We start from the raw sequence: 144,179 nt of genomic DNA, 5'->3' as shown, positions 1-144,179 counted from the left end.
TTTCAACAAATTGAGAACTAAAAATAGGAATAATCAACTTACATATCACCAAATCAACTCATAATAAATTTTTTTCTTTTTTTATTGAAGTATAGTTGATTTACATCTTGTAATAAAGATTTACAGTGAGAAAAGAAAGTACTAATACAGTGTGTTATCTCAGTCTGAAAGAAAAGTCTTAAGGTTACTTTAGCTGTTCTGTCAATGACACCAAAATGTCCATAGAAAGGGAGAAGAAAGTTAGTCTGCTTGATTGTTTCCATAGTGCAATGCTTTTTGCAGAAAAGAAGTGAAAGTTTACAAAAATGGTGTTTGGAAATGTTTCTACATAAATGACAATGTGTACATCTACAATTCAGACGTGTGTGTATGTGTGTGTGTGGATATATATATATATACATACATATATATATATGTTGGGGGAATGTTGTTTTTGGTTTTTGGTTTTGGGGTTGGTGTTTTGTTTTTTTTTTTTTTTGGTAAGGCAACTGTTCTACCTAATCAACTAGGTAAGGCAACTGTTCTACCTAATCAAATTGAGTTCTTTTCATAGGTGGTAACATTTCAGCCACTCCTTAAACCCCTTTTATAGCCACCATTTCTCAATCCTATCAACCAGCTGGAGGTGGAATACTAAGGGGGTAATTGTTCGGTGAGCAAAGAAGAGAATTTTGTAACCACAGCCTTACATGGAGAGCAGTCTTGTATGTACTATGGTATCGGGTTCTGAATGGTCATGGCACCTTGGGTATTATATGCCCAGGGAGGGAGGGCGAAGAAAGCTAAGATCACCAGAGATAAAGTTCACCTACTTCACAACTTTAAAAGATTAACTCTGCCAGGTGTTGCAGTGGAGAAGAAAGATTGGATTGCCAGTGACCTCTAGATTATCATGCCCCAGTCTTAGAGATTCAAATGTAGGAAAAAGAAGAATGGGTTAAAGAAGACACTCTAGAAATGAAATGGATTGAATCATCAAGTCTCTGTTGATTGCTACTTACTTTATCTCCTGGTATTATGGAGGATCTAGTTGTGACATGCCAGACTTCACAGTTCACTACTGGGACAGGTTCAGTGATTCATAATCAAGTTGATACCATTGCCACATTATGAAAGGATTCTTATTTATAGACACCCATAGCTACAAATTCAGTTCTCTTCTGCATTTTCAGCCAGGCCTACAGCCACCCAACTAAAGACTTTGTTTTCCAGGCTTCCTTGCAGCTAGGCATGGCCATATGAAAAAGTTCTTGCCAATGGAATATAAGTAGAAATAATAGTGCAACTTTAACCATTTGCTTAAAAAGAAATTGTTTGACTTCCATGACCTTTCTTTCCCTTCCTACATGTTGGAGTACAGATGTGCTGAGTTAGTTTCTACCATGCACAACACCAAAAGGGAAAGCAGAGCAGCAGGATTGAAGGCACCAGGTCCTGGGATGATTTTCATGGAGCAGTGCCGCCCCCATGTACTTCCAGACTGTTACACAAGAGAGGCAAACTTCTATTTTGCTTGTGTGCCTTATTTGGGGACCTGTTGTTTATGGCAGTCTCTAGCCTATATCTAGCATATCCATGTTAGGCCCTCCAGGGAGGGAAACTAGATTGCTGGAAATCCCAGTTTGAAAAAATACTTTATATATTCTTTTATACTTTTCAGCTTTTGTGCCATGTATATGTATTCCCTAGTTATTAAAAATTCATCAATCAATTCATTAATTTTTAATGCCTTTGTGTCCCTGTTAAACAAAAACCAATGTTATCTTGCTAGAGAGTGCTTTTTCATTCTGGTTGAGAGGAAGAGCCATGTGTTTGTTCCTAGACCTTTCATATCTTGGCTTCTCCCACCACCCTTAGCAGATATTTCTAACAGAGTCTGATAGCAAGAGCAACAATTCTTAAATCATTAAGTATAATGATAACTATAAGAACCAGTCACAACATGAATGCTAATGGTTTTATCGGAACATGATAGCTTTCTATGCTATCATCTGCCCCAATAAAGTCAGTCACATTCAGTTAGTCACTTCATGTGTTACTACTCCTACCCCTCTCTGTCCATTCAACAAATGTTTATAATGAACATTTTCAACCTTATGCCGTGGTGAGCACTAAAGATACAAAGATGAATAAGACACAGTTGCAACTCTCTGGGTCCATGTCAGTATATATATTTTTTTCTTTTTTTCTTTTGACCTCTTCAAGACTTGCGGGATCTTAATTCCCCAACCAGGGATCGAACCCATGCCCTCTGCAGTGGGAGCACACAGTCTTAATACTGGACTTCCAGGGAAGTCCCAGTACTTATATTTTTAAAAAGGCTAAGGCGTATGGTTACCATTCCTGCCCCCCAAAGAGGCTTAAGCGAGATTTCAGAAAATAGTGGGGAACATAAAAATGGGTAAAGAGGTATCCTCTGCTCCTGAAATCACATTGCCTAATCAAAAAGCTAAAACTGTCAGATATAATCCTCCCCCAGCACCATTACTTCCCACTTACAAAATTATAGCATTAGAAACTGTAATTAAAGGCAAACTTTAATTCTCTTTAATAAGCTATTAATAATGAATTGTTTTACCAAAGTTAATGTTTATAAGGTCCCTATACCAAGTTTGAGCCATAAAATAATAGCATTTATCAAAGTAATTTTATTCATGAGAATTTAAGTTTAATCCAAACTGATTTAGAAGCTATATATATGATGTTCATAACATTATCTATATCTGAGAATGGGGAAATCATTAGATAAATTATGATTGTAAAATAGATTAAGTAAGGGATAATTATAAGAATCTTGTTACAAAAAATGATTATTTAACAAAGTTTTAAAAAGCATAATACAATGTGTGTGTGTGTGTATATGAGGGTTTCTTAATCTTGGCACTGTTGACATGTTGACATTTTGGATTGGATAATTCTTTTTTTGTGAGGGGACTATACATTGTAGTACGTTTAGCAGCATTCTTGAATTCTACTCACAGGATGCCAGTAGTGCACTCCTGCCCCTAGTAGGGACAATCAAAAATGTCTCCAGACATTTTCAACTGTCCTGGGAGGGGAGTAGGGATCACCCCTGGTTGAGAATCATTATTAGATGAATTGCATGTAGAGTGTATATTGTGTGGTCACAGTTATATAAAATATATGCACATATAGACAAAGCTGGAAGGAAATTTGGGACTATTTTAAAGGCTTTTTTTCCTTTTTTGGCCTCTCTGTGTGGCATGCAGGATCTTAGTTCCCCAACCAGGGATAGAACCCACGCCCCCTGCAGTAGACGCGCGGAGCCCTAACCACTGGACCACCAGGGAATTCCTGAAAGGCATTTTTAATAAGATGATGAAGTTTTTGAAGCTTTTAAACATTCTCTTTACTATTTTTGAAATAAAAATATTAAGAGGGTTAAAATAAAATTAAGTACCATTGTGATTCACAAACTTCTAAGGAGTTTTAATCTTTAAAGATTATTATACATTTCATTAATTAGAGATAGTTTTAATCTCCCCACTATAAGCATATCATCAAAAGAAACTTTATTTAGATGGTTACAAAATCATTTTTTAAAAACCCAGAAAGCCAAATTGATGTGTGATTCAGATGAGGAAGAAGGAAAAAGAATGACTCACTAATACTGGATGTGATTCTGATTCTGCAGAATGCTTCTTGGACTTACCCCGCATTCAGAATTGCCACTGCTTTCAAAGGCAGGAAACGTCACACAAGAAAAGAGTGAATTCAGAATTATTTCATCACCAATCGCCATCACTGGATTTGAGTAAGAACTTCATGTATGTTTGGCTTCAATGGGAAAGTTACTGAAAACATTTTGACATTGCCTAATTTTGTAAAAAGGTATTGGGGATTACATCATCTAACATTTGCACAGTACTTTACAGCGTTAAGTAAAGTACTTACTTATTTTACAGTACTCATTTAATGGAAGTGAGCACAAGAAATAGAACTTCAGTTATGAACATATGCTGAGTAACACGGTTAGTATAGAATATAGAACAAAGAGTGTAGGCTACTCTCCCACTGTAGGATTAGGAAAGAATAAAACCATTGTCAACATTTATATAGCCATTCTATTTCCTTCTCCATTAGTACAGATGATTAAAAACTATTTTTGAAAGTCTCAATGACATTATTCTGAAAAGCAATCTATCTGAGAAGCAGGTGATGCAGTGGACCTATGCTTTGGCATAGAGGTCGATGATTGGTATTCACCCTCTCCTGTTCTGGGGCATATATTTGAATCTGTAAACAAGCACAGGGGTGTTGACACTGAGAGAGTTATGCCTGGAGGCTTGGGGGGTTTGAAAGCTGAAGAAGAAAGGAAAAGAGAACAAGAATCGAGAAAGAGTAGAGTGGAAGGCATGGCCTTTCACCCCTCCACCTTTACTCCACCCTGAGCCACTAGGTCCTGTGGACTTTCTAGGTCCCTCAAAGACGTGCCTGAATCCAAAACTGAAGAAACTTTCTCATGATATTTTGTCAGACTGGGCATATGCAGTACTCTTTTAAGACCCAAGTAATAAAGAATAGAGTGGGCTGGGGGCATCGTCTTCATTTCTGAATGGATGGAGAAAGCAAGTACAGCAAGTGCTGTGTAGAATTCAGCAACAGAAAAACAATTCTACCTGGTGGGTCAAAGCAACAGGGTTGGTGCCTCCTTCAAACAGATTTTGGACAAGGGACTTCCGCCAGGAGATTGGACCACCACAAGAACATGAGCAGGTTTGTTCCTAAGCGCATGCAAGAAACCCACTCACAGCTCCCGAGTTAACTGGTGAAGATTTTGTGAGGGGAAGTTGTTGAAGTCTTTTAGGTGGGCATGTATTGTTGATGTGACTCTTTTGGTTCCCACGGGCTAACTAGATGGGAGAACATTCAGACTGTATATGATTTACAAAAAATACCTTGCCAGTTCCCAGTTTTATATTTCCTAGGTATTCCTCACTTTATAAAATAGTTATTTCAGAAAAGTTGACTATCTTCTGATGGGTAAAACTCTATTTTCTCATAGATAGCCATTTTTAGGTATAATTTACATACACAGAACCTGTATATCCTTTTCCAGTCAGGAAAAAGAATTGGATTAAAAATTTGATAAAGAAGAGCATTGAGATGAAGGCTAGGTTGGAGAGGACTGGGCATTGACACGCAAATAGGGGCACATCTTCTACTCTTAGAATTATTCTTCTGCTGTTAGCCACTGCCATAGTCTCCATGTTCACAGCTACCAATTTTTTAAGCTCATATTTATGAAGCCTAAAAAATGAGGCTGTAATAGCATAATTTCTGCAGGTACTATGATCATCACACTAAGTTAAAAAAATTTTTTTTAAATATTTATTTATTTGGCTATATTGGGTCTTTGTTGCTGCATGCGGGCTTTCTGTAGTTGCAGCAAGTAGGGGCTTCTCATTGTTGTGGTGCATGGGTTTCTCAATGCGTTGTCTTGCTGCGGAGCACGGGCTCTAGGAGCGAGAGCTACAGTAGTTGCAGTGCGTGGGCTCAGTAGTTGTGGCTCACGGGCTTAGTTGCTCCACAGCACGTGGGATTTTTTCCGGCCCAGGGATCGAACCTGCGTCCCCTGCATTGGCAGGCAGATTCTTAACCACTGAGCCACCAGGGAAGTCCCTAAGTTAAAATTTACTTAATATTACTTAGAACAAGTTAATTCCATGTTTATTCTAAAAGCTTAGACTGTTTTATATCAAATGATGTAATCTCTGTTAGGGACCACACTGGCTAGCATACAGATATGAGTCTACTCCATCAAATGAATCAAAGGAACCTCTAATGGACATCTCTTGTTTTCAACAGTATGGTTCCTCCCCCTTATAACAGAGCTCTTCTTTCCTGTAAGGAACTCCATCCAGAGAGTTGGGCCTGAACTCTCACTCAGGACCACATGAGCGTCATCACAAGGGTGCACAAGTGGCCAGACCAGGCCAACCAGAGTTCCCCGCTTCCTTAGTGTTATTGCTTGTTTCAGGTATGTACAGGTGACCTAACAGAACATATCAGAATCACCTTCAGGAGTTTTCTCTCAGAGCTATTGGGAAAGGCTGCTCTTTTTGCTGAATTTGCTAAGCTAGAAGCATAAGCATTTGGGACTTCAGAAACCCAGAATGAAACTGCAAGAAACAAGCAGAGCTAGGAGAAAGGAAAACAGCCCTGATGAGCCCTGCATCCAGTTATATCTAACTCCTTTTATTTCCATGTTTTTCTCCTACCATCTGCTCTGGAAATGTAGGCTCAATTGCTCCAGTCCCAGACTAATTTACTCAGCTCACTAGGAGTAAAAACCCCCACTATTTCCCAGTCCTGGATTCCTAGGGTTTCCTTCAGGCATTGGTGCCAGTGAAACAATTGCTGAGACAATAAGAACGTGCAAGCACATGATTCGTTGTCTTCATTAAAAGTCTGGGAGACCAAAGTCAGGGAGAATGATAACAGGTTGGAAGTACCGAGATGCTCTCTCAAGCCCACACGGTCTAGATAATCCTTTCTACAAACAAGTTATTTTCCTTATGATATTACTTTTTTATCTGTAGTCAAATCAGTTCCAAAACTCATTACTAAATAGTCCCCCAAGGTTCAGTTAGCTAGACTACCTATGACTTTGCCCCTATTAGTTATTTACTTCATTTGCATGTGATCCTTGTCATTATCATAAAGAGGATGTTCTGTTGCCAGAATAACTGTGGGGAAAGAGCATACATATCACAATTGAATGAAGCTTGAACCACACCAGATTCAGTTTCCACTGTGTTCTTCACTGCCCTTGCTTTCGTGTTCACAAAAATATAGGCATTCTGCAGTTCCTACTCATTTCTCTTCTTGTTTTGTCCCCCTCCAAAACTTCTAGCTGACATGTTCACTTTGTCCTGAATTTATTAATTTAACTTATTTTACTTATACTAATTAATGTAGATAGCTTGTGTTCCTCCTACATAATAGATTATTTACCTGAATTTCTCTTTTAGACCAAAATTGTTCATTCAACCCCCCGAACCCCCCAACTTGCATGAGCCAATCAGTTCTTCTTTTCCTTGAGCCTGTTTGCACTGAGTTTCTTTTGCTAAAAACTGACTCAAGCTCCTGCCACAATCTGCTCAACTATTAAACCTTTCACAGGGGTTTTGGTTCCTATAGCCGATTATTGGGATGCTTACTACCTTAATTCCTGGGATTCAAAATCAAGTTAACCAGAGAAAGGAAGAAAGACATGGCAGAGTGACCACATGTCTGATCCTCCCTTCAAGCACAAATAAAATAACAGTAAAGGAATACACAGTAAAAAGGCACTACCCCCAACAACAAGTTGGAGAGGAAATAGAAGCAAAGAATATGCAACAAACTTAAGGAAGATGGAAAGTGAATGAAGTAGTAACTAACTTAATAAAACAGAGGAAGTTGAAATCTAAGCATCTCAGAGGGAAATTCCAATGAATGAGCTAGAAACTGAAAGTCTCAACGTTTGGAGGCAGCAAGAACCACAGAAGGTACGAGTGAAGGTATGACTCTAAAATTAGTGGGATTTGTGGACTATACGTGTGGAAAATGGTTGGACCTCTAGTCCTAGGTCTGCTTCCAACTCTAAGCAGCCAGATAAGTATTCCCCCCTCTACTCACCACTGCACAGGAGAATGGAAGTTCATACTCTGGAGAGATTAACCCAAAAGGCTCTGGACTTGGAGACTAAGCCACACACACGGCAAGGACAAGTCATAGAGCTGAAAACTGGTATATCATGTAAGAAGCTGTATACTGAACTATGGAAGCCCCAGGCAAGTCCCTGCTCCCAGAATGCCAGCAACGAAGCATATACCTAGCCCCTACCCTTGCCCAATCAGAGATTTTCCTCTAGAGAAACTAGACAGTCCCAAAGAAGAGACTTTCAGACACTAGCAGTAGAGGATCCCCCAATAATAAGGCTAGTTCTCTACCCAAGCATCCTACAGCAAAGTCTTTCAGGCAACAAATCTTTTCATGTACCCAGAGCTTCCAAAGAACTTTTTTATGAGTCAGTCCTAAAAATGAATGGCCAGCCAAGGAATCCATACATTTGAGAAAAACCTGCCACATGAAAGATGTATCCCAAAACAAACAGAGAGAAATGAAATTTAGATTTTGGAAGCCAGAGAGATATTGACCCTGGAAAGAGTAAAGTCTTGTTACAATCACTATTTACAAGGATATTCAATCAGCAGAATTAGCACTACTATGCCCACAAAATCTCACGTCAGCTAGGATTACATTCAGTAGCAAGTAACAGAAAACCAGACAACAATGGCTTAAGCAAATAGTTTATTTTTCTCAAATAACAAGAAGATGGAAGTAGCAGCTGCAGGTATTGGTTCAATATCTCAATTATGTCAAAGATTACATCCTTGTGATTTTCTCACTCTTTCCCTCATGGCCCAAGATGGCTGTTGCACTTTCAGACTCTGTATACTATTCAAGGCAGGATAGGGAATGAAGGAGCCAAAGATAGTGCCAGCTATGTCCCTCTCCATCATATCATCTTATTGGCCAGAACCATATCACATATACCACCACTACCTCCACCACCACCACCACCATTTTGCCTGGGACCCTCCTATTCCCACCAGGATGAGCCATTGCTGCCTTAACAAAATCAGGATTATCCCAACAAGAAAGAAAAGGGAAATGTTCATTGAATAGGTAACTAATAGTGTCTGTTACAGTCTTCAAATCAAAATATACTTCTCTTGAATGTATACTTTCATGGAGTTTGTTATCTAACACCTCAAAAGTCCATAAATGATTTTTAGGTGGCAATGTATCAGAAGAAAGACCTGGAAAAAGTTCTTGAACCTAAAGGTGGATATTCTGGTATCTTTCTTCTAGAACACAAAAGTTTAGTCTTTCTTTAGCTGGCATCACTTAATTGTCTTTCCTATAACAAAGCTCAGGAAGAATCCACAGTGACACAAAAATATGCAGTTTAGATAATATATTTACATAACATTTTCCAGCCTTATTTCTCCCCTCTAACTTACACTTTGGAGTTTACACACACCTTCTTTGTATATGGTTAATGTTGGCTCACCAACAGCATCAAGAACAGCACCATCACAATTGCTAAAAGAATTCTCATCAATGAGTATATGTAATTAATATCTACAATAAGTTCCAAACATTGCTACGAGAAGCATACTGTAAGCTCAGATGTGAACCTGTCATTGTGCATCAACAGCTGCCATACTCAAGAGCAATATAACCTGTAACAGAACTCTACTCAGTACTGTCCTGTTAGAACTCAAACTCCAAGCAGGATCTTTGCAGGGATCTTGGTTTTGTTTCCATCAACAGTGTCTGGAACAGCAGATAGAATGTATAGTAGGGCTCAATAAATACTTATCAACTGAATGATAAGGAGAATGAATTTCCTCACTTGCTCTTTTCTTTTTGTGTCCCTACTCTACCTCCTACATCTTTTGCAAAAGAAAACCACATGTCAGGCATGTGAGGGACTTTACTGCAAAAGGCAGAATTGCCCTCTAGTTCCTAATCTATGCTATAGTATTTTCACATTGTTCAGTCAGCAGAACGGTATTATCAATCATAAAGAAGTAGCTGAATGCCTAGAATTTTTTTTTATTATACCCAGAAAAAACACGACAAAAGAATTTGCATAGGTTTTATTTACCCCTGCTCCTACTGCTTGTACAAAACATGTTGTCACGGTTGTTTATGAATGGAAACATTCATAAACTGCCATTGGCAAACCTCTTTTCTTCTTTATGCTGAAGTTTTAAGGAGGAGGGAGTGGGGTGATGAAGATAGAAGATCAATTAGGACACAGGTCTGAAGCAGGACATTTTTAAAGTCATTTTGATGTAACCAACTTAAAATGGCCCTGTATAAATGTGTGCACCTTTTTTTTTTTTTTTTGCCACGGCACTTGTCTTGTGGGATCTTCGTTCCCTGAACCTGGGCCCTTGGCAGTGAAAGCATGGAGTCCTAACCACTGGACCACCAAGGAATTCCCTAAAATCACTATTTTAAAAAAGATCCAAATATGGATGCAACAGACACCCTTGACTTTGGCCCATCCCCTATCAGCACTATCACTAAGATACCATTTACCAATTTAATGATGACTTTTTTGAAACTGAGAATAATGGATCCTGCTTATTTATTTATTTATTATTAATTTATTTATATAGTCCCTCCTCAGAGTCTAATATATACCAGATCAAGATCAAGAATAACATAATTAGACTTCCCTGGTGGCACAGTGGTTAAGAATCTGCCTGCCAATGCAGGCAACACGGGTTCGAGCCCTGGGGGAAGATCCTGCATGCTGCAGGGAAACTAAGCCCGTGCACAGCAAAAAGACCCAACACAGCCAATAAAATTAATTAATTAATTTAAAAAAAAAAGTCCATACTACCCAAAGCCATCTATAGCTTCAATGCAATCCCCATCAAAATATCAATGACATTTTTCACAGAAATAGAACAAACAATCCTAAAATTTTTATGGAACCACAAAATACCCCCAAAAGCCAAAGCAATCCTGGAAAGAAGAACAAAGCTGGAGACATCACACTTTTTGATTTCAAACTATACTACAAAGCTATAGTAATCAAAAGAGTATGGGGAATTCCCTGGTGGTACAGTAGTTAAGAATCTACCTTCCAATGCAGGGGACATGGTTCGATCCCTGTTCTGGGAAGATCCCACATGCTGCAGAGCAACTAAGCCCAGGCACCACAACCACTGAACCTGTGCTCTAGAGCCCGAGTGCCACAACTACTGAGGCCACAAGCTGCAACTACTGAAGTTCGTGTGCTCTAGAGCCAGTGCTCTGCATCAGGAGAAGCCACCACACTGAGAAGCCTGCACTCTGCAACAAAAAGTAGCACCCACTCACCACAACTAGAGAGAAGAGCATTCACGCAGCAACAAAGACCCAATGCAACCAAAAAATAAAATAAAAAAAGAATGGTTATTATCAAAATAACAAGAGATTACAAGTGAGGACAAGGATATGGAAAAAAAGAGAATACTTGTACACTGTTGGTAGGAATGTAAACCAAAAAAGAAAAAAAAAGAGCCACTATGGAAACCTGTATGATTTGAGCTAAATAAAATGCCCCCTCCTACACAAAAAGGAAATTTAAGAACAGAGGGGTGTTACCAGGAACCCAAGAGTCAGGAGGTAACATCAGGCACCAAGATGGACTTGAATCAGGAAATGGAAATGTCTTAGAGGCAGTGTGAATTCAGAGGAGGGTAATTTTGTGGTTAGTTCCTCCCCTCTCTCTTCCTTTCTATCTTCCTTCCTCCGGGTTTCTTGCCTCATTCTCTGCATATCTTCTTCCTGTTTCATACTTTTCTATGCTCTAGGCATTTGCTCTGCTTCTCCATATGTGCATGGCCAAATATAGTTGCCCCCCAGCTCGCAAGTTTACTTGTTCTAAATCCAAGTGGTCATAATTCTAAACATTAGGAGAGCAAATTCAATTAATCTTGTCTCCTCCTCCTCTGATCCAATCAAATACGTCCAGTCAGGCAGTCACATAATACAAACATGAGTGTGGGGCACACTCCTGGGGGAGGTTCACACAGAAGGAGGCTTGAGGTCTGGGCATATTTCTCAAGAGGTATTTCTCCAGTGCTTGAGATCAGATTAGAACCCCAGTCTTTCTGACTCCAGAACCAGAATTCTCAACTGCCATGTTAATTGAAAAGAAGGAAACTGAATACCTACTGGATTTCCACATTGTTAAAGTCACCGCACACAATGTATTTGTGATGTTTTATTTATTAAGTGGGATGGAGATTTATTATCATGTACTATACACTTTTGTGTATCTAAAATTTTTTCATAATTTAAAATGCCAAAGCAACACAAAACATTGAGATTTTAGAAAAAAATTCAAAAGGTGAACAAGAACTTTAATTTTTTTTTTAATATGGTAGCCTAGTGATGGAGTCCAGAGTAACTCTCCCAGTAAAGAACATCTAAAAATACTGGATAAGACCATTTTTCTCAAAAGCATAGAACAGTTTTTTTAAATGCATGGTTGACCTGGCTGGGATATAAAGGAAATTCAGGGGATGGGGTGGAGCAGAAACAACCAGAGAAGCAAGTGGCGAGTATTTGCCCTGGGGCATCTGCGGATACTTGGATATTTAAGTTTTAATAAACCTCTTGAGTATGACAGTAGCAGGAGAAAAGCATGAGTCTTTCACAAGATGAGAGATCAGAACAGAGAGCCTCAAATAAAGCTAGAATGCTTTAAAGATAAAATGGATGATCTAAGAAAAAAACTCATCCAGCAGTGTGCCAAAGGGAGATCCTTATTTGTCCTAGTGCTGAGGTATCCTAACCACAAACCATTGTACTCACATAAATCCTGGGTGTGCATACTCTTTATATGGCCTGAAAGCACCCAATCTGAAACCTAAGCTTAAGTGGTTCTAGATTGTCAATGCTTCCAAGCACTTAGCAAGTACAAAAAAATGTCTCTGTAGTGGGACACACTTTAAACCCAGGCTTCAAGGAATTCCCACAAAGTTCCAAGGAATATGACTTCACAATCCCAAATCATAAAATACTTGAGGAAACAAACCACCATAGTGAGAGTCATCAGCAACAACAAAGAGCAAAATCCGGCTACCACAAACATAAATGGAAAGACATATCTTTTTCATAAATAGGACATCATAAAGGTATCGGTTCTCTCCAGGTGATTTATAGATTCAATGCAATTATGAACCATATCCCCACCAGGTTTTGTTTTGTTTTAACTTTACAAGTTTCTTCTAGTATTTAGATCGAAGAGCAAAGTGACAAATATAGCCTACACACTCTTGAAGAACAGGTGTAGAGATTTGTCCTAATAAATATTAAGACATTATAAAGCTATAATACTGAAGACTTCATGGTTTTAACCCAGAGATGAATAGACCAACAGAACAGATTAGATAACCCAGAAATAGACTTACATGTGGAGATCTAATATATAATAGAACTGGGATTGCAACAAGTTATAGAAACACGCATACAGTATGATTGCATTGATAAAAAAAAAGTTAAAAACAGGCAAAATCAAGCAGTGTGTTATGTAGGGATTACCTGGTAAAACTATTTTAAAAAGCAAGAAACAAAATTCAGGGACTTCCCAGGTGGCTCAGTGGTTAAGAATGCGCCTGCCAATGCAGGCGACACGGGTTCGAGCCCTATGGGAAGATCCCACATGCCACAGAGTAACTAAGTACTTGTGCCACACCTACTGAGCCCACATGTCACAACTACTGGAGCCCGTTCACCTAGAGCCCGTGCTCCACAGCAAGAGAAGCCACCACAGTGAGAAGCTGGTGCACCGCAATGAAGAGTAGCCCCTGCTTGCTGCAACTAGAGAAACCCTGAGAGCAGGAACCAACACCCAACACAGCCAATAAATTAATTAATTAATTTTAAAAAATTATTCTACTTCTTAAGTTGAATGCGAAGTACAGAGGTGTTCAATTTATTGAAAAGCTTTACATTGTAAAAATATGCTATACATACTCTTTTGTTTGAATATCTTCATATTTTTAATTTAAAAAGTAATCTGAGTTCATTTTAAAAATCATCAAGTTAAAATTTGAAAATACATAAATAATAGGGTTAAAGCATCGGTATTATAAAAAACTCATATAAATTAATCTGATAAATACTAAGACCGTATTGGAAAAGGAATGAGTCAAGAATAGACAAATTCAAACAAGAGGAGATATAAATAGCAGTTAAACATATGCAGTAGAAAAAAAAAATCAACTTCCATCAACCTAAGTAGTAAAAACAAAAACAAAGCAAAAAACAAAAACTCCTAAAATTGAATATTTAAATACAATCATTTCTCAAATTAAAAAAAAAAAGTTTTAAAATATATTAGTTTTTGACCCTGCACTGCTGACAGGCAAGTAAATTGATATAAATTTGTGAAAAGCAATTTACTAACACCTATCAAGAGTCCTAAAGTGTTTATATCCTTTCATTAAGTAATACGATTTCCACGAATCTGTTCTACTGAAATAATTCTTATACACCCACAAATATTTTTGTTACCAAAAAAAAAAAAATTTACTGAATATTTATGCCACATACCAAGTATGGTGCTAAACCATATGAAATAGGTGGTGTTATAATCCCCATCACAAGTAACTGAGTTGAGCTAAATTAATGCTCAGATTGCTCAACCTGGAGGCGCAAGGGCCGGGGTCCAAACCCAGGTAGTGTGATTCTAAAGCCCGTATTTCTAAGTGCCACACTATACTATAGCATTGTTCCTAATTGTCAAAACAAAACAAAAAATTTTTAATGATTCAATAACTATGAGAATTATTCACGGGGAAAAAATTAAAGAAAAAAGACTGGCAGCAACCTAAGTGTCCAATGAAAACCCAATAGCAAAAAAAATAAATAAATAAAATAAAATAAAATAAAATCCAACAAAAGTCAAATAGCAAAATAAAGTATGGTATAATTTATATGCAATAGGAGAAGGAAAATTACTTATTTCAGAAATTTTAATACATTGGAAAAATGCATCTTAGAATTGAGGAAATGTGGTATCATGATTCAGTGCAAATATATCACTGTTAAAATTAAACTAAAAATGAAAGTCATACTCATGGTGAATCAATAATATATAAATAAGCAAAGGATAACACATTCTTATCTCTATTTTAATTTAATGTTAATAATATATTCACATTGTCCAAACATCAAACAAGTATAAAAATATACACAGTAGAAAGTCTTGCTCCCACTCAGTCCCAGATCCATTAGGTCCCAGCCCTAACCCCAACACAGGTCACCAATACTAGAGGTTTCTTGTTTAGCCTTACAGAGAACTGTTTCTGGTGAAAGACAATGTGTATTCTTTGTCCTCTTATATTTTTTACACAAATAATTAAATACTATATACATTTTCCCAGCAACTTGACTTTTTCCTTTAGTGTATCTTGAAGATCTTTCTAAATCAATACGAAAAGCACTTACTCATTCTTTTTAATAGCTGTATAATATTCCAAAGTGTAGCTATACCATATATTATTTAACAAGGCTTATACTAATTGACATTTATGTTGCTTCTAATTTTTTTGCTATTACCAAGAAAATGCTGCATTGAATAATATTTCTTAGATGCTATTTCTAGAAATCACTATTAAAAGTAGAATGCTGGATCCAAATGTATACCCATTTATAATTTTGATGGATATTGCCAGTCCCTAATGGGGTAAAATCATTACACATTTAAGTCTTCCTACCCAAGAACATGGTTGGCCTTTCCATTTGTCCCAGGCCTCTTTTGTGAAGGACAACACATTTCAGACCCATTACGGTTCAAAAAGCAGTATATACATAAAACTGTATATATTGATGATTTCAGTTATCCAAAAAAAAAAAGGTTATGTTAACATTAATGAATCTATTGATGCAAGTGAGACTGTGGTTTATATGGGTTACTTCTATATTCATCTCAATCCTTTTCTGCATTTTTCAATTCTTTATTTTGTTTTTTTGTTTTTTATTTTTTTGGCTATGCCCTGCAGCTTGTGGGATCTTAGTTCCCCAACCAGGGATTGAACCCAGGCCCTGGCAGTGAAAGCACCAAGTCCTAACCACTAGACAACCCGGGAATTTCCATGATTACTTTTTATTTTTGTTTTTTTAATTTTTATTTTTTTTAATTTTTTTTATTGTGGTAAAAGTCACATAAAATAAAACATAGGATTTTAACCATATTTAACTGTACAGTTCAGTGGCACTAAGTACATTCACATTGTTGTACAACTCTCACCATCATCCATCCCCCGAATTTTTCACCTTCCTAAACTGAAACTCTGTCCCCTTTGAACACTAACTCCCCATTCCCTCTCCCCATGCCCCCATCCCCCGGCCCCTGGCATCTACCAATGTACTTTTTTTTTTTAACAATACTTTTTTTTTAATTAATTAATTTATTTATTTTATTGGCTGTGTTGGGTCTTTTTTTTTTTTTGCTGTGCATGGGCTTTCTTTTTAGTTGCGGTGAGTGGGGTCTAGTCTTTGCTGTGGTGCACGGGCTCCTCATTGCCATGGCTTCTCTTGTGGAGCATGGGCTCTAGGTGCGTGGGCTTCAGTAGTTGCAGCACATGGGCTCAATAGCTGTGGCTCACGGGCTCTAAAGAGCAGGCTCAATAGTTGTGGCACACGGGCTTAGTTGCTCCGCAGCACGCGGGATCCTCCTGGAGCAGGGATTGAACCTGTGTCCCCTGCATTGGCAGGCGGATTCTCAACCACTGCGCCACTTAGGAAGCCCCTACCAATATACTTTCTGATTCTATAAATTTGACTATTCTAGATACCTTGTATAAGTGGAATCAAACAGTATCTGTCTGCACCTAATGTATATTGGAATGCATTTTTAAGGTTAACTTAATATATGTCCTGCAAACAGATTGTACCTTCTGTTTTTACCCCCTGTGCTATACAGTAGGCACTCATCAGCCATCTACTTAATACATAGTAGTGTACATACGTCAATCCCAATCTCCCAGTCCAACCCACCCCTACCCCCACCTTGGTGTCTCTATGTTTGTTCTCTCCATGATTACTTTTTTAAATAGGAGTTTTAATAATGGTCATCTGGCCCACCCTTTGACCTTAAGTCTACCAAGATGAGACAACTCAAGCAAAGAGTTTAAATGACAAGTCTGGGGTCACATTAAACTACTCATCTTAGCTGGATGACAGTTCAAATCTCCTGCCTCCCAGTATGGGATTTTTTTTTTTCCACTTTCCATACTTTGCTGCTTCATTTAGTAACAATGAAGGTTTTAATTACTTGCTAAAGTTTGGGAAAGTGAGTTGCATAAATTTTTATTTGTTTATTTATTTATTTAGCTGCCTCATTTCTTAGTTGTGGCACGTGGACTCAGTAGTTGTGGCACGGTAATTGCAGCATGAGGGCCTAGTTGCCCCAAGGCATGTGGGATCTCAGTTCCCCAACCAGGGATCAAACCCACGTCCCCTGCATTGGAAGGCAGATTCTTAATCACTGGACCACCAGGGAGGTCCCAGTTTCATAAATTTAATTCTGCTATTATGGACTGTTTCCAAGCTTGATTTAGTGCTGAATTTTGATACAACTTTAGATAATATTTCAAACATGAGGTCACCATATCCCAAGGATAAGTGTCTCCCAAGAATCCCCATACATTGTCACAATATTCCTGAAGATTAAGCTGAATGCAGTTTAATCTGGCCAACTCCCACTCTTCTATCCTACATCTTCACTGCCCAAACATCTATGTGGATCTTCAAAACTAATATCTACCAAAAAAATTGTTTTTAAGACTTTTGCTTGGCAAAATCTGGCCTAATTCTGTGACCAATAAATACATCACAAGTTGTACACTTCCAGGAAAAACATTGTTTGATAGAAAAGGAAGGTATGATAGGATACAGAAAGCAGGTAGAACAAAGAATTTAGTTTTCCAGAAGCCTAGAAAGGAAATGAAAGTTTGTAGTTATTTTTTTAAATTTTTTAAATTAAAAATCTCAGAATAGTCAATAACTTTTCAAAGTAGTAAGATTTAGCATCATTCTTCAGAAAAAAAGCATGATAAATCCAAGAATGATTGGCCTAGAACATTAGGTACTTTGAGATGAAATTGTAAAGTATCTAGTTAAAGCAAATTCCCTTTGTCCTTACTATATCTTATATCACGTGACAAGTTCATGAAAGACAAATAAAGAGGAAGCTATACCCTTGCTCTAAGTTTGACCTTTCTCAAAGCAGAATGTAGTTTTGCTAAAATAAGAGCAGAATCTATCAAGGTCATGCTGTACTTAGTTGTTATCTTACAAAATTTGGCAGAACTTTTGCCCTAAACCTCTTAGCAGTGATGACAATTACATAGAAGAATTTGTTTAAGCTGGTGCCATCACTACTGATGTATAATCTCATTTTAGGAAACTTTATGGTTTTGGGAAACCACAGTTTAGAGATGTATAATTTGATTTTCTATGGAACAGTTTAAAGAATTTGTGAAGAGAAAAATTCTAATATAAAGACTCATTGAAGGAAAAATTTACTGAAAATTTCCTTTATGGGAAATTTCCTATGTGGCATAAATGACTTTACCCTCTTTGGTCAATTCTCACAATACTTTTTTTATATAGACCAAAATCTTTTGAACTTCATATTTGGGGAAGAAGGAAAGAAGGAAGAAAAGGAAAGAAGAAAAGTCTCAAAATTCTAGGGGAAATAAAAAAGGACTACTATTAATTATGCTTAGGGGCTCATCCTAAGGAAAAGTACAAACAGTTTCCTCTCTGCTATTATACCTCTCAGTATCCTCTCCAACTTACCTGTTTTGTATTTGTTCAAATTCTTCTTCCCAGCCGAATTTCAAACATGAAAACTTATAAACAAATCTTCATTAAGAAGGTTTTCCTCTGCAAGGGATATTCACAGTTCAAAAAAATTTCTAAAGACCAAAAAAATCTAAAGAACAAAAGGAACATAACTTTAATACTGGTGACTTAGAGACTATAAGAGGCTGGTGGGGAAACAGGAGAGGCCCATACCAGCATTCCTAACCTTACATACCAGTTGGTTACATATACCACCTACTTAAGGTTAGTTCCAGATCCCCAAAGGAAAAGAATCTTCATTATTTCTACCCTTAAAGGGAGAAGGAAAATATTTAAGTGGACAGCATATAGGTTTCATTTTTTTCATTTTTGGTTTTCAAAGCAAAAGATATCTTCAAGCCATGGCTCCATATCATGTTTCATTTATAATTTCATTTAATACATTCAAAATATATTTAACTATTAAAAGCGATTCATAAATTATTCATAGAAAAATAATCAAGATATTTACCACACCTAATGTGTACCTCAGTAAAAGAAATAATTAATCTTCCTAAATTTAAATTTCTTTTTGAGGTTACTTGTCAGATCACTGAGTTTTCCTGGATCAGAAACAATGAAAACTTCTGCCTGCTACAGCAGATTGTTAGAGTTTTATTCTCCTGATTTAAAAAAATGAGGTGCATCTTAGACAGATTCATAAACTCTACAGGATAAAAAAATGTATAGATGAAGAACATTAAGACAAAAGGAAAATGAAAGTTAGAAAATAAAGCCATGATGTAGTTAACACATAAAAGCCATGCCACGAGGATCTTTCCTGTTAATATAGGTGGACTGTATGTTTGGTTTTGAGGAAAACTAGATCAGTTAGAAAATCAAAAGCCAAGTTAAAGTTCTAGTCACAGAGCCTAAGAAAACAGGGCATGAACGTTGTCAGGTGCAACATCATACATTTATTTGAGCTCTTCTATTAAACTGTTATCAAGGACCAAGATGCAGAATTATTATAGGAAGAAGTCGAGACATACTTAAGAGAAAACAAGTTCCTTACTAAACCTGGTGACTAGAGGAGATTCACAGACCATAGTCAGCAAGACTGGGCTCTGGCTTATCCCCATCTAGCAGGGAAAACTGAATGTTTTAAGATCAAGGGCAAACACCAAGAACTCCATATGAAAAAAGAACGAAAAACATTCATGATACAGAATAAAGAAGACAGTGGAAAATATGAAAAATGAACTTGAAGGAGTCACAGCAAGTTCATGGTTGATAATTACACGGGATGAGGCAGAGATAGGAATGTGATGATGGGTGGGGATCAAAAGTACTTAATGTGTTGGGGAATATTTTATTACATACACAGAAATATACATAAAGACTAAAAACAAATATGCCAAAATGCTAACCGCTCTCAATTCTGAGAGTGAGAAAACTTTGTACTTTATATTTATCTATATTTTTAACTCACTTAAAAATTTTTTTTTTAAATAGAAGAGATTGCAGTAGAAGGGGTACATTGGTAAAGAATTCTAGCAGAAGATGTTTTGAGGCAAACTGTGAAAACTGAACTCTGGATGGCCTCAGGGGAGAATTGCCAGAGTTGCTTTCTGTTTGGAAATAGTCCCTGTTTTTCAGAAGCTAGTTAGGGACATAAGAATTACCTATGTGAAGCTCCCAGACACCAATACACAGTCACACAGACTTGAAAGCTATATCACTTATTATTAATAAAAGAGGAAAGGAGGAAAGGAGGGAGAGAGAGGGAGGGAGGGAGGGGGAGAAAGAGAGAGAAAGAAAGAAACAGAAAGAAAAGAAAGAAAGAAAGAAAGAAAGAAAGAAAGAAAGAAAGAGAGAGAGAGAGAGAGAGAGAGAGAGAGAGAAAGAAAGAAAGAAAGAAAGAAAGAAAGAAAGAAAGAAAGAAAGAAAGAAAAAGAAAGAAAAGAAAGGAAAGAAAGAAAGGGAAAGAAAGAGGAAGGAAGGAAAGAAGAAAGGAAGGAAGAAGGAAAGGAAGGAGGGAAGGAGGAAAGAGAGGAGAGGAGGGAGGAAAAAGGGAGAGAGGGTGACTGAAGAGAGAGGAGAGAACAGGGAGATCAACATTTGTCCAGGTAACTCACTAATAGGCAGGATTATCATGCATCCTAGAAAAGAAAGAAGAAAACAAGTAAGTCCACAATAGATGATCCACAATATCATCTTTGAAAATAAGTTTTATATTTTGAGGGACTTTTGTCTCTCAAAGTTTGCCCTAGAAGGATACATGGCAAGTCTCTCACCCTGTGATTAAAATATACCTGAACATTTTTGGCTCTTGGGAGTTGTCTATTTTTATGAATACATGGTTATAACAAAAGTCCTCCCCCTCATGTTCCTCAATCGTGTTTGTATCAACTCAAGTTCTTCATGTCATTTTTGTGTAGAGTCCTTTTCTTTTTAAGGCTACTTCATTATCTTGGGATCTTCGGGAGTCATGTATCAAGTAGCAGCATAAGCCACGGGACACCTGGCAATGAATTCTGTTACCACAGCTGCAGAGCTCATCTTCGCTATCAAACTGCATTTAAATTTTGTATTTTAGAGTTTGAATGAACTATGATTCCATTATGATGCTATTGAGCACATCTATAATGTGAGCATTCACAAACACTCCCTCCATAAGACGGCCCTTTTCTTCCCCTGAACTGTTGAAGGCTTAGGTCTGTGGCCTCGTTTAAAACAACCTATAACATGAGGTCAGAGCCAGATGCTTTAAGTCCTACAGATCAAAAAGCATAAAACCACACTGACCATATTCTTTGGCGGGGGGAAATGTGTATATTTTCACTATAATTACTGTGTCTTCGTCCTTGATGAGGTATGTCTTTTGCAGAGAAAATTAAAAAAGAAATTCTGATGCAGATAAAAGGTTTAAATGAAGGGGGAAAGTGAGAACATTCAAATCACTCTGAAACTAAATAATGGTAAGTTGTAACAGCTTCCAACAATTACTTGGTTCTTATGAAAAGTATTTACCATGGCAACCACTGCATCAAATTGCTCTTAAATAGGTCCTGAGCTATACACAAAAAAAAAAAAGCAAGAGAAAATTTGTCTACTAGATCTTTATTTGTTCTGTTTAGAGGCAAGAAGGTAGCCTACAGTAACATGATAATACAAACATATGTGCACTATGCTTTCCTCTTTAAACAACACCTCATATATACCATTTCATAGATGTGTTCATGATAGTGCAATCAGTTTATCTTTATCTCCTTCCTGACATTTCAGAAAGGACTCCCTGACTATTTAATTGTGAAATAATAGGTCTTTAGCAAATGGTATGGAAGGGTCCCTCCTCTCATGGGATTACTGAAAAAGTTAAATTCTTGAAGCCCCTTCCATAACACAAGGCTCCTTCCATATTTGTTTTCACATTGTAAATGAAAATATATAAGGGTCTTAAGGAAATAATCTGATATATGGACAAGGATACAAGAACAAAGATATACAGTGCAGCACTACAATAGCCTGTTAATTAGAGCATATCCTGGCTCTTTTATTCTTATTAGGGCAAACTAAGGAAAAGGAGTAACAGCATGGACTCTGGAGCCAAACTGCCTGGTTTTAAATCCAGGCTATGCCACATCCTAGATGTGTGACCTCTTTTTCTCTCAGTTTCTCAACTGCAACATTGAGATGATCATAATACCCCCGCATGGGATTCTTGTAAGGTTTATTCAAGTCGGTACATGCACAGAGCACGTGGCAAGTGCAGTGGGAGTGTTCGCTACTGTCATCAACATTATTGGGAAGCACGTACTATGAGCCTGGCCACGAGATACTTCCTATGCATTAGCTTCTTTCACCATTGCAGAATCCTTATATGGTAAGTATTATTTGTCTCATTTTACAAATGGAACCTCAGACACAGAGAAATTACGTAATCAGCCCAAATCATACAACTAGTAAGTGGTAAAACTCACCATTGCACAGCTAATTAAACAAATAAATATAAGATTCTGGACCAGTTTTCACTAAATTTAAGTGGAATATTTGCAGAGAAAGATCTGCCATAAAACATAGGCTACATGGTTTGCATAAAAATCACATTGGGGGAGAACTAGAAAGTAGTACTGTCCAGACCATCGGATGCTGAAGTTCAGCATAAGGCCACTGGGAGTCTCACTGGGAGAGACACACAACATATATGAAGATATTACAGGCAGGGAAAACAAAGAGTGATCTCAAATATGACACCCAAATCAGAAACCACAAGGGCAGGCTCACCAAAATTATACTGTTAATGTGCGGAACTGAAACCTAGCGGCTTCTCATATGCACAGCTCTGTGCAGGATGGCATGGCCTGGATTTAAAACCAGGCAGTTTGGCTCCAGAGTCCATGCTGTTAATCTTTTTTCTTAGTTTGCCCTCTCTAAGGAAGCAAGTAACCATTTATTAAGTGAAAACTGTTGATTTTTTAGAAGAGAGCCAGCAAATTCTGATCCATGGGCCAAATCTGGCCCACTGCTTGTCTTTGCAAATAAAGTTTTATAGGAACACAGCCATACCTATTTCTTTACGTATTGTCAGTGGTTGCTTTTGAACTACAAAGGCACAGATGAGTAATTGTGAAGAATACCATATGGCATATAGTCTGAACTATTTACTATCTGAACTATTTACAGAAAAAGTTTGTTGACCTCTGCTTTAGAGCAAAGCAGGAAAGGCCAGCCCATCTTTCTATTTATCCCCAACTTATATATATTTGTGTATATGTTTATATATGGATATATAGATTTTTAAAAGAGGGAAACATCTGAATTAGGAACAGATTTTTAAATAGAAGATGCTCTTTTTTTGGGTAAAGAACAGTTTTGCATGCACAAGGTTTTTATAACTGTAACACTCACATGCTTTGTAAGGAGAAAGTTTGGGAGGAAACAGTGAGCTCCGTCTTAAATAGGTTGAGTGTACAGTGGTGGTGGCATATCCAAATTTCTACTTAAAATATTTGCTAGGCAATGCAGAGGTGCAAATCTGATGCCTGAGAGACCAGACTGGGGTTGTGGATTTGGGAGTCATCACTCAAAAAGTAATCTTTTTAATTCATAAAAATGGATAAGCACTGGTAGGGAAAACATATGGGGGGAAAAAAAAGGACACTTTGACCCAGCATATCACTACCACTTCTAGGTACAAATATTAAAGAAGCAGTCACAAGAGGATATATACACAAATTCACGTAGCAAAATTATAAATCTGAAACTTTGAAAACAAATTAAATTTCCATCAACAGGAAAAAGGATAGATGAATTGTAAATACTATTCATGCTAAACTGCACAGCACTAGTCAAAATGAATAGCTTGAACTACATGTAAAAACATGAACTAATCTCACAAATATAAAGTTGAGCAAAAAATCAGGTTGAAGAAGACTATTTAAAGCATGTAGTATAATATATAAAGTATAAAAAGTAATAGAGTATAAAGTATAATAGAGGGGTGGGATGAATTGGGAGATTGGGACTGACATATATACACTATTGATACTATGTATAAAATAGATAACTAATGAGAACCTAGTGGATAGCACAGGGAACTCTACTCAATGCACTGTGGTGACCTAAATGGGAAGGAAATTCAAAAAAGAGGGGATATGTATATAAGTATAGCTGATTCACTTTGCTGTAGAGTAGAAACTAACACAATACTGTAAAGCAATTATACTCCAATAAAAAATTTTTTTAAATGTATAATATAGGTGCACCAAATACACATTTTGGCATAGGCCAATAAGCTGAAATCAATATTTAGTGAGGACAAAGGAAAATATCAACATCAAAGAATAACTTCTGGGATACAAGAAAAAAATCTGAAATTATACTTAAATATTTATTGCTATTATTTAATTTTGTAATTACATCGTAATTGCATCATAATACATAAACAATAATTTCTTTAGCACTGTCAGATGCTATTTTGCTCCTGCAATCACTGATATACCTATGTGTGATACTAAATAGTCATTTTTAACTGAGGTCAGCAGAAAAGCAAGGTATTTGAGGATTGTCTAATTTTTCTCTAATTTTTCTTTTCATATACTTCATATTTTTCATTATGTCTGAACCAAAAATGATTTATTATAGATGTTGTACATGATTTTGGAGTTTTCCCCTGTTGGTGAAATTTTGAGATGGCAAAATTGACATTCTACTTTGAATTTATCTTCATAAAAAGAAGAAATTTCCCAAATGACACTGTTTCTTGAACAGTTCATGATCTAAACAGAATTTTAAAACTGAACATTAGGGGCATCCCTGGTGGTGCAGTGGTTAAGACTCTGAGCTCCCAGTGCAGGGGGCTGGGGTTCAACCCCTGGTGAGGGAACTAGATCCCACATGTATGCCACAAACTAAGTTCGCATGCTAAAACTAAAGAGCCTGCCGGCCACAACTAAGGAGAACACATGCTACAACTAAGGAACCCACCTGCTGCAACTAAGACCTGGTACAGCCAAATAAATAAATAAATAAATATATTAAAAAAAAAAAAACAACTCCTGGTCGCACACACACAAAAACTAAACATTAAATAGAGTTCTTAAAGATTATTTAATTTTTGTACCAGTATACAAATAATTGCACAATTATTAAAATTATGATATAATCTAATCTATTATTCTGACTTGTATTATTTTCATAAGGATTTACATTTACTGACTCAATAAAAATCTATTGTTCTTCCTACAGCTATCTAGCAAATGTACTCTTAATAGCTGTATTAACTGTCCATCTATTTCCCTATTTATTTAACTACTGAAAAGTTCTTAATTTTCACACAAAATTAACATCTTTCATAATCATCATTAATTATTCTGGAGTATTTCTCTTATAATAATATATGCATATTTTTCTCCAAAGAATGATAGAATTTCAACATACAAAAGCATACAAAGAGATTTTTCACTTTATCTTATATCTAGAGAGTTAAATTACATTTGAAAAGGGATTTCCAGATATTAATAATAAATCCAAATTACATGTCTTGTTCAAGTAATTGGCATAGCTGCACTGATTAGCTATAAGTTAACTATAAGATCATGTGATCATTGATCATGCCTTGCTCCCTGAACTGGGTGCCAGAAGTGATCCTGAAGCAGGATTCAGCTATTTGGCCTCCCCAGAGACAAAGCTGATGGCAGAATTGTAGCGCTTCCTTCACTTCAAAAAGTTTAAAATATGCAAGAAAACCTGATTTTGTTTAGGGATTTTAGAGAACAAAATTCAGCTGAATAAATTTTAAAGCTATTATTGGCTGTATTCAATGATTCATGAATCAGGCAGCATCCAATCTAGCAGATAGACAGGAGCTCCAAGGAGCTGTACAAAATGAAAGGCTTTTATAGGCAGAAGGGAGCAGGAACGAGGAAGTTGTCCTTGGCAAAAAGGCAGATTGGTTATTGCAAGGTTGCTTTCTTTTAGGAGATGACCGGGGTCTGTCAGGCAGATTACCTAACCAGTGCCGATCAGGTGATTCCTAATTGATTGGTTTAAGATTTCTTTCCTGGGAGAGCTGAACTGTGCTTAAGTCTCAGTTGAGAGGCTGAGGGCTTAGTGTAAGTGGCTGCGTTTTGGGCCTGTTGTCCTGTTTTTAGCAGGGATTACGTGGACCTGTGTCACAACTATAAAGGCACGTCTGAGAGTAAAAACCAAATTGGGGTTTGAATTTGGTTCTTTTGTGGGAAAAGTGAGGAATGCACTAGGTGAAAAATACACAGAAGGGCTGATTGTATTTGTAATGTTTTATTTCTTACGCAAGATTTGAAACTTGACTGTTTATTATATTTTTCTTTATTCTTTTTTTTTTTGCACGCTTCAAAAATTTAACAACGAAAGAAAAAAAAAGCAGAGAATTAAAAACTGTGCTTATGAAGAAGCCCATACTGTTCTAGAAACCAGAAATATTACTTTCCCATTTATGAACTTTTTTTGGGGGGGGGGGCATGCTGAGCAGCATGCGGGATCTTAGTTCCCTGACCAGGGATCCAACCCATGACCCCTGCAGCAGAAGTCTATGAACTTTTTTAAAAAATAAATATATTTGTGTATTGGCTGCATTGGGTCTTCGTTGCTGCGCGCAGGCTTTCTCTAGTTGTGGCAAACGGGGGCTACTCTTCACTGCAGTGTGCAGACTTCTCATTTTAGTGGTTTCTCTTGTTGTGATGCACAGGCTCTAGGCACGCAGGCTTCAGTAGTTGTGGCGCACGGGCTTAGTTACTCTGCAGCATGTGGGATCTTCCTGGCCCAGGGACCAAACCCGTGTCCCCTGTGTGGGCAGGCGGATTCTTAACCACTGAGTCACCAGGAAAGTCCCTAAACTTTTTAATTGGAAAAAGATTTTAAAATAGGGATTTATCTTTTCCTCAGAGATGAAATTATTGGTTATCAAAGCATACACTTAGCTGTTGATTTATTTACATCTCAAAAAATAAGATAAAAATAAACAGAAACCTACCATAACTGTACACCATTTTTAATGGCAAACTGGTGCAAAATGTCTTCTTGCATAGTGATAGTAATTAAAGGCAAAGGAAAAAAATAGCTAAGAGCAAAAGAAACTTGATAGTTTGTGTCTGAAACCAAATGAACGACATTCAAATCTTCAGTCTTCAAGGGTAAGATCACTACCTTAAGTGGGACGTAACCCAGTATCGAAAGCTGTCTCATTGAAATGTTTCCTCACTTCTGTTTGGACACAGTTTTTCTTTTCTTAGTATTATCTGGCATAAATTTTCTGTTTCTCTCCACATTTCTCAAACCTTTGTTCAGAAAGCCTTGGCTCTAGAACTCTTTGGTGATAATTGTTTGCTCAGTACCTGTCTCATTTCCTGTTTTCTCTCTCATCTAGATACAACAGGTACCAAGTAGAGCAGGATATGACAGTTAGAGGGAATGCTTAAACAATAATGAAAGCAATTACTCTGAGTTTTAGGCCCATTTGCTCATTTTAATTTCAGTAGATAAATGATACTATCTCTTGCGAATAACACAAAGAGGAACAGGGACTGTACCTGTACCAGGGAAGAAGGAAAGGTGCCTGGCTCAGTTATTACTTTCAATCAGCAAATGTATGGCCTCTTCAGGACTTAGGGATTTGTTTGTTTGTTTGTTTGTTTAATTAAAGGCTTCCCACTAATGAGATTTTGCATTTGAATTTTGAGTTTTGTAACTTTAATTTATATCTTTATAAATCTCACCTTTAAGAAAGGCTGAAATATAAGACACAAGATTTAGAAAACAGCATGATTTCTTTAGGACAAAATGAGGAAAGAGATGAGGTGCTTAAAAGTTCTACTTTCACTGCGTGCAGTACTGCATCAGTTCCTTCACACACACACACACACACACGCACACAAACACACACACCCCCTCCACTACAGCAGATGAATTGCCTTCCATGATATATTTAAATTGAATTACATACCCTGAAGCTCATTTTTATAGTGCTTCCTACTGACTTTCAAGCAGAAAATCACTCTTTTAAAAATGTGTGCTCAAAGTAAATTAGTGGTTGCCTAGGCCTGGGGGGCTGGAGGTGGGGGTAAGAGTGACTGCTACTGGGTAGGGGGTTACTTTCTAGGATAATAAAAAAGGTTCGGAACTTAGATTTGGGTGGTGGTTGCAGAACTCTGTGAATATACTAACACCACTGAATTGTACATTTTAAATGGATGAATTTTATGGTTTGCAAATTGTCTCAATAAACATTTTTTTTTCATCTATTCTTGGAGAGGAATCTGAAAGAGAGAAGAGTGTCATAAAGAGAAGTCTCTTGGATTTGAGTAATCTCTTTGCCAAAGCTTTAAGGCCAGGAAACAAAGTCAGACCTGAGGTTTTTGATCTAATATATCCTAATATTCCACCATTTTCTCTCCCCACTTTCCATCAAGGTTTTTCTTTATAATTTGTCACATGAATAATCTAACCCAATGGACCCCTGTGATAGACTTTGGGGCTTGGCAACCCAAAAGCCATTCACAATGTCCTCTTCTCCTGCACTTTTCCACTATAGGGGCTAGAGAGCAGAATATAGCTGGCTTTCTGTATTGTGGGTTCTATATCTGTGGATTTAGCGTCTGTGGATCCAACTAACCTCAGATTGAAAATAATCAAAACAAAAAAGATTCTAGAAAGTTCCAAAAAAGCTGAACTTGAATTTGCCACATGCTTGCAACTACTTATGTAGCATTTACATTGTATGTACAACTATTAACATAGCACTTGCATTTATTAGGTATTAAAAGTAATCTAGAGATGATTTAAAGTATGAGGGAGGGGGACTTTCCTGGTGGCACAGTGGTTAAGAATCCGCCTGCCAATGCAGGGAACACGGGCTCGATCCCTAATCCCGGAAAATCCCACATGCTGCGGAGCGACTAAGCCTGTGTGCCACAACTACTGAGCGTGCGCTCTAGAGCCCATGTTCTGCAACAAGAGAAGCCTGCACACAACAACGAAGAGTAGCCCCCAGTTACCAAAACTAGAGATAGCCTGCGCGCAGCAATGAAGACCCAACACAGCCAATAAATAAATAAATTTGTGAATTTTAAAAACATAAATAAAGTATAAGGAAGAATATGGGTAGGTTATATGCAAATACTACACCATTTTGTATAAGGGATTTGAGCATCTGCAGATTTTGGTATCCATAAGATTTTGGAACCAATCCTCCAGCAACTATATTTTGTTTTCCCTCTTTGCTGCTAGAAGCAGCTGTATGACTCCTTTCCAGTCAATACAGTGTAAGCAGAACTCTCTCAGATGAGATTCCAGGGAAGTTTTATTTCCAGATGAAAAGGGATAATTACAACTGGCAGAGCCCTTTCTTCCCTTTTGTCTCTTCCTCCTTCTTCCTGCCTAGACAGCAGGCATGAGGCCTGGAGATGCAACAGCCAGTTGGTGACATGAGGAGACAAGCATGAGAATAAAAGCCCATAAGCTAAGGAAGGTGGAGCAGAAAGACTTGGTCCTCGTCAGCATTTCTCAGCAGCTGTACCAGTGCTGGACTGCTCAGCTCTGGGTTTCTCATTACGTAAGAAAAAGAAAATTCTTCTTTGTTAACCTACTATGACTTGCTGCTGCAAAAAAGTAACCTGTTACTAGCAACCAAAAGCACGTTAACAAGCCAATTATGAGACTTTCATATTTAAAAATCATCTAAATATGTCAGTGTCAAAGTGGGTTTATTTTAATGTCCAGGGCTGAGTCCTACACACAGAAAAGACCCTTTATAATTAATCTGGGTTTAAATTGTTAGGTAATTTATTGAAAACACAAATTTTCCATAATCCTTTAAGTTTAATTTAAAATATTTTATCTTCCTTAAAGATCTAATAAGTGCCATACTAGAGATCTACTCAAAGACGAAGAAAAAGACAACATTTCACAGAGACACACTTGAGATAGGCCTTAAAGAATGAAGAGAAAAGAAAATTCCACACAGAAGAATACATAAACTCAAAGGCATGAAAGGGCATGATGTGTTAGATGGATGTGAAGGCCAGAGAAGGGGAGATGAGGCTGGAAAGCAAATTGAAGTCAAATTGTTCAGCCTTAGATACCAGACTGAGCACACTAAAGTTTAAACTTTATCCTACAACAAACTGGAAGCTGTTAGACGTTTTGAAAGGAGGGAATGATGTGATTATGTGGGTGTTTCAGAAAGAAAAAGAGATTGGAGGAGGCCATAGAGGCTCTGTGGAGACTACCGCAGTAGAACTAATGAGAAAGGATAAAGATCATTAAGGAAACCCCGCTGCGGATGCTGCAGGTGCTGCAGAGGACCCCCAGGGCAGGAGGCCAATGGACGATGAAGCAGAGGCTCACGGTCCAAAGGCAGCTGAGAGGAGGCCAGGTCTGCAAGGGAGAGGGAAGTCAACGTTCCTAGGAAGCATTGCCAAGGCTGCTAACAGCCACATTTAACTACAGCAGGCTGCAGCTTTGGAAACCAGCGAGGCCCGTAGCAAACAAGTGAACAAGGGAGCAGAGGAGGCAAGGGACCCCCAGCCGAGGACCTGATTCTTCCTGCTGTGACAAATACTCAGAAGCCATAGCCCTCCCTCTTCTTAACACCTGCTCAGCATGTTAGGAAAAGAAGCAGGGAGAGGGGAGAGGGGAGGTTATCTGAGAGTTTGGGTTTTTTTGTTGTGGGGAGTTTTTTTGAGTATTTGTTTTGTTTTGTTTTTTGTTTTTTGTTTTTAATGCAAGAGAACCTGAATATACCTATTAAATTAATGTAACAAGGAGGCCATTAAGCTGAGGTGGCTCTAATGCCATGGGGGCCTAAGTAAACAAACCAAAATCTAAGCCTGTCAATGTCTCACGGTTAGGAAATTGAAACCTAAGGACAACAAATAACAAATAGGCAACTGGGCTTTAAGATATAGCCAATCAGGAATTCCCTGGTGGTCCAGTGGTTAGGGCTCCGCGTTTTCACTGCCTAGGGCCTGGGTTCCATCCCTGGTCAGGGAACTAAGATCCCACAACCTGCATGGCTCAGCCAAAAAAAATATATATACATATATATATATATATATTTCCTTACTGTGCTTCCACTTTTGTTCTATAAAAGTGTCTCTCCAGGCTCCCGTTAATGGAGCTCCTGACCACTTCTGGTTTGGTGCTATCCTATACCCGTCCATTTTTGCTCAAACTCTTAAAAAGTTTTAAATGCTTCACTTTATTTTTTAACATACCTAAAGGGCTCATTTCAATTATTGACATTGCCATGCTTTAAACCAGTTGGAATATTTAGCTAATCATCATCACCAACAGCTAACCAGCAGGTGGGAGCTCAAGAGAAGACCATATCAGTTATGGACAAAATAATAGGAAAACCCATTTTTTCTGCACAACAAAGTTGAATTATAAAACTCTGAATCAGGGATTTCCCTGCTGGTGCAGTGGACAAGAATCCGCCTGCCAATGCAGGGGACACAGGTTCCATCCCTGGTCCAGGAAGATCCCACATGCTGCGAAGCAACTAAGCCCATGTGCCACAACTACTGAAGCCCACGTGCCTAGAGCCCGTGCTCTGCAACAAGAGAAGCCACTGCAATGAGAAGCCCACGCACCACAACGAAGAGTAGCCCCACTGCACCGCAACTAAAGAAAGCCCACGCACAGCAATGAAGACCCAACGCAGTCAATAGAACAAACAAAAACGAAACCAAAAAACCTCTGAATCAGAAGCACACAAAAAAAGCCGAGTTGAAAATATAAGCATTGGCTAGTTATATGCCCCACCCCCCACCCCCCGCCGCCGTGGGAGGCAATGAATCCGTCGGACATCAGCAATCCAGTCATCAGAGATAACTCCCACTTATGAAGCAAGTACGTTTGGGGGGGCCTAGCCCTGGCCCAAACTCTCCAGCTTTCTGCTCCCATCCATGCTGATCAGATGGTCCCTGGTCATTAGCTCATCATCTCTAGTTCTTCAGTAGTAGAGGCTGCAGCGGAAAAGGATGACTTTGCTTTAAGGAAGTAGAATGGGCTTTTGTTTTATACATCAGTCTCTTAAGAATGTAGCTGGTATTAGTCGCCCTAAGCAGGACTCATTCTGGGGCTCTAACAAGATGAAGTTTCCTTAACACAACCTTGTAATACAACTATACTTCAATAGGGAGTTCCCTGGTGGCCTAGTGGTTAGGATTCCAGGGTTTCACTGCCTTGGCCCAGGTTTAATCCCTGGTCGGGGAACTGAGATCCCACAAGCCGCACGGCATAGCCAAACGAACAAACAGAAGCAAAAAACTATACTGCAATAAAAAAAAAAAAAAAGACTGACTTTCTTGTCTGGAAGGCTGAGGACCAGGCCCTGGATTCATGGGTGAATCCAAACCCTGGTAATCACTTAGCCAGTTTCTCCTGGTGACACTATTTCCCTGTCCTGCCCCTTCTATCAATGTCATGTCACACTGTGGACTCCACTTAAGATGAGAAGAACCTACTGGAAGCAGAACAGAGTCTGGCCAGATGCACATATTTCCTCTAAGGTCCTGCGCCTGCCCCATGACACACTCCAGGTGTGGTGGCCAAGCTGTCTACTCAATGACTCATCCCTGAACCACTTCCCATCATCTGGTTCGCTTCTTTCTGACCAACTCTCAAAAGCTCTGGCTACTGACTTTTATATTCCTTCTCCTACTTATTTCCCCACTCTTCCCATTGTATTTGACCTTGGCTGCTTCAAAAAGCCTTGGGTGGTACCTTTTCTATTTCAGCCTGTCACCCTCAACCCCAACCATGTACTGAAGGGCTGCTCTCCTGCCAGGCCTGCCCTGGCCTTGCTGATAGGACTTAGACGCACAGAACTCTCTGGGGCACACTCTTCTTGTCAGAAGAGGAACAACTCAGACTCACCAAGCTAGATTCAGCATGAGATGTGATGATCCCAGCAATTTCCAGAACCATTGGCTGGGTTCTCCTACCTCAGGGATTTGAGTTCAGCAAAAAAATGTTTCAGGGAAACATTCAGCAGGACTGCTGATTTCCCAGGTAGGCTCTGAGAAAGTAGCTTTTCAGTAAGTAGGCTGAAGCTTTTCCTACTTGGCAGCCCAGGGCTGCCATGTCAGCGCTGCCATTTCCATAGCAGCAATTACGGAGTGACTGACACCCGGTGCTGGGCTGCAGCAACTCCAGCTCACAATTAAGTCACACCAACTCAGCATGTTCCCTCTTAATTACTTACCGTTCTGAGGTAGGTATTGGAATTGGAGCCAGGCAGGCCTGAGTTTGAATACCAGCCCTACCTACTTGGCCATATCTTCTCTGAGTCTCGGTTTTCTCAGCCATGAAATAATAAGTTATACCTTCTTCACAGATAAGCCACATGAAAACGCCTAGCATGCCCATCCCTGACCAATGTTAATTCTGATTCCTTTTTCCGAGAGTCCGAGGCAGAATCTCTAGGATCCTAAAGATCTGCTTCACCTGGGAGTCCTTTGTATTCAGTGGCAATTCTTCCTTGTCTTTAAGTCAGGGGAAGGTGGAAACCTATTCAGACTTGGGGCTCTGACTGGACACGCTTCTAGAAAGGAGTAGCGCTGGGGCTGCGGGAAAGACTAAAGGAAATGCTTTCTCCTTGGCTTTCAAACTTTGGCGATCATGGTAATCATTCAGGGAGTTTATTAAAAACAGAGGGACTTCCCTGGCGGTTCAGTGGTTAACACTCTGCGCTTCCACTGCAGGGGACACGGGTTCCATCTCTGATAGGGACGTAAGATCCCGCACGCTGCTTGGCAAAAAATTAATTAGTTAATAATTAATAAACATTTAAAATTAAATAAAAATACAGATACTCAGGTCCCTCCCTCAGTGAGAGTCAGACCCAGGAATCTGCATTTTTAATAAATTTCCCAGAATATTCTAGTGTCCACCAAAGTATGAGAATCACTGCCCTGTCTGGAAGTTTCTCTCTTCTCCTTGACCTAGTTATTCTGGTAGACAGAGTGGGTGGTGGGGCCCCGTTGAGGGCTGTGGTATAATAAAAAACATTTGGTCTTTGTCTCCAGTTCCTGGCACATGGCTCCCAAATCCTTAGACTCTCTTGAGTGGTAAGAGTATCCTGCGTGATTAGAGTGTCTTGAGTGATGAATGTCTTATGCTAATGAGATAACCCTTGGGGGGCGTGGGGGGGACCCACACTAGATAGCTTCAGGATGGGAACCGGTCACGAGAAAAACCAACCAAGTGATTAGAGGGCTCTCCTTGCAGCCCCAGCCTCTGTCCTCCTCAGGAAGGGGAGGGGGTGGGGACTGAGTTCAATCACCAGTGGCCAGTGATGTAATTAATCATGCCCAGCTAAGAAGACCGTGACTGAAAAACAAAATAAGTTCCATGGGTTTCCCGAGTGGCGAACACATTCATGTGCTTGGAAGATGGCACGACAGGAGAGAGCATGGAAGCTCTGTGCCAATCCCCACTCCCCAGCCCCATCCCCTATAACTTGCCCTGTGCATCTGTAGGGGAGAAAAATTTGCCACCCCAAAATATCTCTTTCGCATGCAAATAATTTTGAACTGAAAACTATCAAGGCCCAAAAGACTTAGGAAGAATTTTTGACCTTCCCCCAAACTGCCTAAAGAATGTAGACAGAGGTCCTGTTCCAGGCAGGGAGCTACTGCCATAGATAACTATAGTATGAACTGGGCATGATTGACAGGGAGGCACCTAGCAAAGTCTGTTTGTTAAAACTCTTCTCTGTGTCCCATTGTCTCTGCAGGGCCCAGCAAACATTTGTTTACCAACAAATATTTGCTTTTCCACCTCATGTCAATTGCCTTCCTCCCCTTTAAAGTCCCAAACCACTACCCCAACATCCTCTTTTGTCTTTAATTGAAGATGGTGTTTAAGGTGAGGGCTCTGGCCATTCTGGTGAGTTACTCAGTTTTCCTAGGTCTCTCCCATGTATACATGTTATTAAATGTTTTATTTTCTCCTGTTAATCTTTCTCATGTCAATTTAATTCTTAGACCAACTAGAAGAACCTAGAAGGGTAAGGGAAAATGTTTTCTTCTCTGACACATCTCTTCCATTTGGTGGTTCCTGAGTTATATCTTTTATAAGGAACTGGTAAACGTAAGTAAAGTGTGTTTCCTGAGTTTTATGAGTCATTCTAGAATATTATCTAACCTAAGGGGAGCTTGTGGGAACTCCCAAATTTGTAGTCAGCCAGGCAAAAGAGTGGGTAGCCTGGGTACCCCATTTGCAGCTGGTCTGAAGTAGGGGCAGTCATGCGGGACTGAGCCCCTTAACTCATGGGATCTGACCCTAATTCTAGGTAGATAGTGTCTGACTTGAATTGAATTGTTAGGCACCCAATTAGTGTCATAGAACTGGTTGGTATGCGGAGAAACAACACACAATTTGTGTCAGAAGTGGTGTCAGAACAAAACCACTACACAGAGGCCTGTTGTGTTCTGTCTCCTCTTGACTTCACCTGGCACTATTGTAACCACACATCTTCATAGAATGTGGTTGAGCCTAGAAGAAACAGCCAATTCCGCTGCAATTCTCTGACCTAAATTCAGTGTTAACCTTTTGAAGAGGAATAGAAGTAGGGCTGAAATTTTCCCTGTTCAAGCCTACACAAAAGGAGGGCAGAATTTGCCTGTAGGCTTCTGACATGGTGACTGTAATCCGTAGCACACCCAGAAGACAGTCTCCAACAAACAAGGGAGCCAAGGGCCTGCCCTACAGTAGGGGCAAACTCATTTACTGGAATCACCTGTGGACTTGCTGACTGCCTTGACTCTGGCTGGATCCTGCCTAAGCTGCCCTGTGATCTTTGAGCCTGGTCATTCGTGTCTGCCAGACCACTTCCCTCTAGCTAGATTCTCTGCCCCTGTTCCTCCTGGCTATTTATCAGTGCCCCAAAGTTGCTGCAATAAACTCACTCGGCCATTTCCGTTAGAATGTGCCTCAGGAGTCCAGGCAAAGTCTTCTCTGAAAAGACTTCCTATCCTGGCTTCACATCTGACAGGCCTCCTGTGTTCCCAGCCTTTGTTGTTAAAATGCTCTCCCCTCACTTCCTGGCCTCCTCTGCTCTCTCTCTCTTCCTAGAGAAGCCACATACTTTCATCAGTCAATGCCACACATCTTAGTATATCTGCTGGCATATCTAAAACCCTTCAAAGGGGCCTCATTCTTAGTTTTTTTTTTTTTTGCTGTTGTTGTTTTATAAATATGTGATGATTTTTGACAGGGATTTCTCTGCTAGAACTCTGTTCAGGACAAAGTCAACCTGGTCAATAATTGTCTCACCCACCTGCAGGGAGAGAGACACAGTCAATTTGGTAAGAGATAGTACAAAATCAGGGGACATGACTGAGGCCCAATGCGCTGAAGTCCAAGTAGAACGAACTGGCCAAGTGCTTGTACTTTGAGCAGAGGCTCAAGTCTTCCGTGAAGGAGAAGCTTCCCCGGGACTAGAAGGCTATAGTCCAGAGCCACCGTTAACTGGTGGAGAACACCTGCCAGCTGCACGGTCATCCCAGGGACCTCAGCCGGCACTACTTAGGATAGTGCCCCAGACAACTCCCAGTCAGTCGGCCTTAGGAAATTCCTTACCATAACTATATACGTCAACACTGACTCTTGGAAATTCCTCCCTCCAGCTGTGGTTCTGTCTCCTCTTCCATGACAAAAATAGCCCTTGTCCTGGGCTGACTGACTTGGGGTTCTCTGTGTCTTTTATGGGAGCCACTTACGTGAGCGTTGGGGGAAATCCTGTGTGGCTTGGGCTCTTCAAAACGGTTCCCAAGCTACACCGCCCACCTCTGGGCATAATAAACTTCTCCAAGTAGAGCTCTTCCAAACCTTGCAGCTTCAATCCTTGGAGTCTCTAGCACCACACTCACAAAGACACCATCATCTGGAGTAAACTCTCTGTCTTTTTCCAGATCTCTGGAAGTCATCAGATTCCTTTGTGCTCTCACTTTGGGCACTGCCTGTTAAGTATCTGATACCTGTACTCCCATCTCAGGTGTGTACTCGTAAATATCTGGCTGCAGCCAGTATACACCCAAGCCACAGGCTCAGATTCTCATTATGTACAAAGAATGGGTAGGACAAAGTGGTGATTAGCAACCCTCTAAAGTCCCTGGAAAGTATTTGTTTAAATATCATCAACTTTTAGTATAGAATGTGGCAGAGTGCCACTTATTCTCCAATGTCTTCTCCTTTATACCAATTTATTTGTTTGTTTATTTATTTATTTATGGGTGCGTTGGGTCTTTGTTGCTGAGATGCTTGGGCTTCTCATTGCAGTGGCTTCTTTTGTAGTGGAGCACAGGCTCTAGGTGCACAGGTTTCAGTAGTTGTGACTCATGGGCTCTAGAGCACAGGCTTAATAGCTGTGATGCATGGGCTTAGTTGCTCCGCGACATGTGGGATCTTCCGGGCCCAGGGATTGGACCCGTGTCCCTTGCCTTGGTAGGCGGATTCTTAACCATTGCACCACCAGGGAAGTCCCTATACCACATTAATAGAATACCTAGAATAAAGATTATACATTTCTCAACATACCCTGAAGTTTGATATGATTATGTGAATACTTTCTGGTCAATGGGAGATGAAGAGAAGTGAAGTATAGAACTTCCAGGATGTGTTCTTAAAGGGAGGGGGGCTGCCCTTTCTCCAACAGTCCCTCTCCCTATCTCCTCTCCTCCACCCTGCTCCTCTAACTGTGGACATGGTGGCATATCTCCTTGGCCAAGTGGACTTTAGGCCACACCCTACAGATGATGAAGCAACAAGTTAGAGGGAGCCTAGGCCCCAGATGACCACACTGAGCAGAACTGCCATCCCAACCTTGGACCACCTGTTGAGGCAAGCAATGGTGAGCCTGAGGATCCCTGAACATCCCTTTTGGGTATGCCAGCAAAGCAAGATGTTGACCACTCTTTAGCCAACCATTTCTCAGACTTGAGTTTGCAATGAATAGGCTCAAGAGATAATATAACATGTTCTCCCAGACAAAGAGCAGGCTTGCTTACCATTCAGTGTAAAAGTGGTGGATTCCAGTCGAAATGCAAATGCACTATATGTAGAGTATCCATTTTGGTCCCTGCATGCTGCCTCCATGGTTCCCTCTCTCCCCCCACAGTGCAGTATGTGGGATCTTAGTTCCCCAACCAAGGATCAAACCTGTGCGCCCTGCATTGGGAGCACGGAGTCTTAACCACTGGACCTCAGGGGAAGTCCCCCTGCATGGGTTTTGAGGGGCATGAGGAAACAGCACCAACATGATGCCCATGCAGCTTGGATGCAGTGAGTATTAAAATCTTTTGTCTCAGACCTAGGAATCTTGTATCTTCAGCCACCATCCATGAAGCAGTAATTTATTAGCTTGCAAGTAAAGTAAAACCCCAGAGCTTCACATACCGACCACTCCACTGTTTTTAGGAAAGAAATCAACTTGTATCTCTTTTAAGCCACTATCATTTTAGATGTCTGTTACAGACAGCCAAATATAATCCTAACTAATCAAAGAGTAATTTTTCAAAGTTCTGATTTGGCAAAAAAAATAATAATAATTGCTTATTACATCTTGTCAGAAATTTATCATTCAAGCTGAGCCAGGTATGATCCATTCGAAAGCAAGAAATTATAAGAGTGTTGGAACCTCTTGAAAAAGTGGCATGGCATATAGGAATTAAGATCACACTATGACTGGTTCCCATGGTTAGCAGATATGGAAGGAACTGAATCAGAGCTTACTGAATCAGGCTGGCAAAATGATGAGAGTGAATTCTCCACATTTATTTGAGTAAGATATCTTTAAAAAAAATTTTTTTTTCGGCTGTGCCGCATGGCATCTTAGTTCCACGATCAGGGATTGGGCCTGCGCCTTCTCCAGTGGAAGTGCAGAGTCTTAACCACTGAACACCAGGGGAGTCCCTTAAAATGTTTTTTGAATGCTATTTTATGCCAAGAATTATATTCACCATGATTTTTGATATAAGATTCCATATTATAAGGAATGGAGTTCAGAGAAACTTGGAGAGCAGTTCCTTGATCCACCTTGTCCTCAGACAAGGCAAGGATGAATGCGCTTCAGGCTAGAACGGATCTGAGCTAACATTCTTTCTAGAATGTTGGTAGCTCTTGTCCTTTGAAAAATAGCAGGGTAATTGAAAATGTTGAGAAAGGTTCAAGCAACGTTGCATCAATACCACATTAGTCAAGAGACCAAGGCAGAAATAAAACGAGAAGAGATGTGAGGATGTGGCAATACCTACTACTGAAACCACTGACAAAATGGTGAAAGCTCTTCATGAGACATAGGTATTCTGATGCGTCAAAATATTCTAAATGCTCAAACTCTCTACAAGAATTCCCTGTGTAGTTATTTTTTATTTCCAACTTCTAACACTCTAATGACATTACTCTTTTTGGTGGGCACATGTGGTTTTTGCCTGATCAACATCTATTTTCTCTTTAGGAACAGCATCCAGATTCTTCCTTGAAGAATTACCCTTCCCCACTCTCCCAGTCCATATTGTTGGGTCAGCCTAACTCCACGCTACCAAGCAGCAGGTAAGTGGTTCAGAAGAGCACATGACCAAGTATATTGTGACCCAGTAATATCAACTCTGGGATTTTTGTTGATATGATTGGGAATGTGAAGTTTGGTTTATTCTAAGATTGCTATCACAGGATAACATAAGCCTGGGGATGCTAGAAATCATATATAGAAAAAGGAGTCCCGAAAATAGGGACAACACAGTTGAAAACGGAACCAAGAGGAAAAGAAATACCAAGTCCTACCGACATAGTTTTAGCCCAGTTCCAGCCATGCCTGAACATGCCTGAACATCTCTTGACTTTTCACTATCTTTAGTCAATAAATTCCCTTTTTGCCTAAGCCAGGCTTGAGGTGGTTTATACCTTCCAGAAATAAAAGAGTTCTGACTCTTGAAACTGTTGCTGTCACAAAAGATACCTAGAAGTGGCTATCTAGTCTGTATAAAAGCAAAGAATGTGCTCAGGCTAGCTATGGCTCCAGAATTTATATAAACAGGTGCTACAACCAAATCAGAGGGAATGGATGAAGGACTTGTTTTAAAGCTGCTTTGCATAATTTTGCTTAAACATCTATTATTCATGTCAAAGAATAAGGGAAAGAAAAGACCCCACCCCCCAGGCCAGTCCCTTGGCACCACCACTGACTCAAACTAAGAGAAGATCAATCAACAAGGTTTCCAGGGCACTATGAAGGTCTAATCCATATCTGACTACCAATGTTTACCAGAGGCATTTTGATATTGTGGAAAGTGCCCTGGGTTCATATCCTAGCTGTACAACTTACCAAGCTAAATGATCCTGGACTAATGGCTCAAATTCTGGGAGATCTAGTTTATTTTACAAATTTTTATATTTGACTTAAATGATATATCTGCATCCTTCTGCCACTGATTTATTTCTCCCTTAACACCATAATTATGAAATTCATGCTTGAGGACCCATGGAGCCCTAGTGCATTCATTTTCCTGTTATGTTATATCCCATCACATGGATCTACCACAATATTTTTATTCATTTTTCAATTGATGGAACTTAGGTTGTTTCCAAATTTTCATTCCTTTTTTTTTAAACCAAATTTTCATTCTTATGCATGCTACTCCCATAAATATTCTTATGCCTATATACAAAAGATCATCTAGGGTATATTCCAAGGAATATAATTGCTGGGTTATGGACCATTGCTGAGTTATATGCAACTTGACTTCACTAGATATTGACAAGTTGTCCTCCAGAGTGGTTTTATCACTTGAGACTTTCATCAGCTTTGTACAAGAGATGTTTCACATCCTTTCTAGCACTCAAACATTCATTCAACAAATATTTTTTAGTGATCTACTAATCTGTTCTAGGTACTGGGATGCAGCAGTGAAATTTCCGGCTCTCTTGGCGCTTCATTTTCTTGGCAGGAGACATAATAACAAATAAAAAATGAATATATAATAGGTCCAGAGGGGACAAGTGCCTTGTTCCCAGGGTCTTAGGGTGCCAAGGACTAGTTCTTCTCCTTGGGCCCTTCTTTACCTACAGTAAGTGAATACAATGCCCTCTTGAACCCAATGTGACCTAATTCCAGAAGCTGATTTTTTAAAACTTGTAATTACCATAAAATTAGATGAATACTTTACACTGGTGTAATGTTGTAGAATTTAGTTAGTGTTTTGGAATCCTTGTTCTCAGTTGACCATAATACTAGGCAGCATATAAGGAAGTGGTTAAATTCTCCTATCTCTGCAGTCAAGCTGCCTGGGATCAAATCTTGGTTTCCTGACTTACCAACCACGTGATCTTGAACAAGTTACTTAATCTCTCTAAGTCTCAATTTGTGTATCAGATAATAATGTCTGACTCATAGGGATGCTTATCATGGTGCTCAGTAAATTTTTAGCACGTTATATTTACTAGCGATCAATTAATAATTGGATGGGTCAATCACGTGATATTATTTCCATTTTATAGATGAGGAAACTGAGGTTCAGAGTGGTTAAACAAATTGCCCAGACAGTAAGCTCTGGTGCTTCATGAACCCAGGTTTTCTGGCACCAGAACCAGTTCTCCACTAGAACACTGTATGTATAAATGTATCATGTATTCATTCAATAATTATTTATCGAGCATCTAAAATTGCCTGTCATTGTGCTTGGTGCTAGGGAATTCTAAAATATTCCCAACATGGCTGATCATCTTTGGGCAGGTCTGAAATTACAGCTATCTTGAGGCCAGTCCTAGTATTTTGTTTCAGCTAGCATTGACTATAAATTGAATTTTGAAGATTTTACTGAAGTTTTTATGGAGGATACAGATGAACATTATGTCACTTTAGACTGTAAACATCTTGAAGGCAAGGATTATGTTTTACCTACCAATATACAACCAGCACTTAGCACAGTGTCTGGCATATACTCATTAACTATTTGATAAATGAACAACATGTCATACAGCAAAATTTAATTTGTCTTCCTCAACAACTTCTCACCTGTCCCCATAATACCTTCCCTAGCAGCTCCTTCAAAATTGTTGATGAAATAGAGATGAATTGAACTGCAAGGAATCCTACCTCTCTCGGAACTTGATGGCATTCTCCCAGGTATGCCTGGCTCCAGATACAAGTAGTTTTCATCTGAAACCAAATATAGTGTTGTTTGGGTTATAAAAAAATATATAGAGTTCAAAAAATTGAGTCAGGGAGCCAATCATTGAGTAAATAATAACAACAACAAAATGTATTCATGGAAAGATAAGGAATGACCGAAGATAATACGTACTGAGTGCCTGATGAAGAGAACTGACAATAAACATTATTGGAGTTCTGAGCAAGGGGAAAGGAAACAGCAGGGTGGTAATGTTTCAACCTGACTGAAGAGAATCTATTCTAGGTCTCTTTATTGACAAACTATGAGGTATTGTGAGTTGGTTTTATTATTATATCTCAGAGAGTTTCCTCTGCAGAGCAGCCTGTCAATAGCTTAAGGTTTTGGAGCCATCTTCATGCGCTTAGGGTCTAATGGGTCTTAGGAGCAGGCCACCTGTAGTTTCTATGTAGAAACTTCTATGTAGAAGGAGGAGATGGGGTCCAGGGTGCAAGGGCCCTGATTCCTCATTCCTCACCCTCCTAGCACTTAGCTTTGGGAACTAACCTCCAGCTGAGAAGAAAAACAGACCTTATTCCTGATCTGTCCACCCTGATACCTCACTCTGGTTGAAAGAACTGGAATCCACTTTAAGTAACTCCTCTTTGACTTAAATGTCACAATTCCTAGTCTTTTGCCTCATAACCTCACCCTCAGCCCCTATCCCTCAAATAAAAATAAATACCCCCTAAAATTTGACAATGCTTCATTCTCAAGATTACTACCTTGCTTTTCACCCAATCCAACATTTGGGTTGGAGAATATTTCCTTATATTTAAGCCTATTCTGCTTCTCCTCCTCCTCCTCCTTCTTCTGCATAGATATTCCTTAGGAAATCTAGGAAATTAAGATATTTTTAGGAAAATAAGATATTTTGGTAAGAAAAATCAAAATTTGTGCCTGACAGCTGACAGCACAAAGTAGTCCTATTTGGGACAATATGTTAAACCCTTCAAAGCTAAAGGAAAATGAAATCAAGAATTGTAGCTCTTAGAGAGACATCATGGTATGTTTCATTTTCTACCAAGCCTAGCTACAAGACATCCCCTAGTGACACTTGGCTTTGGCCATCCAAATGCATTTGTTTATTTCTGTGACAATATGAGCTTGGCAGAACATTGAGAACTGGTGGCTGAGAAAAGAAAATTTGGTTTTCCTGCTCACAGAAGAGATTCTAAGACATCCTTGCTAACACAGCGTTGCCGAAAGGGCTTGTGTATGAATCAGCTGTAAATGTTAAGTGGGCTGATGCGGGTGGCAGAGTTTATGAGAATTTCTGATGAAGCAGCACCAAGAGTGCCTATCCGTTACTGTATGAGTGCAGTGCAGTCTATAATTTGACTTGTTTGGGTCTTTTTGTTATTATATGTTATGCTTCACTGAAGCTTGCTACAAGCTCTCTTTTTCCTTGGCTATCAGAATTCCCCTGATTCATGAATGAGAATTGAGGTTTTGTGGCAAGAATATTAAATAGTCCTTCAAACTATACAGGCAGGGCTGAGAGACAGTTATGCTTTATTAGCATCTAATTCCAGGAAAGTGATCCCAATTCTCCTAATTTCCTAGTCATAGATGCATTTCAGCGTTCACCACAGTCTAGCTGGATCCTCTCTGAAGCATCTAGGAACCAAATCAAAAGCAGTGTCAAGCAAAGACAAACTGAGTATACAGATGGTCAAGTAAAGCGTGTCAGGCTTCCAAAATCCTCCCCCTTCCTAGGCCCAGTACTATCTGGACAGATTAAGCAACGAAATACCCAGGCCCCTGTATTTTATCTGATAGTCCTATTAAGGCCTTTAGTAGCTCTTTCTTAGTCCCCTGCCATCAGAGGGGAAAAAATCTGAGATTACCCATCAAAACCTGGAGCAATATTTCTCAAAGTCTGGTCCCAGATAAATTGCATAAGAATAACCTGAGGAACCTGTGAGAAAAGCAGATTCCTGAGTTTTACCCTAGACACACAGAATCAAAAATTCCAGATATGGGCCTGAGGATATGCATTTAAAAAAAATCTCCATAGATAATTAAGCACATCAAAGGATAACATTTATGACCTCTGTGTCTTTCCTCTTCTAGCACTACATACTTAAAGCCCCCCCCCCCCCCCACTTTTTTTTTGGCTATGCCCCACAGCATGTGGGATCTTAGTTCCCTGACCAGGGATGAAATCCATGCCCCCGGCATTGGAAGTGCACAGTCTTAACCACTGGACCACCAGGGAAGTCCCACTTAAAGCCTTTTTCTGCTTATGGAAAGGAGATTAAAAAAAGTACAGTATCTGACATTAATGAGGACCTTAATAAATATGTATCCTTAATCCCTTGTTAAAGGAACTTTGGATTTCAGAAACAGGAGGGGGTATATACCCAAGGTCCTCTCCCAGTTCCCTGAAGAAAAGTCATAGATTGCCTCCACCAGGCCCTAATCCATCTACACTTGACCCTGTCCAGGCTGCTGGCAGTGGTTTAGGTGTTGTTTGTACAGGACAAACGGAATGGATCTTCAGTCAGTGTGTAGAGAAACCTGTAATTATTTACGCCTTCTCTAAATAACCTCTGTACTTCTTTCCCGTCTGGATCAAAGAGTTAACTTAAAAACCAAAATTTCCCCCGGACATTTCCTCCTCTCACTATTCCTAATTCTGATCTCGTCATTTTCCAGCGTTTTATCTGAAAGCCAGCCACCATTAGTGAATAGATTACTGCATGCTGAGAACCTCTTGTCAGAGAAGGGAGCAGAACCCTACAGATCCAGGATTTTTTTTGAAAGACTACAGGCCCCAACATGCACTTTCACCTTCCAAAGACTACCATTCCCAACATGCAATGCAGTCAGGGTTAGCAAAGGAAAAGAGCTAGCTGGAAATTGCCAGCCTGCTTGGAAACTTTGCCTTCCTGCCTCGCTCAGACCAAGGAATGATTTAGAAACCCCCCGGAGGGTATTTTTTGCAGGAATGGTCACTCCCTAAATCCAGGCAAGGAAGGGGAGGAGTCTGAGCCGTGTCCCTCCCCTTCTCCAATAAACTTCTGTCGCTCCAGGTTTGGCGGCGCGAGTTTGAAGGACCTGGAGCAGCTGCACACCCCTTGCTTTCCCCATGGTTTCGGTGACCAGAGCCGTGTTTGGAGATCTGCCCTTGGGGGCAGGGACGGTGGAGAAGTTCCAGCTGCAGTCAGACCAGCTGAAAGTGGACATCATCTCCTGGGGCTGCACCATCACGGCCCTGGAGGTCAAAGACAGGCGGGGCAGAGCCTCAGACTTGGTGCTCGGCTTTGCAGAGTTGGAAGGTGGGTTGAATTCCGCCCCGGGCTGCGGACGGGCCCCAGGCCCACCCCCACACTGCCCCACGCTGGTTGCTCTATATACAGGGGTGCAGGGGAAGTACCGAGCTTGTGGCCATCAGGGGTGCTTGGATCCAGCTAACTCACAGGGTTGCGACCCAGTGTTTGGAGAAAGGCAAAATGAATAGAAACTGCCGTAGGACTTGGCCTCTGGTTATACATTCAGGCTTTGTCTTAATTAAAAAGTCAGTTGAGGGTAAGATAAAACTCCAGCAACGCTGGAGCGACCTTTGAGCGGCCGGATCTTTGTAAGGGCGAGAGAGGAAAGTGCAGGCTAGAGGGGGTGTGGCCCCCAGCTCTCCCCCTTGCTCTTTCTGAAGAAGGAAAAAAAGATCAAAGACGGACGTCTTCTACTTCCTTTCTCCTTGATTGGATTCTCTTTGAGGTTTGGTTGCTTCAGAAATGCTCCATAACGTAAGCTCAGTGGGTGCAGAAGCTTATCCGCTTTGGTCTGTGATCACCCCCTGGCTGATCGATAACCATGTGCTGAAAGAATGCGGAAGACCAACTTATTATCCAGAAACGGGTCTCCTTATAGCTAGGGTGGATTTTGTTCAGTGGGAATCTGTAGACTGTTGGAGGAATCGGGAGAGGTAGGCAGGACACTGAGCCTTATAATGCAGGAAGCAATGTTTATTGTACCGGTACAGGCCCTGTGGATTCACATCCAAAGACTGAGCCCTGAACTAAAGGAGAGCGTCTCCTTTTACAGACTAGTGCCCACACTTTTGGGAGCCTATAGCTATGTTTATCTATGCAGAAGCAATGTGTAGCAGCCAGAGTGCATACATTAGTTTTTCTTATTTCGTTGACCCAGATGTTTGTGCTGCCCTTGGTAGGGTCTTGTGAAAGAGGCCATAGGTTATTTATTCCCTGGGGCTTGTATTTTCCTGTTTTTGCTTTGTCCTTCCCTGTTTTATTAACCTGCCTCAAGACAATTAAGAACATGTATTCATGCATTCAAACACTGTTGATTCAATTGTCTCCATCAATGAGATAGGTCCCCACCCTCATGCAGCTTGCAGTTTAGAGGTGGAGATAGACCTTAGCCAAATAATTGCATAAATAAATAAAACTGCAGTTTGATTGGGGCGATGGAAAATGTACATAGCGCTTGCCGTCTCTTGACTCAGCCCAGTAGCTAGACAGAAAATGAGGTCACAATAAAGTTTGCAAAGGGCAACTGCTTGAGAATTAATTCTCTCTGCTCAGTGGTAGGGGTGTGGACAAAATCTGTTAGAGATGAGGCTTGAGCTTTTCCTTTAGGTGTCTATTTTTCTGTCTGTTAGATTCTTCAGATATGTAACATAGCTCATGGTTTGAGGTCAAGAAAACTGAGAATGTTGGTTTTCCATTAGGAGACTAAAATTGGCTCCTCGTTTCCTTAACAAAATGTATTATAGAAAATATTTCTGAGGATCCTATTCCTTGCGCTTTGGTTGGATGTCTTTAACTGCTTTGGAACCTCCACAGCTTGACTTGGAGAAGGAATTAGGTAACCTTAAGCAGAATTTCTTTGGTGATTTCAGAGACTCTGTTATAGGAGACTCACTGGTAGGAAGGTGCAGGGGAGAATCAGCTCCACTTCCCCTTGCTCTCTAAGTCCCCTCCTACTTCTGGGGGGTGGTGTTCCTTTCTTCTGTCTTCAGTCAGAAGGCAAGAGAGTTGACAAGTGACAAAAGAGGATTCTTTAGAATCACTTCTGCTGAGTCACCTCTCTCTGTTAGTAGCATAACCATTTGCTAGGCTGAAACAGAATCACAAAGAGATTACTTGACTGGTGCAAAATTGCCCAGTGGAGTCCAAGGAGAGTTGGATAGATGACCTAGAATTTCTGAGCCAGTGAAGCGTTGATGATGATAGACAGTAAGCATCTGCTTTTTTCCCCTCATTTCCATCTCTGCCTTATCACCATTCAGGAGGTAACTACCCTCCTCCCTCCCCCCCCCCCCCCACTCTACACACACTCACTTTTTACTAATTTTAGTTCTGATGTGAGAGTCACATGGATCTTAAAGCATAAGGCATCTTTGTGGAATTCATGTGAAACGTGCGCCAAGATGATACGGCACACGTGAATCACAGGTTCTTGGTAGGCATAGAAGTACCAATTACGTGGGGGCAGTAATACAGTCTCTGTGAATCTATGAGTCTTGCAGGAATCCAGGTGAAAGAAAGTACTATCCCCAAGTGTTCTTAAAAGGGAGAAAAAAAAAAGATCCCCTCAGATTACAACGATCTAGCTTGTATTGACTGTATCGCTCCCCATGTTATTAACACCTCTTGAGAAAGTTAAATAGCAGTCCCTTAGCAGGATGCATCACAGTCAACACAAAATGCCAAGTAGAATCAAAGCATCTAGAGTATTCTAGATGCTGGGAATCCCCTGGCGGTCCAGTGGTTAGGACTCCGAGCTTCCACTGCAGGGGGCATGGGTTCCATCCCCGGTCGTGGAACTAAGATCCCACAAGCTGCCTAGTGAGGCCAAAAAAAAAAGTAAAGTATTCTAGATGCTGGATCAAGATAGACATTTTCAATCCTATGCTATAATTATGTAATTTAATTATTTAAAAAGCAGAGCAAGCTATTTTCAAAAGATAAAGAACCATTTAGAATATCAAGTAAGGCTTTCTGATATGATAAGCCATCTTCGAGGTTGAACTTCATATATATCATAACAGGAAGCATAATTGTCTCAATCAGAATAGTGTGAAATGGAGGTCTGCTACTCTTTTGATCAATTCTAGTGTATTAAAACCCATGTTAAGAAATTGGCGACAGGGGATGTCTTTAAGAGGGGGCTCTGGGTAGCTGGGGTACAAAGATAGGAAGGAGGCTAGATTTTCACTGTATAGTCGTTTAGAACATCTGAGTATGTAAGTATTATATAAACAAACTGAGGCAGATAATTTAAAGCAATAAGATGTGACTGAGTAAGGGGTTATGTTCACATTACTGTGTTCCAAAAATGTTTTGAGCCAAGGGGAAGAGCTAAGCATGGATAATTCTATGAGACATGGTCCTTTTGTAATTGCCAGGTTAGATGTGAACTATCTCTAATTTCTCAGATAGATTATGTAAACTACTTGGATGATGGCCATGACTGGAGGTCAGAATAGTTCAAATTCTCCCTAGGAAAATGAAATCTTTCTTCTGTTGAATTCTAAAGAGGTAAATCATATGATCTTTTAGTTATAGGCTAGAAAAATCAGTAATTCTTCCTGTGACGTTTTTTCTGCCACTTTTTGTATTGAAAATATTTTTTAATGTTTTTCATTTGCATGTCCCACCTGCAGTCATTATGACTTCTTTCAAAACCTATGATGAGAATATTTGCTTATAACCCACAGGTGTAAATAACATACGCATACAATCATATGCGATTCCTTCCCCTTATTGCGTGCCAACCCCCCCCCCGCCCCCCCCCCCCGCCCTCGCCCACCACCGGTTGCCATCAACACCCAGCTATTACTGCCGTTAAGAGCCATTATGGAAAGATTGGAAAAAACAAACTTAATGCTTTTAGAAAACCTGAGTTTATAAGAGAGGGTGGGAGGAAAAGGGACCAGTTTAGAGGTTGCAGTTTAATATTACAGATGCCCAAGGGTGTCCTTATAGGAGCATTGAGGATTCCTAGTTTAAAATCTCTGCTTTGTCCCTTAAAGCTGTGTGACCTTGGGCAAGTTATTTAACCTCCCTAGATCTATTTCCTCCCCTGAAACAAATGGATAATGAGTAAACGTGCTGTTGGCTGTGATCGTGTCTGACTATAGTGAACAATTAATAATTTTAATCTCCTCTCCTTCTTTTGCCCCCAAATCTCTTCCCTCATACTACTTGGACTTTTTTTATTTCACTTTGTTAACTCTGCACAAAATGGCATGGAGATTCATCTGGGACAACCAGCAACCATTTAAAAGTATATAAAATGTTCTGGATGCTTAAAGTGAGGCAGGTTAATAACAAAAGCAGGGAAGGAAGAGGCAAACAGGAGAGAATGCAAGCCTCAGGGAATAAGTAACTTATGGCCTCTTTTACAGAGATCCTGCCATAAACAGCCCAGACATCTGAGTCAAGGAGATAAGGGAAAACCTAACTTCTGCACTCTGGCCTCTGTACCTTGCCCTTGCCTAGATAAACATAGCTATAGGCTCCCAAAAAGCACGGGAACTGGTTTATAAAAGGGGAAACTTTTCTTTGTTTCGGGGCTCAGTCTTTGGATGTGAGTCCACTGGGCCTGTACCGGTACAATAAACATTGCTTCCTGTATTGCAAGCCTCGGTGTCCTGCTTACCTCTACCGAGTCCTTCAACAAAAGTGCTTGTCAATTAAACTAGTGTTTATTTTCCTCAGAAAGCCAAAAGAAAGTCACGCAGGATGTGAAGGTTTTTTTTTTTTTGGGGGGGGGGTACACCAAGTTCAATCACCTGTTTTTATACACATATCCCCGTATTCCCTCCCTTCCTTGACTCCCCCCGCCTCGAGTCCCCCCCACCCTCCCCACCCCAGTCCTCTAAGGCATCTTCCATCCTCGAGTTGGACTCCCTTTGTTATACAACAACTTCCCACTGACTATCAGTTTTACAGTTGGTAGCATATATATGTCTGTGCTACTCTCTCACTTCGTCTCAGCTTCCCCTTCACCCCCCGCCCCCTCTCAAACCTCGAGTTCTCCAGTCCATTCTCTGTATCTGCGTCCTTGTTCTTGTCACTGAGTTCATCAGTACCATTTTTAGATTCCGTATATGTGAATTAGCATACAATATTTGTCTTTCTCTTTCTGACTTACTTCACTCTGTATGACAGACTGTAGTTCTATCCACCGCATTACATATAGTTCCATCTCATCCCTTTTTATAGCCGAGTAATATTCCATTGTATATATATGCCACATCTTCTTTATCCATTCATTGATGTGGAGGTTTTGACTGAGAATTCTGAGCAATTTTAAATTTGAGACTTTAGGGCACTCTTGCTAAGATTTGGGCTGTCTGAGGTGGGTGTCATAGCTGGGATCCTTGGGATATCAGAGGAGTGGAAAGGGCTTTACCCCATGGTTAAGCATTTATTAATATATTCTTGCCAGTCCCTGGCCCAGAAAAAGGGATAAACTTGTTCTCTACCCTTTATCCTACATCAGCAACTGACTTGATTAAATCAGCATTCATGGCTTGACCTAGAAACTTTGCCCTTTTTCATGGAAAACAGTATTTTCTGCATTTCAAAAAACAAGCTTTTTGTCCTATTTGGAATTTGGGGACTGTCACTTTTTTGTAATTCTGATTTGATTTAAAAGCTTAGTAACATATGAAAATGTATAAAATCCATTTTTTCTGAAGAGCTTCTCAGAGACAGTTGGGAGCAGTGGTTTCTGCTGTCCTTATGGTTTAATCCTTTAAAACTCTTCATCTAAACTAAGTGCTTCTTACCTCCATGGGCTTATTTTAATTGTTGCCAGAAAGTGGTCCCTTCTGAGGGAATTCTTGCAAACCCATGAGGCAGCAACCTTGCTGTTGAATTTGTCCTTGTCTCTGATGCCAAGCATGTGGCTGGCAGAGAGTAGGGGCTTGGTGTACGTTTGTTGAATAAATCAAGGTAGGAGTCAAAAAGAGATATAGCCAAACAATTTTTGAAAAAAATTCTGCTTTTCTGCACATTTTTGAGCTCCTGAGTAGCGAATGAAATTATATGTCATCAGGGAAATGCAAATTAAAACAACATTGAGACCTATTATTATTATCATTATTTTTTGGCTGTGCTGCGTGGCTTGCAAGAGCTTAGTTCCCTGACCAGGGATAGAACCTGTGCCCTCAGCAGGAAAAGCACGGAGTCCTAACCACTGAACTGCCCCGGAAGTCCCAGAGACTCCTTTTTGTTACTCAGTGTAACGGGTTTTAAAGCTACAGCTTCAGAAAGGAAGGTGGGGAGAGAGGTGGAAGCTGGTGGAGACTCAGCCTTTCCTGTACTGATAGATGGTAATAAGGTCAATTAGCCAGAAAGCCTTGTGATCTCCAAATAATGTGATGCTTAAGAACATGTACTCAGGAGCCAGACTGCCTGGGTTTAAACCCTGATTCTGCCACTAAGTAGCTGTGTGTTTTGGGCCAAGTTACTTAACCTTCTGTCTTCAATTTCCATGCCTATAAATTGAGAGTAATAATACTGTCTATCTTATAGCAGTATTCTGAGGATGGAATGATTTAATGTAGAGCACTTAGAACGTGGCTGAGACTTAGGAAGCGGTCAGTAACTGTTAGCTCTTGTGAGAGTCTATGAGCAGGACTCTGAGGACTGCAGATTGGCAAGGAAGTGAACCAGGAAAGACCCGGAAGAGAATGATTCACGTTTCACTTATTTCCAACCAGTTGAGTAATGGGAACCTGTGACCTGTAACTGGCCCAGTCGGTTCAGGGCCCACCTCCTAAGACCCCTTCCAGCCGTAGTAAAAAGTGTTCGTGCACTTGAATCACATACTCTTCTGACCGACAGTTGGTGTGATGGTTACAGAGTACAACATGAAGAGGGATGGAGTTCCAAGGACAGCCGAGTGACAAATAGAGCAGAGAGGAATCTTAGCGGTAATACAAAAAACGAACTACCCCCAAACCTTAATCTCTGCCATCATGATCTAAACTAAAAGATTATAGCACAGAGGAACTTAAAGACAGGGAAGGCACTGTAACATGCCCATGCATAACATTGTGAGTACAAGGACGCTAGCTCCACTGCTCTTTACGCCTCCCCACCCCCAGAAAAGCCTAACAACAGCTTACGCTCCAGCATGCTGTGGAGCCATCAACAGGAACGTGGTAAAAGGACATGCAGTCACCTGGAGCGGTCTTAAGACATTTGATAAACGAAAAGTTGCAGAGCAATATGTATAGTATACTCTTTATGTAGTATAGGTGTGTTTGTGTATTTGTTTGTGCTTATATGTAGTTATTTTAAAAAACAAAAACAAGCAATTGCAAGTGTATATCCCAGACTGTTAGCAGTGATTATCAGTGGGAAGGAGAGGAATTGAGAGGTGACGGATGGCTTTTATGTTTTACTCTTTATTTAACCTTTGTTAAAGTTGCCAGATTTAGCAAATAAAAGTGTGGGACACCCACCTAAATTTGAGTTGCAGATAAACAATAAGTATGCCTTATGTGTACGTCCCATGTATTCTAATAATATGGACATACTTACACGAAAAAATTATTCACTGTTTACCTGACATTCAGATTTAACAGGTGTCCTGTGTTTCCTCTGGCAAGCCTACTCTATATACTTGTGTGTTTAATGCTCATTAAAGGAAATTTTCATGTATTAATTGTATGATTTTTAAAAAAGAAAAAGAAGCGTAAGATAGTTTCTTTTCAAGACTACACAAAAATATAATTTTTAGTTAAGAAAATTGGCCTAGAAGCAGATACAAAGAAGCATGTATATGAAGACCCCAGTTTTACAAGAAGAAGAAAAGCACCTGCACACAGATACACACAGATGGAAGGATACACATACATGATATACATAAGAATATGAAGAGTGGTTTTCTCTGGTGATGAGATCTGGATGATTTAAGTTTCTTCTTTGTGCTTTAGAAAGTTCTTTTAAAATGTGTGTAAAGAACATGAATTGCTTTTGGAAAGGGAAAAGTTCCTGTGTAAAGAACACCATTTTTCTGTGCTCTCCTGTGGACGGGGACATGCCCAGGTTGCAGCTGCCCTCAGAAAGAAGTGGTGGGCAGCGGTGTCAGCGCCGTCTTCGGTTTGGAGTTTTAACACACACTGTCATCCCATACCCTTGCAGGGTACCTCCAGAAGCAGCCCTACTTTGGAGCCGTGGTTGGCAGGGTGGCCAACCGAATTGCCAAAGGAACATTCCTATTGGACGGGAAGACGTATACACTGGCCATTAACAACGGGCCCAACAGCCTGCATGGAGGACTCAGAGGGTTTGACAAGGTGAGTTGGGGGCACTGGACAGAGTCCTCACCTGGCACCCTTCACCTGAGTACCTTCAAGCATACGTTCTGTTTGCCAGGCACAATCCTAGGCCCTAGAGCAAATGCATGGTAAGGTGATACTGGAAAGAGGCTGCTCCCATGGTTCGGGGGAGCAGATGTGCTGGTTCTGTCCCAGGACCCACCCTTCACTAGCTCATCTGACTCTAATAGGCAGGGGAGCCCCGAGAGAAAGGCTGACAACCCTTGACTTAGGAAAGAGCGCCTTTCTCACAGTTTGGGATCAGGGTTGCTTGACCTTAGGCTCAATAGCAAAATGGATTAAAAATAATACTCACCACTTCTTGCACAAGGCATTTGCATATATTACCTCCCACCCTTACTAGAACCCTCAACTGTCACCAAATGAGAAATCTGAGGCCCTGAAAGGCCACACAACTCCTAAGTTGGGCTGCCTGACCCAAAGCCCTCATTCCTATACTACAACTGCTGGCGTCCACCACGGCTGCTGTGGGTGCCCGCAACCCAACACACCCCCTGTATCTGCTGTCAGCCCCCTTCCTGTGCATTGTGGTGCCACACACAGGTTACCCTTCCAGTGAGGTGCTTCTTGCCTCAAAATGACCTCAGATTCCCCCCAGTCCCCCCTTTCCACATCAAAACTCCCATTCCCTAAGTGAATCCCTGGAAAACCAGCTTAGGAAAGCAAATTGATCAAACAGCTTCTCCCTGAGGTAGGAATGCCTGGCCTCCTGTGTCCTAGCTGTGTGGAGTCTGCAGGCGAACCCCAGCGATTCTCTTACTAGTCTAATTTCGGAGAGGTAATTCTGGTAGTTAGCTTTCCTTTGAATTATACCACCCAGGTTATTTCCTAGAGAAAAGCCAGAGACGACAGGAACATGTATGGCGGTTAAGAATCACAATTTCTTCTTTTCTCCCTCTCACCGCCACCCGTCCTGTTGAGGGAAGTAGGTCACTCTCTGTTTCTCCTGTCCCAACCAGCTCTCTGTCTGTGGCTTAGAGCCAGACTGCCCCATTACTTCCCCTTTCCTCCATGATGGAACTCCTCATGCCAGGGAGGCAGGGAGGCAGAGGGTAGCCTCTACCCTGAAGTTACTTAGGAGTGGTGTGACCTTTCAGGGACTCATAACAAGTTTAGGGCAGAGGTCCGTGGGCAAACCCCAACCGGAGGTAGTTAGGCCCAGCTTCGTCTGACCAGGGATCTTCAGAGGAGCCTCAGTACCTTGTTCTAGCTTGTTCCTGCTCCCTCTGTTCCACATGGAATTTTCTGTGGTGTTGCTTCATGGGGTGTGCCCTGTATGAACAAACATAGAAAGATAGTGAGTATTTATGTCCTTCTATGTAGTGTGTTAACTGAGCCCCTTCTGTGAACCAGGGACTTGGAGAGACTCCAGTATAGTGAGGGACTCTTATAAATAACTGTTACAGGCAACAAGCCCCGTAATATAGATGCCAGTGGTGTGCTACAGGAACTGGGTGTGGACATATGAATAGCAACTGGGGAGGTTGGATTTGAACTGTTCTTGAAGAAAAGATAGTATGTCATATAATAAGTGGATACTGGAGAGAGTGACTGTGCAACAGCCCACAGAGGGGTGGGGAAAGACTTGGAATGTAATCATGGAGCCATTGAAAGTTTTAGGACACTGGGTAGTCATGTAGCAATGTGAGCAATATCACATGGACTTTTTTTTTTTTTTTTTTAATTTATTGGCTGTGTTGGGTCTTCATTGCTACGCACAGGCTTTCTCTAGTTGCAGAGAGCGGGGGTTCTCTTCATTGCAGTGCCCCGGCTTCTCATTGTGGTGGCTTCTCTTGCTGCCAAGCATGGGCTCTAGGCACGCAGCTTCAGTTGTTGTGGCTCATGGGTTCAGTAGTTGTGGCACAAAGGCTTAGTTGCTCAGCAGCATGAGGGATCTTCCGGGACCAGGGATCGAACCTGTGTCCCCTGCATTGGCAGGCGGATTCTCAACCACTGCGCCACCAGGGAAATCCCCACGTGGACTTTATTTTAAGTTGTATTTGATCTCAACAATTACTGAACAATTGTTGGTTTGCAGGTATGTGTTTTTTCTATTTATACCAACACATTTTTTAAAGATAAAGTTTGAATAACCTGACAAGATTAGAAATGGTGTAAGTAGGCCTAGAGATACAAATTTGGAAATTTTCAGGAAATTTGGAAACTACAGGGTCGGGGAAATCGTCCCATGAATAGGAATTACACTTTCTACTTTATCTGATAATACTGATTCACACAGAATCAATCTTTCCATTGTGTCCTTTCTCTAAAGGAGAAAAACTAGGTAGCAAGTTAAGACCAGATTTTTATTTCAAATATTTTATTCCTAAAATTTTTCATTTGGGTGATTCCTTTTTCTTTTTTTAATCACACATATACCAGGCTTTACATTTTAAGTGTTTTGAAAGTTCAACATTTCTGGGAGATAATTAGGGTGTAAAATTAATTTTTTACTAAGGTCAGTGAAATTGTTTCAAATACCAGCTGCTTTCACTGTAGGTGAAGGCAGAGACCTCCGTTCCCACTGTGCTCCCCTTCCTGGTAAATGCAGTGTCAGTGAGAGAGATCCAGGCCATGCGAGGAGTGGGTGGGCAGAGCCTGGGCTCGTGGGCTGTTCTTGTAGCCCACAGAAGTTATTATCCTCCAACTCTATTTGCAATGACAGTGTTTGGCCTCAACTCTGCTATTGGAAAATGAAGATTGGAACAAAACATTCAACTGAAAGTAAGATGTGAAATAGTGTAGACTGTCAGGCTAAGTTTGAATCCTAGCTCTGTCACTAATTACATGCATGACTTTAAACAAGGTTTTTTTCCCCTTTAAACAATTTCATGAAGTATGAAAGGGTTCTACTCCATCCCCTGGAATGTGGGAAGTAGAAGTGTGCAAGTTAACTCCACTGAACTCAGTTTGCTCATCTGTAGAATGGGGGTAATAATATTAGTTGGAGCCATGTGAAATTGCCAGTGCTCAACTATTTTGACCTACAAAGATGGTAATTTTGGTTAGTTCAACTAAATCCTTACCTTATAAAATGTTTTATGTAAAACACCAGGTCAGTGGCTGGTGAGACTAACAAATGGAGGTCTCATGTCTGCAAAGGGCCCCTTTACTAGTGACCCAGCGTTCCCCAAAGGGACTGGGGGGTCTCTGGCTACCTCGTCCTCTGATGGTGGAGAATAAGGAGCAGACTCAGGATTAGATCACTTGATTCAAATCCACTGTCTTGCTAGCTGTGTGGCCTGGGACAGTTTAGCCTTTCTGAGCCTCCATTTTCTCATCTTTAAATGAGGATAATGGCACTTTACATCAGCCCTGAGACAGATAGTGTCTGCAAAGTTTCTAGCAAAGTGCCTGGGCTCATAATGGGGACTCGATAAGGCATGTAAGATCACATATACATTTCAGGTGTACAACACAGTGATTCACAATTTTTAAAGATGATACTCCATTTAAATTTATTATAAAATATTGGCTATATTCCCATGTTGTACCGTATATCCTTGTAGCTTATTTTATACATAGTAGCTTGTACCTTTCATCCCTTACCCCTATGGTAACCCCATTGGTAACCACTAGTTTGTTCTCTGTATCTGTAAGTCTGTTTCTGTTTTGCTATATTGACTAGTTTTACTTTTTTAGATTCCAAGTTGTCTTTAAATATTGAAATGTGGCATTTAGCTTGGGATTGGAGTGACTCAGCAGCTTTGAAAACACTTTCTTCTAGGTCCTCTGGACCCCTCGGGTGCTGCCAAATGGCATCGAGTTCTCGCGCGTCAGTCCAGATGGTGAGGAAGGCTACCCTGGAGAGTTAAAAGTCTGGGTGACATACACGCTGGATGGTGGGGAGCTCGTGGTCAACTATCGAGCACAAGCCAGTCAGACCACCCCAGTCAATCTGACCAACCATTCCTACTTCAACCTGGCAGGCCAGGTAAGTGAACTTGCCTCTGCTCACCTGATGTAGTCTGGAGTGTCACTTCTTTCCTGCAGTGTGCTTTGTGGAGTGACCTGGGGGAGTGACTGAGAGACTAACCCAGTATGGAATTTCCCCGGCGATGGGGTCGCCCCTGGGATGACGAAAAGTGCCCAGCAAAGCATCTGGCTCATAGTAGGTGCTCAGCAAGTGGAAGTCATAGGGAATGTGTACATTGAGTACACTGTGCTGCCCCACATGCCCAGGCGGGTAGCTAGCTATTTCAAAAACTCCCTCTCATCTAACTGTAATAAGTGCGTATGTTGCTTTGCCAATTTCACTCCTCCTCCCCCTTGCCCCCCACCCCACCCCTGCCAAAATTACTTCCAATTAAGGCATTTTCCGTTATTGGATCCTTGGAGATGGGCTTAGCCCAGCCCCTTTAGGTAAATGCCGCCCATATTTGTGTGCTTCCACTGTACAGCCCCCCCAAGAGTGGTGTGGAGACACTGACAGCCCCCCTTAGGTAATTCCCTCTAAACTACGTCGTTCCCTCCTAATGGTAGTATTTTAGCTTGCTGAGGAGGCTGTTACATAAGACAGAACAAAAGGCCTAGCTAAACTCATGGATTCTATCTGTGACTTTCTCTTCATCTGAGAAGCTCATCCTTGTACACGATGTTCACAGCCAGCTAGTAATATCTTGCATTTTTACACTTTTTAGGAGTTTGTTGATGATCTAATGATTTTTTTTCTAGAATCTTTTCAAATAGCATGAGTTAATTGGTTCTTACACAATTTGAAAATAAGCAAGACTTCACTTGCTCGTTCCTTATTCTCAGGAACTTCTGTCATCCTTCTTGAGATATTAAAGACAAACCAAAAAATAAAAACAAGACTAACACACACAAGCCATAAGAGGCTCTGCAATCATGAGCATAAAGACTCTACTTCTAAAAATAAGTTCAGAAAGAAACTTGACAATATCAGTGGTGTTATATGGGTAGTAGATCGTGGTGATTTTTCACTATTTTCCACATTTTTGTAACCAAGGTTGTGGTCTAAAGGAATAGATTCAGAAATAGAGAAATTAGGTGTGAAGTATTACTCTGCCAATGTGTTACAATGAAGGAAACAAAATGGGAACGTAAGGTTCACTAAGGCTCTTTCTGCTTACCTGAGAGGAGGACCCTCCTGACCAGAATTTTCCATCCTTCCAATCCTACAAGGACTTGGAGTGACAGGTATTTCTAAATTTTTTTCCAGAGGCCGAATAGTTTCCCAGATCAGACCCCACACAGAAGGGTGGTCAGGGGGCAACTGTTTTAGTAAGTACAGCTCAAATCCACATCTTCTAGCTTCAGGGATGGGGTGGGTGAAGGCCACCAGCTTTCTGGAGCATCAGGTAAGGGTTGGTGGGCAGTAATCCAGCCTGGGGTCAAGGGGTCTCTCTGCATTTTCAGAACATCTCTTGCCTTACCCAGAAAAACAGCATTATTGTGTGTCTTAAAACCTCCCCAGGTAAGTAGCTTTAAGGTAGTCAGCTCATCTTACGTATTTTCGTTTTGTTTTTTAAATTAATAAGCAGGATTTTTGCCTTACTTAGGAGTAAAACTTTGACTCATTACTTCTGAGTTTGAGTGTTGGAGGCCTAAGGGCAGGAGAGCACTGTGTTTTTCAAAGAATGGAAAAGGTATGTAGGTTGCAGTTGGTTGGTTTTTGTGCTTTTGGGTTTTTTTGGGGGGGAGGGGGAGTTGGCTGTTCTTTTCCTATCTAACACAACACTGGGAGAACCTTTTTTTTTTTAATCTAAAGAGCTTTATCTAAAGATAAACTTTATCTGAAGAGCTATGAAAGCAGGCCTGGGGCAGTTTGAGATGAAAAGCAATAGTTATGGTTCTAGTATGACTGTATAAGTATGTCATCAAGGACCCAAATTCTTCCATTGTTCCATTCTGCTTCTTCAGTGGTATGGTTTTTGTCTTCAGGCTCATCCCCTCATGGTCACAAGATGGTTGCCACAGCTCCATGAATCACCTCTTCATATAGTCAAATCCAGAGATAAAAAAAAAACCCGACCTATTCTTTTTTTTTCATATCTCTAATCTTTCATTTTTAAGAACAAGCAAAACTTTTTCCAGAAGCTCCTCAGCAGACTTTACTCACATTTTGTTGGCCAGAAGTGTGTTTTATGCTCTGCTTAACCCAATCACCAGCAAGGGAATTAGACCACCATGCTTGGCTTAGACAAATCAAAGTTTGCCCTCTGGGGCCCGGGTGAGGGTCCTTTCCCTGAATATATCGTCACGTAGGCTAAATCAACAACTCACTGTTCTGCCAAGGGAAAGGGAGTGTGCTGATAATGGAGTTGAGATGGCTTTTGGGTAGTAACCAATAGTGTCTGTAATATCCTGCTAGAGGTGATAAGAGCTAAATTAAGGCAATGATAGTGGCAATGCACAAAAAGTTCTTGAAAACCCCATCGAAGCCACAGTGAGCTCTATAAATGGTTAATGTTACAAATAGTAGCAGCCAAACAAAGTTAACCAAAGCAAACACTGAACTCAGAGATGGGCCTCAGTTCTGTTTGTGTGTCAGCATTCCTTGCCAGGGTTTCATCATCCTGGAAAGGAAAAGAATTCAACAGCAATAATCCACCGGCGTGGACACTGCACTATTCCAGGTCAGAACGGTCATAAGATGAAAAGTGTTCTTCCTTTACTGAAGGAGTGTTACTGCTGTTTAGTGACCCAACAATTAAGGGAGTGGGTGACTAGTCAGTGTTCCTTTCCTTCTCCTCCCAGGCTTCTTCCCAACATCTTGGACTCAATTTAGTGGTATGTGATTTTCATATTGAATCATTTTCTTCCTATTCTAGTGTTAAAAAACAAACAGAAAAAGGAAGTTCCTAAGAAGCTGTATTCATAATAGTAAAAAAAACTCAAAACAGCCCAAAAGTCTATCAGCAGGAGAATAGATAAACAAGTTGTGATATATTCATACAATGGAATACTACTCAGACCTTGAACTGAGCATTGAACAGCTAGAGCCAAAGAGAGAATCCCAAATTCTCTTCCCTCACGGCTGCTGCCCTCAGTCCCAGGGGCCTCTTCGGTGCTGGCAGTAGCCTGAGGCATGAGGTGATGACAGTAGGGAGAGCCACACAGGAGACAGACCCCTCTGGGCTGGAACAGCTCTAGACAGGGGTGCAGGCCATTTCCATGTTGGACCTGCCTTCCCAGGTCAGATCAGGGCCCAAACAAGTAGCTAAGGTAGTGAGGGCAGAGACCTCTGCCCCAGCCTTGTCTCCTACCCACTCCTACCCTTGACCGCTGGGACAGTGCAAGAGAATTCGTTCTTCAGAAACAGAGCCTCCTGGTAGCGTAAGTAAACCAATTTCTGTCATGTTTAAACATCGATTCTCACAGCCTCTGAAATCTTGGCCTTTCTTCTTGGGACAACTCCATGTGATTGTGTGGCTGAGGCCTTCTGACAGTAGAATGTTTCCAGTTAACCCAGAGTGCTCTGCCTCTCTCTGCTTACTTCTCAGGAACCCCACAGAGCCTTCCATTTAGCTTAGCTCAGGCTTTCTCAGCCTTGGCACTGTTGACATTTTGGGCGAGATGATTCCTTGCTGTGGGGGTGGGGAGGCTGTCCTGGGCGTGGGGAGGCTGTTGAGCAGAATCCCTGGCCTCCCCACGGCTGCCTCCCCAGGAGCATTACCACCGCCAGTTATGACCATCAAAAATGTCTCGAGACACCTGTGGGGCAAAAATCATCCCTAGGTGAAAATTACTGGTTTAGTTTATTTTTGAGCATTCACTCAGCAAAAGCCCTCACCTGGTTTCCTGTCCACATCTTTTGCTGTGAAGCTTTAAAATACTGCTATTAAAATGTAATCCTTTTTATTAGAAACATACATGTGTATTTTCCAGTTTGCAAGCAGCACAACACGTCTTTACTGAACTATTCCCCACAAGAGCACTGGACAGAATTGGGTCATCAGCCCAATTCTATACTGAAGGAAATAAGATCTAGGAGGTTTAGTGACTTCCCTGGGCCACTCACTGGGAGCCAGAACTAGACCTCAGGCCTTTCTGACCACTGCCCAGTGCTTCATGTACCAGCACGTGACCAGAAGGGCAGCCTGCATCTTTATGGAGGAGACCGGACCCCAGTTCTGACTCCCAGGCTTCTGCCATGTGGCGGGGAGTGGGTCCTCTGGGTGGGAATTAGGCCAGAGAAGGGGTGACATAGCCCACCCCTAGCAAGCCTAGAGGCACTGCCTTGGCAGCCCAGCACCTGTGTGTTGCAGATCACTGACCGTTGCTCTTCTGTTTGCCTGGCATGAGGACAGTAGAAGAAAACCTTCTGTGATAAGTCAAAATCCAAAAAGCTTTCAAACCACTGTTGTCCCTCTGACTTTTCACTTTCATAATTCCATTCAGAAAAGAAAATGCATTCTGGGGTCATACTTGAAAGCTTCTTCCAAATGTATCAGCTACTATGTTGAGCCCCTATCTACCTAACTTAAATGAACGAATTATTCATCAGCATAGGTCAAATGGGATTTCTAAAGTCTTCGTCAATACTTGAAAACATTTCTGCAAAAGTTATAAAGCAAATATATAAAACAAGACTGAGCATTAAATCTTCTTTTCTTTCTCTACTTTTTCTCTCCCAGGGTTTCCCGAATATATATGACCATGAAGTCATTATAGAAGCTGATGCTTTTTTGCCTGTAGATGAAACCCTGATTCCTACAGGTTGGTGAATTTAAACCTCTTATGGGAATGCAGAGCTGGGGTGCAATGTGAGAAACATTAAAACTTCATTTCCCTAAATATATTTCCCTTGTTGGCCTGATACAATGCCTATAACTACCATGATTAGTCATTTATTTTGGCTAAGATTGGGTGACCAAATACTTAAGCACCCAAATCAGGACACTTTTGAGAGGGAAAGGGGATGCTGTTAATAATTAAGCCAGGGCAACTGGAGTAAGTTGAGATAGTCCCAAACAAACTGGGTCACATGGTCATCCTAGCTGAGCCTTAGACTTCAGAAGTTCTCCATTAAAATGTAAATCTCTTACTCCATAGCACCTTAGCAGAGATAAATTTACCTAAGCATTACCTCACAAATGCAGAACCTAATAGAACATGTCCTGGTTTTTGACAGACGAGGAAAGGGTGGGATGGGTTGTACCCTGAGGAGGACAAATGCATGTACATTGCCTCTGAGACACAGCTGGGGAATGGGGTGGAAGGAGGAGTTCAGTGTACCAAAAGGGAAGGTGAGGTGCTGCCAGAGTGGAATTTCATGGGGTGTGTGTGTGTGTGTGTGTGTGTGTGTGTGTGTGTGTCTGTTTCCTGGGTTAACTGAATTATTATTTGGGATCAAAGGTACCATGGTTCAAAAGGCAAATCCATAGAGGTAAAAAAGAGTGAGTTGCCAGGGGCTGGGTACAGAGGAGAATGGGGAGTGACAAGGGGTACAAGATTTCTTTTTGGGGTGAAGGATTCTGGAATTAGATTGTGGTGATGGTTGCACAGCCTTGTAAATATACTAAACATTGCTGAATTGTGCACATTCAAAGGGTATGTAGATTATATCTCAATTTAAAAAAAGGAAAGAAAGAACCTTGGTTCATGTGGTATCTCCAAGATTGAAGGGTGTGGTTTGTAGTAGATTGTACGTGTGCCCCTGTCTGGCTCCAGGGGACAGATAGATGATAAGATGACTGGCAGGGGTGCTGTTATTTGTGGCAGTTTATAGAAATTAACTTGAAGTAATTATCCCCAAAGTGGTAGATAAATATTCTTATTGGGATTTTGTTAAAATCAGAGATCGGCCAAAAGTGTCGTCAAAGAAAGTTAAACAAAAGTAGAGGATGAAGGGAAGGAAGAGCAGAAATCTAGAAAGATGCAAACACTTTCTGCACGAGCTCCCCTTCTGGAGGAAGGGCTGCCTTTGTGCTGCCCTTGGCTGATCAAGGATCTCCCGCCTGTGTCTGACAGTGACTTGACTTCTTGGATGTGTTACCTCATAGCTCCTTTCCAGATGGCTTATGTCCTGTGGTCCGTTCTCTCAGTCCTCTCTTTAGGGCTCCAGCCCTCGAGAAGCCCATTGCTATGGCAGCTACGTGTAAAAGGTCAGGAAGGCCTGCTCCTTGTGTTCCTACCTTGTGTAAGAGTGCTACTATTTTCATTATCACCTCTGCTCCAGTAAAGAGCTTAGATGATAGAATATGAGCGATTAGAAGCCAAGGGCACCATCTTTGTTAGTTACTTGGTTTACATCACAAGTAATAAGACTGTCGACATTACATCCCCCTCATGTGATGCACTGAAAAAGCACATCACTTGTTTGGTATTCTGTCAAAAATGCGTAACCTCAATCCATTCAGGAGAAAACATTACATGAACCCAATTGAGGGATTGTCTTCAGAATAATTGACCAGTACTCTTCAAAGATATCAAGATTGTGAAAGACAAAAAAAGACTGAGGAGCAGTCACAGAGGAGACTAAGGAGATACAATAACTAAATGCAACATGGGATCCTAGACTGGCTCATGAGGCAGAAAAAGGGCAGAGAAAGGTGGGTGACGGGTACACATAGATTGTTATTTTTGCAACATTTTTGTAAGTCTAAAATTATTTCAAGTTTTCAAAACTGGAAAAAAAAAACGACCCAGAGATCCGAATAAGATGCTAAAATTCACTGGGCACCTGCCTTACTTTAGGTAAGGGCTTTTGTTTTGGCATCTTTATTTCAGCATCTTTAAAACAATAGTGTTGTATTTATGGCTGCTAGTTCAAAATTCTTAAGGGGAAAAAGAATGTGAGCCTGCATACTGAACAGCAAATTCAGTTAACATCAGGAATTAGAAACTCCCATGCACAAGGCAACTACAAAACTACTTAGGATAATAATGGGGAATCAAGATACATGCATTAAAATTTTTTTGGCATCCCAGTGTTAAATGTTTTCCTGGCTCCGGGGCTTTTATGTTTGTATCGGTAACACATGTTAGCTTCTGTCATTGACATGGCTCAATAGATGGGCATGAGTCAGTGGGCCCATCTTATCCTAGATGCAGAATTACTGCGTTAGAGCTGTATGTTGCAAACTGCAAGGGGAAAATAGTGGCAGCTACTGTTTTGTGACTGATAAGAAAGAAAATGAACCAAGTAGCTTATAAGTGGAGGTGATGAAGTAAGGGCATATTTATTTTTTTAAATTTATAAAATTTTATGCTATCCTGCTGAGTTTTGATCAGATGAAAATCTCAAAAATGCAAAATTCATGCCAGATAAAGATTATTTGTCATGATTGTAAGAGATAATTGTGGCAAACATAGTACAGCTTAACATGCAATCTAATCAACTGCATAAAACTCACATTTATCTCAGTTCTGAATTGTAAGTGGCTTTAGACTCAAATTCTACACCCTGTACTAGTACTGAACACCTGTGAAGTTGAGTAGGATGTAAGAGCTCTGGACTTTCAGGGAGGCAAGAACCCAGGTTCTAATCTCGGCTTTGCAATTGACTAGCTAGAGGACCTTCAGTGCATGTATAATACTTTAACATTTAACCTCTATAGACTCTCATTTCCTTTTCTGCAAATAGGAGGTTGAACTCAATCAGATTTCATAAATTTTCATAAAGCAGACCCATGAATTTTATTTAAAAAACAGTTTGGGAAACTTACCTGGGATTGCCCACTTTTCATTTTGCCGAGCTAGAAAGCTATTACAAATACAGGGCTATTAAAGTTAATTAGGAATATATGCATATTATATTTCAATTTAAAAAAATTTAAACAGTTGGGATTGTAATTAGGGACAGAGATAAATAGGCTGTGTTTATTTTTTTAAAAAAACTGAAACTACCATTCATAATTACCATTTTTCATAAAAGAAAGAATATATTAATACCACTAAAGTGGGGAAAATTTAATCTCAGAATAAGAAATGACCCTTTACATTGAATGTATCTTACGTTTTAAAGAAATGTGACAGCTGATTATCCATATCTATCTTAGTTTTCTGTGGACCAGTGAAAATTTTATCATGCACTCATGATTAAGAACCAATAATTGGTCTGTAAGTTCACTTGTAACTGTTACATTCTGTGATTCTATAAGGCTCTTCGTATAACATTTTACTGCTATTTTTACTGCTATCTCCGCCACCCTTCAAATTCATTAGAACTCTGTTACAAAAGTAAATACGTTGCACCAACTTCCGAGCTCATGAAAAATTTGTAATTCTCTTTTATATATATATCCATATATTAGCTGGTTCCTCATAAGTTATATTGGTTTGCCCAATGCACTTAAACTGAAATTATAGGATTTGTTTCCTTCCTCCTTCCTTAGAAATGCTTAAGAAACAAATAATTGTATTATTCCTTTGGAACTTCCTCCAAAAAAAGGGCAGTAACTTCTACTCTACCCTTCAGTGATATAAGAATTCACATGTCTGGCCCACTTTCAGCCAAGAAGAAATCTCTAGAAACTAAGATTTCATCTGACTCTTAACACTGACCAAAAGCCCATGAGCAAGTGGCTTACCTGAGACCGGTCCAAAGTCATTTGGCCATTCAGAAATGCCTCCCCAGTGCGGCTGGGCTTGCCAGGAGTTGACAGTCTAGTGGAGAAATCAGCCAGAATATTATCCACCTACCTGGAAAATAATTTCAAGGTAGATGTAACTAAGAGACTTGGTGCAGAAGGAAAGCACTGCCTGGGGGTTCCCGGGTAGAGTATAGGAGAATGAAATAAAACTTGGGAGGGAAAGTAGAATTTTGCCACGCACCCAGAAGGAAAAAGTGTTTTGCACGGAGATGAACAAGAATGGGCAGTGCAGGAAGCAGCAGGACCGTCCCCAGGGAAGTGCTGGGCTTCTGAAGCATTCGGGAAACGCTTTTGGTGGCAGAAAATGGGTGGGCCCGTAAGAGGTTGGCTGGAGCCAGGTCACATCTGCACCAGGCTCTGGTATGGCTGCAATCATGGGGGTGGCCCTGGATGACCCTAGACTGGTCTGGAGTTCAAGGCCACTCCACACAGGGCAGACTCACAGGTGTACCAGATATTCAGCCAGAACTGGACTGGGCTGAACCCCAAGCCCACTTCCTTGAGACATGCTGCAAGAAACCTGTTAGACCAGCCACACTTGTTAAGAGTTCTGGGAATTGACGTGCAGTATCTAGAGACTGCGGTTGTGTTGAACTGAGAAAAAGGAAGATTCTGTTTATCTGTGAGATGAGGTGAGGGTTTATGATAATAATAGCCGGTATTTCAGAGAGGACTTTATAAATAATCTATACCACTACCCTATAAGGTAGGTTCTGCTCATTTTTCTTATTTAAAGGATGTGGAAACTGTAGCATAAGGAGTTTAAGTAACTTACTGGGGACCACTCAGTTAAAGAGCAGTGGAAAGCTGGGATTCAAACCTAGGTAGTCTGGTATTAAAACTCAGGCTCTTAACTAGACCTGTACGCTTCAGACGGGGGTTAGATGGGGGAGGGGTAAATGAAGAAAATAGATTAAAAAAGAAAAGTAAATGAATTTCTTGACTATGTAGATAGCCAAGATCACCATATAGCCAAGAAACAGGGAGCCAGAAACTAAATAACTAAATAAATAAAGCTCTGGATAGTTGTCAGTTCTCATTCTTTTGCCATCTTTTCTACAGGTGGCCTCGCAACTTCTCTCACCGTCTTCCTTCCCATTTCTCCTTCTCAATTTATTTCTGCTTTTCGGCAAAGAAAACAGAAAACAAGTTTGTTCAAATTATATTTAAAAAAGAGAAAATCAAAAAAGAAAGACAAAGGTAGAGGCCATGCCTCCATCTTTTGTGGCTGTTAATTTATACTTATATTTGGTTTTCAACTCCTTTTTGTTTGCCCTCATGAAAGCGGTAACCTGAGCTCTTCTTAAGGGAAATGCTGATGCAGATCTAAACTTGGGGGTGTTTTTACCTTGGTTACAGACCCTCAGGAAATAATTCTTCAGGTGATGGGAAAACCCATTTATGAGAAAGTAGCACCTCTTATTTTACAGTAGCTGTAATACTGTGGCCAAGGTACTTGGTAAAAAGGGACCTTCCCCCCATGTGGGTCCCCTCCATTTTGTTTATCGCAGGCTTACTGATAAAGCCCAGGAAAGAGGTACCTTGACATTGAGTTTCAGGGAACCAAAGCAAGCACGATATGATGCGATCCCCTCATCTTAAACTTATATCTGCGTTTAGACCTCTCCCCCAGGGCAGGGCCCACAGACCTCTAGCAGCCTTGCGCACCTGTTTCACTCATGCCTTCCTTCCTCTTGACAGTTTGGGGTGGGGTGGGGGGCATATAGAATGTCTTCAGCCCTTTCCACCAATAAAGCATGAAAGACAGCAGCCTGTACTATGTGGCTTCCTCATTCTTCCCCTTTTTCTGCTCTGGTAAAAGGCTGTCTTTTTCCCAAAGCCCACTGGAAATGCCTCAGGAAGTATGAGGCATGGTCCCTTTTCACAGGCACCTCTCTGCTGCACCAATAGAAGGTCTCTGCAAGGCTGAGAGCTCATTTCACCTGTAGACCAGGAACAAAGTTGCAGCTAAGCTGTCAAACCTGGGTTTGCATGTCAGTAGTTAGTGTAGCTTTGCTTTTTTTGAGCTGCTATTTTTCTCAACTTAAAAAAATCTGCAGCCCATGTAGCAGTTGCTACTACTTAGGATGGGTGCATACTCTGTTTGGGGGGCACCGTCAGGTCATCTTGAGCATGGTTTTTATGTTGTTGTCAGGGCTGTCCCTGTAGTTTCCCAGAGGTGGAACTCCTGGGAGCTGTTTACCAGGAAGGACAGGTGGATATCCACAGAGAAAGGACACTCCAGTGCCGGGTCTCTGTGCTGACACGTCAGATATTTACCTTCGAGGCCTGAGTCTGGTGTCCTGCCCTGTGGCAACAGGAGGAAACTGGTCCCTAGTGCCCTGCTCAGGTACTAAGCCAGCTGAATATAAGCAGATGAAAAACAGAAAATCCCTGTTTTTCCAGGGATTAATTCATTCCGAGTTGTAAATATTACATTTCATCCTTTCACCTTACAGAACTGTGAGACTTGGAGGCGATCTGGGCCACCTGCTCAGCAAGACTTTATGATATATACAGCACAGTGCAGAAGTAAGCATGTGTCTTTATAGACATTTACAGCACACAGCTTTTTTTTCTTTTAATTTTGCTATTCTTTACTCATAGTAGACAAGGAATTAAGACAGCAAAAATGAATGATTTGATTAGTAAAATCCCATCTTATTCTCTTCCTTGAGATAACTTTTATTTTTATAAAAATTTACCCAATCCACTCTGTCCCCCAGCCCATCTGTGTTCACTTGCAGTTCTTGCTGCTCTCCATTTTTGAAAGCTCCTTCTAAAATTACATGAAAGCAACCCCATTTTGACAGAATTAGAATTCTGGTAGGAAAGGCTTACCATGAGGCTGTGGAGAGAAGCTCAGCAAGACATTCGTATTTTATTTCAGCCTCTCTGAGTTCAACCTACAATTCAGTTGGTTTTATAATTACTTCCCTAGGGCAGGTCTAAGTCTCTGACCTGGAGAAATAATAAATTCCAAAGTAGTCTCCTGGTTCAAAGACGGTGCAAATGAAGACTGTTTTGATCTACATGTTTTAATCTTTGCAGAGATTCTTACAGAAAACTCTTAGACTTTATATAATTGTAAAATAGTGGATATAATATTAATTTCAACTCTCCATCAATAGCCTTCCTCTTTCCTTTTCATCCCACCTCTCCACCCCACTCAACATCATCATCAGGTCCTACTGATTTTTTGTAATAAGGCTTAATTTTTTTAGAGAAGTTTTAGGTTCACAGCAAAATTGAACAAAAGGTACAGATTTTTCCATACCCCCTACTCCCACATATGACAGCCTCCCCCTTATAAATAACCCCCACTGGGGTGGTGCATTTATTATAATTGATAAACCTACATTGACATGTCTTTATCACCCAAAGTTCATAATTTACATTAGGGTTCACTTTTTTTTTTTTTTTTTAATTTATTTTTGGCTGTGTTGGGTCTTTGTTGCTATGCAGGCTTTCTCTAGTTGTGGTGAGTGGGAGCTATTCTACTTTGTGGTGCACAGGCTTCTAATTTTGGTGACTTCTCTTGTTGCAGAGCACTGGCTCTAGGCACATGGGCTTCAGTAGTTGTGGCCTGTGGGCTTCAGTCGTTGCAATGGGTGAGCTCAGTAGTTGTGGTGCATGGGCTTAGTTGCTCTGCGGCATGTGGGATCTTCCCAGACCAGGGCTCAAACCCATGTCCCCTGCATTAGCAGGCGGATTCTTAAGCACTGCACCACGAGGGAAGTCCTAGGCTTCACTCTTGGTGTGGTACAGTCTATGCGTTTGGACAAATGTATAATGACATGTATCCATCATTATGGTATCATACAGAGTATGCCCTAAAAATCCTCTGGATTTGTTTCAACCATCCATTAATATCTTTCCTCTTTCCTTTCCAGTCCCTCCCCCAACACTTCCCCATATTGTTAGTCATTAGGTCTTGATGATTTTTAACAAGTAAGTACTTGAATCTGTCTCCTCAACGTGTATTATTATTATTTTTAAATTTTTGTTTATTTATTTTTAAATTTAATTTTATTTATTGGCTGCATTGGGTCTTTGTTGCTGTGCTCAGGCTTTCTGTAGTTGCGGAGAGCAGGGCCTACTCTTCATTGCAGTGTGCAGGCTTCTTATTGCAGTGGCTTCTCTTGTTGCGGAGTATGGGCTCTAGGCACGCAAGCTTCAGTAGTTGTGGCATGTGGGCTCAGTAGTTGTGGCTTGGGGGCTCTAGAGCACAGGCTCAGTAGTTGTGGCATACGGGCTTGATTGCTCCTTAGCATGTGGGATCTTCCCAGACCAGGGCTCAAACTCATGTCCCCTGCATTGGCAGGAGGATTCTTAACCACTGTGCCACCAGGGATGTCCTATCAATGTGTATTGTTGATTACATGGCTCCATCTCCATCATCACTCTCCTGGTGTAGGCTATCTTTTCTTCTCTAGATCAGTGCTTGGCTTATATTATGAGCTTCATAAATTGGGATCAGTGAATGAACAAAGGAATCTGGACAATAGCTCTCTAACTAGGGGAAAAAATCTCTTTAGATATATCCTCCATCTGGTTACTAAAGTTATCTAACTAAAATGCAAATTTTACTTTGATACTCTCCAGTTTAAAAAAACTTGTAGATAGCTCCCAGGCCAGGCGCCAGCTGCCTCCCAGACCCATCCTCCACCGTGCCTCACTCACACTACACCCTGTTTCAGTACCCACCTCCCGCCCACAGGTACCACCCGGTGTGCCTTCCTTGCTGCATATACCCCTAACTCTCTTCAAGGCTCCTATTTTCTCCTTAGAAGAGTTTCCCCCACTTCCTGGAAACAATGGATTCATTGTTGCTCTGGGGTTTTTGTAATGACATAATCTGCTTTAGAGTTTCTGTGCCCAGACTCCCTTATCTTCCTCTCTGTTAAGTCTACCTCAGATGTTCTATTAGGATTTACTAGTTACAGAGCCAGAGCAGGGAGCTTCAGGCTGGGTCTCTTTGGCTTGAAGCTAGAAAACTAACCTATGATAAACGGAAAAGTGAAATCAAGTAGCAGACAGTCTGCACATGCTAAGCACAACTACTCCTTCCTTTCCCCCTCCACCCCTTGTCAGTCCTTTTCCACTCTTCTCTCTTCTTTACATTTGTTTTAAACATAGTGTATTAAAGTATTACTGTGTGATAACTGGATTCAGCAAACCTGGATGCCGATCTCAGTTCTGCTACCCACCTTGGATGCTCTCAAGTCAACCACTGACAATGCTCTCAAATCAGCCATGAAAACCTTCTGGGCCTCATAACCTAATCTGTAAAATCTCGTGAGAAGATGGTTACATGAGTTGAACTGAGGTCCTGTCAGTTTCTAACAATGATTCAAAGACCACACAGAACCTCTAACCCAGATATTCTTAACCAGTGTCCATACTTTTATGTCTAGGAAGATGAGGAAAGAACTTCAAAGGATTCCTGAGCCCCTGAAATTCTTTTTTCTTAAAGATTTTCTTGATGTGGACCCTTTTTTTAAAGTTTTTATTGAATTTGTTACAATATTGCTTCTGTTTTATGTTTTGGTTTTTTGGCCAAGAGGCGGCATGTGGGATCTTAGCTCCCCCACCAGGGATCGAACCCTAACCCTGTGCACTGGAAGGCAATATCTTAACCACTGGACCGCCAAGGAAATCCCCAGCCCCTGAAATTCTGTGTCAAACTCTGATGTGGACCACATCGTGGTCCACAGAGGGGTTTTCTGGTCTTTTTTTCCTCTCAAGGTAACGATAGTTTATGGTTGCCCTATTATCTATTATACATGCGTTATACATATAGTCATCTTTTTTTTTAATTTTTATTTTATATTGGAGTATAGTTGATCAACAATGTTGTGTTAGTTTCAGGTGTACAGCAAAGTGATTCAGTTATACATATATATGTATCTATTCTTTTTAAAATTCTTTTCCCATTTAGGTTATTACAAAATATTGAGCAGAGTTCCCTGTGCTATTATACAGTAGGTCCTTGTTGGTTATCTGTTTTAAATATAGCAGTGTGTACAGTCAATCCCAAACTCCCAATCTATTCCTCCCCTCACCCTTTCCCCCTGGTAACCATAAATTCTTTCTCTAAGTCTGTTTCTGTTTTGTAGATAAGTTCATTTGTATCATTGTTTTTTAGATTCTGCATATAAGCGATACTGTATGATATTTGCCTCTCTCTCTGACTTACTTCACTTAATATGATAATCTCTAGGTCCCTCCTGGATTGCAGGTTGCTGCAAATGGCATTATTTCATTCTTTTTAATGGCTGAGTAATATTCCATTGTATATATGTACCACATATTCTTTATCCATTCATCTATCGATGGATATTTAGGTTGCTTCTATGTCTTGGCTGTTGTAAACGGCGCTGCAATGAACATTGGGGTGCATGTATCCTTTCGAACCATGTTTTTCTCCGGATACATGCCTAGGAGTAGGATTGCTAGATCATATAGTAACTCTGTTTTTAGTTTCTTAAGGAACCTCCATACTGTTCTCCATAGTGGCTGTACAAATTTACATTCCCACAACAGTGTAGGAGGGTTCCCTTTTCTCCGCACCCTCTCCAGCATTTACTGTTTGTAGATTTTTTTGATTATGGCCATTCTGACCAGTGTGAGGTGATACCTCATTGTAGTTTTAATTTGCATTTCTCTAACAATTAGCAATGTTGAGCATCTGTTCATGTGCCTCTTAGCCATCTATATGTCTTCTTTGGAGAAATGTTTATTTAGGTCTTCTGCCCATTTTTTGATTGGGTTGTTTGTTTTTTTGATATTGAGACACATGAGCTGTTTATAAATTTTGGAGATTAATCCCTTGTTGGTTGCATTGTTTGCAAGATAGTTATTGGTTTTGAGACTAGCAATGGTGTATTTTGCTCTTTGCAATCTTCAGGATGGTTTAAAAAAAATTTTTTTTTTTTTTTGGTAATTCATTACCATTAAATTCCCTGAAGGGATCTAGAAGGCCAGCTAAAGGAGGGAGATGGCATACCAGGAAGAAGAGTAACTTCCTCAAGGTCCTACCCAGAGGACCTACAGCAGCCAACACTCTGGGTTGGATGGCCAGAGTTTGTTTCTGCTTGATCAGAAGAATGAAATTGTCTTCCAGTACTCATCAGCCCTTGTGTAGTCAGGATTCTAGGCCTGGTCATCAGTCTGTGGAGTGTGGAAGTAGGCAGGCATGCCGGGGCCTCCCGGTAACTGGAAAGCCAGAGCACGTGTTCCATTTGTTACCATCAGCTCTGTAGTTCTGGAGACTAGCCCCACCAGGTCCAAGTCTGTCCCCCAGGTTTCTTCTCCCATGCTCCTTCACCGGCTGATATTGAGTATCTACTACGTGCCAGGTACTATGCAGCCCTGGGGAAGGCGATGTTGAGCGAAACAGGTACACCCAGGCTGCATGGAGAATGTACAGGCATGCGCATAGCACAGGTCCTGTCCTCAGAGAAATAAGGCTGCAGTGAAGAAAGTACTCGAGTGGCACTAAAGGAGTAAAACCGGTAATATTGGATCCTACTGACTGTTATTTACCCTAGAGCTGTTTCTTCTATGACAGGTCCCTCCTAGACAGTGTCTAAGAAAGTTCAATACAGAAACTCCAAGGAACTCTCCTGGTAGCAATGATACCCTCCAAGGGGATGCATTACTGAATCCCACCTTATAAAATGGCTCCAAGAACAGTTTTATGAGAAATCAACAATAACTCCCAAAGCTACTCATGTTCCCTGCTAGAAAATATCACTGCTCCGAGATTGGCAATCATGAGCTAGCATGGTGAAAATTTGGCAGGAAGAAAGCTCAGAAATTAGCGCTTGGCCAGACATTGTATAATTCCTATGAAAATTTCAGACTAACATCAAGTACATTTGTCAGAAGGGGAGTTATTTGCTAGAATTCTGACTACTACCATTTAAGAGCTTACGGCTTAACACCCATGCCTCCCCCACCCCAGGTCTGGACAGGGGCCTGGCTCTAGTTCATACCTGGTGCATAACAATCCTTAGAGGTCACCCGCATTCTGAAGGGGATGAGAGGTAACTGTGGGCTTTGTGCCATAGGCTGGACCTACTGATTGCTACATGCTGCCTGGGGCACTGGCCATCGAAACACTACCTGTGCCCTTGAGAAGCTCACAGAGAGTGGAAAATCTAATGGAGTCAGGGCAGTGGTAGAGGTAATGGCCATGGGACTAAGGGAGCACAGAGGTAAGGGTAGGAAGAGGCCTTCTCTCTATCACCCTGAGCTTCGAGAAGTTTCTTAGTGTCTGTGAGGACCTAGCAACAAGGAGAATAAGAGTACTAAGCACAGAATGTGGGATTGGGGGTGGGCTGTTAGGTCAAAGCTACGAAACAGTTGGGCAGAGTGGAGGCTAGGGTGAGGCAAGAGAGATGCCGCACCTAGGCTGCAAAATTCAAGGCAGCGCTCACTTTCAGGGTCATGCGGGTGCAGGGTCAGCACCTGAGAGTGACTGTCTCCTTAAATTTTGCCGCCTGGGTCCTCAATTGCCTAACCCTGGTCCCAGCCTTGTAATTGAGCGTAGTCGTTGTGGCCATTCTGTGCCATCCTAAGGAGCTAGCTGGGATTTTATCTTTTAAGTCATGTAAGACTTTGAAGCATTTTAAGTCAGGGATTGACCTAGCAAGACTGGCATTTTACAGATACCACCCCAGCAACTGTTGGGGGTGGGGCTTGACTTGAGACAGAGACTGATGAAGAGTCTATTTTAGTCCAAGCAAGAGATGAGGAGGACCTAAACAAGAGGTCAGATGGAAGAAATGTAGTCTTATAATATTTAAGAAGTAAAAATCAGGAGGCCTGAATGTAATGTAGTAGAGGAGGAAGCAGGAAGGCTGTATGATGGCTTCTAGGTTTCTAGGGCAGCTCCTGGGCAGCAGCAATGGGGATATTAAGTAGCAGGGAATAGAGGAGGGGGAGCTGGCACAGGGATGGGATTAGGAATGGAAGGGGCTGATGGGACTATGGCTTTGGTCTCAGGGTATTTGAGGTTAAGCTGCCTGTGGGGCAGCCAGGCGGGGAGGTCCATCAAGCAGTTGGTCGGAGGGTACCACGCTAGGAGAGAAACGAGAGCAGGAGTATAAATCAGCATGTGCTTTGCAAATCAAGCCCTGTGGATTTCCTAGGGAGGAACTACAGATTGAGATCAGGGGTCTGAGGGCTGAACCCAGGGGAACCAGAGGAAACCACCACCAGTATTTAAGGCACCGAGGAAGATGGTCAGAGGAAGTAGGTGAAAAAGGAGAAGAGGTATCCAGAAGTCTTGGGATGACCAGCAAAGTCAGTATCCCAGAGGGGTCCAGTCTGGAAGGCCTGGGCAGAGTGCCTGGGCTGTAGTGGCTGTCACTGATGACCCATTTCACAGAGTGTGAGGGGAGAAGCCAGACTGTGACAATTGGAGGAGTAACTGGAAATGAGGTGGGAGAGGGTCAGGGAGCACAGGCCACTGAGTGGTTCCCAGCTAAGGTGACTTTTGAATATGGCATCCTGGGCCCACCCTAGAGATTCCCATTCATTTGCTCTAACATGGGGCCAGGGAATCTGAACTTGTGAAAGCTACCTAATGAGCTAAGGAAGCCACTGGTGTTTAATCTGCATTCAAAAAGCTCTGAAAGAAAGAAGAGGGTGCCTCTGTGAGGTGCAGATGCAGGGTCAAGGAAGAGGTTTTTTGGTGGGGGAGGAGCTGATTAAAGACAAGTAAAATGTTTGTCAAGTGGTGCTGAGAATCCTGGAGAGGACTGAGACCATGAGTTTGTGGTGGCCCCAGCTGGTTCTGGGGGTTTTCTCCAGTTTCTCTCAGCAGCTGGAGTCGGAAGCAGAGAGGGTGGATCCCTAGTTGGGTTTTGTCTGGAAGGAGGGGCGGGAGGAGAGGACAGGGTGTAAGGCAGGGTCAATAAGTGTGTTACTAACCAAGTGGCTCAGGTCATAGACAGTGGGCCCTGGGAAGGTAACAAAGGATGTGAGGGCCCTAGCACACACCTTGAGGACCAGGGGAACGTGGCGGCACTCAGAAGGAGAGCAGGTCTAGCGGGAAGGTGAGGAGGCTGCAGACAGTGGATGAACTTTACCCTGGAGGCAAATCCCCGGATACCATCTTGATGAGAGTCTAGGATGGAAAAATTCTCTGCATGAAAATGCCTCACGTGGGCCCAACTGTGAAATGTAAAATTGCCTTCTCACCTGAAAACATCATGTAACGGTGTTTAACATTTTATGCTTCAGATGGCAGGTAATATCCAGAAGCAATGCCCTCCCCCACTGCAAGTCAAAATAAAAAAGTGCTCAGTGAGAAAAAAAAAACAAAACAGCAGTAGAATAAAGCCACAGATTCAAAGCATTGGCAGAGGAAAGGGAAAAAACTGCAGCAGAGACAAGCTTTGAGGTTGTGTGATCTATGAAAATTTATAGAAATGTTGCCTTAAAAAAAAAATCCCAAGGTGCTTAACTTGCCAACCACTGGGAATGAAGTCAAAATTCCCACCCAGGGTGTTACTTTTAATTATCATTCTCTTTATGTTGTTTCCTAAAATAATAACAGGCATTCTAGAGGTGATTTACCCAGATGGCTTAATTAGGTGTCAGATGAGTACCTGTGCCCACGAGCCCCATTACCGCTGCTGGCTTCCTTATGCAAATTTTACTGACTGCTCTGAACCTGACTAAAGAAACAGACATAATAGGAGCAGCTGGGCTGGAAGCGCAGCTGGGCTGTCCCCATGGAGACCAGACTCCAGCGCCTCTGTGGTGCTCTTCCTCGAGCCCCACCATTCCTCCCGCCACACCCCCTCTTCTTTTTTTTTGAGATGAAAGTACAGCACCTGTGAGCCTGGGTCCCCTTAGATGGTCTCCACATCACTGCTCTTCACCTTGAAAGCGCACACAAGTCATCTGGGGGACTTGTTGAGATGAAGATTCTGACTCAGTTGTTGTTTGGTGGAGTCTGTTTCTAACAAGCACCAGGTGGTGCCTGTGCTGATGGTCCTGGGTCAGTGTTTTGTTTTTTTGTTTTATATTTCTTTCTTTCTTCCTTCCTTCCTTTCTTTTTCTTTCAGCTGCCTTGGGTCTTCGTTGCGGCATGCAGGCTTCTCAGTTGTAGCATTCAGGACTCTTAGTTGCAGCATTCAGGACTCTTAGTTGCGGCATGCATGTGGGATCTAGTTCCCCAAGCAGGGATCAAACCCTGGCCCCCTGCATTGGGATCTCGGAGTCTTATCCACTGGACCACCAAGGAAGTCCCTCCAGGTCCATGCTTTGAATAGCTATTGAAAAGGCTCTAAACAGCTCTGTGTAACCTCTAGTAACTTCTGTTGCTTTCCTCCATTTTGACACTTGTTTCTGCCCGTTTGCCCCTCTCCTCAACAACCCTGGGTCCTTCTGCTGCCGCTTAGCTACCTTTATCCTCCTCTCTGCTCCAACACTTCACACTCCAACACTGAGCCTCTCTTATCAAAAGCCGTTCTTTACAGCTCATTCTGCAAAGACCTGCTCTCAGCCAATGGCTTCCTTAGGTAAGACAAACTGAAATTTTTATTTAAAAAAGTGAGAGGAAAGAATCAACCAGAAGGGAACAGTTTGCTTCATTGTGTTTGTCACATGGGCCATTGGACGTAAAGCCCTGGAATGTCACAGTTAGGAAGGACCTTATCTTCTCCAGCCACCACCCACCTGTCGAGTATTTGAATCAGAACCATGGGCTTTGCCGATACTCAGGTGCCTTCTGGAAAGGATGCTCACTGCCCTTCCTGGGCCAGCACGTCAGAAAGGCCTTCCTGATACTGAGCTGAAATCCGTCTACTTAGAGCTGACCCCTGCTTGGCTTAGTTCTGGGCCTAAGGTCCCTAAAGAGCAGGCTTATGACCTTCAGAGGCAGCTGTCATGTCACCCCCAAGTCATTTCTTCTTGAGGCAGGACATCCTCAGGTCGTCCTGTGATGCCTAGGCTACAAGAACTGTCAACACCTGTGACTTCCATTGAACTTACTGCCAACCACATCCTTAAAGTCATTTTCACACATGCTGACATGCTGTGGCTCAGCTACCATCTCTTCCTAGTCGATAATAATTGCAGTAACTAGACTTAACATTTATGAGAGTTAATATAACGTGGTGGTTAAGAATGAAGGCTCTGGAACCAGACTGCCTGGGTGTGAAGCCCTGTATGAAGAACCATCTAAGTGTTAGCTGTCACCATCACGACCGTCATTTCCCTATAATAATTGTCCTTAATCCTCATGACGATTTAATGAGGGAGGGGCTGTATTGTTCCAGTTTCACAACTGAGGAAATAGAACCTCAGAAGGTTGTTTTGTGCCTAGGGTTAGAGCTACAATCTCAACCTACGCGGTGTCCTTTGGTTTGGGTTTTTTTTTTTTCCAGACACAAGTGCAGGACCCTATCTGTTCCTGTTATCCACACATTTCATCTTATAACCAGTGCTTTACCCCCACTTTATACTTTCTTTTGGATTCCCAATATCTTCCTCCCAGCTTCATGCTGTCATAGGTTGAGAAGAATACCTTCTGAATCTTCATCTAGATTAGCCACAGATCAGAGGCCATCTGATAACTTCCTACAGACTCTCCTCACTGAAGGCCAGATGCTTCATCTCCCCAAGCTCCCTGAGCCACCAGCCTTGTGACCCAGTCTGAGAAGCCTAGGGGGTGGCCAGGAATGGTTTGTATTTGAACCATTTGTATTTGAATATTTGGTTCCTTGGGAGCATGCTTGCTCCTTCCTTCCAGGTTTCCATACCAGAAGTCTTCCCAGGACAGAATTTGTAAATCTGTAGCACGTGAAATTGTTCTTGTGGGCAGGGCCAGATGCAGTGACCAAATAGAACTACGGGTGTGCAGAGCACACATTTCCCAGAGAGGATAGCAACTACATCCTGCAGTTAGTGAGATGGAAGAGGCTGGCCCTGCATTTCAAGGCTGCCTGCCTCCAACTCCACTGGTAGAAACACAGCACTTCTGTGTTCAGACTAAACAGAGGAGGCTGAGCAGCCGTGATGGGACCAATATTTCTGTGTAGGAGGGCTTGAGGCAGCAGTCTCAGTATAAGAGAGACTGGGGTGTGCCTTGAAACTTAGATGGTGGTAGGTTGGCTTGGGGTGATTTGTGAGTGGGGAGAGCACTGACAGAGATCAGAGGGGCTAAATCCCACATAAAGCCATTTCTTGGCACTGCCCCTGTGTAACTGACCGGAAAAGCTGGACTGAGTTCTCCGCTCTCCTTCACTGGTTCTTTTCTCTGACCCCAGACAGTTAACATAATTTGGCTATCTAAGTTCAATACTATCTTTTTCACGGTGTCAGGATATCAGCCGACCTGTCTCTGCTGCTCTTTTTGGCTTCCTGTGAAACATTGCTGTGGGAGTCTTGTGACTCTTGGGGGCGAGCAGGAAGCCAGGGGTCTCCTGTGAGCCTGGCCTTCCTCATCACGCCATTGCCACTGCAGCCTGCTCGAGCTCCTCTGGAGCCGCAAAACAAGCATTTGGGAGAATTCTTCTGCCCCAACGTGTTCCCCTTTTGAAATCATCAGGCAAACCCTGAACACTATCTCTCTGTGTGGTCAGGCAGAAGGGTTGTCCCTCTCACACGAGAGCAGTTAATGGCCACTGGCAGACCAAGCCCAGTGGATCCCGGAGGATTTGGGAAGGTGGTCTTGGTTCTCATAGATCAGCATCCGGCCCCAGCAATGCATTGCTCTTGGGCAGTGTATCCCCCCAGCAGGCCATGAAAACTGACGGGGGCAGGCAAGGGAGCCCCAGCCAGGGAAATGGAAAGGACCTCTGACCTCAGTGAAGTGAGTCCTTCGTATGACCTTGAATGGCTGATTAAAAGGGCTGATTTTGACACATCATCATCAGGAAAACGCAGTGATTAAGGGCACAGACTTGAACCCTGACTGCTTGGGTTTAAATCCTCCCCAGCTCTGTGATTTTGGACAAGTCATTTTACCTCTGCAGGCCTCATGTGTGAAGTAGAGATAGTAACTGGACCTACCTCATTAGTTGTGAAGATTAAATGAAGTAATATGTGTAAAGTGCTTACAACAGTTTCTGGCATTTAGTTAAGAGCTTTGCAAGTATTTATTATTATGACCATCCTCTTTATCATCATTGCCACCATTTACTGAGTGTTTAGTGTGTACCAGATACTGAGCTAAGCATACACATGCATTAGCTCATTGGACTACCCTTTGAAATAAGTGTTATGCTTCAGTTAAGCCTCATTTGGAGAAAAAGGCATTTGGAGAGGTCAAGTAATCTGCACAAAGTTAAACAGGTAAGTCATTGGTGGAGACAAGATTTGGAGCCGAGATTCCCTAACTCCAAAGTCTATGCTGTTATTGCCCCCGGGCTACTGTCCATAATACAGCTGTATTACTAAGGACTTCCTATCTGCTGACTAGGAGCACTTTACATGCCTTATCTCTATTAATTTTCATAATCCTATGAGTAGGCACTCTTGTTATCCCCATTTTATAGATGAGGAAATCAAGATTCAGAGAAGCTCAATGACCGCCACAATTTTTTACAGCAAAGAAAGCCAAGACTCTAAAATCCTTTCTAATGTGTACTGAGTTTGCCCACCAAGCAGGGTGTTCCTGAAGCTGATAACAGTGATTGCTGAAGATGACTCCTGATGTATCCTGCAACCATGCGACGTGGTTTGCCTAATCAGCCCTATTTTCTGAGCTGTCACTGGGGCAATTTCCACTTTCTCTGATACTTCATCTTCCTGGGGTTTCTTTGAGCCGTGGAGTTGCGCAGATTGAGACAAGCTTCTGTTCCCTTTCACGTGTTAGTTCGTTGTCCATGCTGCAAGAATATGGAGGAATCATGAACAGTCTAGACGGAGGCCCTGATGTGTTACGCAAAGCCTTTGCCATGTTGCTATAGGAGGAATATGCCAGGAAACTCCCCCTCTGCATTTCCTGCCCAAACACCTCAGGTTGTGTGACTGCAACATTCCAAATGTGCATTTCAGTGTCAGGTCCTGAGGGGGCAGCTTGTTTTGTGACAAGTAATGGTATAGGCAGAAAATACTTACCAGCCTGTAGATCAGAGATTCTTAACCAGGCACACACCACTGGACTTCAGGGTTCTGGGAACACTGTGTATGTGTGTGGGTGTGTGTGCGTGCGCACGTGTGCATTTTCTTGGAGAGAGAGCCCATAACTTTTGTAATATTCTCAAAGGAGTCCATGATTCAAAAAACATTTAAAAACCATTGTTCTAGATTTAAAACTCCCTAAGAGAGAAAGTTTCAAAAAATAAAAATAAAATAAAAATCCTTTGTAATTAAAATGTCAATGCCCCCTGGAGGCAGGAATGCACTTTCCTTTAGTATTAAACACTTAAACTATAGTGAATAATTGTTCTCTCTGTTCTCTGCATTTCTGGAGTGTGTGGTGTGTGTGTGTGTGTGTGTGTGTTTGTGTGTGTGGGTGTAACAGAGAGAGAGAGAGCACTAACTGTTTGCCAGGTGCTGGCCTAGAGATATGACCTCCTTCATAGCATTCTCTCAATTAAACATCACAGTGTCTGTATTAGGTAAATACCAATATTAGCTCCATTTTATAAGTGGGGTTTTATAAGTGGGGAAATTGAATCTTACAGAGGCATAGAAACTCACCAAGGTCAGTTAGCAAGTCTGTCTAAATCCTAAGACATATTACATAGATTTGTAAATCAACATATAGGACAAATCATAAAAAATAATTTTCAAATAACACTTAATATTTTTTAAAAAAATTATTTTTCAAGGGAGAAAAAATTATTGGAGAACATTTCTTCCCATCTACCCTTTCCCCCCACCAAACTTTTCTACAAGTCTATGCGAGATTTTCTTTTGCTTTCTTTTCTCTTTTCTCAAAATAATTTTTAATTGGAATTATAAACAGGAGTTACCTGTGCTGAGGACTGTCTGGAGGTACTCTGGTTTTCTTCCAATAACACCGTACTTGTGTTATTGAGTTGTGTGAAGATGAGCTAGAAAGGGGACCTGCCAGGAAGGAAGGAGCTAAAAAAATGAATAAACATGAAGATGCAGTGACTCTTGCAGTGACCATCTGCTCATCTTCTTAGAGAGTCAGGCCACCAGGTAGGGAAAAGAGCTATTTTAGATGATGGGAAACTAAAAGCATTGAATTAAAATTCACCCCAGGTTAATTTTCTCAATCAGATGTTGAGAAGAGCATTCATATCCAGATGTTACACAGAAAACCATTTCAGTGGTCGGTGTTTGATCAGGAGTTCATAAGGACTAACTTACCTTCTACTCTGTTTAAGTATTTTGCCCAAAAAATTAAGTCAGAGCTAGAAGCCCATAGGATAAGTGTAATACAACAGTCTTGCCTTCACCCCAAATACAGACGACAAGCGTCCATTCCTGTGACAGATTTAATGGCTTGTGACAGAGATCTGGAATGTTAGAGAATCTTGTTTCCAATAATCAGGTCCACATCATCTTCTTGCAAGGATGAGGCAGCTGTAACTTGCCAGGGTGACACGCACATGAGCTCTCTTTGTTGAGGCCCTCTATAGATTTCATCTTATTTCTGGCTCACTGTCACGCCAATGCCACTCTTGTCATAATTCTAAATTATTTCATTATCCATGTTGATGATACCCTGACCTTTTAGCTTCTTGACATCCTCTCCTGATGATCTTGTCCTCCAGGCTTTTCAGCTACTCACTCCTATGGTCTTTGGGTCATACCCTTGACTTTGTCACTACCTCTTAATACAGCCTTTTATGATCATTATTTTAGATGTCTGTTTCAGCTTCAATAATTCTTTAATGTCACAAGAACCTGTAGTCACTTGACCCTACCACCCTTTCACTGTTCCTCACCTCCTCCCCTACTAAGATCAAAAGTCTATCATTAGAATCACCTGTTTTCATATGCTCGCCACTCCCTTGACTTCTTTTTCTTTGTATTCTCCTAACAAAGCCCAACCCAGGCGAATCCTACCCCTCCTGACCCTCTATAGCTGCCACCATACAGCTGGTCTCCCTCAAAATTCATGACAGTAACCTCAAGTGGGTCCTTAGTGGGGCCTGCAATCAGGCTGTCCATGAAATGGTGAAGCAGAAGTATTGCCTCAGACCACTCCCCTGCTCCAGAGCTGTAACTCCACATCTTTGGGTCAGAGCCCACCATCTGCCAGAAATTGCTACTCAGACCTAAACGCACACCCAGCCAACCTTATTCAGGACGATAAGAAATCCTCATCAGAAAACAGCTTCTCTCTGCTGATACCACAGCTTTCTGGCGGCTTCAAAACCGAAGTCTGGTGATGTGACATCCTCTCTGAAGACACCCTTTCCATTTCCGCTTCATTTTCTGTACACTCAGCATTGCTCAGAGAGCTATTTTGACATCTCTTTCTATTCTTAGCATCAAAGCACAAATTGACATATGCAGATAAACCAAAATTAAAAGAACTGCACATTTGTTTTCCAAATTCTTAGAAAAATCAAGAGTATTTGGGGGCTGGGGGTGGGAGGGGCTATAAACAGGTCACTCCAGGGTGAAGTGGAGAGTGCCTGAGTAGGGGTCTGGAGACTTGGGCAAGTCCCTTTAGCTGTCTGGGTTCCAACCGTATCTGCAAAGCGCGGGCACTAGATGAGGTAATTCCTAAGGTCCTTTCTAGATCTTTCATTCTGACTTTGTCACAGGATGCTACAACATTCACAGTTGCCCCTGTTTTTTGTGTGTTTTTTGGCTTTTTTGTGTGTTTTTTGTGGGGTTTTTTTTGCCTTTACTTCATTCATTCATCAGGTTTTCAGTCAAGTAAAGGCTCTGCTTAATGCCCAGAGGGTCAAAATCAGGAGAACACAATCCCTGCCCTCTAGGAGCTCACATTCCTTAAAGATATAGAGCTTGATATAATCCTATAGTTACACCTTAATGTGATGAATGTTTTGGGGAAAGTATGTTCAAAGTGGGATGAACAGCGTATAAAAGGGGATTAGTTCTAGCTATGGAGGATACAGTCCCTCACAGAGGAAACAGCATTCGAGAATAAGCTTTTTTTTAAAATTTATTTACTTATGTTATTTATTTATTTATTCATTTATTTATTTTTTGACTGCATTGGGTCTTCATTGCTGGACGCAGGCTTTCTCTAGTTGTGGAGAGCAGGGGCTACTCTTTGTTGCAGTGTGCGGGCTTCTTATTGCAGTGCTTTCTCTTGCTGTGGAGCACGGGCTCTAGGCATGTGGGCTTCAGTAGTTGTGGCACACGGGCTTAGTTGCTCTGTGGCATGTGGGATCTTCTCGGACCAGGGCTTGAACCTATGTCCCCTGTATTGGCTGGCAGATTCTTAACCACTGAGCCACTAGGGAAGCCCGAGAATAAACATTCTTAAATGACCTGGTAGACTTTGCCAGGGTGGGGTGCGGGGTCATTCCAGTTATAAGAAAGAGTCCAAAGACATAGTGAATCTGGGAAACAAATTCTAAGTTTTCCATATGCCTGACCATTAAGCACATAAGGGAGTGTGTCAGAGCGGGAGGCTGGAAAAGATAGACTGGAACCTTCTCTTTTTCTTCTCATTTAGCAAAAATCTCATTTTAGAATTATCCCAAGTATCTAATTTTTAAGTCAGGGCTTCTCTGCCATTCTTGAAGCCTTACCTCTCTAAACTCTGCTTTGTGTTTTATATATATATATTTCCTGAAATTTAGCCCTTTTATTTATGCCATCCTCCTGAAAATGTTCAAGCACATCATTTATCAACTATTTCCATGTAATGTGTGGGGTGGCATATAATAGCAGAGAGAAAAGCTAAAGTAAACACTGATTGCTCAATATCAGGTTAATAGACATGAAATATGCCCTGGGTCCTTCCTTCATAAAAATTTCATGACTTTCTTTTTTCTTTAAAGTCAAGAAAAGTAAGTAATTGATTGACTGACCCGGGCAATCACATTGGGACTGTCTTAAGGGTTACGTTTTGAGTAAGATATGGCTTTAAGAAAGAACTAAATATTGTGAGCACCATTTAAAGTTAGGGAAGAAAGCACAACATAAATTACCACTGGGAATATGGGTTGATAAGATTAAAATCTTCCTGAGCCCATAAGAAGGGCTGCTTCTTTTTCCCAGTCTAATTGTTTCATAAGGAAACACTGTTGTCTTTTTTAAAGTCAGTGCGGGAGGTGGTTGGTCACCGAGACCTCACAGGACAGCAGCACCCAAGTGGGTCACTGCTATCCAGGATTTGGCCTTAGAGATCCAGAAAGTTCAGAACTGCTCAGGGTTTAGAGGACTGACTGAATTCAGACAAGGTGAATGTTTATAAAGCAAGTTCTTTCTATTGTGTCTCTAGCACCATCTACTGGGAAACAAAAGTGCCTTTATTAGAATTACATTAGAATGTGTCAGAAACCCAACTCAGGGAGCAAAGAGGAGAAAAGGGGAGGAAGGAGAAGTTCAGAAGATTCTAAGTAACAGAGAATTAAGTATATTATATTGAAGTTACTTGTATATAGATTTAACCACTAAAGCAAAAATACAAACTTTCTAAATTATCAGGAACACACACACAAACACAAACTATATTGTAAAAGATTTTTAAAAAAAGCAACTAGAATTCATAAACACAGAGAGCATACTATAAAATATAATGACGGGGATAGGATCAAGATGGCGGAGTAGGAGGACGTGCGCTCACTCCCTCTTGCAAGAGCACTGGAATTACAACTAACTGCTGAACAATCATCAACAGAAAGACACTGGAACTCACCAAAAAAGATTCCCCACATCCAGAGACAAAGGAGAAGCCGCAATGAGACGGTAGGAGGGGTGCAATCGCGTTAAAATCAAATCCCATAAATGATGGGTGGGTGACTCACAAACTGGAGAACAGTTATACTGCAGAAGTCCACCCACTAAAGTGAGGGTTCTGAGCCCCACGTCAGGCTTCCCAAACTGGGAGTCCAGCAACGGGAGGAGGAATCCCCAGAGAATCAGACTTTGAAAGCCAGTGGGATTTGATTGCAGGACCTCCACAGGACTGGTGGAAACAGAGACTCCACTCTTGAAGGGCACAGAAAAAAGTGTGTTCACCAGGACCCAGAGGGAAGGAGCAGTGACCCCGTAGGACACTGAACCAGACCTACGTTCTGGTGTTGGAGGGTTGTCTGCAGAGGTGGGGGGCAGCTGTGGCTCACCGAGGAGACAGGGGCACTGGCAGCAGGGGTTCTGAGAAGTGCTCATTGGTGTGAGCCCTCCCAGAGTCCACCATTAGCCCCACCAAAGAGCCTGTAAGCTCCAGTGCTGGGTAGCCTCAGGCCAAACAACCAACAAGGTGTGAACACAGCCCCACCCACTGGCAGACAAGCAGATTAAAGTTTTACTGAGCTCCGCCCACCCAGCCCTACCCACCATCAGTCCCTCCCATCAGGAAGCACCCACGAGCCTCCTAGGTAGCTTCCTCCACAAGAGGGCAGACAGCAGTATCAAGCAGTATCAGCAGTATTTCGTCCTGTGGAACTGAAAACCACAGCCACAGAAAGATAGAGAAAATGAAAAAGCAGAGGACTTTGTACCAGATGAAGGGACAGGATAAAACCCCAGAAAAACAACTAAATGAAGAGGAGATAGGCACCCTTCCCAAAAAAGAATTAGAATAATGATGGTGAAGATGATCCAGGACTTTGAAAAAAGACTTGTTGCAAAGATCAAAAAGTTTACCAAAGACCTAGAAGAATTAAAGAGCAAACAAACAGAGATATGCAACACAATAATGGAAATGAACAATACACTAGAAGGAACCAATAGCAGATTAACTGAGGCAGAAGGGTAAATAAATGAGCTGGAAGACAGAATGGTGATAATCACTGATGCGGAAAAAAATAAAGGAAAAAGAAAAGAACTGAAGACAGCCTAAGAGACCTCTGGGACAATGTTAAACACACCAACGTTCGCATTATAGGGTTCCCAGAAGGAGGAGAGAGAGAAAGGATCCGAGAAAATATTGGAAGAGATTATGGTTGAAAACTTCCCTAACATGGGAAAGGAAATAGCTACCCAAGTCCAGGAAGTGCAGAGAGTCCCAGGCAGGATAAACCCAAGGAGAAACATGCCAAGACACATAGTAGTCAAATTGACAAAAATTAAAGACAGAGAAAAGTTATTCAAAGCAACAAGGGAAAAACGACAAATAACATACAAGGGAACTCCCATAAAGTTAACAGCTGATTTCTCAGCAGAAACTCTGCAAGCCAGAAGGGAGCAGCACGATATATTTGAAGAGATGAAAGGAAAGAACCTACAACCAATAATGTGCTACCCAGCAAGGATCTCATTCAGATTCGATGGAGAAATCAAAAGCTTTACAGACAAGCAACAGCTAAGAGAATTCAGCACCACCAAACCAGCCCTACAACAAATGCTAAAGGAAATTCTCTAAGCGGGAAACATAAGAGAAGAAAAGGACCTACAAAAACAAAAACAAAACAATTAAGAAAATGGTAACAGGAACATACATATCAGTAATTACCTTGAATGTAAATGGACTAAATGCACCAACCAAAAGACACAGACTGGCTGAATGGATACAAAAACAAGACCCACATATATGCTGTCTACAAGAGACCCACTTCAGACCTAGGGACACATACAGACTGAAAGTGAGGGGATGGAAAAAGATATTCCATGCAAATGGAAATAAAAAGAAAGCTGGAGCAGCAATACTCATATCAGATGATTACATGTTCTTCTCAAGTGCACATGGAACATTCTCCAGGATAGATCATGTTTTGGGTCACAAATCAAGCCTTGGTAAATTCAAGAAAATTGAAATCATATCAAGCATCTTTTCCAACCACAATGCTATGAGATTAGAAATCAATTACTGGGAAAAATCTGTTAAAAACACAAACACATGGAGGATAAACAGTATGATACTAAATAACCAAGAGATCACTGAAGAAATCAAAGAGGAAATCAAAAAATACCTAGAGACAAATGACAATGAAAACACAATGATCCAAAACCTATGGGATGCAGCAAAGGCAGTTCTAAGAGGGAAGTTTATAGCAATACAATCCTACCTCAAGAAACAAGAAAAATCCCAAATAAACAATCTAACCTTACACCTAAAGAAACTAGAGAAAGAAGAGCAAACAAAACCCGAAGTTAGTAGACACAGGGAAATAAAGATCAGAGCAGAAATAAATGAAATGGAAACAAAGAAAACAATAGCAAAAATCAATAAAACTAAAAGCTGGTTCTTTGAAACTGGGACATTTGTAGAGACATGGATGCACCTAGAGACTGTCATACAGAGTGAAGTGAGTCAGAAAGAGAAAAACAAATATCATATAATAACACATATATGTGGACTATAGAAAAATGGTACAAATCAACCAGTTTGCAAGGCAGAAATAGAGACACAGATGTAGAGAACAAACATATGGACACCAAGTGAGGAAAGTGGGGAGGGTTGGGGGGGAATGAATTGGGAGATTGGGATACCAAATTGTACACTCTAAATATATGCTGTTTATTGTCTGTTAACTGTATCTCAATAAAAGTTCTTAAAATATATATATATAATGATAAATTTAAGAACACTTAGAATATACATATGTCATCTTAATGCCACAAAACATCCCTGTTAAATAGTCTCTCAGATTAAACCACAAAGCAAAACCCAACAGAATGCTGTGTACAAACCAAGTGACTCAGAAAGGCTGAAAATAGGAGAATTCAAAAGCAAAGGAAGCAAGTGAAAGCCAAAGTAGCAGGGGGTCTCAGTCTGAATATCAGAAAAGGCTGATGTTAGGACAAAAGCATTCAGTTACGTAAAGGAAGATACCTTTTAATGATAAAGGATGTAATTCACACTGGAAGTTCACCAAAAAATGACCATATCCAAGACCATGAAGAAAACCTCGGGCAGTTTCACAAAATACAACACAGCCAATATTGACCTAGGAATGTTTTAACTCTCTCTTAATAATTCTTGGTTCAAAAAGGAAGTCAAACCCCAAAACTAGGGATATTTAGGAAATAAATAATTATTTATGTATAATGGAAATATATACATAATATATAGGAATATATAGTATTATAATAATATATAATATTATAATTATCTATAATGGAAACTCCTACATGTGATATAGTTAAAATAATACTCAGAAAATTTTAGCACTACTTATATTAATCAAAAATTGTGAAATTAAATGAATTAAGCATCTAATGCAAGATATTTGAAAAAAAAATAAAGCCAAGAGAACAAAAGAAAAATTAACAAAAATAAGAATTATAATTTTGAGAAGAATCAGAAAAGGTGGTTCTCATAAATCCAAGAGCTGCTTCATTGGAGGGAAAAAAAAACCCCTATAAAATAGATATAGCATTAGCTGACCTATTTCGTCCACAGAATTAGATATGAGCATAGACAAATAGCCACAGACAGATGAAACTGAAAGGATCATAAATTCTTTCCTCAACTCTTTGCAAATAAACATGAGAGTAATATAGATGAAATGGATAGTTTTCTAAGAAAATACATAAATTTGCAGTTGTGATCCTGGAAAGAAATTTCAAACAGACAGATTATCATAGAAAAAACAGAGTAAATTATGAGTGCATATGGAGCTGTCTAATGAAATACCTAGGCATAAATTTAGCAGCAACCTCCAAGATAAACTGAGTGAAAAGATCAAGGTGGAAACAGGCTGTGTGTTTGTGGATGTGCATGGATGTGCACTTAGATGCCTGGATTATCCTTGTAGTATCTCTGGAAGGTGCATGAGAAACAAGAGACAGTGGTTACTTCTGTTGAAGGGAACTGGATCTGCGGGGAACAAAGATGAAAGAAATTCTTTTCACTATAGAGTACGACTTTGTACCTTTTACATTTGTTATCTTCTAAATTGATTACATGTGTAAATATTACCTACTCAAGAATTCTTTTTTGGAAAAGCAGAACCAAGACAAAGGAAATAGATGTTTTTAAACGATGTTTCAAAAAAGAATACTACCTAACTCTTCCTAAAGCTGACTCTGGTAAGAGAAGGATTCTTTTGGTTGAACAGTGGACACCAGACTCTAGGATGGTCTTGGTCAGGCCTCTGTGTCTCCCTCAGGAGCTTTGGATGCCAAGCACCCTCCCAGCTCTGTGTGAGCTCAAAGACCCCAGTCCACACATGCCAGAAAGACTACATTTCTGAGCAGAAGTTCTAAGTTAAGGATACCCTCTTTTCACCCAAAAACAGGACATTCGTGTTTCTTTTCTTTTTTTTAATTAATTAATTAATTAATTGGCTTCACTGAGTCTTCGTTGCTGTGTGTGGGCTTTCCCTAATTGCGGCGAGCAGGGGCTACTCTTCATTATGGTGCGCAGGCTTCTCATTGTGGTGGCTTCTCTTGTTGCATAGTATGGGCTCTAGGTGCATGGGCTCAACAGTCGTGGCTCACAGGCTCCAGAGCGCTGGCTCAGTAGTTGTGGCACACAGGCTTAGTTGCTCTGCGGCATGTGGGATCTTCCAGGACCAGGGCCCAAACCCACGTCCCCTGCATTGGCAGGTGGATTCTTATGTTTATTCTCTACATCTGTGTCTCTATTTCTGCCTTGCAAACTGGTTGATTTGTACCATTTTTCTATATTCTGCATATATGTGTTAATATACGATATTTGTTTTTCTCTTTCTGACTCACTTCACTCTGTATGACAGTCTCTAGGTGCATCCATGTCTCTACAAATGTCCCAGTTTCATTCATTTTTACAGCTGAGTAATATTCCATTGTATATATGTACATCTTCTTTATCCATTCATCTGTTGATGGACATTTAGGTTGCTTCCATGTCCTGGCTATTGTAAAGAGTGCTGCAATGAACATTGGAGTGCATGTGTCTTTTTGAATTATGGTGTTCTCTGGGTATATGCCCAGTAGTGGGATTGCTGGGTCATATGGTAACTCTATTTTTAGTTTTGCAAGGAACCTCCATACTGTTCTCCATAGTGGCTGTATCAATTTACATTCCCACCAACAGTGCAAGAGCGTTCCCTTTTCTCCACACCGTCTCCAGCATTTACTGTTTGTAGATTTTCTGATGATGTCCATTCTCACTGGTGTGAGGTGGTACCTCATGGTAGTTTTGATTTGCATTTCTCTAATAATTAGTGATGTTGAGCAGCTTTTCATGTGCCTCTTGGCCATCCGTATGTCTTCTTTGGAGAAATGCCTATTTAGGTCTTCTGGCAGGTGGATTCTTGACCACTGTGCCACCAGGGAAGTCCCCATTCATGTCTCTTAGTGTTTAGAAACTCACTGAAGCAGAACCAAATGCTTTAAGTGGCTAAAAGTCAGTTCTCTTTTTACTCATTTTTGTAACGGTAAGGTACAGGTTCCTAATTTTTCTTAGCCTCCTAAGATTCCAGCCCCACTTTGTATGCTATATTTCTCCTCTAAAAATAGCAGAAACCGAGTTCCTAAAACATCTCCATCTAACTGCATGAAAGGAAACATAACTCTCACCCTGAAGGAGGATGTTAAACACCTAATGTCTGTACTTAACCTTTGAAATATATGATACAGTTCTGAGACAATACGAAAATTTTTAAAGGGACTAAACTCACAGTGTAAGGCTCTGAAACAGAGTCCCTTTCCTCTTTCCCCATCAAGAAAGTTTGGCCAGATTGCCTGGCCTGCTGCAGAGGGACCTGGGATTCTTTGTATTTGGGGAAGATCCTAGGACCAAGGGCTTCTCACTCCTAAGTGGGTTGTACTTTTAGGGGGTGGGATAGCGTGCACTTCTGCTGTCATCTGTTCCTAGGGTTTTCTAGGTTAGTTGCTCAGAGGCTATACTGGCTTCACGCTGGCTTTTATATATATGTATTTTATGTTGTATACAGTTGACCCTTGAACAATGCAGAGGTTAGGGTCCCTACCCATGCACACAGTCGAAAATCCACCTATAACTTTACAGTTGGCCCTCCAAATCTGCAGATTCAACCAATCAAGGACAGTGTAGTACTATAGAATGTATTATTGAAAAAAATCCATGTATAAGTGGACCCGTGCATTTCAAATCCATGTTGTTCAAGGGTCAGCTGTATGTGTACATGTATTTTATGTGTGTAGGCGCGTGTGTGTTTATTGAGCTTCCCTCTAAATAACAAATTCTGCAGGAATGGGGTAGGGGTTGAAAGTCAGTGATTTAGTCCAATTTATTCGTTGCACTAATGAAAAACCCCAGGCTCAGAGAAGTGATTTCTTTTAACTTAATCTGTTTCCTCATTGGAGGCATTCTACCCTACAACTACTGCTGCTGCTACTGTTACTATTACCACACACACACACCATCACCTTGTACTTAAGCTGTTTCCTCCACATTGATTATTCTTCAACCTTCTTCACCATTCAGCCTACTATGACCTCACCTCAAGTCTCCGCTCAACTACTAAACTTTTATCCATGAAATCTCCCCAGTCTGCCAAATCTAAGCCAGCCCAGTCACACTGCCTGTCTTCTTTCTTACAGCTGTGCCTCTACTGGAGTACTTTTCACGTGCTCTAGTTACAAGCGGCTTATGTGTCCATTCCCCCCTTCAGACTGCAAGCTGCTTAAAAAGCCAGGTTCCGTGTCTCATCTATGTAGCATCTCTGCCTAGCAGAGTGCCTGGAATACAGTAGGTGTTTAATAAGTGTTGATTGATCAAAAGAGTGACTGAGTGAATAGGCTTCTGGTCCATTGCTCTGGCTCTGACACATTCCAGGAACGTGCCTATGGGGAGGAAGGCTTCTGCACATTCCTTAATTGAGCTAAATTCAAAATACTTGTGTACCTTATTTGAGATGGCTCAGCCTAGCATATAGGGAAGAACAGACCTGAAAGTTGGGAAGAGAGTGAAAGGTGATAAAGCAAAATGGCACAATATTCAGAAGAATGTAAAACCCACGTTATAGCCTTTTGGCAAACATGTCTAGAGGACTGTCTGTTGAGAAATTCACTCTCTCACTTGGATCTCCAGAGAAATTATTCATAAGATAATCCTGATTCCTCTTTTTCACCCTCATAGCCCTGATGTTTTTTGTTGTTGTTGTTTGGTTTGGGGTTTTTTTTGGGGGGGGGGGGAGGGGGGATATGGGGGCTGCACCACATAGCTTCTGGGATTTTAGTTCCTCAACCAGGGATCTAAACCCAGGCCCTCAGCAGTGAGAGCATAGAGCCCTAACCACTGGACTGCCAGGGAATTCCCTCAAAGCCCTGATTTCTAGTTCAGTGGTTTTAGTAGAGTGAAAGATGTGGCTAACTATTTTCACATATTTTATCAGTTCTAAGATGCCACCAACTGTAAAGTTCACCATTATTTTACATTCCATGAAGGAAAAAAAAAACACATCTGCCAGTTAAACCATGACATGACACGATTTCAGGCATTTTAAAATAGGAAAATGAGGGAATTCCCTGGCGGTCCAGTGGACTTGGTGCTTTCACTGCTGGGGCCCAGGTTCGATCCCTGGTGGAGGAACTAAGATTCTGCAAGCTGTGTGGCACAGCCAAAATATATATGTATATATTTTACAAATATATATATACGTATATATATTTTATAGCCTATATATATATGAAATGAGTGTTTTTTAAAGAATAGTTCTTTTTTTCTTTTTAATATTTGTTTATTTATTTGGCTGCACTGCATCTTAGTTGCAGCACTCGGGATCTTCGTTGCCGCATGCAGGATCTTTTTTAGTTGCGGCATGAAGGATCTGTAGCTGGCATGCAGGAAACTTTTTTGTAGTTGTGGCAAGCATGCGGGATCTAGTTCCCTGACCAAGGATTGAGCCCGGGCACCCTGCATTAGGAGCGCTGGGTCTTAATCACTGGACCACCAGAGAAGTCCCCAAAATGAGTGTCTTAAATTGAGGAAATATGGTATATCTGTATCACAGGTTGTTGTTTGATGATATCAAGTTGTGTGGGTCTCAGTCTCATCTGTTACATGAGTGGTTTGGACCAGATGAGCTCTGAGAACCCTTCTGGTCCCAACACCCTTGAGTTCTGTAACACCACGAAGGGATATTCTTGACTGCGCATCATTCGTTGCGTAATAACCACCAAGAGGGGGCTCCCGTCCAGATTCCTTCTGTGCTTTGCCCTTTAAGAGTTGAGGGTCTTTACATGGCAGTGTCCTCCCTTAGGACTAGTCACCCACCCACATCAATGTAAAGAGGCTTCAGAATGTCCCACCTTGATAGGAACAAATATATTTATTAGAAGTTGAGGAATTTGGCTTACACACAGGAAGGGGACAGTGCTTGCCAACTGTAACTCCTCCAGGTATCACTCCTAGAGACTCAAAGCTTTCATTCAAAGGACTGACTCTCAAACTGACTAATGATAGAGTGGCCATTTATTCTAGTTTGCCTCCGACTGTCCTGGTGAACTCATTTGTCCCAGTGTTGCTATTAGCAGTTCCCTCTATGGTTTGAGTCTACAGACTGATCAGGGAAGTGATTGAGGAAGAGTGGTTACCAGTGTCGCTTTGGCTAATAATGGCACCAAACGGTTTGAAAATCACTAATCTCAGAGACATTGTTAGCATCTGGTTAGCCAGTACCAGGTGCTAATGCTTGGTTATGAGCCCGGGGATATTTCAGCATTAAAGCAAGAAATGTCAACAAGGTGACTGACTGAATGATTAGGACAACCATCACCCTTTATCCAGTTTATTGCTTAATGGAAATTATGCATTTCCTTGATTTTTGTACTTTTTTCACACTTGAATAATTCTGAGTGTTAAAGCTACTGCATCTGGTAGTCAATAACATTGACTATGTTAGGATTAAGGAGATCCAATAATTTATTGGAGACCCAATAGTTTATTCTTAGGATCTGGACTCCCACCTCCTTTACAAATTTGAAATGAAGGATGGGAGGGTAGAACCACTGGGTCTTTAGGATATAAAGATTTCATTTAGGCATTTATCACTCTTTTTCCTGCCTCTTCCCACCAGGAGAAGTTGCACCAGTGCAGGGAACTGCATTTGACCTGAGGAAGCCAGTGGAGCTTGGAAAACACCTGCAGGAGTTCCATGTGAATGGCTTTGACCACAATTTCTGTCTGAAGGGATCTAAAGAAAAGCGTTTTTGTGCACGGTAGGTACTTTTCATTTGCTACCTCTGTTGGGAAGAAGAGATAGCAAATCCAATTTGAGGAGCTTTTCCTCTGGCCATATTAATGCTATTTACTATGCTACAGGGAGCCAACTACCACATCCTATGTGTCTTTTCAAAGCTCCTATTCCACAGGTGAATTTATCTCCCCCTCTGCCCCTACCTGATGTCCTGTCTCTTTGCTTCCTCTCTCCCCATCTGTGCCTGTTCTCTAGGGCCATTTTTGTTAGAAGCCCCAGCTGACTTCAGATGACTGAAGTCACCTCTACTATCCATGAACTCCCAGAGCCCTTGTCTTTTCTTGACTTGTGATGTATGCTTTGCCTACTTCCATGAAAAACTGGCGTTTATGTTTCCCTTACAGCACTCACCACCTCCAGCCCTGTCTGATAGGCATCTGTGTCCATACTCCCCTTCTCACCAGACTCCAAGTCCCTCATGCCATCTTATCTTTGTGAATCCCTACCTTTACCCTAACACCTAACACCATGCTTGGCACTAGCAAATAATCAATAAATGTTTGTAGAATGAATGGATCTTAAATAAAGCAGAGGAAATGATCTAAGCTCTAGCAGAAACAGAAAGAACTTCAAAAGCCTTCTCTCCTCAGAGTCCCAGCACCAAGACCCCAGCTGTGTTCCTGTAGCTCCGCTTTTCTCCTCTGTGCCTCCTATTCACATTTCTCTTCCCATGGTCCCCACCTGAAAAGACCCTCCTGCCTCCCCTCCACTATTCAGATCCTGGCCCTTCTCTTTTCCAAACATCTTTCCCTGAACCTCTTGGTTGACTACACATCGTGGGGATGTTTTACTTCGGTAAGTGTATAAGACCCAGCCTTTCTTTATCTATATATCCCTTTGACCCCAAGTATAGGAGCAGGTAGGTACGCTTCCCTCTGTAGCGGCCTGGTTTTTTTTTTTAAAAAAGAGACAGTCTAGCAGAAACCCAGAACAGATCTATTCTGGGGGGGGGGCAGAATCTGACTAAAGAGCTCTGCCTGCCCTAGCCCCAGGGTAGTGGGCAGTTTAATTTAGAAAAGCATCTCCTCTCTTTCAAAAGACATAGCTGGTTGTCTTGCCAGACCAAGCAGAGAGCTCCAATTCTTTATGAGAAAGTATCCCAGCCTCCCTCCCCGCCCCCCCCACCAGGACCCTAAGACTGCCCATCTCCAACCTGGCTGCCCCCAACACACACAAACATATCTGACTGGGATAATGCTCCTCAAGCTCAGAGTGAGAAGTTGCTATCAGGGATCCTCAAAACCACCTACTCACGCCTCACCTAAGAGGCTGCGAGAATTTCCCACCATGCTCGTCTCACCTTTGTCTCCTCCATATATCTTGTCCCTGCTCTGTGACTGGGTCTGATTCCTGTCTCAAAGCTGCTTCCCAGCTTTCCCCTGTCTGCTTTTCCACCCTGGAGCTATACATGTGTGGTCTGGCTTTACCCCTAGGGTCCATCATGCTGGAAGTGGGCGAGTACTGGAAGTGTACACTACCCAGCCTGGGGTCCAGTTTTACACGGGCAATTTCCTGGATGGCACACTGAAGGGCAAGAATGGCGCAGTCTATCCCAAGCACTCTGGTTTCTGCCTCGAGACCCAGAACTGGCCTGATGCAGTCAATCAGGTAAGTCCACAAGCCAGCCAGCTTGTTAGAGTGGTGGTGTGTCCAAGGTCACATTGGATGACAGAAGTCACAACACTCAAGTCAGACTTGCTCTATACGATTCAAAAGTCTGTGTGTGTTCTCTTCTCCAAGTCATGATAAACACAGGAAACCACATTACTAAAGTGGCATTTACACGTTAAAAAAAAAAAATCTATTTTGTACTTTCAAAGCCTTTATTCAGTGTAATGTTTCTCATCAATATTTACTCATTTTCTGCAACCACACTGTTCAGATGACCCTCCAAATCTTTTCACCCTGTTTACTTCCTCATAACTTTCTTTTCTAGCTATTGCCTAGAGTAACGCTCCTCATAGCTCCATCCCATAAGATGCTTGCAGCTTGCACCAGTATGTAAATCATCCCTGCTTCCTTCAGTAAGAAAGTCTTGCTGTGACCAAGTGTGTTTAGTGATATGGTTGATTTTCATTCTGGTCCAAGTTCTTTATCTCATTGCAAACCAATAATAAACAGTTCTTACACTGGCAACTGGTGCACAGAACTGGTCTGGACCAGTCCAGAAGCCACCCTGGTTAAGGGTGCAACCTGGGCTGGCACGGTGTAACCTGTATTGCTTTCCCGTTCACAGCCCCACTTCCCTCCTGTGTTGCTGAAGCCTGGTGAGGAGTATGACCACACGACTTGGTTCAAGTTTTCTGTGGCTTAAGGAAGTGAAAAGATATGATCTGCTCCAGGGCCAGGCTGGGAGCCCCTCCAGCAGCCTGTCTCCTATGTAGAGATGAGATGAAGATTTAGAGGCTTTAAAAGTGATCCTGTGAATTAAAATCATACAAATGGTAGCTGTCATGATAGTCAGTCTGAATATTGATTTCCTTCCCAAAGACTGGCTCCAGGGCAGGTCTAATGACCAGCTCCTGTTTTCTGTGCAGTGAAGAGGACCCAACCATCAATGTCACCATCTAAGCCCTGACCCTAGCCCAGAAGTGGTACCTGGGCTCCTTGTGTTGGCTCCATCTCTCCATTCTGCCTCTTTCTTTTCTACTTTTCACTCTTTGATCCTACTCACTCCTTTTCTTTTTCTTCCTTCTCTACCTCACACTGCCTTGCCCTCTGTAGCACTTTGGAGTTTTCAGAGATCACTTAGCTCATTCAGTCTGCTGGCAGAGACCTCTCTGCCTCGATAAGGCAACAGATGGAGAAGTGAGCTAGCGGAGGCTAAGAGGGGATAAATGACCCACCTAAAGGCACAGAGCTAGAGCTAGGAAAAATTTTAGCCAGTACTCGAGGTCAGGTCATGTGAATTCAAGTCCCCTTCTTTACTTCCACTCCAGTCTTCCAGAGCATTCCTACAGTCACTGATGGGCGCGGGGGGGGGGGGGGGGGAGGTGGCTGACCCTTACTCTGTTAGAGCCATTCTTTCTTCCCAGATGCACTTTTATAAGAAGCTTTAGTCTGCCTCTGAGACTTACAGATGGTGACAAAGTACAAGATCAAAATGTCCAGAAAGAATCTGTAAATTTGATTCTCTGCCTTTGGGGTTAACTGAGAAAGCCCAGGCCAGCCAAGGCATGGGAAGGAAGCCATTGGACACAGGAGCTGTATTAGTGTGAAGAGAGGGGCTTGGCTGAGGATTGCACATTGCACCAAGAACAGATGTTATGTTATGTATATGGGGCTGGGCTTCCCTTCTTTCCTGAATAATTGAATCATCAGTGATGGGCTTGGGTTGGTGACTTTTAAAGAAATGTACCTTATACTAATACACTAATAATCAGTTGAAATAAAATCAGAATCTGCACCTTCAGAAAACTCCCAGTTTCTTCACTGATCTTTAAGTCTGTCAGGCATGGACCTTTGGGAAATAGACCAAATATAAATGGTATGTTCTGGATTCAACTATACTCTCCAATACAGCCCCAGCATCTTCCTGGAGAAACACTACCTAACTGGCAGCCTCTGGAGATTCCTATACTTCCCCTCTTTCTTAGCAACAAAAGTAAACCAAAGATAGTGTTTATTTTTTAATTCATTTCAGCATGGATTTTCTGAGTACCTATTGTGTACACAGTTCTCTCCTAGGTTTAAAGGGTTCAAGAGGTAATGTCCAAGAATGTAGTATGTTCCTTAGGGATATCACAATCTCTCTGGGAGACTAATAATAGTAACAGCCAGATGACGTGGAACTGCACCATGACAGAACCGGAAGCCCTAAGCACTAACTTTGCTCCTGGGTTTTACTACATGGGCAAACAATCTAATTTCACTTGGCCTCAGTTTTCTCACCTATAAGGCAAAGGGATTAGACTACAATTATCTGGAAGGTGAGTATATGTCTGCGGGCTGGAACTCAAGCTGGCCACTAGTACAGTTCAAGTGAGGTGGTGAAACAAACATGGTATTCAATATGGAAAACACCATATATAACTACAATTATTAAAGCCTTGTTGAAAATGCAAATATCCACTCACATGTAACCCCCTCCCCCAAGAGTAAGTCTCCAGGTCCCCAGGAGCCCATGCTTTCTTTACCATACAACCCCCCACCCACAACCAGACTAGTGCTGTATTATTCTGAGTACTGATCTTTCATAGCTGAGCATGTTATTGACTTCAGTTCAATGATCTATATGGATTCCTATGTTTGTTTCAAATTTATATGATACAAGTTCTTATCATTAACTGCGAGATTTTCATTTTTCCAGTTCCCACTCATTTTGCCTAACAAGGTAACATGTAATTTGCACGAACATTGCTGGAAAGTCTAAACTAAGATGGCATGCTATGGAGGTTGAACTGTTGTGACCATTAGGTGACCAATGACAATCCAATCTCAGAAGACTAAAGGAAGTTAGTGTCAATGGATAAATGGGTCATTTGCAAAAAGTAGAACATTAAGGGACTTCCCTGGCCGTTCAGTGGTGAAGACTCTGCACTGCCAGTGCAGAGGGCACAGGTCTGATCCCTGGTCAGGGAACTAAGAACCCGCATGTGACCCAAAAAGAAAAAAAAAAGTAGAACTTTAAAAAAAATACAGAACTACCAGCAGAAGACAGGCGGGAAGCACAGCATATACCCTGTTCGCTAGCCAGTTCCCATCATCAGTGATAACCATTTTAAACAATTGGATCACAAGTTTGCAGTGGGCTATTTGGACATTTCTGACAGGACTGCAATTCTTTTCCAATTTATCTTCTCCCCTTAAGTTCCAGCGTCTCCAACTCAATTACTCAAATCATAAAGTCTCAGATATTCTGGGTAGCACTGCCAGCTGTAGCTAAGAAAGGAGGTCAGCAAATCCTCTTCTCAAAAAAGCAACTGTAATGTAGAAAAAAACTGACAAAACAATTCTGGTGCTCTGGGAACTGACCCAAAACATACAATCCAAGATACATTTATGTTTGAAAAACTGCTGAACTTGGAGTAGGAACAGTGGAAGACTGTGGCATTCTTGCCTGGGACTGCCCCCATTCCCTTTAATCCCCCAGCTCAGTCACTGTGAAGCTTCTACCAGGGCAAAACGAAGACCAGGAGATCGCTATGGGAGGGGCGGGCGCAGTTTTCTCCATTTGGAGTGGTAGGTGATGCATGTCCAACTGCTTTGTCAATAAAAATAACAATCTTGGTGCTATGAGAGCAGGGAGAGCCGATGGCTCTACTAGCCTGAGGTTGCAACTGTGGTTGGAGCAAGCAGTGGTCAGAGGCTACACACATGAATAGCAGAGACCAGAGGGGGCCAAGCTATTCACACACTCCTGGGCCAACTCTGAGGCTGCGTGCCTGTGCAAAGGAAATTAAAAGGGACTTATTAGCAAAAAGCGAAAGCTAAAAGACTTGAAAACAGCCTAAACACCGAATCCACTCCCCACCTTCACACAGATCCATCAGCAGAGGGCAGAAATCTGACTGGCTGAGGTATCAGCATGACGACTACCCAGCTGCTGACTACTAAGCAAGCCATGCAGACGCGAGGCAACCCTTACAAAGCTGAGTGTAAAAATAAACACGGACTTCCCTGGTGGTCCAGTGGTTAAGACCCCACACTTCCACTGCAGGGGAGTATGGGTTCAATCCATAGTCAGGGAACTGAGACCCTGCATGCCGTGTGATGCAGCCCCCCCCCCCCCCCAAAAAAAGGTCTGAGGAGTCCGGTAGGAAATAAACTTGTTTAAAAACAAAAACACCTATTAAAAATAAACACAAGAATGTTTTTAGAAATAACAAAAAACACTGAATACAGATTATAAAAAAAGAACCAAGCAAAATTCTGAGGTTGAAATGTACAACAAATGACAATTCCCACTAGAGAGGCTCAGAAGCAGGTTAAAGATGGCAGAAAAAAAAATAAGTGACCTTGAAGAGAGATCAATAGCAATTATTCAATCTGAAAAAGATTAAAAAAATTAAGAAAATGGAAGAGAACCTCAGAGACCTGTGGACAACAATGAGCACATCAACATATGTGTAATGGGGGTCCCAAAAGGAAAGTAAAGGGACAGAAAAATATTTCAAAACATAATGGCAAAAAACTCCCCAAATTTGATGAAAACCATTCATCTATACATCTAAGAAGTTCAATAAACTCCAAGAAGAATAAATACAAAGAGATCCCCACTTAGATATGTCATAAACTGTTAAATGCCAAAAAAGCAAAAATAAAATTTGAAAGCAAGAGAAAAAAGTCTCATCATTACAGAAGATCACCAATACAATTAACATCTGACTTTTCATCTGAAACAAGAGTCCAGGAAGCAGGAGAATGACAGTCAATGTGCTTAAAAAACCAAGGATTCTACATCAACCCAAACTATCCTTCAAATGCAAAAGTGAAATAAAAACATCCCCAGATAAACAATTAGAGAACTCATTGCTAGCAGAGCTGTCTTAGAAGAAACACTAGAGGAAGTCTTCCATGCTGAAAGGAAATTAAGACAATAACTCATATACATGGAGAGAAATGCAGAATATCAGAAATGGTAAATTTTCTCATCTTTTCTTTAAAAGACATAAGGTTGTATGAGGCATTAATTAAATACTGTATCACTGAGTTTATAATACATAATACAGCACAGGGAGGGAAGTCCAGGAAAAGAAAATATACTGGAGCAAAATTTTACCAGAGTATAATTTGAAGTAGATTGTGATAAATTAAGATCCAGTCACTAAGGAAATAACTCAAAACTACAGTTAAAATATATATATATATATATCAAGAGGAATTTAAATAGTACACTAAGAAAATGTTTAATACAAAAGAGAGCAGTAAAAGGTGGAAGAGAAAAAGACAGGAGACATATAGAAAACAAAATGGCAATCATAAATCCAACCATATCAATAATTCTATATGTAGATGGTTTAAACAAACCAAAGGCAGTTTGTCAGACTGAATTAAAAAGCAAGGTCTAGCAACTAACTATAGGTGACCCTTGAAGTACCCTACCACCATGACCACCAAGTCAAAAATCCATATGTTAAGTACAGTCAGCCATCTGCATCTGTGCTTCTGCATCTGCGGATCAAATAGGTATGTAGAATCTACTGAAAAAACATCCACATGTAAGTGGACCATGCTGGTCAAACCTGCACTGTTCAAGGGGCAATTGTGTATGCACCAACAAGCTGAAAATAAACGGATGGAGGATATACCATACAAACAGTAATCATAAAATAGGTAGACTGGCTATATTAATATCAGAAAAAATAGACTTTAAAACAAGAAATAGTACTAGAGAGATATTTTATAATGATAAAAACATCAACACATCAGGAAGATATAATTATAAATGTATGCATGCAATAGAGCCTTAGATTCTTTGAAGCAATTATTGTGACCAAAGGCCATGTATGGAGTTGACTTAGTGTCAGACATAGCACAATAGTTCTGGTGAATACTTCAAATCTCTCAAACAGAATGTTAACCTTTTTAAAAAATGAGTATTTCTCTGAGCACAGTGACCTCTACTGGTACTAATATAAACCCCTTTTTCATAGAAAGGTTCCATTCCAGCATAGGTTCATTTGGTTAGAGGAAGGATCAGAGAATCCTAGAGGATGTATGTATAATAGAATCCTCCTTTGAATCACGTGAGTGCTGCTTTCTTACAATAATAGCAATCAGCCAGGCCAATCTATCTAATAACTAGTGAAGTAGGAGCTGGTTAGCACTAGCCCCTTAAGCAGTAGTTTTCAATTCTGATTGTGTATTAGAATCACCAAGGGAGATTTTTAGAATATTAATGCCCGAGCCTCACCCTTAGCAATCTTGATTTCATTAGAATGTTTTTTAAAGTTCCCTGGGTGATCCTAATTTGTAACTAGGGATGAGAACCACTGCCCTAGCATAAAGGCTTTCCTCATTATACTCTCATAATATTCACCAATGTTTTAAACGCATTAATGTGTTTAGCTAGAATTTGCTCTCTAGCATCAGGAAGCACTTCCTCAAGAATGAGTCACAGAGAATCTTCCCAAACCAAAAGTATGTCTTGGTAAGGCCCTGGCAATCCTACCAATAATCCTGGCACCCAAGATATTCAGAGATAATTACTTTGAAGATTGTTGAAGAGAAATGTGGGAATCCCCTGGCAGTCCAGTGGCTAGGATTCTGGAACTCTGGGCTTTCACTGCTCAGGACACAGGTTCAACCCCTGGTCAGGGAACTAATATCCTGCAGGCCGTGGCAGCGAGACCAAAAAAAAAAGAGAGAGAGAAATGTCTAAACCAGGGATTGGCAAACATTTTCTGTAAGGAGCAAGAGAGTAAATATTTTAAGCTTTGTGGCACTGTCAGTCTGTTGCAATTACTCAACCCAGCTGCTATAACACAAAGCCACAGGGCACCCGTTCTTAGGCAAAGGAATTCTTGTTATAGAGGCCCAGGGTGACAGCCCCCTGACAATGACCGAGATAAACAGACCCATCTGCCTTTATCTCTGCCACACACATTATTTCTTTACAGCCAAATTTTGTATCCTTGGCAGTGAAAGGATTCATTCTCTACAATCCAGATTTCTTAAAGATGTTATAAAATCAGGGTCTTTGTAAAGGATCACATCCAGCCATCTTCAAGCCTCAGTCACTAAGAACCCAGGGAATCTACAGAGGTGGATAGGACATAACCTTAGGCATCTGACAGTTGTAAGAAATGGATGACTTGATGTTCCTTATGTGGGTTAGGCTGACTCACTTGGGCTCACCTGTTCTTGAGGTGGTAGGTAAGTCTGCATCCTTTCTGCAGAGAACTTTCTGCACAGAAATTTCCCACACACTTTCTGAGCAGAACTCAGCGTTAACCCAAATGAGGTGATAAAAACCTTGCACTAGAGTTGCAGAGTAGAGCTGGGCATTGTAAACAGCAGCCTAAGGATCTAAATCCCCGGCAGGCAGATTCAGACAGGAATCAGTCTTACAGGCAGCTAAGCTGAAAATATAGACTTTTAGTTGAAATGGTGATTAATTATAAAGGTCTCACAGAAGAAAGGAGGTTCCAATTTTTGTTCGGTTATAATAGATTAGAATTCATTCATTCATCCATGAATTCATTTTTCACTCATCAGATATTTAAGTGTTAGCAGGCACTAGGCAACAAAGAAACGGAACAAGGCCCTGTACCTGCTGTTGCAATTTGTCTTGTGGTAGCATACCGGCAAAGAAGTACACAGGCAATTACAGTGTCCTACTATAGGTCAGTGTGTTGAGAGCAAGGGAACCTAAATCAGACTTGAATACATGGCAATTTAGAGAGTGGGGGGAAAACATGTCTTTTACCACAATTAAAACAAACTATGCTTTTCAACACAAGATTCATAAAATCAACAAGGCTGACATATCCCACCATGTAGTTACACCATGTGTACCAAAATGGGCAATGTTAGAGAGAAATACACACTCCTATACATTTCCACCAGGACAAACAGTACCTAGCAAAAATATAAATGCATGGACCCCTTGACCTAGCAATTCAACTTCTAGGAATTATTCTAGATACACAAGGTCACATGTGCGATGTACAGTACAAAGTTATTCACTGCAGCATTAACAGTAATTAGAAACAACCCTCATATCATTTAGTATGAAACTGATTCAATTCCTGTTACTCTTTGCTCAAAAACTCTGCAAGGAAACAAGAGTCCCTTCTAAGGCACACAACTCCTACATGATCTATGTCCCACATCCCCCTCCTTTCTATGCCATCTCTTCCCACTCTCCCCTCTGTTCACTTCCTCTTGACCTCCTTACCCTCCAACTCGAAACTACTTTAGGGCCTTTGCATGTACTGTGCCTTCAGAAGTTGGTCTGGCTTACTCACTCGCTCAAATGCTGTCACTATCAGAGGCCTCCCATTTACACAACAGCAATCAAACCCCTATCCTTTCTGTTTCACCATTCTCCCTATCAGTTATTACCCACCTGATATTTATTCATTTTGTCTCTCCAGAACTTAAGCTCCATGAAGACTGACTGTTCACGTCTATATTCCAAAGCTAGTAGCACCTGGCACGTTGAAGGGGCACAAAAGTTTAATGCCATAAATTATGCACCATCCAAGCAACTAAAAGCATGTAACTTAGAAAGTGCCAGTTTTACATATATGAAAAATCTCCAAGTATTTTATGTTCTAGATAAAAAGGAGTGGTAATTCCCTGGCGGTCCAGTGGTTAGGACTCAGAGCTTTCACTGCTTGGGCCCCGGGCCCAATCCCTAGTCAAGGAACGAAGATCCCACAAGTTGCGCAGTGCGGCAAAGAAAAAAAAAAGGAGAAAATACCTATGTATATTTACTCAGGCTATGTAACTGACAACAACGGTTGCCTTTGGGGAGGTAACTGGGCAGCTGAGTCAGGGGTAAGATGCCTTCTCGCTATACCCTTTGAGTGTATTACCAAATCAAAAAATGAAATGAAATGGAAAATAGATTGGGCCAGCCGTCTGTGGGAAAAAGAAAAAGCATCAGGTTTGAGAAATGGCCTTGAAGGCTTAACAGTTAATTGGCTCTGCATTCTCTGTGCTCTAGAATTCCCATTCTATCCAGCATCTTTTCTCCATTAAATCTAGAAAGAAAACAGCCATGTTATTAACTATGGCATAAAATACAATCGGTAGGACCAAGGGTTATTTTGTTCTTTTACTTTCTGACTTTTCCATAATGTGGTCTTGTTTTAAGGGAGCAGTGAGGTGCTTTATTGATGAAAAAAGCTAGGGCACTCAAACCATTAGGTAGGAATCAAACTTTTCCTACCTTCTAGCAGCTTAATGGTACAGTATTAAGTTACCAACCTCCCTGGGCCCATTTCCTCTTGTATGAGAGTTTTTAACAGCACTAGTTTAAGGATTGACAATGTCCTTTGACATCTTTACTAGAATGGTATCCATAAACCTCTAAGTTGTGAAAAAAATTCACCAGGCTTTGACACTGCCTAAAGGTGCTTTCCTTCTCCACCCTTTAGATCTGGATTTAACAACTTCAACAGTACCATACCTTGAACCTAGGCTCATCTTTGCCTCATTTCTTCGGCTTGTCACTGGTTCTCACCACCCTCCAAACACTCCAATACCAGCCAGACCTAGTACTTCTTGCTACTCTGACCACCTTCATCATGTCTTCCCAGCTATACAATTATGTACACATCTTCTAGACTATACAGCCCTCCCCTGCAAAGGTCTCCAAGCAATTGTTGCTCACTCAGAGCCAGAGCTAAAGAATCCTTTACTCCTGTCCTTCACTGATAACTAACAACATGTCAGTTTTAGAGCTTTCAATTCCTACTTAGCTTAATACATTCTGGAATCAGTGTTCCTTTAGACTTCAAGATAGGCTACACAAGGACAAAAATCACAATGCCACACTACCATTCATTTAACCCAAAGTCACAAATTCATAGTATTTCAAGACCTTCTCAAATTTCATTCTTTGTCCTCCAGAGAGGGGACATGGTAAAATGGTAGGACCAAACTTTAACTTGGTACTTAGCTTAGTTCAAAGCCCAAAGAACTACCAAAGTGAAGTCATGCTTTACTTACCTATGAAAGAGAACCAAGGTAAGGTTCTATGCCCAAAGCACTCAGTGTTCAATTGGCTATCAATCAATGCCAGGTTAATAATTTAGAAGGAATGAGTCTAGACCAGCACTTTTTAAGTCAATCACATAATCAATTTAGCAGTCCCAACCTCTAAACATAAAAAAAAAAGGGTGCACCGCACCAGTGTAGCATCTTAGGATGTTTACTAAGCACAAGGGTGTGGAGCTGTAGTCAACAGTACAAAAGGTGTTGGCCTATATACCCAGTATTCCCTTTCCCATAAAGGTAAATATAATTTTCTGTGCTTGTTTCTTAAAATCATTTTTGTCCCTAATCCCTCCTCCATATCATTTTTATCCTTTCACACTACTCGCTAGGATGCTGCTAGTAATCCATCCCAAAGCTGGAGGATTAACGATTCCTACTCTTGGCTCAGAACTCCCACTTCCAAAAATTGAGTATCAGGACTGTTTATTCTCTGCAGATTTATTGTTGAGTAAACTTATCTTTATATAATACAGAACAATTAAAGCTGACCAAGTGCAACAAATAAGCCTACTGATTACACACATAGCTTTATACCAACCATATAACGAGGCCAGTTGTCAAAAATCCAAAAACAGAGCATCCAAACTTCCAACATACTAATGGATCATTCAGACCAGTAAATAAACTTGAGGCAGATCAGTATGCCCAAATTGTAATGCTCTCCAGCAACTGTGCTTAAAAGCATAACAAACAAGGGCAGATAGCTGTGCCACCAGCACTAAATTTTTCTTTTGCACCAAGGCTAGAGAATACCTGGTTAAAGCCTGACCAGAAAATTCAAAATCAACTTACTGCCCTATGATACTTAAAAGATATTTAAAGTCGGAATAAAGAATCTACTGGCGCTAACATTCTAAAGTCTACCAGATGCTACCAAAAAATAACTACATGAGGTGTTGCTAAATATAGGTTGGATTTACAAAACTACTTTAGTCTCATTAACATTTCTGATTGACATCTTTAATTACTTTGCACCAGCCTGGCAAAATAAGATAAAACATTTTGGCATTCAGAAACTGAAAAACCTAACTTGGGAATTAACAGATCTCTGCTCAGAACAAGGCAATTCATTTGAAGCGACAGAGGAGAATATCTGGGCTCAAAAAATTTTGCAAAGCTGGTTTACATGAAGATGTTTTGTCCCAAATTCAGACAATTCCTCAAACATGCAAAAATTTTGGTATAAAACTGGTTACTGTTCGAAAACAAAGAAACAAAAGAACATTGAGTATAACTTCCTAGAATGGAGAGCTCTAATTTAACACCATCCCATCTAATAGTCTGAAAGCCTCAATTAGTTACTATACTTGAACAGGCTTCAGAAAATTCAGTTTCTCCAGCATCAAGTCCAGCTACTCTTGATTTGTTCCTGTTGCACTCCCTTTATAGCAAGTCAGTGGTCCCTACAACCTGACAGAAGAGATCATTAGCCTGATAACATCCAGTAACACCAACTCCAAAAGATTAATTTAGGGACTTGTCTTGATGCATGCATGCTATTAAGGGAGACTCACTCGAGTTCTTACCATCTTACCCAAAGCTCTAAGCATAAAAAGGAATTTTCCAAGTGTATTCACACTAGTCAATGATGTGCAAGACTTAAATAATAAATACCATTAAACTTTGAATGTAGGTCTGTATGAATATGATTAATACCAAGGTTGACTCCTGAAGCGTACCAAATTGAGCAATACTGAACACAAATCAAAAATCTAATTAGAAACATTTTATTTTAAATGTGCCAAATAAAAACCCACATTTTCAGACCATAGGATGTTATTAATACATTCAACAAAAATTTATATTATCTTACTGCTGTGAATTTACAGAGTAATAGTCCAGATCCGTTTTGATTAGATGGTTGAAATACCCTTCCCTAAATTACACTTTACAGACATCACAAATCCCTTATAATAATGTAAACAAAATAACTTTTCCCTAAAAGGTGAACTTGAGAACTTCAGTCCACTCTTTCAGGACTTGCACTTCTTCGAGGACTTCCTGACGGGGAACGACTAAAAAGAAAAACATTAGGTTTGGAACCAATTAGTGTCTACCAAAACTCATTCTTCTTGCATACATGTCAGGGCAAAACTCAACTTTCAATAAATTCAAAGGTGGAGAAAGGTATTAAGTTCCTATAGCAGAAGTCTAAAAAATTATGTAAGGCTTAATATAGTGTCTTCACTAATATCAGAAAACTTAAAGAGAACAACTTTGAATTTTGGGGATTTTTTTTTTTTTGGATCACCTAAGAAACTCGTATCTAGTATCTTAAGTATATAGCACCAATTCTCCAAAGAGCTCAAAGCTTGCAAAGTAGGCAGTAAGCAAACAAATTCTGCAGAGGCCACACTTGACAGTTTAAAGATTTGGTAACAAATTATTTTCCTTACCTTCTTTTTGGAGACGGAGATCTGGACTTTGATCGGCTGTCAAAACATGAGAAATTCTATTAAGAAAAAGTACTATCCAACCCCTCAAGTCACAATACCACAAAACTGAACCTCCAAACTGTGCTCAGCTTAAACTGTCGTGCAGTTAAATTGAAAGCAAACCTACCAATTTTTTGCTAACAAAAGCCAATCTTCTAACACCTGTTTTTCATAAAGTGAACTGCTTTATTTTATCATGAATAATCTTTTATACACTACTTTAAGTACAATGAACTCAGAATGCTTTTCCATGCAAGTATCGATTCTAACTCAGGCCTCTTAATATAACCCCAAATTCACCAACTTCTTTTTCACTTGTAGCTTGACATGCCCTAGTCCAGGAAGTCAACCAGAATAAGCCCTGTATAAATGAAGTCCTAAAGTTTGGTTTATTAATATGGTACTGTGTTCCTACTCAACACCTAAGCTTACAGCTAACACTTGAAATTTCAGCAATTCAAAACCACTTTGAACTCTTTGGATATTGGTGCCATATAACTAGAAGAGCATCAGTGAGAGTTTTTACCCTACCTGCTTCTTGGTCGTGAAAGAGACCTGGATCTTGATCTTGACCTGGACCGGGATCTTAATAAAAAACAAATACAATTATACCAATTAGTCCAAATGAATAATTTCCTTAGATACCTACTGAGTACCAATTATTAGGTAGGCTAGGAATAAAGGGGCCAAAACAGAGCAAGATGCTGTATATCAGTGTAAGACTAAGCAAATAATTGCTTTCAATAAGCTCTGTTATCAAATATAGAATCACCTTTTCAATTATCTATCATGAGCTGGGTTGTCACAGCTCCTGTACAGAGGTACAATATTCCTGAACAGCGTGCAGTATCCAAGAGAAATATATGGTGTTTGAGAAAACTGGTATTTTATCTTAAAAGAATCAAGGCAACCTCCTGAACTGAATTTCCTCAGGTGTTAAGCTCAGTGAAAAGCCATGACTGGGTAAGGCTTTGTTCTTGGATTATCAACAAACTTTCATGGTTAAGGACCATCAATTTGTCACACAAACCAAATCAGGTCAACATACACATCTTGAGGTCCTGCAACCAAGTTAAATGCACTTATCTACAGTTCAGAGATTTTTCAAATGCACCACAAGCATTTTAATCCCTGCACTCACAAAGACTGTGCTATTATTGAATAGCAGTAATTCCCAGTAGCATTCCCTACCACTGACATGAGTAGTATTGTTGACTCCTTATTATCTAGAATTTCATCGTTTCCATCACCTTTTTAATGCCTTCTACAAAGGAAATATCTCTTCCTGGTCCTAATGGGCCTTCTTATCAGGAATCAGGCAACTATCATCTTTTAGCACTATTATCATTTACCTATACAACAGATAAAAGCTGGCTTCTGAAAAGTTTTCAACATGTTTAACTCAGAGAGTGTTCACTGTTCAGGATTTGTGCTTTGGACCCTCCTCTACTGCCTCTGTAACAGCCCTTAAAATCTTTAGTTGGGCTTTTCATTTGAAAGCGTACATATTCAACCTTTTTTCAAACATTGTTTGAAGCATTCCATTTCAATTAGGTCCTTAAGATACTTCACTGCTGTCGTTAAGACGTGACAATCCAAATACAAATAAGGGGAAAAAAAGGTGCTACATACTGGAAATACCTCGATCCTTTTATAGAACCAGACCTAGATCGTCTGAGTGAAGCTGATCTTGATCTACGAAGAGACACAGATCTTGATCGCCGAGGAGATGCTGATCTTGACCTAAAAATTAAATCAAAGTAGTTGAAGTCCACTTTCAATTAAAGCTTTTTTTTTTTATCACTTGGTAAAACTGGAATTAAACAAGATCTCTCACCTCCTTCCCCTGCTCCTGCTGCGCGAGCGAGAGTATCGTCTACCTCTGGATCTTGAATGTGATCTAGACCGTGACCTATTTTTCAAGTCAGAAAAAAGCAAAATGTTAGATGGCAACTCCTCCTTAGAGTTTGTGTGCCTCTGCTGAAATCAAATCTCAGAACTATTTAAATTTAGTGTCTCATTTGGAAATAAACTCTGGGCCTATTAGTTGTCTTTTTTTTTTTTTTTTAAACTACCTAAAAAAAGATTTGTTAAAAGCTCAATTACATCTTAGAATTACATAATATAAAACACTATAATGTGTATTTAAAATAAACCTTGCAAGTTTGCAGGTCGACCCTCTTTGGCCCATGGTCTAGTAGATCTAGACGATCTAGAAGTATCTATAGCCGATCGCTGCATCTAGATGTTTTCTTCAATCTAACGACGATCAAACTGACAGCCAAATGAGCCAGGTGAGGCTTGATTGACGCAAGAAGATTTTTCTAGTTGGGAATGTGGTCAATCTGGTGTTCCTCTTTCTAAACCGGAGGGGGCCCCAATTGTAAGCCAAATTTACTGTTACGGCGATCACCGTCTCAAATTTTCTGCCCTTTAAAGAATAAGGTGAAGCTAGGTGTAGATGACTCGAGGGGATCTGGCCTCTTATGCTGATCACCTCAAGGTCTAGGAGGATCTTAATTGTCGGATTTGCAAGGCGCCTCAGCATGATATCATAAGGCTCGTGACATTCTGAATCAAGGCGACTGACTCAAACGAAGAAACCTGAAAGGTTTTGACCAGGTTGATTATTAATACATTAACATTTCTTTAATTAAACAAAAATTGTAAAATAAACCTGTATAATTAACATTCAAGTTTATAGAAAATTATTAGTTTCTGCCTTGCTAATAAAAAAATTACTTGATTAACTAGTACACCAACCATTCATTAGAATAAATACCTGCTTCTTCTTCGGCGGCTATAGCGATGACAATCATAAGCATAATGTCCCTTTTCGCCACACTCATAGCATCTATCATTGGGATCAAAGGGACGTCGGGCAGGTGGTCTATCAAAACGAGATCTCCGAGGCATGCCTGTTGATAGTTCAACTCTCACTCGGGAACCACAAATCACTCTATAAAATAGAAGCAACAAAATTCTAATGCTTAAAAACACACACAAAAACAAACAAAAAATCCCACGTCACTCCTATATTTACAACTTTCCAACCACTCTTTCTTTACCCGTCCTCACAAGCTTCAGCTATACCTTTATAAGCCTTTCAAACTCCACCTTTGCTCCCTAGTTCCTGTCTTCATAAAACGATTAGCTATTTATTTAAAATCTCCTCCAGACTGCAGAATCGAAGTTTAGCACAGGAATATTCTCACAAACAGTGAAGTTTCATAATCGATATCTTACTTACTTCCCATCCAGGCCTCGCACAGCATCTTCTGCATCTCTAGGATCTTCAAATTCCACAAAGGCAAATCCTGGAGGATTTCTGGCAATCCACACAGTTCTTAAGGGACCATAATAACTGAAAGCCCTTTCTAACTCTCCTTTGCCAGCACCAGTTCCCAGGTTACCAACATACACCTTGGTTTCTGTTTAAAAACGCAAATAGAAGAAGGCATGTTATGCAAAAACTGGCTTAAATTTGAATTCTTTGCTTTAAAAGAGGCCATCCTTAAGACTCTGCAAAGCATGTTTGATGCTCTCTCAAGGACGGAATTTGGTCTTAAAACCAACAAAGCTAAGCGTGCGACGAAGTTCTTAACAATGAAACGGGGGGCGGGGGGAACCTTCAAAACACAAGCACAGCAGCGTGGTAGGATACTCCGAGGCGTGGGGCGGGCTCCGCCCTGGCCCCGCCCCCGAGTCCCGGCAGCCCCAGGCGCGCTGGGAGCGCGCGGGCCGGCGGCGGCGGCGGCGGCGGCAGCGGCGTCTGCGGCGGCGAGCGGGCCCCGGCGGAAGCCGGACCGGGAGAGCGGGGCTGCGCCGGCTCTCGTCCTCCGCGGCAACCGCCCCAGGCGCAGGCTCGCCCAAGACTCCAGGTCCCCGCCCCAGAGCCATAAACCGCGCTCGAAAGAACTAAAAGAGAAAAAGAAACCAGCCGCCAGACGAAAAGATCACGTCTTCATTCCTACTCAGCAATTCGACCGTTTGACGAGAATGCGCAGCTCGAAGCTGCCCCAGTTTTCTTCAGTCTTAAATTCACCCCTTCTTTTACTGCTGCGACCACGTCTGTCCGCCAAAGTGGCGGGAAAGCGCCAAGGAAATGCGCCACCATGGTCGTCAATGTGCGCAAAATGGCAGCCGAGGGCGGGGGGGTGTGGGGGACGGGCGGGCGGCTTGAAGAAGGGCAACAACAAAACAGTGACTGAGGGCCTGGCTCAAGCCGGGCGGGAAGCGAAGATGCCCAAGAATTGATAGAAACCCTGGCACAGACCTACCCCAGCCACCCCCTGTCCTCCCTCAATACCCCGCCCCCGCCGCCTCCGGCTTCGTGTGGTGTGCGCCGAAGCCGCCATTACGCACGCGGAATTACCGTCTCCCAACCGCCGCGCCAACCTCACGGCCTCTAAACACTCCCTACACCCACAGCAGCGTCCCTTACTGGCCCCCGGCCTCTTACCTCCTCCGTACCGCCCGTAACGCGACATGATGACTGGCCCGCGAGCCCGGCTCTTTCAGCTCGCAGCGCCCAGAGACCGACTAACACAAACCGAACAGCAGTGCCACGCTCGCCAATGGTCCTAGCGGCACTACGAGGAAGCGCCTGGGTTCGCGCTTATATATGCGGCGGCTGGGTTTCGTTGCGCATGCGTCATCTGGACGTTCTGCGCGGCACAAAGGAGCTGGGCGGAAACGGCCGAGAAGCGGCGCGGAGGGAACTGACGGGGCTAAGACGCGGCACACGGGCGGAGGGATACGTTTCCATGGCAACGCCAAGATCTTGTCTGTAAACCTCTGGCTTTCCCCGCGTCGTCCCGCCCCTCCCCTCCCCCTTTTCCTTGTGCCTTCCTCATTTTCCTTCCTTCTCCCTCCCCGCTTTCGTTTTACCCAATCTAGGGACCCTCAGCCTTGGTAATCTTACTACAGGTGCACTAGACCGGCCTTATGAAAGGCTGTAAAATTTAACCGCTGATGTTGCAGCCGTCGCCGCCTTTCTGCTGGGGTACCTGGCCTAGGCTGCTACTCATTGATCTTAGGGGCTCGTCAGAGGTAATCGGGAGTGTGGCCAGGGTGAGAACTCCGTGAACCCCGCGGTTCTGAGTAGTGGTCTCTGCACCATAGGCCTCAAAAGAGGTGACGCCCCCCGAGGGACCACCAGACCTGCACCGACGCTCCAGCCCCTTCACAACCAGCCATCCGTTTTCACCAACACGGTCCGAGTTATTGAAGTCAAAAATAGAGGGGTTTTTTTTCCCCCTGTTGTATTGAAATTGTTACATAATCCTAAATCAAATCATTTTGGTAGTGGCAATTCGGAGATTATTTGCATTTGAAGCACAAAGTATTTGTGCTTCCTTTCTAGTGCTTTCTGCTTTGTATGGTAGTACCACATCTCATCCGCTAATACTCAGATCCTGAGGACGAGGACTTTAGTCTTCTCTGAGTAGCAGCCTTGCTGCTTCGCCACTCTGTAAATCAAATAAATGAAAATCTTTTCTTTATTAGAATCGATTAAAAATCCAGTTTCGATTTTATACAATGTATTTGCTAGACACCAACTATATAAATACAGATTTAACTTCTTTTTTACCATCCATTAAAAAAAAAAGACATTACACTATAAATACTTGGAGTACACGAGTTGGAAATACTCCACAAAAGGAGGAAATTCTTAGGTATTTGTATTTTTCCATCTGCTGAAACGTCGCTTAGTATGTGTAGATGTGGGATACAGAGTATAGGAGAAAGGCAACTTAGTTAAATAAGCATGTATTCAGGTAAATAAAGTATGAATTCTCAGAGTAATGCTGCGACTTTATATTTTTTCCATAATTTTTGAAATTATGGAAGAAATTGGTCTATTTCAAGAAAATATCTAGTAAGAAAATAGAAGTTTCATAGAGTTTGTTATATTTGTTCTCCCTTATTGATTTTCTTTGTTGTTATCTACTTAGGTTTCTTCTTAAAAGGCTTAAAGAATAAAGATCTTTTTTATACTCCTTTATATATCTTTATATAGAAAGAGCATAAGTATAAAGCATAGGTAACTTGTTAAGACAGTGCTTATTATACTGCATAGCTCCTCATAGGCGTCAATATTTTTAGCTCTGAATACAAAATCTATTGTACAAAGAGAATTTTTAAGCAAATAATAGTGTAAACAATATGAAAAGAAGCAGGTGTCCAACTTACAACAGACTGATTTCAAGCGCATTATAGGGAAAGGCATAAACCTCGACTGACTTGCCTTCCTCTGTAGCTAAGTATTATTTCTCTCTTATTAAAGGAGGACCAGTTCTAGGCTGGGCTTTGCTAACCTCGTTGCCATGAAAAAAATAATAGTACTGTATACTACTTTTGTACACTGTTATATTGAAAACTCTCTAAGAACATGTTAGAGATATTCTTTTCACTAAATATCAATCAAATCAGGGAGTTTTTTCGTACAGCAGTTTTATTCCTGCTGATTCTTTTGAAATCAGTTTCACATACATAAATTTCTGCCTCTAGAATTTGATGTTAAATTAAGGTCACATTTCCAGATTCAATTTGAATGTGAAAGTTACTTAATTCAGTTCAACAAATATTCTAATATTTTCCTAATATGACCTATTGAATAAGTCAAGTTTCTGTTGCTGAATATTGATAACATTATTAACTTATGAAGGGAGGGGTAATTCTTTTGAAAGCTGCAGCTTTCAAAATTTATCTGCATTTCCTAGATTCAGTATTTCCAGAGAAGCATTAAAGAAATATTCACATTTTATCTTACTTTATTTTTAGTTTCACTTTTAAGCCATTGTCACCATTTTAGCGTGGATATGAAAACTTTAAAACAAGAAAAACAAGTTTAGACCTTTTGCACATGTATTACTTTTTAGTATAAAAAACAGTCTTTATATTAGAAAAGTGTTATCAACAGTAGTCTTTTTTTTTTTTTTTTTTTTTTTTTTTTTTTGCCTCGAAGCTTTCTGGATCTTAGTACCCCAACCAGGGATTGAACCTGGGCCCTCAGCAGTGAAAGCCTGGAGTTCTAACCACAGTAGTCTTTTAATACGTATTTATGTACGTTCTATGTATGTTTCTACTGTAGATCAATCCAAACAACTATGTTCAACCACAACTTTCTTTTTTCAACATTTCGTACTCTTCTATTCCCTCTAGAATATTTTCAAATTCTGGGAAGAAAAAATTATTAGAGGCATGTTTATAAGTCTTTCATACAGTATAAAGAAATTAACTTCTCATTAGCCAAGTACTAGACTGCAATCAGTACTGAAGTATATAGGAGGGAGAGGGGAGCAACAGTTAAAGAGCACCAGTGGTTTAACCAGCTGCAAGCAGTAAGCTAGGAAGAGGAAAATTGTGATGCAAGAGTGCCCCACTGATACAAATATTACCTCAATGGATGGTTTGGGCATAAAATGCAATCCAGGAAGAGGGAGGCTTTCTGAGGAATGCCTGATTGTATTAAAAAGTGTGAAACTGTAACATCATCAAGCCCTAAACCAATCACTTTTGTTGTTCCTTCTCTAAGGGAAGAATATTAATGAAAGGGACTTGGTCAGCTTGGCATCTTAATTAGAGAGAGCTAGACTAGCTTAGACTTAGAGTTTAGCACTTAGCACCGTCTTGGAAGGAGCAAACCTACATTATTGACCACCTCTCAGCTGTACTTAGAGCAATACCGTGCAAGACCATTGACTTTCCTTTGTTTGATGTTTTGATATTGAGCTACTCGTCCCTGGAAATGAATATCTTCTACTGGAAATTAATAAAAATAATTTTAGTTCATAAATCCTTTTCTTAGGGAGAAGTGGTATAGTGTAATGATGGAGTGCATAAGCTTAGGGAGTGTGACAAGAGTTGGGTTTGACAGTTAAATAGCTGCCTACCTACCCTTGACCAAGTTTTTAATCTCCTGATAATTCAGCTTCCTCATCTGCAAAATGGGGTTTAATAATAGTACCTATCTCAGAGAGTTGTTGTTAGGATTAGATGAGGTAAACAAAGTCTAAACATTGCATAGTGTCTAGCATGCACTGAGTGTTCAGTAAACGGTAGGAGGAGGAGGAGCAATAGTCTGACTAACTTTTGTCAGTTGCTAAAATTTTGATATGATCCGGTGCATGGACAAAATTGAAGTTTTTTCAAAACTGGGGATAAAACTGTGGAACATGATGGTGACCAGCTTTAAGTGGCTACTCCTATGATGTCTTCGTCTCTTCACTCAATAACTTTAGAAAGGGAATTTGTCACTTTTCTTCTTTGACCCAATCCACGTAGAGAAAAATAACCTGACACATATAACACAAAATCTCAGAAAAAGAAAGTTTCTTCATGGGCTTCCCAGGTGGTGCAGTGGTTAAGAATCTGCCTGCCAATGCAGGGGATACAGGTTCGATCCCTGCTCCAGGAAGATCCCACATGCCGTGGAGCAACTAAGCCCATGAGCCACAACTATTGAGCCACGTGCCACAACTACTGAAGCCCACGTGCCTAGAGCCCGTGCTCCACAACAAGAGAAGCCACAGCAATGAGGAGCCCGTGCACCACAATGAAGAATAGCCCCCACTCACTGCAACTAGAGAAAGCCCGTGTGCAGAAACAAAGACTCAACACAGCCAATAAATAAATAAATAAATTTATAAAAAGAAGAAAAAGTTTCTTCATGAAAAGTAAATCCCCAGGAATCCCAAAATCACATGCAGAAACATTCTTAAGGGTTCTATGCAAAGGTATTTGCTGTGGAATGGGGAGATATGTGTTCATGAGCAATGTGGAAATTGTCACTTTCATTACAAAATTTAGTCTTGGAAGCTAATTTCTATGAGATTAGATATACTTTAAAACAAACAAACAAACAAATACAGAATTCTCTGGCAGTCCAGAGGTTAGGATTCAGCGCTTCCATTGCTGGGCGCCCAGATTCAATCCCTGGTCAGGGAACTAAAATCTCACAAGCAGCTTGGCCAAAAACTTTTTTTTTTTTAATACATTTATTTATTTATTTATTTTATTGGCTGTGTTGGGTCTTTTTTTGCTGTGTGCGGGCTTTCTTTTTAGTTGCAGTGAGTGGGGGCTACTCTTTGTTGTGGTGCATGGGCTCCTCATTGCCGTGGCTTCTCTTGTTGTGGAGCATGGGCTCTAGGTGCGTGGGCTTCAGTAGTTGCAGCACATAGGCTCAATAGTTGTGGCACACGGGCTTAGTTGCTTCACAGCATGTGGGATCTTCCTGGAACAGGGATCGAACCAGTGTCCCCTGCATTGGCAGGCGGATTCTCAACCACTGCGCCACCTAGGAAGCCCCTCGGCCAAAAACTTTTAAAACAAATTAAAAAAAAAAATTTTTTTTTAAGCGAATAAAATCTGCTTCAAATGTTATGACAAATGGATGCATACACTGTAACTCTCAGATAGTTATGACTGCATATGAAAGAAATGGCTTGAAATTCAGAGATAAGAGGATTTTCATTAGATTGCTAGTCTAATCACCTCATTTTTCAAATGAGACTAAGACCTAGAATTGCAGCATGATGAGTGCAGTGGTTCCCAAATCCTGCTGCAGACTGTCAGTCTGTCTGAACTTTGATGAAAATTTCTCCAATCTCAGAAAAATATAAACTATTGCCAAGAACCCTTTCTTGGGAAAAACCATCCTTTATTCTGTGAATGTCTTTTTTTTTCTGTTAAAATGCTCCTTCCCCCATTTTTTTAAAGTGAAAGGATACTGAGAATAATTTTTTTTAAATCTCATGTGTTTTCTTAATAGAAAAAGTTTGTCCCCTCCATCTCCCAATTTTTTTCAGGTCTATTCTATCTAGTTCCCCAAATTCAAGAGTCTGGTATCCCTAGTAAAGAACAAAACATGACCTTACCCAGCCCAAAACTGAGAAAAAAACAGACAGCAGGAAAATCTTAAAAAGAAGAAGAAAAAATGTCTACCCTTACTAAAAATGCAAATTCAAACAACATGCTGTTTCTGTCAGGAGGGCAGTGAAATTGGCACTTACACACACTAATGAGAATGTGAAATAATACGTTTGAGGGGGTCAATTTGGCAATGTTTTAAAATTATTAACTGTATATGTATTTTAGCCCAGCAATCTTACTTCCTGGAATTCATTCTAGAATTAATCATAGATATACATAAAGATTTATATGCAAAAATGTTGGTAGGATCTTATTTATAATGTCAAAAATTGGAAATAACTTGAAAATTAAACATAAAGGGATGGGTTAAATGTTATGGCACATAAATTGGTTACATATATTACGGCCATTAAAAACCACATTGTGGAAGACTTTAAGGTCAGAAAATGTTAATGGTATAAAGTTAAGTAAGAAAGCAGATTTCAAAACAATATGTATGCACAGAATAATTCTGGTTTTGTAAAAATAAGTCATATTAATTAAAGTTTTCCTGTTGTATTTTTCTGTATTTTACAATTTCCTATAATTTTTCTTTTCAAAGTGAGAGGCTTGGAGACAGAGGTATTCCAAATTTGAACTGAGAATCACTGTTCAGTAATTGTGTTAATTGGAACATGTGACTATACTTGTCATTCTAGGCTCAAGATTTCACAGAAGAAAATGGAGGTTTTAATGATGGTATTTGTGGGTGGGTGAGTGGTATTATGAATGTAGCTTATGTGAGTTTTGGTTATTTAAAATTTTTTTTCTGCTATGACCTGTATTGCTTATAATAGAAAATTAAATTAATCTTAAATGTAAATAAATAAATATAAATATTTTAAGTGGAAGTAGAACAGGGAAATTAAAGAGGATAGTTAATATAGGGAGAGTCTACATTAATATGTATACTCCCAAACTTAACTGTGGTTGCCTCTGAAAAGTGGAATTTGGTTGAAGATAGAAAGGAGTCTTCATCATTTAACTGTACAGTGTAGTTTTTTGTATTGTTTGAGGGTTTTGTGTTTTTACATTATTACAAATATAGTACTTTTGTAATAATGCTTCAACATTATAAGTGCCCTTCTCCCACACTCTTTATATACAGTTTACTCAACTTCATTTTCCTTCATAGCTCTTCTCACCTCTGACCACTTCAATTATTCTGTGAGAGTATCTCACAGTGTGAGATCCACAAGGGCAGGGACTTTGTTTTACTCACTGATGCATTCCTACTGTCTGGCATTGGCTTGGCCTATACAGTACTAGGTTCTCAATAATATTTGTAGAATTAGTGAGTTCTACTAAGAAACTATTTCACATGGTTGTTGCTTAATTAATATTTACAAGTGATTTCCCCAAGGTTATACAGCTATTTAGGGTCCAAATCTGAACCTCTGATTCTCTCAGTCCATAGAGCTTTCTTTTGCACCACACTGCCTCCCTAAAAGTAATTTATTTTCGCTTTTTATCAACTCTTTGAGAGTTGTAGTGAAATATTTGCTTTATGTTATAAAAATGTGCCTGTGAAACCTGCAGATGTACTACCATTTTTCTGTGGGACACTGTTGGTATTTAAAGCAACAACAACAACAAAAACTCTTATTTTATCCTAGAATTGGTCTTTTAAAAAATTTTTTTGATTGAAGTATAATTGATGTACAATATTATATAAGGTACAGGTGTACAATATAGTGATTCAGGATTTTTAAAGGTTACACTTCATTTATACTTATTGTAAAACTATATTGTATATTCCCCATGTTGTACAATATATCTTTTTTTTTTTTTTTTTGATCTGTGTTGGGTCTTCGTTGCTGCACATGTACTTTCTCTAGTTGTGGCCAGTGGGACCTACTCTTCATTGCAGTGCGAGGGCTTCTCATTATGGTGGCTATTCTTGTTCCGGAGCACAGGCTCTAGGCACATGAGCTTCAATAGTTGCAGCACTTGGGCTCAGTAGTTGTGGCTCGCAGGCTGTAGAGTGCAGGCTCAGTAGTTGTGGTGCACAGGCTTAGTTGCTCCGCGGTATGTGGGATCTTCCCCAGCCAGGGATCGAACCTGTGTCCCCTGTGTTGGAAGGCAGATTCTTAACCACTGCACCACCAGGGAAGTCCCTGTATAATATGTCCTTGTAGTTTATTTTATACCAACTCCCTTTTCTCTCCCCACTGGTAACCACTAGTTTGTTCTCTATATCTGTGAATCTGCTTCTTTTTTGTTATATTCACTAATTTGTTCTCTATATCTGTAAATCTGCTTCTTTTTTGTCATATTCACTAGTTTGTTGTATTTTTTAGATTCCACATATGTGATAGCATACAGTATTTGTCTTTCTCTGACTTATTTCACTTAGCATAATGCCCTCCAAGTCCATCCATGTTGCTGCATATGGCAAAATTTCATTCTTTTTTATGACTGAGTAGTATTCCATTATATACATAATTATATATACAAAATTCCATGTTATCTATGTATGTATATATGTATGTATCTGTATAACATCACATCTTCTTTATCCATTCATCTGTTAATTGACACTTAGGTTGCTTCCTTGTCTTGGCTGTTGTAAATCATGCTGCTATGAATATTGGGATGCATGTATCTTTTCGAATCAGTGTTTTTGTTTTTTTCACATATACACCCAGGAGTAGAATTTCTGGGTCATATGGTAGTTCTGTTTTTAGTTTTTTAAGAAACCGCCATACTGTTTTCCACAGTGGCTGCGCCAATTTACATTCCCACCAACAGTGTACTAGGGTTCCTTTTTCTCCACATCCTTGCCAACATTTTTTATTTGTGTTCTTTTTGATAATGGTCATTCTGACAGATATGAGGTGATATCGTGATTTTGATTTGCATTTCCCCAATGACTAGCAATGTTGAGCATCTTTTCATGTGCCTGTTGGCCACCTGCATTTCCTCTTAGGAAAAATGTCTATTCAGATCTTCTGCCCATTTTTTAAATTGGGTTGTCTGGTTTTTTTGTTTTTTTGTTTTTTTGTTTTGATGTTGAGTTGTATGAGCTGTTTATATATGTTGGATATTAACTCCTTATCAATCATATCACTTGCAAATATTTTCTCCCATTCAGTAGGTTGTCTTTAAGTTTTGTCAGTGGTTTCCTTTGCTGTGCAAAAGCTTTTAAGTTTAATTAGGTCCCGTTTGTTTATTTTTGCTTTTATTTCTTTTACTCTAGGAGATGGCTCCAAAAAAATACTGCTGCAATTTATGTCAAAGAGTGTCCTGCCTATGTTTTGTTTTTTGGTTTTTTGTTTGTTTGTTTGTTTTTAATTCAGGTATAATCGTTTCCCATTTAGGTCACCACAGAGCACTAAGTAGAGTTCTCTGTGCTATGCAGCAGGTTCTCATTAGTTATCTATTTTATACGTATTAGTGTATATATGTCAATCCCAATCTCCCAATTCATCCCACCCCCTCTTTCCCCCCTTGTGTCCATACATTTGTTCTCTATGTCTGTGTCGCTATTTCTGCTTTGCAAACAGGTTTATTTGTACCATTTTTCTAGATTTGCCTATGTTTTCCTCTAAGAGTTTTATGGTATATGGTCTTACATTTAGGTCTTTAATCCATTTCGAGTTTATTTTTGTAAATGATGTTAGAGAATGTTCTAATTTCATTCTTTTACATGTAGCTGTCCAGTTTTCCCAGCACCGCTTATTGAAGAGACTGCCTTTTCTCCATTGTATAGTCTTCCTCATTTGTCATAGATTAATTAACGGTAAGTGCATGGGTTTATTTCTGGGCTAATTTGTTCCGTCAATCTATGTGTCTGTTTTTTGTGCCAGTACCTTACTGTTTTAACGACTGTGTCTTTGTAGTATAGTCTGAAGTCAGGGAGTGCGATTCCTCCAGCTCTGTTCTTCTTTCTCAAGATTGTTTTGGCTGTTTGGGGTCTTTTGTGTTTCCATACAAATTTTAAAATTATTTGTTCTAGTTCTGTGAAAAATGCTGTTGGTATTTTGATAGGGATAGCATTGAATCTGTAGATTGCCTTGGGTAGTATGCTCATTTTAAACAATGTTAATTCTTCTAATCCAAGAACATGGTATATCTCTCTATCAGTTTGTGTCATCTTCAATTTATTTCATCAGTGTCTTATAGTTTTCTGAGTACAGGTCTTTTACCTTCTTAGGTAAGTTTATTCCTGGATATTTTATTCTTTTTGATGCAATGGTAAATGGGATTGTTTTCTTAATTTCTCTTTCTGATAGTTCATTGTTACTGTTTAGAAATGCAGCATATTTTTGTGTATTAATTTTGTATCCTTCCATTGAACTGAATTCATTGGTGAGCTTTAGTAGTTCTCTGGTGGCATCTTTAGGATTTTCTATGTATAGTATCATGTCATCTGCAAACAGTGACAGTTTTACTTCTTCCTTTACAATTTGGATGCCTTTTATTTCTTTTTCTTCTCTGATTACTGTGGCTAGGACTTCCAAAATTATGTTGAATAAAAGTGGTGAGAGTGAGCATCCTTGTCTTGTTCCTCATCTTAGAGAAAATGCTTTCACCTCTTCACCACTGAGTATGATGTTAGCTGTAGTTTTGTCATATATGGGCTTTATATGTTTATTATGCTGCCAGATATCTGGTATTGGTTTTGTTTCTCTGGAGAACCCTGACTAATATAGTGTATTATACCATAAACAGTTTTCCAAGTCATTAAATGTTCTACAACCCTATAATATTTGCATGGTATTCCATTCTATGGGTATCATCTATTGTAAGAAATTTAGATTATTTTCATCTTTTATATTATAAATAGTGCTGAAGTGTATACAGTTTGTATAGATACACATCCCTGATTATTTCTTTAGAATAATTCCGTAAGTGAAATTACTGGATCAAAGAGTATAAAAAAATATAAAAGCTTTAAAATATGTTGCCAAGTAGCTCTCCAAAAGGGTTACAGCCATTTATATACCCACCAACTAACCTACAAGGGTATTTGGTTCTCTGCACCTTCATTAATAGTGGATGTTATAAATTTTTTAACCTACCAAGTTTGATTTTTTAATGGATATCTTATTTTTTTCATTGTATTTTGTTGATTTACAGTGAGATTGAACATTGTGCTCATTGGCATTTTATGTCCTTTGCTGATTTTTCTGTTGGAGTGTTTCTTCTATCTTACTGATTCATAGGAACTCTTACCGTATTAAGGACTTGTTATTTGTATGCACTGTTAAATTTTCCAGACTCTTATAGTTTTTTTTTTTTCAGAAGCTTACATTTTTTAATTGATGTATAATTGACATATAGCATGGTGTATGTTTAAAGTTTACAACAAGTTGATTTGATATATTTATATATTGCAATATGATTACCACTGTAGTGTTAGCTAACACATCTACCATGTTACTTACCATTCCTATTTTATGGTGAGAACAATTAAGATATAGTCTCTCAGACACTTTGAAGTTTATAATACAATATTGTTGACTAGAATCACTATGCTGTACGTTAGCTTTCCAGGATTTTTTTATCTGTCAGTTGTGAGTGTATACTCTTAAACAACATTTCTCCAATTCCCCTACCTCCCAGCCTCTGGTAACCACCTTTCTACTCTCTGTTGCCACAAGTTTAGCTCTTTCTTTCTTTCTTTTTTTTCATTTTTTTAAATTGAAGTATGGTTGATTTACAATGTGTTAATCTGCTGTACAGCAGAGTGATTCAGTTATACATGTATATAAATATATACATTCTTTTTTATGTTATTTTCCATTATGGTTTATCTCAGGATATTCAGTATAGTTCCCTGTGCTCTACAGTAGGACCTTGTTGTTTACCCATTCTATATGTAATAGTTTGTATCTGCTAACCCCAAACTTGCAATCCATCCCTCCTCCACCCCACCTCCCCCTTAGCAACCACAAGTCTCTTCTCTATGTCTCTGGAGACTCTTATAGTTTTAACAGTTAATTGATTACTTAATCCTGAATATATCTTAGTATATGTAAATTGAAAATTGTCATGTGATAAATATTCATTTAGTTTAATGACTAAGTGCCAGTCATTGTACTCTGTGATGAAGATGGATATAAAAGATGCTGTCAGAAGACAGACACTTGAAAAAATATATATACTAAGTGCTATGATAGAGGTAAGCACAGGGCATCATGGGAACACATAGGATGTTCACTCATCTTAGATTGAAAGAAGATATCAAGAGACCCTCACATCTTCTACATCTCTGCTCAAATTTCACCTTATCAGAGAGGCCTTCCCTGACTCCCCACCATAAAATGCTGGTACCTCACACCCCATCCCTCTCTAAATTCTTTATTCTGTCTTAACCTGTTTTATTCTTCTTCTAGCACATATCAACAGCTGACATGCTACTTACTCATTTATTTATTGCTTTTCTCCCCCATCACAATGTCCCTCCCCCGTCATAATGTCTCTTCCCTAAGAAAATTAACTCCATGACAGCAGAGTCTTTGTTTTGTCTGCTGTTCTACCCCCAGCACCAAGAATAGTGCTCAGCATGTGGAAGGAGCTCAGTTAAACATGTGTAGAATGAGTGACTGGAAGGAAGGCTCTTCTGTGTTAGTGGAAGAGATTTCTCTTACCCACCCTTCACCTGTGCTCTGTGCATCCCCTGTTATCTCCTTTTAATTGAATTGTTCCTTTCTGTATCTTCAACCTTTCTTTCTCTTTCTTACTCAAGCTCCCTAACTGTCTGATCTTCCTGGCTCAGTATTAGCCTTTCCTAATCACTGGAGTGATCCTTCCAAACACAGACAAGCAGATAGAAGTAGAGAAGACATTTCAGACAGGGTACTTTAAACAAAAGAATAATAGGAGTATGACTCTGTCTCTATCACCAAAAGCTTTGGTACTCCAAAACAAAGCAGTCTGCATCCCAAATCCCATTTAAAAAACTCAGGAAGCACCTACTATATTCTAGGCTATGAGGGAATGGGTATAAAATAATATATTATTTACTATACATGCCAGATACTATCCTGACTGCTTTTCACGTATTAATTCACCTAATTCTCCCAACCACTTTTTTGGTAGAAGTACTATTATTTCCTATTTGCAGATGAGAAAACAGAGGCCATGCAAGTGGCAGAATCAGGATTCAGACTTTAGCAGCCTAACTTCACAGTCTTTGCATTTTACCTTCTTATAACCTTAGGGATAAGCCTTGTTAAAGAAGTATACCGAGGACGATTTGGAGGACAAGAGAGAGGCACCTCATTCAGCAAAGTAAAATTGCCAGAGTTTGGTCACTGGTGGATGTGGGAGGAGAAACAAAAAGAGTCTAAGGTAAATGACGGCATCAACCACCCAGATAAGGAATACAAGAGCAGAAGGAGGAGGAGATGGTTTGGGGAGTCAACAAATAACATCCCCTTTCCTTCCCTGAGTCCAGAACCAATGAGATATAGATACAAGAGTCAGGCAGAAGGAAATCAAAATATGACCTTTTTGACTAAGTTGATAGTTACTGGGACTTCAGATGTGCTGCCAAGTGGGCTCACTAAAGTGGCACCCCTTAATTAAACAGATTTACCCACCTGGTCCCACATGTAGCTAGAGAACAGAAAACAAACTCTTCCTATTTTTTGATTTCAGACTTTGCTCAGGCTGGTTCCAAAAGAAGGAATGCAAAAGGCATAGAGGGACACTTCCCTAGTTACTTCTATCAACTCCCAGGCAGAAGTCAGCCCACTGGCCAGGAGTATTCCTCTAGCAGAAAAGTCTGCTTATGATAAAAACTATCACAGTTGAGGTTTTTTCCTAATTGCAGCAACGCGAGGAAATCTTCCTAGTTTTTACAGCACTATCCATGTCCAAAGTCCTATACAACTAACCATAATATTTTATCAAGACCTAGTTTTCTATGAAAATATATGCAAGCACAGCAGTGGTACTAAGAATAGTATGGGGTGGATTTTTAATTCCCATAATCTTTAGTCTTTGGTCTGGACAACTTACTCCTTCCTCTAGTCTTAACTAGAGACCTATGCAAATACATTCCTCTTTCCAGCCAGATTCTTGCCCCAAGGTCTTCGTATAAAGAATTCATTTTCTTTGTACAGCTGTCATAGTACAGTTCTACAATACAAATACACAAAAGAAGGATCTTATGAAAATGACAGGTTGGAGGGATGGTTAACAAAGAGCTCTTTGGTTTACAAAGGATTTGTTTCATGATGTTCTAAAAGAGCATGTTTTCTTTAGTACATTCCAAATGATTTGAACTTTTCAGAAATTCATCTTCTACATAAATAAAATTATCTTTTTTTCCCCTTTGTCTGACATAGATGAGAATATCCTAGTGCTGCTCCTCACAGCTCTTAGTTTGTTTGCCTCCATCTTAACAGCAGCACTTGAGGCCGTGGAAGAAGTGACCCCAGTCAGTAGAGCAGGAACTACCCTCCTTGCAGTCACATCACTCCACTTCAGATATTTCCCATCTCTAAAGTGGGGAAACAAATATGTCACCTCCTCTGAATAAAAGAGAAAATAACAAGGAGGATGGCTTTACATCACTTAGTAAGGGAGAAAATGATAAGGAGGACAAGTTTGAAGACGCCTATGAAAGTATCCCTGCAGCAAAAACAATGGATCTAATATCTTCCCTGGAAGAATGCACAACTGGATTGTATTTATTTCTAAATAACAGATTCTCAGATGCCATACATCTCATTTATCCGTGGTCAAAAAACAGCATATACCATGCTCTAGTTTATGGTATCCTTATGGTTGTCAAGGCCTTCTTGACTTTTGATCCACAGGATACAGAGATTGGGATGATTGCCGCAAAGGAAGCTTTGAGAACCTGTAACAGTTTCCGAAGAAAATCTAGGATGATGAGTTTTTCTCGGCTAGTGAATAAGCAGGGAATAAATGCTATCAAAGAAGAGGAATTGCATGCAGAAGTCTGCTATGCTGAGTGTTTGATCTTGAAATCCATCGTAACATTTATACAGGATGACAGTGTGCTTAGTTTTCTTAAAAGCGGGATCAACGTTGGGTTAAGTTACCAAATATACAAAGACTGTCAAGAAGTATTAACACAGATACCTAATTACCAAAGCAAAACCTACAGACACCTGGTTGGAGGCATAAAATTTGGACTTGGAGTATTCAATTTGATGTTATCACTTGTACCACCAAAGACCCTTAAAATACTCAATGTTGTTGGATATTCTGGTGATAGAGAGGTAGGCTTGACTTTGCTTCATGAGAGTGCATCTGAATCCCATATAAATAATATCTTAAGTGCTTTGACTCTATTCTTTTATTACAATTATATCTCCATAGCTTTTGGTGTTGAAAAGAGCCACAATTCTGCTGTCGAGAATCTCTCTCAAATCTACCTCCAGAAATTTCCAAACTGTGTCATACTTAAATTTTTTCATGCACGTTTCAGTATGCTGAAAGGGTATTTTAAACCTGCCCAGTTAACATTAGAGGAGTGCATTTTTATTCAGAACGAATGGGAGCAGGTTCATCACCTCTGTTACTGGGAACTCATGTGGTGCCACATTTTCCTGCTGGGTTGGAAGCAGGCTTACCACTATGCTCAGCTACTGGTTCAACACAGCAGGTGGTCCAAGGCAATATGTTCGTTTGCTAAAGCTTCCCTACTGGCCGTGCTTCCTCCCGATTTTGTGAAATCAGTAAGTGAGGACTTGAGCTCTCTCTTCTTAAATGTGGATAACCTGAGAATCAGAATTTTAGGAACTTCGGTGCCAATAGAAAAGTTTGTTGCTGAGAAGGGTCAGCGCTATGGGACTACGGCAGGCTGGTTTACGGCACAGCCCATTCTGGAATTCATGTATGCTTGGAGTGGTTTCCGAGTCATGAGCAAAAAACTAGAGCTTATTTCAACCTGGCTATCAATCATTGACAAAGGAGGAGAACTTTTACGAGAAAATCCAAATAAAGAGTACGGCATAGATGACATAAGTTTGTTAAATTTACTGAAAGGTCTGTGCCTGAAATACTTGCGCAGATATTTGATGGCTGAGCACTACTTTAATCGTGTCATTCAAAAGGAGAAATTCTTAAAATATGACCACTATTTGGTGCCATATTCTTACTATGAGCTGGGAATTCTATACTATCTAAAAGGAGATTATGCCAATGCAATAAAAAACCTAGAAAACATAAAAAACTACAAAGACTATTCCATGGAAGCCCGATTACAGTTTAGGGCTCACATAGCCCTTGAACAAATAGCTAAAGAAAAGTGATTTAGACTCAAAGTGTGGTTTTGTTTTTTATGAGTGAAGTATCTACAATCATCAAGGTAATTAACAGGTAGAAAAATAATTCCTTTGTGGAAGAAATCCAAGAAGAGGCAGCTGCTAAGACTGACCAGTAACAAGGAAGAAAGGAATTGACCATTACTTTTCCCTCTTTCCTTCTCCATACCTATAAAATGGAATGTCTTAGACTGGCAAATGGAGTGATGCACATTCTTGAAAAAGAAAAGGCAAATGATGTACATTATAAAATGTACTGGCTCTCTGATATGTTATGAATTTATTGATTAAGTTAGACAACATTTTTAAAAACAAAAAATATTTTTTAACATCTCACTAGGTAATGTATACAGCTCACAAATAAAATAGGGAAAGTAGCTATACTAGGAATCCCAGTGCCCTATAAATGTTTTTATTTAATTGTTAAAGAAAGAAAAAAGACTTTAAAGTCTTACTGACATTTCATAACAATGATGCACTGAATAGCATAGACTCTGAATGGTTTTCCCTCGTACACAATGCTTTTTATTGGCTTTTTATACCAGAGAAGATATCTTTCCCGGTGTGATCAGTGGTATACTTACCCTTTTTCATTAGGAAGCTCAAATATGGGCCTATAATTTGCCACAGAATAGAGAAGAAAGAGGCCTCCATTCCATACACACGTAAACCTTTTGAAGATAATTGGAGGAGGACAAGAGGATAGATTCACTGGGTAGAGAAAAAGAGAAGACTAGGTTGTTGGAGGGAGAGTTTAGTTACCACATAGCTCTCTCTTTAGTTGCCCTCCATAAGGTATAATTCCCCTGAAGATCAGCTCTTCCACATCATTAAACCGCTTGCATCTACCCTGTTGCCATTGTTCATGGGCTAAGCTGAGAGTAAACAGCAGCTGGAAGAATAGGGCTTCACATGGTTTTACCTGCATTAGGGATAAAATCAGTCCCTAATTTCCAGACCATTAAGTCTGGCTGAGTGTATCCTCCTTGCAGTCACCCTTGGAGATAGAATTTGCTGGAAGAGTTTGTTTTGCTAAAACACATGGGTGGAACACATTAACTTAATGCTTTGGGTGTCCAAACAATCAACTGGAACACAATGAGGAGCTGGTATTTCAGATTTAGAAATGCTTACTTTGAAAAACACTAGTTAAAAACAGACTTTTAGATGAACAATTATACTTGAGTTATTCCCCATTATTTAATTAGTATGGTATAGTGGTTAAAAGGGCAGGCTTTGGCCTGATTGCCTGGGTTTGTATCTTAGCTCTGTCACTATACTAGCTATGTGGCCTTGGGCTTCTGTGCCTCAGTTTCCTTAGCTGTAAAATAAGGATAATAATAGTTCCAATCTCATGATTTTTCTATGTTCATTAAGACTGAGTTAATATGCATTTATTATTACTACTTCTGCTAGCAAGGATAGTAATACATTGTAATCTTCAGTGCAGACGAATTAAATTACTTTCTTTAAAAAAGCAAAGATCCCTTTGTTACCTGCTTTGCCAATCTAAAATTTGATCTGTTGATTTGCTTTTTCTGTTCATAGTTTATCTTGGTCCCTTATATATATATATATATTTTTTATTATTATTTTTTGGGGGTACACCAAGTTCAATCATCTGTTTTTATACACATATCCCCGTATTCCCTCCCTTCCTTGAATCTCCCCCCACCTCGAGTCCCCCCCACCCTCCCCACCCCAGTCCTCTAAGGCATCTTCCATCCTCGAGTTGGACTCCAATCTTGGTCCCTTATGAAATAAGTAACTCTCTTCTTAAATTTTGGTTTTCTGTTTTGTCTCAGCTTTCCCCAAAGGCTAGCAAGTTTATTAACTGGCTGAACAAATCTATATTGAGTGACTACTATATGCAGACATTGAACAGGGTACTGAGGATATAAAGATAAAGCATGGTCTCTCCCCTGAGAACTTTATTAGGGAGATAAATTAGAAAAGGATTTTGTTGGGGTGGAAACACTTGAAACAGTTGCTTAAACAGAGAGGAATTTATTTGTCCCAAACAAAATAAATACAAAGGTACATAGTTCAGGTCTGCTATGAATCGTTTTCTTTCTTTTATTTTTCTGCATGGCATGTAGGCCTTCTCATGTATGTCTCCTCGTGGTGGAAAGAGGCTACCTCACCTCCAGTCAGGCTGGAGGAGAAATGGTTAAAGGACCAAAAGAGGCTTTCTCCTTCTTAAGAGATCTTGCCTTTTTATTTCAGAAGGATCAGCCTTCTTAGGGACTTCCATACATATCTCATATGGCCAGAAATATTCATATGGTCACTTTTACGAGCAAAGGAAGCTGAAGATTGAGTTTTAGCTTTCAAGACTCATTAGCAGGTTGTGGGAAGGGACTGTTAAACGAATCAACCTACAGTAACTGCCACAACACATGTGTGAATAACAAGATACAAAATGGTATCAGAGGGGCACAGTGGAAAAGGGGGCAAGGCTACAATGAGATCAAGAAATCGCCTGGATGGGACTTCCCTGGCGGTCCAGTGGTTAAGACTCTGCTCTTCCAATGCAGCAGACATGGTTCGATCCCCGGTAGGGGAACTAAGATCCCACATACTGCATGGCATGGCCAAAAAAATAAATACATAAAATGAAAAATAAAAAGAAATCACCTGGAGAAGTCTGTATGGAGATCTAACAGGAAATCCTGCCACTGGCATTTCCTTGAAGTTGCTACCCACAGCCCAGATTCTGGCCTTTAACTGGCCTAAGAGTTGACTAAACACATAGAGGCTGATTCTTACGAAACTCACAAGAGATTAAGGTATAATTTACTCTGATAATTTATTCATTTATAGTAGGGGCTAGTCCAGAGTCGAAAACTCAATTTCCTGTAGGAAATCAGGCAGGTAATGTAAACGTGAATCAGCCAAGTATAAAGCAATAAAAGTGGTGGAAACTAGTTGTAAAGAAGAGAAAGAAAGCCTATCTAAAGGCTTTCAAGTTAAAAGACAAAATTTGACACTGTGCAGATATTAAACCTATCTGCACTTCCTGATAAGACTTTTTGGCCCTAATTTGTGACTTCTGGTCTATTCCTTCCTATTGACTAAAAAGCATTCATGTTTCTGTCTCGGGAACCATCTCTCCTGATAAACTGTGTACCTAGAAAGCCAGTAGGGGAGTCACCAGGCAGTCTGGTGAGCATGGAGTCAGAATATAAGGAGGCAGATAGTTCTAGGAATATCTATTCCAGGCCAGGGTGAAACTTCATGAATCATCCATTCCCCACAATATACATACATCTCTGGAAAGTCCCTGCCTTCCAGATTCAGGGTCTCTAAGAAATACCTCCCAACCTTTTGCTTGCTGACCTTCCTTCTTCTGTGTCTTTTGCCAACCCTGGGTTGCTGTGTCCAAGTAGGATACAATTGTTTTCATTTACTAAAATATAGTCCCATTCCAGTCCTGCTTCTAGAGGGTAAAGCAAGTTTACTTAGTTTGGAATTTGGTCATTCCCACATTCTTTGTTTACGCAGGTTATAGATGGTCTCCTTGTGCAAATGAATCAGATCTAATCACATCCATTTTATGTAATGTTGAGGGTTAGTTTATAAGAGCTTGGAGGAGGTAACTCACTATTGCCTTCCTGTGCCATAAACACAGATAAAGGGCTCTTGAAGCATTTTTTATTCAATGATGAAATTTTCTTACCTAATTTAGTAGATAACAATTTGGAGGCCTGAGATACTGGAAAAATGAAGAGGAAGAGGAAGTTATGAATGAATAAGAGAACAAAGAGAATTCCTGTTAAAGGCCTCGTGTCAAAGTTCTCAACATCCCCTTACCCCAAAACGATGTCACCAAATCTTTTGATTTCTCCTTTGAAATATTTGTTGAATCTATTCTTTTTTTTTTTTCTTTTCTCTCTTTTTCATTTCCACTGCTATCAACGTAGGCTAGGACTTTATTATTTCCTGTCTGGACTACTGCAGTAGTTCTTAGAAACTTAGTACTGAACATACTTTTTTGTTCCAAGGCAATTCCAGGGAAAAATTTAAATGGTTAACTCCACTTCTTTTTTCAAATAAAAAGAAAATCCAGGGGCTTCCCTGGTAGTCCAGTGGTTAAGACTCTGTGCTTCTACTGCAGGGCGCACGGGTTGGATCCCTGGTTCAGGAACGAAGATCCAGCATGCTGTGCTATGCAGCCAAAAAATAAAAAAAAAAAAAAAAAAAAATCTGTGTGAAATGTATATTCTTTACCACTTAGATTGATTATTTGGTTGAATAAGAGGAAATCAGTGGGAAAAAAGGCACTGATTTTTGGTCATAAAGTTGTTACCTGGACACATTTGAGAAGCAACAATACAGAAGCAGTTTTCTCAGGTTTTATGCCTTACACTTGTTTAGTTCTTTAGAGTTCACAAAGTCTGTTCAAATCATTTTTATCCTAGGAAAACATTCTATCTTCATACTACTGCTAGGGAAACAGATCTTCCCTCTTTGTGGTAGGCAGGGCTGGGTGGGGCTAGGTGGAGCTGGGCTGGTCAGATAATGAACCAGTTTGGAGACACTGCCTCCTGAAAACTGCATTTCCATTTGGAAAGTGGTTCTGGAATTTTTTCCCCCTAATACCACTGCTTTGTTTTAGTAGTAAGGCTACATTTTACGTAAAGTTTCATGCTGTATGTGTTCTATACCTCCCTATTTTCCGCACATTCTTTCCCCCACATTCTCTGCATCCTTTCTAATACATCAGTATAATCATATCATTCCATTATTCACATGTCTTCTGTTGTCTTTGGTCTATTTCTTCACTTGTAAAATGAGTTAATATTTGAAAGTTCTTAGAATAGTGTGTGGCACATATTAGGTGCTATATCCATGTGTAAGAAATAAAAATTCATTTCAAATTGAGCACCTTACTATATATCAAGCAATGTACTAGAGGTGGGGTATATGGCAGTAAATAAAACCGGCATGCCCCCTGCCCTGAGAATTTATGGGGTTTACTAAGTGACTATGTATGTGTTAATCATGAAAATTTAGAGCTGACAGGATCTTGGGTCATCTAATCTCATGTTTTCATTTATGGATGAGGAAACTGAAATTTAAGAAGGCAAATGACTTCCAAAATCATAAAGCTGGTAGGAGCACAGTCAGTGGTGTGCAGGAACCAGCTTAAAATGGCTCAAAAGAGACAGTTATTGAATATTCAGGAATTTTTTGAGCCAGTTGTTAAATCATTGGTACCTTGAAATCAGTTATGGTGCAAATATTTATACCAAAGAAATCAGCAAATGGTAAAAATCAGGGTTTCTTTTTTCAGGCAAACAGGTTTACCAGGATAGGATTTAACCAAATTGAAACCAATGTTGCTAAAATTCCCTGTCCACTGTTCTTCACTCCAACCCACACCTCCTTTTATCAGGTTCTATATTCCATAAACACAGAATTTTTTGTGGATGTTTCTCATTGACTATAAATCAAGTTCAAGGGCTACCTGTTTAAAAAGCTTTTCTAAGAACCCTTCCTCATCCCTTCCCATTTACTACCACCTCCAGGTAGAATGATAGCTTACTTGGTTATAAGCACAAGAGGATGTTATCAACTCCCCAATGGCAAAACATTCTTAAAATTAGTTTATTAATTTCTAGTTCTTAACAGAAAGTGTAGCATGTATATGTACACAATATATACTTGATGAATAAACAGAGATAATGGACACTTCTAATGGGCTCTATTTATTGAATGAATGAAAAATCAAGAACACTAACAAAATCTTGGGCCAAAATGATCAAGGTTATTTTCTTCTGACCTTACCTTTCATGAAATATTCTTAGTAAATTACCACCCCCATCCCCACTTCATGTTTTACCTACTTTTAAGACCCAACACTGTGAACTGAAATTTGTGATAGTTTAGCAAGGGCAGAGCAGGTTTATCTTTGCACTAGGATAAAGAACAGTAAACTGCATCAGACTAGTGCCAATTTTTTTAACTTCTTATTTTCCTCAGGGAATTTACGAAAAGTTTCTTTAGAATGTATTTCTTGCTAAACTAAATGTACTCCAAAATCTAAAATAAGCAATTTTGGTATTGTAGAGGAAAGGGTTAAATGTGAAGGTTTGAGAGAGAGGTACACCTTAGGAAGGAGGTGGATGGATAGAGAGGGGAAAGAGAGAAGAGTAGAGAATGTGAGAGAAGGGACATCAACTGGGATGAGGGAAGCTCCGGGGGACCAAGGGTAGGAGTTGATCAGGGAAAGAAAGTGCCACATCCTCTGAACTCAGTGAGGAAAGGCTACAGGAGAGGGCCTTTCTGAGAAATTGTGTAAGGTAATGGGCTGGGCTCAGTCTGTTAGATGTCAGTGATTTGTATCAGCAGATACTGGGAGTGAGACTTTAGTTTAGTTAGGAGCCTAAAGGGAGAGAAGAGAGAAGGGAGGGAAATGGCCCTGTCTCACTCATCGCTTTAAAGGGGGTTACTTTAAGTTAAGCTTGAGGCTAGCTTCCACCTGTAGAATTTTATGTATGTAAAACAAAGGCCAAAGTCTTTCATTCTGCAATAGGCTTAAATAGTAGATAGTAGGCTTAAAATGCAAATGACCAATTGTCACACACACACACAATTTTTAAAATATCTATGTATTTATTTATTTGGCTGCGCCATGACTTAGTTGCAGTGGCAAGTGGGGTCTCCTGCATGCAGGATCTTCATTGCCGCTGTGGAATCTTCAGTTGCGGCGTGCGGGATCTAGTTCCCTGACCACGGATGGAACCTAGGCCCCTTGCATTGGGAGAGTGGAATCTTAACCACTGGACAACCAGGGAAGTCCCCCCAGTTGTCATGAATTGGTTGTCTCTCTTTTGGACTGAATTTTTATGAGTTCAAGTATTTTCCTTCACAGTACAATAACAACAATTGCTATTTATATTAGCTCTTTGTAGATTTATAGAGGACTTTAACTGATTGGTTAGATTCGATTTTGTGATTAGATGGCAAAATCTAATCCAAAAAAGCCACATTAATATCATAAGCCAATCATTCAATGAGTGAAGGCTTTGGAAGGATTATTTGAAGTGATGACATTACGAAACAATATACTGTACTTCAAGGATTATATGGAACTCAAATCCCAAGTTGTAAGGGAAAAGCTGATTGTCGTGTTTTCTGCATCGCGGTTTGACAGTCCTCTAACTCAGTTTTTGTACATCTCCTTTGGTGTTCACAGTTGCAGGAACTCAACATTTACCACCTTGTACCACTTTTCAGGATCATAGTCTGGAAAAAATTCTGGACCATGCCAGAAGCGAACTAAGTATGTGACCAGAAATCTGCGGTGGAAGCGAGTCTTTTTGCATTTTTCCACTCGGGCGTTTATTCAACCCAATCCTGTGCTTTTCTTTCCAGCCTCTGCACCCCCTCAGGACTGTACCAAAGGCACATCCCAAAGGAGCAGGCATCTTAATTGCCTTACACAGGCCAAAGAAGAAATACATTGGTTCTGTCGCTCTTCTCCACGGCAATGTCATCTCACACTTCTAGAGCTTTGGGATTTACCTGGTGGGTTCATGGCAAAAGTGGAATTCCGCTTCTACTCCCAAAGAGGAGGTGGCACGAGATTTTCCTCTTAAAATTTGTATCTTGAAATGTCCATCGTGGCAGTGAAAGTGGTACCCTAGCGAACAAGGAGGTTTATTATTATTATGGCAAAACCCCTCAGCCCCCGCCCGCACCCTGAACCCTGCTTTTATCACCCCAGGACTCGGGACTCTCGGACCTGGAGGTGTGACCTAGGCCACGGACTACAAAACAGAGAATTCTGGGGGAAGGAAGTGACAACACGGTGCAAAGCACGCTGGACTCCGGCGAGCTCCGGCCGAGGGGCTCCTTCCTCCCAGCGTGGCTGCTGAGAAGCGGACGCTGCTAGGAGTTTTAACCGGTGTTTTTCTCATTTGTCAGGATTATACGTTAAGTATCAGCTGGTTTGGGTACAGCTCTGCGTATCGTGCGGCTGCGGGTTACGCCAGGGCATCAGCTCTAGAGCCTTAGCTGCTGCCTCTTGGTTTACGCATCCTCCAAACAAATTTTAAGATGAAAGTGTCACAGATCCGGGGGCCCCTCCCTGACGGGATCCAGCAGAGACACAGAGCCAGGGAGGGAATGGGTGGGTATCAGAGGAGTTTTCTTTTAAAGTTTTGGCTAATAGTCGTGTGGAGTGAGCTCCTTTGATCGAAGGAGAGCAGAGTTCAAGGGTTTGAGCATCTGCAGACTGGAGATGGAAGCCAGCGTGAAGGTGCTCTGGAATGGGATCGGGAGGTGACATAGAAGTGTGCCAGATGAGTTACCCCAGACCGGGCTCCGCGGCAGCTCGATGTCCCCGTGGCTTTCAGGCTGAATAGTAAAATTTAACTGTCTTTCTGATATGGAACTTGAGGCACATCGCAGGTGTTCTCTGCCTCTAGAATGGAGATTAGGGGTAAGACATTTGCCTGGGTGGAACATATATATTAATCGAAACTGGTGGTTGTTTTAGATCTAGCCAGCGGCAACCATGAATGAATGGATGAAGAAAGGCCCCTTAGAATGGCAAGACTATGCGTACAAAGAAGTCAGAGTGACAGCCAGTGAGAAGGAGTATAAAGGATGGGTTTTAACCACAGACCCAGTCTCTGCCAAGTGAGTATGGGTCCTGCTTCCCAGAAATCACCCCTTTGCCCTGTCTGTATATTATATACATACTCACAAAGCAGATAAATGAAAGGCTACTTACTCCCAGGTAAGAATTTAATTTCCTTTGAATCTAAGTACTGTTCTAATTATAGATTTCTGTCAGACCAGCCAAGTTCGTAGAAATGGAAGTCCTTTTTTTATTACATTTTATTGGAAAATTTTAAATATACACATATGTGAAGAGAGTAGTATAATGAACACTAATCTTATTCTCCCTTCCAAATATTTTAAAGCCAATTACAGACATAATTTTGTTCATAAATCCATCAGTATATCTCTTAGATTAGTTCTTTAATAAATGTAACCACAATACCATTATAACACCTAACAAAAATAATAACTTCAATATTAGCTAATTTCTATTTTGAGTTCAGATTTTCCTGATTGTCTCCGAAGTCTCTTTTTATGTTTGCTTGTCAATTTGTTGATATGTCTCTTAAGAATCTTAATCTATAACTGTACTTTCTCTCGCTTTGGTTTTCCATGTCATTTATTTGTTGAAGAAATGGAGTCATTGACTTACAGAATTGAACGCACTCTGGATGTAGGTCATTGCATTATCATGGTGTAGTTTAACATGTTTTTTTATCCTTTGTATTTCCTATAAACTGGTATCCATATCTAGAGGTTTGATTAGGATCAGATTTATTTTTTGCAAGACTACTTTAAAGATGGTGATACACACACTGTATTTTGGAATGATTCTAGATTTACAGAAAAATTGCAGAGAAAGTACAGAGAGTACCTATATATTCCAGCTTACCCTAATGTTAACAGTTTACACAACTGTAAAACATTTGTCAGAACTAAAAATTTACACTAACTAAACTACAATCATTTGGATTTTATCAGTTTTTCACTAATGGCCTTTTTCTGTTTTGGAATCCAGTTCAGGGTCCTACATTACATCTAATCATCCTTGTCTCCTTAGTCTTCTCTGATGTGTGACAGTTTTTTAGTCCTTACTTGTTTTTCATGACCCTGACACTTTTGAAGAGTTCTGGTTAGATGTTTTATAGAATATTTTTTCTCTCTTTCTTTCTTTTTTCTCTTCCTTCCTTCCTCCCTTCCTTTCTTTTCTTTCTCTCTTCTTTTCTTTTCTTTCATCTTAGTTCCCTAAACAGGGATTGAACCCGGGACCTTGGCACTAAAAGTGCAGAGTCCTAACCACTGGCCTGCCAGGGAATTCCCTGTGATGTTTTCTCATAGACTGGGGTTATAGGTTTTTGGGAAAAGTACCACAGAAATGAAATTCCCATCACGTCACATTGTATCACAGCATATCATATATCATATCATATCATATTTTAGTTAGGATTTTTGCATTTGTATTGATGAGTGAGATTAGCTTATAGTTTTATTTTTTAATCCTGTTCTCTGCTTTTGGTGTCATTATATTCGCCTCATTAAATGAGTTATGGCAGTCTCCCTTTTATACTTCTTTGTGCCATATTTTAGATTCCACATAAAAGTGATATCATATGGTATTTGTCTTTCTCTTTCTGACTTAGTATGATAATCTCTAGTTGCATACTCTTTTCTTTTCTTTCTCACTAATTTTGTGCTGTGCTATTTTCTTTGGTCTGCTCTGAAGGGGAGTTATTCACTTGCTTTTTAACTCTAAAAGTTAAATCTGTACCCTGTATTCTTTCCTAATACACATTTAAAGCATTCATAACGCTAATGTTTTAATCACATCCTACAATGATTAGCTTTAGGCTGGACAAAAGCTTAGATGTTTAGGACCCTCAGAGAATTCATATTGAACAAGTAAAAGCATTTGGTGATGAGAAGATTAATTTAAAACGGGGAAGAGCATTCCCTGTTATTCCATTGACCTGTTGGGGGTTGATGCTGCCTCTCATTTCATTGCTTTCTTCTATAGTTTTATGGACCTTTTGGTTTTTCTTTTGCAACTATGCTCTGAACTTACTTTTCTTTCAAAGTATTGTCCTTGTGAACTTCCTTGAAGATGGCAGCATGTCTGTGACCGGAATTATGGGACATGCTGTGCAGACTGTTGAAATTGTGAATGAAGGGGACCATAGTGTGAGAGAGAAGCTGATGCCTTTGTTCATGTCTGGAGACTGCAAGGCATACAGTCCTGAGGATCTGGAAAAGAGAAAGAACGGCCTGAAGAAATGGCTGGAGAAGAACCACATCCCCATTACTGAACAGGGAGCTTCACGAAGGACTCTCTGTGTGGCTGGGGTCTTGACTATAGACCCACCATATGATCCAGAAAATTGCAACAGTTCTAATGAGATTATTTTGTCCCGTGTTCAGGATCTTATTCAAGGACATCTTGCAGCTTCCCAATGAGAGGCCAAGAACTGTGGATACACGGATTGAAATGACTTCATTTTTTTAAAATTCTTTGTTGTTTTTGGTAAAATCAAAGATGGTGATTATCAGTGCTAATAAGTGAACGGGGCAAGGATGAGTTACAAAAATAAAATTAACACAGGGACATCAGAATTATGAGAGTCTTTTCTCTTGATGGGGATACACCACCATTTCTGTGAAGGTATGTGGAAAAGATGTAACATGTTAGATTCAGTATAAAATGCTAAGGTAAAATCACGGTCTTGTTATATACCTTGCACTAACTAGATGTGTCTGTCTTAAAATGTTTTTTTTTTAATTTTTTCGTGTAATAATGAAATCGCTTTTGTATATGCTTTCTTTGGTTGAAGCTCGAACGTTTTGGTAAAATCTTAACACATAAGCCTTAGAACTCTGAAAGCCTTAAAAGTGAGCACTGACTGATATCTCTGAGGAAAAAGGTAAGTGTGACACGTATTCTGCTGCTGAGCTCACCGCAGTTCTTTAGCCTGGTGGGTTCAGCCCAGGCTTCCAGGTCACAGTGCTTTCTGCCTACAGTCTGCACTCCCCGGGTCAGGCTTCACTGAGGGCAGAGAATGCAGGAAGTATGCTTCACTACACCTGATCTTACCGCTTGGAAGCCAGTCGGGGAGGTTTCTGGCCTACAAAGCACCTTAGGTTGTTTGTTTGGGGGTTGTATGGTCAGGCCACTCAAGATGGCTGTTCTCTTGCTCTTTCCATGAAGAGTCTCTGCTTCACCTACACCCTACTCGTGTGAACGTGCTTACCACCTGCCCCAGCCAGTGACTGCTCTAATCCTCAGGTCAGAAAGGCTCCACTTGCTAGTTTATTAAAGGGAAACATCGGCCCTCGTGATGGTCGTTAACCTGAGGGGCCATGAGGGATAGGTCTCAGCTGCTGGTTTCCCTGGTAACTGATGAGCCAGCCGGACGTCCGTTCCCCCTATAAATGGCAGCCTCCTTCTCCCCAGGGTAGCGAAGGCTGCTGTCATGTCCTGCTTGCCGTCGGCCGCACACGGTGGGGGTGTCGCTCCAGGACCTTGCTTCGGACATGTAAGATGCCCCTGTCCAATAAGCTGTTGCTGTCTCTGGCTTCTTTCTTGGGTCTTGAGGCTGGGCATCCACAAGGCTTGCAGACCTGCGAGGTGCAGCCCAACAGTTCCCAAGCCAACCAGGAAGAGGCATAGGGAACTCCCGTGAGTGCCGAGATGTAGGGAAATAAGGGTGGGGAACAGAAAGTTGTGGGGGTGGGGAGAGCGCATGGGGGCCGTCCACTAGCATGTGGAGCCCTGTGACAGCTGACTACCATGAAAGATGGTTTTTCTCTTCCATCGTATTGATGATGTCCTGGTAAACTCAGTCTCTTTCGAGTTTAACAAAAGTAACAGCCGCATGCTCATGGCTCATCTGACTGCACAGGGATGGCTGGTGAATGCACATGAAATGCGAGGACCTGAATTGTCTACGGAGGATAAGCATACCCCCAACCCCCCCCCACCCCCGAACAACTACGGACACAGGCTTTAGGGATGTTAACCTAGGGACAGGCTTGTGAATTGGACATGGCCAGTTACCCAGAAGGGTTTGGTTCAGGCCTGTGGCAACAATAGTAGGAGTACCCTTGGGCTGCTTTTTCCAGCTATGGAAGGGGGTGAAGCAGCGATGCAGTGTGATGGAACAGCAGCTATATGTGGTCTACAAAGCGCTATAACAGGTGGAAGACGTTATGAAAGGCCTACCTGGGTTGTCAGGCAATGCAAAAACCACTATTCAGGGTCTAAACAGCTGTGCGTGACATATAGGACCCCTGTGGACATTGATAGTGACCAAGGAATCCACTTTACTGGCCATAAGATTCAGAAATGGGCCCATGAAAATGACACACGGGCATTGCTACCTACCCTACAACCCCACTGCTGCCAGGCTAGTTGGAAGGATAAGTGGACTACAACAACTGAGACGGGAAGCCCACTCTCCACGCATGGACCAGGAGGCTAACTCAAGCCCTACGAACTATAACTGAACATCCCACGCGCAGTCGTCCCAGTGCTTACCCCGTGTTAACCTAGACACAACTAGTCAACACCATCCAAGTTCAAATGTTGACCATCGAAGGGACTGTTACCAACTACCGGTCAGGCCATTAACTCACTTTTGCCCTGGCCACAGGATCTACCCCCAGGGGAACACATTATAAAATAAATGGCTCTGGGACTGGCAGGTAAGTCCCCTGTGGTTTGGGTTTGCTGCCCCGTGGGGAATAGGATTAGAAAGGGACTTACAGATTTCACCTGTCTTCTACCTGCCCCAGCTGAGACCACTGAGGTAATTAATCCAGGCCCCTGCTGGAGGAAGGCACCATTATGTTAACCCTGTGGTCTGCTGTTCTACCACCTTGCCAATATTTGGCACTGGCTGTGGGGACTGAGGGTGGACAGGCAGGGTGGTACTGCAGTCCAGGACAAAAACTACAGGCAGGGATGCTCTTTCTCGGAATGCTGTTCCTGCTTGTATTTTGGTTAATGGTCGTGATCCCTGTGTTTTTCCTGTTAAACATCTTACATTTCATCCCTAGTCTGAGCAGAGGGAATCTGTTTGTGGGCTGGATGATAACAGTGGCCTCTCTGTGAAATGAGTTTGATTGCTGGGTCTACAGCAAGGTGTCCTCCTCGGAACTTCCGTGAAAAATTGACCCGATAGGTGCCTGGCTCCAAAGTTGGCCCGTGTCTTGCACTCTTGATACCCTTCAGCTGCTGTTGCCTGTGTTGCATTTGTGGTATCTGGGTTGCAGTGCACCTCTACATACCTGATGCCAGGAATATCGCATGAGAGGGGCAGACCAAGATTGTAAGGGTTAGTGCAGGGTATGTAGGGGTGGAGTGTATGATCAGATGGCTCGAGATGGCTGTCTGCTTGCTCTCTACAGCTCCCGCTCGACCGGCCCCTGCTGCACCTGCACCCTGCTCACACGAACGTGCTCGCCCCGGCCCTAGCCCGCAATTGTTTTCATCCTTAGGCCAGAAAGGCTCCACCTGCTAGTTTATGAAAGGGAAGCATCTGCCCTTATCATGCTCATTGACCTGAGGGGCTTTACGGGATGGGTCTCAGCTGCTGGTTTCCCTGGTAACTGATGAGCCAACCTGATGTCAATTCCCCCTATAAATGGCAGCCTGCTTCTCCCCCAGGTAGCAAAGACTGCAACCACGTCCTGCTCGCCGTCTGCCACGCACGGTGGGGGTGTTGCTCCAGGACCTTGCTTAGGATGTGTAAGATTCCCCATCAATCAAACCACTGATGTCTCTGTTGCTGTTTCTGGGCTCTCTCTGGTCACAAAGCTGGGCAACTACAGGCTTGCATACCTGTGGGGTACAGCCCAGCAGGGTTTTTTCAGGAGAATGTCTACAATGACCCCAAGATTCCTACATCAGAACCCCATGTTCCTTACTCCCTAGGACAGGGGTTAGCACACTTCAGGGCCTTGGGACAAATGCAGGCTGCTGCCTCCACTTATTAGAGCTTTCTTGGAGCACAGCCACACCCATTGTGTATAGTCTGTGGCTGCTTTTGAGCCATAGCAGCAGAGTTGAGTATTGACAGAAATGATATGGCTTGTATTTACAGAAAAATACAGCTCTTTATAGAAAAGTTTGCTCTAGGAGATCCTTGAACTAGCCTGGTC

At 40.8% G+C, this 144,179-nt stretch overlaps 3 protein-coding genes across 9 annotated transcripts; 2 read left to right on the top strand and 1 right to left on the bottom strand.

Annotated features, from left to right (window-relative positions):
- Nucleotides 1-44,943: 44,943 nt before the first annotated feature.
- On the top strand, nt 44,944-98,594 carry GALM (galactose mutarotase). The gene is made up of 7 exons (XM_057743280.1): nt 44,944-45,376; nt 53,225-53,379; nt 57,149-57,355; nt 62,022-62,103; nt 95,003-95,144; nt 96,616-96,790; nt 97,419-98,594. Exons 1-7 carry the CDS (start codon nt 45,187-45,189, stop codon nt 97,494-97,496), a joined length of 1,029 nt encoding a protein of 342 aa, XP_057599263.1. The 5' UTR covers nt 44,944-45,186; the 3' UTR covers nt 97,497-98,594.
- Nucleotides 98,595-108,563: 9,969 nt separating this feature from the next.
- On the bottom strand, nt 108,564-113,917 carry SRSF7 (serine and arginine rich splicing factor 7). 4 transcript variants are annotated; one of them, XM_057742657.1, is made up of 8 exons: nt 113,750-113,917; nt 112,538-112,718; nt 112,070-112,246; nt 111,125-111,199; nt 110,920-111,030; nt 109,819-109,872; nt 109,249-109,284; nt 108,564-108,867 (listed from the first exon to the last, which is right to left on the bottom strand). In XM_057742657.1, exons 1-8 carry the CDS (start codon nt 113,775-113,777, stop codon nt 108,813-108,815), a joined length of 717 nt encoding a protein of 238 aa, XP_057598640.1. In that variant the 5' UTR covers nt 113,778-113,917; the 3' UTR covers nt 108,564-108,812. The 4 variants fall into 4 exon arrangements, with proteins under 4 accessions (XP_057598640.1, XP_057598641.1, XP_057598642.1 ...); XM_057742658.1 differs by having other exon boundaries at nt 110,929-111,030; nt 113,750-113,889; XM_057742659.1 differs by lacking the exon at nt 109,249-109,284 and having other exon boundaries at nt 113,750-113,890.
- Nucleotides 113,918-137,278: 23,361 nt separating this feature from the next.
- GEMIN6 (gem nuclear organelle associated protein 6) lies at nt 137,279-140,736 on the top strand. Of its 4 annotated transcripts, none has more exons than XM_057740438.1 (3): nt 137,279-137,392; nt 137,959-138,101; nt 140,102-140,736. In XM_057740438.1, the coding sequence occupies exons 2-3, from the start codon at nt 137,977-137,979 to the stop codon at nt 140,475-140,477; spliced, it is 501 nt and encodes a 166-aa protein (XP_057596421.1). In that variant the 5' UTR covers nt 137,279-137,392; nt 137,959-137,976; the 3' UTR covers nt 140,478-140,736. The 4 variants fall into 4 exon arrangements, with proteins under 4 accessions (XP_057596421.1, XP_057596420.1, XP_057596422.1 ...); XM_057740437.1 differs by having other exon boundaries at nt 137,285-137,589; XM_057740439.1 differs by having other exon boundaries at nt 137,286-137,364.
- The last annotated feature ends 3,443 nt before the right edge of the window (nt 140,737-144,179 follow it).

Source organism: Hippopotamus amphibius, chromosome 7 (genome assembly GCF_030028045.1).
Source record: "Hippopotamus amphibius kiboko isolate mHipAmp2 chromosome 7, mHipAmp2.hap2, whole genome shotgun sequence".
NCBI classification, from domain to species: Eukaryota; Metazoa; Chordata; class Mammalia; order Artiodactyla; family Hippopotamidae; genus Hippopotamus; species Hippopotamus amphibius.
The sequence above is the reverse complement of the archived record's forward strand: the minus strand, read 5'-3'. Positions and strand labels throughout refer to the sequence as shown.

Excerpts from the sequence above, each read along its gene's own strand:
- GALM (XM_057743280.1), top strand. The coding sequence starts at position 45,187 with ATGGTTTCGGTGACCAGAGCCGTGTTTGGAGATCTGCCCTTGGGGGCA. Across the intron at positions 57,356-62,021 it reads ACTTCAACCTGGCAGGCCAG|GGTTTCCCGAATATATATGA; the intron begins GTAAGTGAACTT and ends TTTCTCTCCCAG. Across the intron at positions 95,145-96,615 it reads GAAAAGCGTTTTTGTGCACG|GGTCCATCATGCTGGAAGTG; the intron begins GTAGGTACTTTT and ends CTTTACCCCTAG.
- SRSF7 (XM_057742657.1), bottom strand. The coding sequence starts at position 113,777 with ATGTCGCGTTACGGGCGGTACGGAGGAG. Across the intron at positions 112,719-113,749 it reads TTACGGGCGGTACGGAGGAG|AAACCAAGGTGTATGTTGGT; the intron begins GTAAGAGGCCGG and ends GTTTTTAAACAG. Across the intron at positions 112,247-112,537 it reads GTGCGAGGCCTGGATGGGAA|AGTGATTTGTGGTTCCCGAG; the intron begins GTAAGTAAGATA and ends TCTATTTTATAG.
- GEMIN6 (XM_057740438.1), top strand. The coding sequence starts at position 137,977 with ATGAATGAATGGATGAAGAAAGGCCCCTTAGAATGGCAAGACTATGCG. Across the intron at positions 138,102-140,101 it reads ACAGACCCAGTCTCTGCCAA|TATTGTCCTTGTGAACTTCC; the intron begins GTGAGTATGGGT and ends TTTCTTTCAAAG.